The sequence below is a fragment of the Leopardus geoffroyi genome, chromosome B1 (genome assembly GCF_018350155.1).
Source record: "Leopardus geoffroyi isolate Oge1 chromosome B1, O.geoffroyi_Oge1_pat1.0, whole genome shotgun sequence".
Classification (NCBI taxonomy): Eukaryota; Metazoa; Chordata; class Mammalia; order Carnivora; family Felidae; genus Leopardus; species Leopardus geoffroyi.
The window spans coordinates 104,996,481-105,118,353 of record NC_059327.1 but is presented as its reverse complement, the minus strand read 5'-3'; the positions used below and the strand labels follow the sequence as shown (position 1 = coordinate 105,118,353).

At 37.9% G+C, this 121,873-nt stretch overlaps 1 protein-coding gene and 1 long non-coding RNA gene across 5 annotated transcripts; one reads left to right on the top strand and one right to left on the bottom strand.

The window, feature by feature from the left end:
• Window positions 1–9,588: 9,588 nt before the first annotated feature.
• SEC24D (SEC24 homolog D, COPII coat complex component) lies at window positions 9,589–116,969 on the bottom strand. Of its 4 annotated transcripts, none has more exons than XM_045469000.1 (23): window positions 116,785–116,969; window positions 114,452–114,610; window positions 103,304–103,433; window positions 96,878–97,026; window positions 95,366–95,641; window positions 94,965–95,095; window positions 86,264–86,375; window positions 79,822–79,949; window positions 56,250–56,388; window positions 52,530–52,645; window positions 45,016–45,140; window positions 39,894–40,085; window positions 39,217–39,310; window positions 31,638–31,754; window positions 30,648–30,818; window positions 29,334–29,430; window positions 29,059–29,204; window positions 27,929–28,067; window positions 26,991–27,109; window positions 22,298–22,477; window positions 19,795–19,986; window positions 16,943–17,032; window positions 9,589–10,423 (listed from the first exon to the last, which is right to left on the bottom strand). In XM_045469000.1, the coding sequence occupies exons 2-23, from the start codon at window positions 114,567–114,569 to the stop codon at window positions 10,283–10,285; spliced, it is 3,102 nt and encodes a 1,033-aa protein (XP_045324956.1). In that variant the 5' UTR covers window positions 114,570–114,610; window positions 116,785–116,969; the 3' UTR covers window positions 9,589–10,282. The 4 variants fall into 4 exon arrangements, with proteins under 4 accessions (XP_045324956.1, XP_045324973.1, XP_045324948.1 ...); XM_045469017.1 differs by having other exon boundaries at window positions 94,965–95,092; window positions 116,785–116,968; XM_045468992.1 differs by lacking the exon at window positions 116,785–116,969 and adding an exon at window positions 116,030–116,467.
• On the top strand, window positions 10,358–15,977 carry LOC123593337. Its single transcript, XR_006710268.1, has 3 exons — window positions 10,358–10,440; window positions 11,513–11,697; window positions 15,760–15,977. It is a non-coding gene; the product is annotated as an uncharacterized LOC123593337 (long non-coding RNA).
• Window positions 116,970–121,873: the final 4,904 nt, after the last annotated feature.

Sequence of the window (121,873 nt, the reverse complement as noted above, 5' to 3'; positions counted from 1 at the left end):
TAATCTGACCTCTTCTGACTTCTGATCATCTTTATACTTACATGTCTTAAATTTTCAACAAATTATCTAGGAATTACCCCAATAATTTATAGTTGCTTCACTTACTGATTCCTAATTGGGGGCACAAGCTAATAACTGTGAAATAACCCTACACTTTTTTTTAGTTAAAAAAAAATTTTTTTTTTTTTTAAGTTTGAGAACAAGCAAGCAGGGGAGGGACAGAGAGAAAAGGAGAGAGAGAATCCCAAGCAGGTTCTGCACTGTCAGTGCAGAGCCCGATGCAGGGCTCACACCCACAAATTGTGACATTGTGACCTGAGCCGAAGTCAAGAGTCAGACGTTTAGCCAGCTGAGCCACCCAGGAGCCCCAATTGAGTTTAAAAATTCTAAGATCAGCATACCTATTATATATAATTACAATTCTAAGTATGCCAGTCCAAATGTTGATGTTTATTTTCATTGGCAACAATTCTCTCCCTGTTAACCTATTTCCCTTCAAAGGATGAAGATTAGGGGGCCTAAAGTACCACAGTTCTTTTTGACTTTTCTTCACTGTGTAGAATAGAAAAGGGGAAGAGGTTGATGGTGTCAGCGACAACAGATTTTGTGGTGGAGAGTATTCTACCCAAACACTGCTGAACCAGATTAGACCAAGGAATTATGGAGATGTCAAAGAGTAGAACGGTTACTATGACACAGCACAACTGGGGAGGAGGGATCAAGCACGGAGGAGAGTCTAGTATGGCAGCCAGGTCACATATCCAGAGTTGGAACGGGTCAGCCCTGCAGCAGCAACGTACTGTTCTAAGGCTTCGGTAAGTCAAAGAGCCACCTGAGCCCTTAGCCCATAAATCTGGAAATTTAAACTACAAATCTCTGTTCTAAAGCTGAGTGTCCTACCATCGTTTGATTTTAAGTTGATGGAGCTGTAATGGCAAGGTGCGTGTGGGTTAGTGTGCTGTCCATTGCTGAGATCCTGTCTTGGCTGTTACTAGGAAGGATTCCTTTTCGTGTCTTCCAAAATACTTCCTACTCATTTTAGTTCCTAAATTACAACTTTCTGATTAGTTTCAGCCGCTTATTTTAAAAGCTGTACTGCTTTCATCCTGAATTTAACTACCAAGATTTGGTCTTTGCAGTATAGTTCCAGATTTTACTGATTTGTTTAATCTTTACTAACTTGACTGAATGATGGCCCAGTGGGACTCATTCTAAATAGTTTTTGATCTAAAAGTATCTTTTATTTTTGTGAGCTATTAAAAACATAAACCCTTACTTATAAGAAGGGCCTTCCTTAAAACAATCCAAAAATCTTGGGGTTCACATAGGACTTTTAGCATTATCCTGTCTTTGATATTTGGTCCTAAGGACTGAACTTTAGCTTGGGTCTCAAGTATATGTAGTCAGTTCTGAAGCTATAAATCTAGGACTTCAGAGCCATGGAAGACTCCATTTCTGGAAAAGCCACCTTGCTTCTGTTCAAAAGGCCTTCATCATTTACTCAGATATAAACACTGCTAGCTATAGTGAACACAGAGAAAACTACCTCATTTAATCTAGATAATTCTTTTCCAGCAAACCCTCTTTCCAGTATTAGATAAAATGTTAAAATAATCAGTTTGTATATGTGTTACACTTCTTGTCTCTGAAACTTGAGGTGCTAATAGTGAAATTCAGTAAGGTAGGTTTTTTTCTAGATCATGGAGAATCTAGAGGTCAACAATGTAAAATGTATATAGGAACCAAGCATATACAGACTGGTGAAGCAAGCCATGAGTTTGTTTATAGTGGAATAATTATCTTTTTAGACATACTTTGTTTGCATATTAAACATGGAAATATTTACTTTTATTTACTTTCTCACATTTATCTCATCTGTGCTGTTTTCCCAATTTGATGTTTTTTTTCAACTCCTCTCTAAGAAAAGCAGAACAGCACAGAGTACTTTAATAAATAGCCACTGACTTGATCTCAGGCCCGTGGAGACTAGAGAGAAAGGTAGGGACGGGAGAGAACTCCCACCCTGAATAAGGTGGACATCACTACTCAGCTCTCCATAGGTGTCAGCACACAGGGAAGACAGTAAGTTTGAGAGATTTGTGTGAAATCAACCTAATTTTTACTGTTGGCAATTAAATTTGTGTCCTTTGCTACTTTTCATGGAACTAAAATTTTGTTAAAATTAGCTTGGCTAGCTAAATCTTGCGTGCATATTTTAAATGTTGGCCTCTAAACACCAGTGACCAAATTTCTTAAAAGAAGAGGTAAAAAAAATTGCTCAATTGGGACAGGACACCATCAGCTTTGGAAGCATGTGATACAGTCAATGTACTTTGGAGCGTACATAAAAGACTGCAAACGTGGACTAATTACTTTCAAGTTGCACACAGTGATGTGACTACAAGCCATTTGTCCAGTGGGAGAAAATACAGAGCTCTAAGCCCCTGTTGTCACAAAAACACACCTTTTATAGAATCCCATACCTATTCAAGATTTTAGTTTACAATTACAGTTGTGAATATCATAAAAGTAACTACATTATTATTTTGTTTTGTCATAAAGCAGAGGACAAAAAATCAGTTTTGTTCAGAAATACAGTTTAGTAGTTTATGCTAGTTGATTTACTAAGGTAATTGCCTAAATATCTTAGGGAATTTGCTGTCATTTCATAGGTTTATGCTTCTCAAGACAGCTTCCGGGTAAGTACATACTTTAATATTTAGTAAAGGAGAGGTAATAATATTGGCTATAATTCATATGAACTATACAGGTGGATGGATTATTTGGCCTTGTCCAAAAAGCTAGGCTTATAAGGCATGGTGAATAGGAGCTCAAGCCTACTTTTCTACTGCTCCGTCTTATTGAACAACAATGTGTAAGCATATAGCAGTCCCCCCCCTTATCCATGGGGGATATGTTCCAAGACCCCAGTGGATACCTGAAACCAGGAATAATCCCAAACCCTATATATAGTAAGTTTTTTCCTATGCATACATACCTAGATAAAGTTCGATTTATAAATTAGGTATAGTAAGAGAGGAACAATAATAGAATGATTATAATAATATACTGTAATAAAAGTTACATGAATGTGGTCTCCCTCAAAATATCTGCTTGTACTGTACTCACCCCTTCTTGTAATGATGTGAGATGTTAAAATGCCTATGTGATGAAGTGGAGTGAGTGATCCAGGCATTGTGATGTAGTGTTAGGCTTTTGCTGACCTCTGACAATATGTCAGGATCATCTGCTTCTGGACCATGACTGACCTCAAGTAACTGAAACCATGGAAAACAAAACCACAGATAAGGGAGGGATACAGCAGCACCATGATTAAGAATACTGTATAGGAGCACCTGGGTGGCTCAGTCAGTTAAGCATCTGACTTTGGCTCAGGTCATTACCTTGCAGTTTGTGAGTTTGAGCTCTGCATCGGGCTCTCTGCTGTCAGCACAGAGCCCACTTCAGATCCTACGTCCCCCCCTCTCTCTCTGCCTCTCTCTCACTTGTACTCTCTCAAAAATGAACATAAAAAAAAAAAAGAATACCATATTTATAAAAACAATTCCAAAGGAAATTTTCAGCAAATATAAGCACAAATGTAAGCTCACCAGCCACAAACTTCCTGAATCTTGAATCCCATCTCTGTGAGATGATGCTAATGAGAACTGAATCAAGACGGCATCAGGACCTCTTTGGGGATCATGCCCACCTCTGATTGCTTTCACTTGTCCCACTCAGATCAGGTGAAAGATGGCCACCATTCCAAAGATTGCCTTTGTCTACTCATTTAGACCTTACAACTCTGCTGCCTGTGCTCTCAGAAATGAGTCTTTGTCATTCATAAAAAGGCAACAGTGTGCTTTCTCAGCTTTTAATATATGGCTCATAGTAAGTGCCTAATAAATAGTCCCATACTCCTTTGCTTGCTTAATAATTGGAAGTAAGGCCCAGAGGATTTTTAATATTCTTCTCTTGCCACTTTCTTTTCCTTCTACTGGTGCTTTCTTGGCCGCGTAAGAGGACTGTTTTTCTAATAAGGATTTTTTTTCTGTCAACATTATTTTTGAGACAAAAAACAGTAATTTCCACTGACTTACCACTTAGCAGATTTATAGAATGAATTTCCCCTCATCTGACTTTAAAGGCAACTGATTCTTTCCTCAGATAATAAATTTTTTCTCTACCAAATGCAACCTACAAAGTAGAGTAAGGGAAATGGTTTAACTCCATCTGTATCACCTTGTTGATTATAGCTTAAGTAAAAAGTTACACTACGTTCCTCCCATAAGTAATAGTGGAACTAAGAATAGGTTGCCCAAGAGTGGGAGGACAGGATAGTTGAGGACTGGCTTAGGGTGACACTCAGAAGTCTTGGGAAACTGCTGCTGGCAGTAACACTGCCTCAGAGTGGGAGGGCCTCACTGGGAAATAGCTGAATGGTGTACTTAGGAAAGTGATGGTCCCTAGACTACACATACATTTCCCAGAAGCACACTATGGAAGCAGAGAAGTCCTGAAATTCAGGAGCTGTGGGGAGGCTTTGACACAAGTCATCAGTGTGAGCCAAAGACAGTAAACCTTCCCTGCCAGTCCTGTGAAAAAGAGATTCAGATAAAAGATTCATTTTTATTTTATTTTTTTATTTTTTTCCAACGTTTATTTATTTTGGGGACAGAGAGAGACAGAGCATGAACGGGGGAGGAGCAGAGAGAGAGGGAGACACAGAATTGGAAACAGGCTCCAGGCTCTGAGCCATCAGCCCAGAGCCCGACGCGGGGCTCGAACTCACGGACCGCGAGATCGTGACCTGGCTGAAGTCGGACGCTTAACCGACTGCGCCACCCAGGCGCCCCAAAAGATTCATTTTTAAAACGTGACACCTTTTTGCACACTAGAGTTTACTGTCGTAAATTCATATCTGCTATATCTGCTTTCCCGTAATCCGTAATGTAGTAACCTCTTTTTCCAAATAGGCATATTGGGCCCTAAAACATTGATTGGGTAACATTAAACCCCATGGGATATCCTAAAACTGTATTTTTCAAACATGAGTAATATGTATTTAAAGAAAGTGTTTTGTGGACTCACGGAATAACCTGTTTGAAAAATACGGACTTAAGAAACTGAAGTCTTTTTTTTTTTTTTAATTTTTTTTTTTTACATTTATTTATTTTTGAGACAGAGAGAGACAGAGCATGAACAGGGGAGGGGCAGAGAGAGGGGGGGACACAGAATCGGAAGCAGGCTCCAGGCTCTGAGCCATCAGCCCAGAGCCTGACGCGGGGCTCGAACTCACGGACGGCGAGATCGTGACCTGAGCTGAAGTCGGACACTTAACCGACTGAGCCACCCAGGTGCCCCAAGAAACTGAAGTCTTCTATAAAATATCTTAAAATGGGCAATTCTTATTGCAAAAGAGTTTTGTATGTGTAATTGGTAAAAACTTTATAATACTCTCAAAATAAAAAGCACACCCTGAAAGTTTTCGCATAACCATGTACTTGAGACCATCTGCAGTCAATATTATTGAATGATAGTTTCCTTAACTAGACCCTGGTGATTTTGCTTTCCCAAATTGACTTTGCTCTTTATGTGAGTTAAAACTGGATTTTCATGTATTAAGTTGGGATGACAATGGCTCTGGAAATCATGTTTACAAGGAAATGCTTTGGGAATTGGGAGGGTTTGGCCTGGAAGGGACACAATAGTAATATATGTTAGCTTTAAACTCTGAGAACTATTATCAAGTGAAGGAAGACTTCACCTGTGGCCTCAAAACACAGCTAGCACCAAAAAGAAAAATTTAAGGAAAACAATGTGCTAAATATAATTTTCTTACAGAGTTGTTCATAAATGGCTGTTTGGGAGTAAGCAGTAGTAAGCTTCTTATCAGTGTCTTAAGAAGAGGCCAGGAAATACCCATTAAAGATGATGACTAAGGGATTTCTGTTGCCTCTTTTCTCGGAGATTTTCTTTCTTTTTATCTAGTGTGGTCAGCATTACATCTTGTGTTTTCAGCAATTAAAATTTACAAAGTCAATTCTCTGCAAAGAATTACCTTTTCTGGAAGATTATTGACTAACCTTTCTGGAAGGTTTCAGACACTTTAGTATATAACGCCTCCTAGTGGACCTAATACACAATTTCAGCATATCTTGCCCTATTCCAGAACATGATCTAAAATTTGATCCTTACTCTTTATTGGTTTATTAATAGGAAACATGTCCCCATGTGACTGAACATTAAAAAAATATATTAATATATCATTCCTAATGATGCTCAGTCTCCTGTTATCCGGGTACTTCTAGGAAGTGAAGGTAATGCCATTTAGTAACTTCCTCAAAGATATGCTTTCTTGAGGGAGTAAACTCTTATTTTTCATAATAGTTCATCAAAACACAAAATACAAATTCTTGTCTTTGGTTTATATTTTATTTTTGTTTATAGGTTTTAAGTGTTTTTAACACTTAAAGCAGCTTAAGTAGTTTTCTCATTGATAAATTTATTTTAATTTCTGAAACTGTCATTTAATTGGACATTTCTACAGCATTTAAAGATAGCTTGATTTAGAGGATACCAGTTAATATACTCATGGCATCAAGAGCAAATACAATTAGGAATCAGAGTAGTCCTAGTTTTCGTGATCCTTAGCAGGTTTAACAAAAATAAAAAATAAAAAATACTAATATAATAACAGCAATGAACACTTAAATAGCATTGTGTATCAGGGACAATTCTAAACCTTTAACACTTATTAACAAATGAGTAGGAAACCAAGGCAGAAAGGTTTCTAACATGCCCTGACGTTCAATTTCAGGGTGGAGCTGGTATGGAAACCTATCTCATTGGTTCCAGAAACCATGATGTTCTATTGCAGAACACCTTAGAACAGCACTCAACATTTTTGGCAAGTTGTCCTTCAGGATTTATTGGAGCACCTCCATTATGTATTGGGTTTCTCTTCCCATTGAAAGCTAATCTATTTGTACTCTGCATTATATTATCTTCTGCCTTCTAAGAATCTTGTTCTTTTAAACCTTTTTTTTGTCTTTAGTCTTCAACATTTTTCGAACTGTTGATGAAACAGTACTGCCACTATTTATTTTTCCAACATAATACTGGCTTCTTTCCACCAGCATTTAAATGTCAAATCCCTGTCTTAAAATAAAAAAATCCTGTCCTTCCTCTGTGACTCTCTCACCTCTTTCTTGAGTTGCCTCCACTCTGACTCCCATTGTTCAACATATTCCAATGTAGCATTCAAGTTCACTGACACTGTAAAACTGCTCTCACCAAACTCAGCCATGACTTTTTTTTTTTTTTTTTACTAATTCCAACAACCCTTTTAGTCTTTAAGTTCCCTCTAGGAAGCTGTTAATTAGGCTGCCCCACTCTCTGCATGCACCCCTCTTACCTTAGCTTTGTAACATCCTCTTGCCAAGTTTTCCTTTTTACCTCTCTGGCCCTTCTCCCAGTCTTGTCAGAGGTTTTTTCATCTTGTGCCATTTCTTTTTCTCTGTATGTAGATGATTTGCAAATTTCCAGCCCAGAGTTTTTGCTTGAGCTTCAGGCCTTTACTTTTAGGTATAGTTTATCCCACCTGCATAGGTTTCAAGCTACCTCAGCATGGACAGCTGTAAACTACTGCCTCTTGTGCAAACAGAGACACACATACACACAGTCCGCATCTACTCCGGTGTTTCCTTTCTGAGGGAAACACTTCTCCTTCCCTAACTTCATCTCCTTATCTCCCTCTGTCAAAACCCTCTGTTATTTTAGTGCAGGCCGCCATATACTCCAGTAGACTACTCAACCTCCTAAGTGGTGTTTCTGCTTCTAGTTCTACCACTTTACAACCCCAGAGTGATCTTCCTAAAGAAGAGTCCTGTCACTTACTGAAATCAGTTTGAATGTCTTCATTTTGCCTTTAGGATTAAATCTAAACTCCCCCTTGACTAGGACTCACTCTTACTATCCCTTAGGCTTTATCTTTTGCCACTCTGTCTCTCCCTAGTAAGTTCCAGCTAAGTTTAAGTTCTGCAAGTTTCTTGAAAGGGTGATATGTGCTCTCTCCCGCTCTGAGCCTTCATACATATTTACCAATACTCTCATTTACCTGGCTAATGTCTACTAATTCTTTCAGGTCCCAGCTTTAATATAACTAATGGGAAATCTTTACTGACTATATACGTGCCCGCTAGCTAGACTAGGTCATATCACATATACCTGATTTTATTTCTATGTTACATATGTAAATATATATTATAAATATATATATATATATATATATATATATACACACATAAAATGTATAATATAAAATTTATATATGAAATAACAAAATACTATGGCATGTCACAGCATTTATGAAAACTACTGTAATTATAGAGATGGAGAGGATTTTGTTTGTGCTGCTCACTGTTGTCTGTCTCTCCAGTAGAGGGCATAGCGTCTGGCACATAGAAGATGTGCAATAAATATGTGCAATAAATAAATATGTAGAACACACCACCTCCCAGAATGGCACACTCTTTGAGCATCTAATTACTTAGTAGGTTCTTCTTTCAACTGAGTGGCACCTTGTCACTTCTACATATTGTTTCTGGTCTTCTACCCTAGGGAACATACAGAGCAATCAGAGACTTATCTTCGAGTGAATCAAGGAATGTGCTCTGGGCTTCTAGTTCACATGGAGCATGGTGCCTAGAACTGAACACGCATCTCAATGTGGTTTCACCTCAGAGTAGCTCTACTCATCTGAGAGGTTATTCTGGTAATAGAGTAACTTGAGATCACATTTGCTTTCATCTCACTACAGATTCATGCTGACAAACTCCCTCGGTTCTGTTTTAAATACTGTTGTTTCCAAGGAGCATCTGCATGTTCATTTTTCTGGACACAAGTTCAGGATCATACATTTCTTCTTGTTAAACTCATCCGAGTCAGTCTGAAACATCATGCCAGTTAACATGGGAAGAGATTTTAATTCTGTCAGTGTATTTGTTATTCTATTCAATTTCATGACATCTACTGATTTATAAATAAACCTTACTAGGCATGCAATCGTAGACAAGGTCCTGATTTATTCACTTCAAGTCTATCTCTTCATCTATGAATGGGGCTGGTAATAAGATTAGGGTTGCTGTGAGGAATAAATGTTCTCAAAACATATAGTGCACTTCTTACAACATTATATGTACTCAGTATACTTAACTCTTATTATTTATTCATATCACTAGTATCAGAGTTGAATTAGGGCGGATACAGGACAGATGCCTGTGTCATACCACTCAAAACCACTCTCCTAGGTTTATATTTATTTATTAATAATGATCTCATATAACCCATTTCTATTATTTGCCCATAAGGACATACTGGAGAATTTTTAAAAATGCAATTCTCAAGTACATGGTCTCTTATATTTCCTAGACTGATTTATTCACCTAACACTTCCCAACCCTCAAAAAAAAAAAAAAATAGTTTTCCCCATTTTTTCTTAGTGAGCCTTGTAAACAACTTTTATCCAAGACACAGTAAGACCCTTATTTTAAAATCTCAAAATACCTAAAAAATGATCTCTACCTGTAAGAGCATATGAAGTGATTTATTGGTACTGGTTAAGATCCATTATATACAGGTAGAAACCCTCAAAATTGTACAGAGAACCATTAAGAATATAGATAAAGACAGTTTTATAGACAAAACAACAACTGGAAAATAGTTTTAACATACACAACATATAATTATGAAAAAAAAATGTAGAACACAAATTGTTCTACCAAATAGATTCCAAGGTTATTAAAAGTCTGCTATGCAAACCTTAAGTTGAAAAACATGTTCAAGGGGTGTTACATGGTTTTAAAAAATTAGGTATAATGTAAAAATTGTTTTTTTCCCTCACTGCAAATGGGAGAGCCAAGACAACTTTTTACCCCAAATCTATACATTTTGAAAAATAATTTATATGTCTAGCACAAAGAAAGAAAATTAAGAATGTTTACAGTTCTGTAAACTATGCCTTTCATGAAATGCAAACTGTATCGATTTTAACAGTTAAAAATTGTGCAATCAGAAATAGACTGTTCCCTTTAAAAGGTACCACTGTACCTTCATTGACTTTATACCTGAGCACCAAAGCTGAAGTCCTAAATGTCCTCTTGTAAAGCTATTTTGAAAATGAGCAAGAAATCAAAACTAGCCTGTTATCATCTGGAGAATTAGGCACCAAGAAGGAGATGATCTCCTTAAAAATGCAACATCAACAACAGAGAAGATTCAATTAATTAAGCAGCTGGCAGATCTCTTTGTGAACACAACAAAGGAAATCCACATAAGATGATCCTCCATAAAGTCCTTTGTCTTCTACCAGGTACTGTCGGAAAACCATTTCTGGCTGCTCTCGCTGCTTTACTATTGTCAGCTAGGAAAAATAACAAGGTAGGTGATTTATAAACATTCTCTGAATGTGGCTCAATTATACATGCTTCAATTTCACCCAAATTACATAATGTCCACCGTGTGTGAGTCCTTGTAAAATGATGGGACAGTGCTTATTATCTAGAGTGGAGGGAGGCACTGACCCCAAAACCATAAAAACCCAAGACCTACAACTGTAAGTTCCAACAATGAAACATGAGAAACCATTATGTGAAAGGCTTCACAGTGGTAGTTAACTATCGCTTGAGCCTTAAAGGATAAGGTAGGATTTCCTTAAGGATGGGGGTGGGGTAGGGTTTAGAGAGCATTCCATAACGGGGTGCCATGTACCATGTGCCAAAGACAGACATGGCTAGATGTGAGTTAACAGTCTTAAAGTCAGTGGAAGGTTAGGGACAAACTACCTTAATGAGTCTAAGCTTTTGTAGGGGTTGTGATCCAGTGAAAGTGCTGCAGAACAAAATGAGACAGTGAACTGGTAGCATACAGAATGCATTAGGAGTGAGGGAAGCTAGGTAGGAAGCAGTTGGGAGGTGTCTAGGTGGGAGATGGTCAGGACCTGAATTACAGAGCAGTGATGGTGGAAAGGGAGGAGATCTGAGAGGCACCACCGAGGTGGATCGCACAGGGGACTCTTGTTCCCTGCTTATAGAAATTATCTAGGGCCGTGCTGTCCAGTACTGTAGCCACCAGCTATGTGTGATTATTGAACACTTGAAACATGGCTAGTCTGAACTGGGTTGTACTATAAATGTAAAATACACGATGGATTTCTAAGACAGAGTAGGAAAAAGAAAATGCAAAACTCAGTAACTGCTTATACACGTGGAAATGATATTTTGGATATACTGGATTAATAATATATTATTAAAATGACTTTTTTTTTTTTTTTTTTTTTTACATTTTTAACATGGCTTCTAGAAAATTTAGAATTACATCTGCAGCTTGCATTATTTGGACAGTGCTGCTCTAAGGGAAGAAGCGCAAGGGAAAGAAGCCCAGAAGGGGGTAGCTTTGTCATGAACACTTGGAGCCCTTCTATCTAGCTGGTCCCTACTCACTCCTGTTTCAGGAAGTCAGAGATGATGGTCTGATGACCTGATTGAGCTATGAGTGGAATTAATGGAGCCACACATGCAAAACAATGTCCCCCTGCCTGCTTCCTGTATAATTTGGAGGAGCCATGGTATCCCCTCACTTCCTCTCACCAGGTGAAACCACCAGAAAGGTCTGCACTTACCAGCTGCAGCAAAGAAGGTATCTGCCATTTTGACTAGGAGGGCCTGATCCTCCCCACTTTTGCTTTAGTTATCAAGCAGGATAATTTTGTCAACACAGTTTGCTTTTTTCCTTTATGTTATTTTGGCCTGGGCCCTAGGCTGATAAGCTTTAAACCACCCCTGACCTGATTAAAATACAAAACTGCTGCTGCTGCTGCTGCTGCTGCTGCTGCTGCTGCTACCACACAACTCAGCTAATTCTATGTGGATATGGACACGTGTGATGTCTTGGCTTTCAGGTGTCAGTGCCTGGCACGGGGAGGCAGCACGGAAACAGCTATGTTGGACAGGTGTGCTCCACTCCAACATGGGGGAGCAAAACTAACCTTCGAGGGAAACTTCTCCAAAGGAGTTTAAGACTTGCATCCTGGTGAGGCTGAAGCCAAGGCCATTTTCTTTTTTACTGGTGGTATCCACTTTTTCCCACATGCCACTAGGATTCTACTATTGGCCGTGATGGGCAACGGCAATGTATTTGGCCTCAATGAAACAGCCCAGGCTGAGGCTGGGCAGAATGAGACATTATGAAGGGAAGAATTTGAGGATCCAATTTCTTTAGAATTTAATTTCTCTATGGAAATTAATGGGAAGAAGTTCATACTACACATCTGAGGGGTATTCTCTGTTGCTGCCATTTTCCCATGATGCTCACTGTAAAACCTCCTTTGATGAAGTGTGTTTGGCTATGATCTGAGGTGGGAAATAGAATAGGAAATGAATTTCAGCCTTGGGAGAAACTGAGCTTTAAGTAACAAATATCCTGCTGTACCATTTGAGTCTCTACGAAGTTGAGCCGGCCACCAGTCATTCCAGGATGGCACAGAAACTATAGTGGATGGTCTCAGGAAGCAGATTCATGGAAGTATGGCAAACTGTCTTAGCTGTCTTGACATGTAGGTGGTCTTAGGTCACACAAAGATGAGGAAAAAATACTGGGGTGGATTGGGGAATCCATATTTTATAATCCTTCTCCCTTTACATTTCCATAGGGAGGGACATAGCTTTGTAGAATAGGAAGAGAATATTAAAATGATCATTGCTGGTGTCCCTCCCAACCTCTTAGGTACCCTCTTCATGGAAGTACTATTTCAAGTGGTCCCAGTTTATATTTTCCAGGTCACAGTACCAGTGGCCTTAAGGAATCACTGTCCTTCAGGGGCACCTGGGTGGCTCAGTCGGTTAAGCGTCTGACTTCGGCTCAGGTCATGATCTCACAGTCCATGAGTTCGAGCCCCGTGTCGGACTCTGTGCTGACAGCTCAGAGCCTGCAGCCTGCTTCAGATTCTGTGTCTCCCTCTCTCTCTGACCCTCCCCCATTTATGCTCTGTCTCTCTCTGTCTCAAAAATAAACATTAAAAAAAAATTTTTTTTTTAATTTTTTTTTTCAACGTTTATTTATTTTTGGGACAGAGAGAAACAGAGCATGAACGGGGGAGGGGCAGAGAGAGACGGAGACACAGAATCGGAAACAGGCTCCAGGCTCTGAGCCATCAGCCCAGAGCCCGATGCAGGGCTCGAACTCACGGACCGCGAGATCGTGACCTGGCTGAAGTCGGACGCTTAACCGACTGCGCCACCCAGGTGCCCCTAAAAAAAATTTTTTTTTAAATAAAAAAATTTTTAAAAAAGGAATCATTGTCCTTCAAAGCCATTCTCATTTCTCATTGCCTGCCTCATAAGAAATAGATAAATGATGAGAGTGATTAGGGTGGCCCCCAAAGAATGAACTGAATGGGAAGAGAGCCACAAACACAACTAAGGGGAACACCAGCTCTTCTTAAGGGGCAGATAAATGAAAGGAAGCCAAAGAAAAAGTTCAGTGAGAAAGGAGCATCATAAGAATATGATGTTCTAAAAGCTGACAGAAGAGAACATTTGAGAAAACAGGTAGCATTTGATTTTGTAAATGCTGTAAAGGGACTGAGAATCAATTTCTTGGCAGTTTGGACATTTTCAGATAACTGGAGACATGGGAATAAGGAAATAGAAGCAGTTAACAGATGACTTTTTCAAGAAACATGCAATGCCTGGTACATTGCTAGCATTTGATACAAATTTGTAGAATGAAATAAAAGGAAAGGGAAACAGAATCTTGGAGAAAGAAGATTCAATGAAAGTAGATTTGAATAGCTTATAAACTAGAAAGAAGCCAGTGGGAGGGGAGTTATGTAGAAAACACACGAAGAAGAGAATGGCAAACACTTGGAGCACAGAGAACTTTGAGCAGGGCAGGAATAGAATTTATCAGTGAGACGTTTGAGGTAATATTCCCAGATATACTGTGAGAGAAATCTTTTTTTGCTCCTCCACAAAGTAAGACTTATGCAGACAATGATGAGGTCTAAAAGAGTCGATGGTCTGAAAAGCTAATTAGCGTAGCCTAGAAGATAGCAGTGGCTTCTGGATTTGATTTTGTGTTCTTGACCCTTCCAGTCCAGTTTTTGTTCTCCTATTCAACCTTGACTCTTTAGAAGAGATTTAAAGATTCTATAAATGTGTTTTTATTTCCTTTATGTAGTCTACTTTCAAATGTCAGAGACAAAGGTATCAATGCTGAGTGCATTGGAGTTAGGCCTGCATCTGCCCTGATCTAGCTCTGAGACACTAACCAAGTGAGTGAGCTCCTCTGAGTCTCACTTTACTATCTGTTAGATGGTGTTAGAGGGAGCTGAAAGGCAGCAGCTTCTAGCTTCCTTTCAACTCTAACATCTGTAGATCAAATTTGTTATACAGATAATATACCTCTTGAAGAGGCCAAAGAAATCTTATAAACAACAGATACATTTGCAAGTGGCACATAAAAAATCTGATTTAAGTATTCAAGCCAAAATTATTTAACATGCAACTGCTTTTATCTTATTCACATATATTCAGAGCTTATCCCAGATTGATTGATTGACTGATTGACTGATTGATTAAGTAGGCTTCATGCCCAGAACAGAGCCCAATGCAGGGCTTGAAATCATGACCCGGAGATAAACACCTGAGCTGAGATCGGGAGTAGGAAGCTTAACCCACTGAGCAATCCAGGTGCCCCCCAGGTATTTTTATAATTAAAGCCAACATGACCTCCCACTATTGGAGCAGGTGGGAGAAAGCAGAGAAACAAGTTTTATCTTTCCTAGACAGGAGAGGCTCTTGGGCACATGATCTCTATGTTTAGTCTAGACTCTTCTCTGCAAATGAGGCAGGTTGTGGGGATGTAGCTGTGCAGCTAGGATAAAGGTACACGGATCATCACTGCTATGTATTCAATACCAGTGCTTTTCAATGTTTGTTTCATGAGACCTTAGGTTTCATTACATGCCTCGAGGGTGTTCAGTGTCATGTGAAGAATGTGTTTAGTTTGAGCCTTCTCTGCCATCTCTAGGTCTTTCCCTAAAACTGAACCCAAGTAGGGGCACCTGGGTGGCTCAGTTGGTTAAGCGTCCGACTTCACCCAGGTCATGACCTCACGGTTCATGGTTTCGAGCCCCACATCAGGCTCTCTGTTGTTAGTGCAGAGCCTGCTTGGGATCCTCTGTGTGTCTCTCTCTCTCTTTCTCTGCCCCTCCTGCAAACATTCTCTTCTCCCCACCCCCTCCTCTCTCCCTCAAAAATAAACATTAAAAAAATTTAAAACTGGGGCGCCTGGGTGGCGCAGTCGGTTAAGCGTCCGACTTCAGCCAGGTCACGATCTCGCGGTCCGTGAGTTCGAGCCCCGCGTCGGGCTCTGGGCTGATGGCTCAGAGCCTGGAGCCTGTTTCCGATTCTGTGTCTCCCTCTCTCTCTGCCCCTCCCCCGTTCATGCTCTGTCTCTCTCTGTCCCAAAAATAAATAAACGTTGAAAAAAAAAAATTAAAAAAAAAAAAATTTAAAACTGTGTGTGGTGTGAAAATAGTTCTGGAAAGGTTCTGTGCTCACCGAGGCACCCTAGAAGTTATAAAGCTCTTCATTAGTTCAATTTACCTAAGCTCTGCCTAAAGTTGATGTTTGCATGCATGAATATCTTTCACAGTCAAGGATACTGACTTGGATTACTATCATATTTATGTTTCAGGGGAAAATGGCCCATAATATCCTGAATGTTGTAAAGGCCTGCGTCTAGGTGAATGTCTTACACTTCTGCAGGGAATAGCACCATAATAAACCACCATCATCTGTACATTTCAAATTCTAGGAGACTTTAATATTGAATCTTCTCAATATTAACTTGAGAAGGAAGATGGGTGAGTAGCTGGGACTTGGTAATAAGGCATAATTTTCCTGAATTATAGATATTTTATATTCTTTTACCCAAACTTGAGGCCTTGAAGGGCTTAGAAGGGCTAGGATAACAAAACTCAGAGATCACAATTCTGAAGTTATAAAAAAATTTAAAAAATGTTCTGAATGATACTTCTGTAATTAAGTAGTTTTAAGCACTAAAGCAGTCATTCCACAGTCTGTTAATGAAATCAGTTGCTATTAAGCCATGAAGATCTGCATGATTACTAAGTTAGTACTTACTAAAATAACCCATGGTTAACCTGTGGTGATATCTATTTTTTTTATGTTTGTATCTGTTAAGTGGGTAGATTTTTAAGGTCAGTGTGAGTTTTCTATCAAAGATCATGTTATAAAAATATAGGACATGCATTTTAAAAGTCTGTAATGAAATTAAAAAAAAAAAAAAAAAAAACTTGAATAGCCAAATTATGGAAAGAGCCCAAATGTCCATTGACTGATGAATGGATAAAGAAGATGTGGTATATATACACACGATGGAATATTACTTGGTGATCAAAAAGAATGAAAGCTTGCCATTTGCAACAACATGGATGGAACTAGAGTATATTATGCTAAGCGAAATAAGGTAGTGAGAAAAAGAAAAATATAATATGATTTCACTCAGATGTGGCATGTAAGAAACAAAACAGATGAACACAGGGGAAGGGAAGGAAAAAGAAGATAAAAACAGAGAGGAGGCAAACCATAAGAGACTCTTAAATATAGAGAACAGAGTGTTGTGTTGCTGGAGGGGAGGTGGGGGGATGGGCTAAATGGGTGATGGGCATCAAGGAGGGCACTTGTTAGGATGAGCATTGGGTGTTATATGTAAGCAATGAATTACTGGGTTCTATTCCTGAAATCAATATTACACTGTATGTTAACTAACTTGAATATAAATAAATTAATTAAAAAATAATAGTAAAATATTTTTAAAAATTTGAATAAAGGAAAAAATAAAATCTCATTCTTACCTTCATTGAATATGGCCTCTTTTGTTGGATAATACTCATTATCATTCTGAGTGTTTGAGAGTACGGGTTTCCAATCTCAGGCAGTAATGTCTAAATTTGAGAAATCAAAGTTAAGTTTCAGTGTAATCGGTAATGAGATTATTAGAATGTTAAAGTTAAAAAAAAATCCTTCTACACCATATATTTGATTTTTGGCTTAGTCTGTTTACCTAAAAACCAAAAATTGTGAAAAAATGCACCGAAAATTATTCATTCTTATTGGCATACATTTCCACTAATTTACTCTCCATCATTTGAAAATAAATATTGTCTGAAATTTGACACATGTACATCACTTAAATGACACAACGGGTATATGTTTTATGCAAAGGATATCTTTGGATCATACACCATGATGTTTAATCCCTCTGTACGATGTCTCTTTCAAGGCTTTGTCACAGGAGAAAAGGATGTACTTTATTCCTTCAGCGGATCAGTTGCAGGACCGTGAATCATGACCATGTTTAGAAAACATCATCCAAATACTACTGTTCCAAGATTAAAACAAACCACCAAATGCTGATTTCTCAAGGGGAATGTATCCCCTGAGATGTTTCTGAAATCTGGCTAATAGTTTATAAAAGATAACTACTGCACATGGCCTTCAGGGGACATGAAGAATCTGAATTTCATTTCTTCCAGTAAGACAGTAAAATTCAGGGCACCTGGGTGGCTCAGTCGGTTAAGTGACTTCAGCTCAGATCATGATCTTGCAACTCGTGAGTTTGAGCCCCGTGTCGGGCTCTGTGCTGACAGCTCAGAGCCTGAAGCCTGCTTCAGATTCTGTCTCCCTCTTTCTCTGACCCTCCCTCGCTCATGTTCTCTCTCTCTCAAAAATGAATAAACATTAAAAAAAATTGTTTTAATAAAATAAATGGGGAAAACTTGAAAAAAAATGTAGAACATTTTACCACAAAGTCTCAAGCCTCAGGAAAAGATCATGGACGGTATTTTTCACAGGAATTGTAAAAAAAAGAAAGAAAGAAAAAGGCAGAAAATTCATTATTTATATTTACATTCCATCCCCTATGTGTATTTTTTGACATTAAGGTAGATCTTTTTATGTAACAAACAACATAAGTATACGTCACATACATATTTCGAAGTGCCAACTGTCTCTAAAATCAAAGTGACATTTGCTTTTTCTTTTGTTTTATTTTTTTTGAAGAAGGTCGAAGGAGGCACACTGATATAAGCACAAACCTACTAATCTGCTGCTCTGTGGTAGAGAGACTGGTGATTTCATATGTACATTCAGCAAATTCAGCCAATACACATTTAGCACGTACTCTAACAATACATTGTGACAGATGAGGAGGCTTCCTTAAATTTTATATAAACATTCTTCAGATTCACAGTCCTTTGTCTATTGAACTTGAACTTTTTTATTTTTTAAAAATTGCATCTCTAATCATTCCTTAATTTTAACCACATGCAAATATCTTACTATTTCTAAGTCTTTAGAAATAGTCTCTTAATGGGATATGGACACCTTTAATTCTTTTAAAATATAAATATATATATGTACACACACACATACACATATATATATATATATATATATATATATATATATATACATGTACACACACACACACACACACACATATATATATATATATTTTTTTTTTTTTTTTGAGAGGGAGAGAGTGAGAGTGTGTGTGGGGGGAGAAGGGCAGAGGGAGAAGTAAAGAGAGAATCTTAAGCAGGCTCCACATCCGGCATGGAACCCAACTCGAGATTCAAGATTACAACAGTGAGATCATGACCTGACCTGAAGTCACGAGTCAGATGCTTAACCAACTAAGCCACACAGGCGTCCCCAAAATATATTTTTGACATTCATAACAGATATGCAGCTCCCTAAACTGACCACCTACAGAGGTGGAATTTTGATCCTGCTCGTTCCTCCAGGATATTATGTATTTACCTTCACAACAGAAATTGGGGAATTAACTAGACTTAATTCATCTTGCCATCATACAAGTGAGGCCTCAGGGAACAAACTATCTGCTGAGTTCTACATGTGAATTCGTAAGAAATGCACCATGAAGTACAATAAGACAATAACCTTCATAGCAATGGTGCTCATGCAACAATGGTCTACAAATAAGATTTGCGATAAATACTCTCAAACAAATTACAACTGCTGGTTTTTCCCAGGATACTTTAAAAATAAAGTCATTTGTATTCATTTTACAACAAATCCACAGTCTCTTTTGTAATGACTGGAGTATATAACTTATTTAAAACAAAGGGGAATAAAACCTGTTTTTGTGAGATTGTTATTTTGCAACTCATTAATCTGACACAGTTTTATTCTGTAGCTAAATATGGATGCAAGATTTCTGCTTTCTTTTGAATATTGAGTTCAACACCAGAGAAGAGTACCGAGTGTAAGAACTGAATTCGCTCTCTACCTCTGCCACTTGCTACCTGAAAGAACTTGTCTCCAAAGCTCAATCGATTCATGTACAAAATGTTGATGATGATGTCTGTGTCACTGATTTGTGACAGAATTAAATGCAATGGTGTATTTAAAGTATTTAGAGCACAGTGACTAACACATAGCAAATGATCTGGAAGTTCTGGCAATCCCTATTTAAAGACATATATTTTGGTTATTTGATAATACTTTATACAAATAACTTTATACCAGCTCATTGTTATTCATTAAAACATGAAATTCTCTTTCTTATAAAGAACTGCATGCCATTATCGTTTCTTCTACTTTGTATTATATGGTTGCACATGAGCACAAAACATTCAAGAGTTTGTGTGTTACCACAAAAATAATGAAAAAAAATACTTACCATATCTGTGTTCACATGTGCAAACGATGGCACGTTAAATATTCCTTGGATAAGTTCTGGTGGGCTACTAACTCCTAACCATAAGAACATGTTTAGACCATTAGCCAATAAGAATATCCCTTCTTCTGAAAGACGGGCCTCAGAGCAACGAATAGCAGCAGGTAGTGTAGTACTCTTGATATCTAACGTGTGCTGTGCAGGCAAAGGCAAGAGAGTTAGTAAGTGTGTTCTCCTTCCCTTCCTTTCTTCCCCTCTCCCCCTTTTCCTTTCACCTCCCTCCTCCCTTCTTTCCATCCAGGGCATATTTAAGAAATGCCCACCATGTGCCAGGCATTATTCTAGCTATTAGACAGTCACTGTTTAAGCTGCCTTGAACAGTTAATTTTTTTTTTTTTTTTTGGAAGAAATAAGAAGCAACAAATAAGAGAAGTAAAATACATCGCATTTTAAGTGGTTTTAAGTGCTTTGAAAAAAAGAAGCAGGAAAGTGGGATAGGGCATGTCAGTGCTGGTGCTGGTGGTTACAATTTTAAATAGGGTAATCCAAGAAGGCTTGTTGGGAAGGTAACTTTTTTGAGTAGACCTAAAGAGGTGAGAGAAGGAGCCATAGGGATAACTGAGGAAGAGCATTCCAGATGGAGGGGACAGGTGGTGCAAAGGTCCAAAGCAAGAGTCTGTCTCTGATGTTTCAGGATCATAAGATGAGGTCAGATAGAAAGGAGGGGAAGATAGTATAGATGACACTTGGCAAAGGCAGTAGGAGATTTGGTGTTTACTGAAATGGGAAATCCAGAGTGTTCTGAGTAGTGGAGGGATGGCCAGTTATTTTAAGAGAATCACTCTAACTTTTATGCCAAACACAGACTGAAGAAGCAAAGGTGCACACATGAAGGCTTGTTAGGAGAGTACTGCAGCAGTCCATGGGAGAGATGATTGTGCTTGAACCTGGGTATGACAGATGAGGTGGAGAGAAAGTGGTCAGAATCTGAATATTCTTGGAAAGGAGAACTGACATGTTTGCTGGTAAATGAGATGTGATGGATGAGGGAATGAAAGCAGTCAAGAGTGACCGCAAGTTTTGGCCTAAAGAATTGGCATGAGAGAGTAGTGGTAAATGGGGATGGAGAAGACTGCCGGAGAGCAGGCTTGGAGAGGCAATCAGGGCTTGGTTTAAGGTGCCCATTGCACACCCACAGAGAGATGCTCAATAGGCTCAGGATAGACACATCTAGAGTTCAGGACCCATATGGTATGGATGGACATATAAACATGGGTATCATTAGTATATAAACAGCATTGAAAGGTCAGATGAGGCCTACATGGGATTGAGCGTAGATAGACAAGAGAAGCTTCCCAAGGACTGAACCCCAGGGTAGCCTGACAGAAAGAAGAGGACAAGCTAGCAAAGGCAGAAAGGAGAAGTGGCCGGGTAAGCAGAGAAGCTAGGTGAAGAAAGTGTTTCTGGAGGGAGAAATAAACTGTGTCAGATGCTGCTGACAATAAGAAGAGAGAAGGACTGAGAACCGCCCTTTGGATTTAGCAACATGTCAGCCACTGGTGACCTTGGTAAAAGGATTTTATTGGAGAGGTGATGTTCTTATCCCTCAGAGTCTAGTTTCTCTGGCATACAGATTGTTGCCAATCCAACTTTATCTGAAAATCAATCATTTTGTAATAATTTATACCTAACATTCATATTGATTGAAAGAATTATAGCTTTCAATTTCCAACCTAATTTAAGTCTTTCTAATACTGACTGCATTGTTACTGAGAGCCTGAATACGAGTTTCAATATAAGAATTTGAAATAAGCCATCAGTCTTCCTCTCTTTTATCTCTCAATTATAAATTGAACTTGTTAGGTCTCAAGGGGAAAGGGCTTAGTCTAGATTACAGGGGCATTCAAGACATTAATGACTCACTTCAAATAAGTAGAATACATTGCAAAGTAAATTCTCTGAGGGCAAGTGAAGTTGGTCCCTTATACAACGCAGGTGCCCTCAAATATATGCTGATTTGTAAATCCTTAATTGTATTTGGTCAAGGCTAATCATAGCCATTCTAATGAAATGTTGTGACTCTTAGACATTCATACATTGTATAGAAACAAATACATGTGTGCACATGAGATCCCATACACAGATACAAATCAGTTGCCTTTAATGCTGTAAGGAAGATTTCTTGAACAATTGAAGCTTGGCTTGCTCCAACTTGTTACTGACTTTTCAATCTGCCAATGTGGGAATGAGGAAAAGAAAAGCAATCATCTGAGCAAATCACTGAAGTAGGAACACCTCAAATCCCCCACCATCACCATCACCATCACCATACTGAGCACATGTTGACGCATGTACACAACTTGCTCAAAGAGCCCACATACACATTCTGAAGGCATTTGTGACTTTAAACTTCTTAAGAAAATATTCCAGACATAACATATGGAAAGGACAAAATACGATTCCCTTCCAGACTCCTCTAGGAAATGCACCACTACAGTGTACTTACGATTGGCAAAAGCTGTGGGTAGAAGAAAAGCTGAGAGTCGGCCACACCCATGGTCATGACCAGCTGCCTCTGGTACGCCCGCTCATCTGTTGAGATCTCTGGTCTGCTAAGCAGCACACAGTTTTTTAACAAACAGTTCATGTACACTGGTAATACTTTCATGGAATCTGGTAAAATAAGCTGAAAAAGAAAGTCATTTGTATCATGCGCTTGACCTTTATGAGAAAGAACCCCTGAGCTTTTATCCTTAAGACAGAAACATCAATTGTTTTTGAGGTGATTTTGAGGATTAAATGATAGACCATACAAAGCACCTGGACCATATAAACTGGCACACAGTAGGTACTCACAGAACGGCACTTAGTTTTATCTAGCACTTTGGCAGCTTGGCATGGTGACTGTCAGCACACTCTGCCTAGAATGCAATCTCAACTCTGCCTTTTACCAGATGTGTGACCCTGGGCAAATCATTCTCTTTTCCTAGGTTTTCTCATCTAAAAATGGAATAGCCATGATCAACAGCATGATCATGGGATGAAATGATTATTAACTTGTGAAGCACATGTAATGGTACTTAGCATATAGTAAGTATCACACACGTTTATTAGATAAAGTTAAATAAATGATTCCTAATCAATTTTACCACCTTCTACCTCTTCAGTTCAAAAACAGTGTTTTTTTCGACTGCCTGTGAGATATCTCTTCCTTTATGCTCTTCATGCATCTTAAACTCACACAGTTAGTCATAAACTCATCAAACACTTCTTGAATGCCACTGTGTCACGCGTTCTATAGAGCAAAGTGTCAATGATATTCAGAGGAACGAGGGATAGTCTACGGGACAAGATGCCTAAAGTCCAATAAAGATGACAGACATAAAATAGATAAAACCTAACAAGAAGATTGCAATACTACAGATACAAACTAAAATAGGAAATGCTTCCTGGATTTAGGTATGTCACTACTGAATGGTAACAAGCAAAATCAAACTCCCACAATTCCACAAACATGTTATTCCTCTTACGTTTCCTATTTGAGATACTTAACTACCAGATGAACCCTAATTTCATTTTTGCTTTACCTTCAATTAGTAAATGAATTATTTTAATTTTGTCTTTATAATCCACCTGTACCCTCCTCTCCATCCCCACTTTAGCTTATGTGACCTCATTCTACTTCAAAATACGTATTGTAATGTGATGCTACAAATAACAACACAATGCAGCACTTGTAGAAACATAACTTGATGGGTAAAAAAATTACAAATAATCTGTCTGTGTTGTTTAACCTTCTCTCAACTCAATTTTATAAAAATAGGTAAGAATCAAGATTGATTGAGTTTCACTTCCTTCTATTTAACAGTTGGTCAATGGAAAGGATATTCTCAAAAGAAAAGGAATGCATAGGGAGATAATGACAATTTACAAATAGAAATATCTGGTCTATAAATTCACGATTTATTTTTTAGTGTTCTATCTTAATGATGAAAAAGAATATACACTTATCAGAATCCACCCTGAAAAGAAAATTTCCTTTGGGGCTCTGTTAGGATTCACTCCTCAACTTAAACCTTTACATCCTAAGTTTCTTCTCATGATCTACTAAGTAAGGAATGTGTAAGACAGTTTTCCAACTGGTTTAGTAAAACATTTCAGGACAATTCTACTTTGCAGTTTGTTCCTCCTCTTCTAATCTCTTCAGAGAATCAAAGACAGTTAAATGCATGTTTCCTCATACTCTTCTTCTAATTTTTTTTTCTCTAGCATAAAAGATTTTTATTTGACAACACTTGCTACCACTTTTTCAACCAAGGAAAAATATGATCATATATGTAGGAACCAGATCATAATCACATCCCAGAGCCATTCGGCCTTACATATTATGGATTAAGAATATTCCTAGAAAAACACATGGTTTTTCAAATATTATCTTGTAATTTCACTGGTTGCTTCTCATTAATCAGGCCATATTAAGACAGTTTAGAAATCTGTTGACCTAAATGCCACCAAGGGATGAGCCTGGCCCATGATGACCCTACAGGACTAAAAGTCTGATCAGAGGAGCCTGGATGAGAAGGGGTAGAAAGAAGAAAACTGAGGAGGTAAATAAGGAGGAAAATTGATATAGAAGAATGGAATTAGGGTGAAAGAAAACAAGGAGATAATGGGGAAGAAAATGTGGCAACAGATGGACACTACTCTTGGGGAAAAAAAGTACAGATGAGGAAGGAGTGAAAACGAGGAGTGCCTGGGTGGATCAGTTGGTTGAATGTCTGACTCTTGATTTTGGCTCAAATCATGATCTCACAGTTGGTGAATTCAAGCCCCACATGGGGCTCTGAGCTGAGAGGTCAGAGCCTGCTTGGGATTCATTCTCTCTCCCTCATTCTCTCTCTGCCCCACTCCCACACTCTCTCTCTCAAAATAAACAAACTTAAAAAAAAATTCATGTAAGTCCAGTTTGCTTCAATTTGGAGAATTCTTCTGTAGTTTTGAAATGACAGAAGTAGTAGTGAATTAAAAAAAAAACACTATTACATTGCAGTTAAGTCCATTTGACTTTCCTTTTGAAGTCACTGTACTCCAATATGATGTAACATACTTAAGTTCAGAACAGTGAGTTATTAGATTTAAGAATCTACCTTGCTTATGTAAGCTTAACAAATTGCTTTAATGTTGTTTGTAGTTATATGTGTTAAACCAGCGTCTATAATGTGACCTCCAGAGTAGGAGCCTCCTTAAACTTTGCACACTAAGTGCCTCTCTTGTCTCAAGCTAGTCCTGGCCCTGGAGATTCAGTAAAAGCAGATCTTCTGAGATCCAGTGTCATATAATCCAAGTATCCAGATCCCTAATAGTCCTGCTTGGATCAAAGAAACTTTGGACTCTACAGTAAAGGAGTGGAATTCCTTAGGAATTTCTCCCCAGATATTATTTCTTACAAATGAACTCTGGAAGGGAAGCACATTTGAAGTTACATTCTCTGAAGAGAACCCCAAGTCCAGCCATTTCATGTATTTAAAATAATGCTATATTTTAATACACTATTGTTACTAAGTTTTATAAGCCCTACATTTTCCCCACTCCACACTGGATAATCATATCTAAATTATGTCATTTCTTAAAGCACATCATTGGTTGAAATGTACCGTTTACATGTGCTCATGGAGAAAGTAAAATCTCATCATAAGAAAAATAATCTCTATCAACTTTTTCAGAGAAAATTTGGCATCATAATATTTTTCCTGCAGAAATAACTAAACTGCATGAACAGACGATCTAGTAGTAGAGACAAAGCTTTTAACTTTTAAATCAGAAGGAACGGACAGATTTCATTTCTTTTCTTAAATAGGCAACAGATTTGTTTTTAACTTAAGGTCTTTGAATCCAATTGCTTTAACGTTAGCAAATAAACTTTCTGAGGACACTAACTGTACCTGTTCTCCTTCAACTAATCCTTCTGAAGTGTGAGACACTCCAGAGACAGGCTAATGTTTCCAGAGCCATAAAACAAATAGTAAAATCGGGGGTGTAAAGTGCTCATGATTGGACTGTATCCAGGTACATCTGGTGGGCTCTGTATAAATTGAACAAGTACACTGTGAAATAGTACTGGTATTGGAGTTTAGTTACTAAAGTTCCAAATCTCCTGGATAATAAACAAGATCGACACTCACATATAGATTCAAGAGCTGCTTATGCGACTGTCAACACCAGGAGACAGAAGAAGAGATGGCTAATTTAATCACTCAGAACAGCACAGAAAGGAATTTTTGTGAAAGGTCCAAGATAATAACTGTGTTTTATTTTCCTTCTTTACCAAGATTATGAAAGTTGGCCCCCAATTTTATCTACATGATCTCTGTTGCTAAGGGCTTACTTTTGAGTGGGGTTTCAGATGTCCTCTCAGCACCCACTTTTGACAATGAGCTAACCAGAAAGTTTCCCCATCTGTTGCTCCCTGTCTTCTCTTTCAATCCAAATTCTATATTCGGATATTCAACATAAAATTATGAAAAGTGGCATCTAGCTTTGACTGACATAGGGAAAAATGTGAATAAGAGAACAGATGCAAAAATAAATGGGAACATGAGGTTCTGCTTTTTCTTTTACAGGAAAGAGTCTAAATGAGATTTATGTAAAGGCTCTTCTAAAATTTTCATATTAGTAGATGGTACCCAGAGACATTTCCTTTAAAACTCTTCATACCTATTATTAACCTTTAAATATAAAAAATTCTAATATTTATAACTCACATTCATGTTTATAAAATATAAAGAGGTCCTTCCTGCCATTTGCTCATGTCAACTATGATTGTTAATATGCCAAAATATATTTATGCATACACATTTCTCAACTAAATATCCCTCTTTATAAGCAAAAGAGAATCCCATTTATATTATGACATTTCTTACATATAACATTCTGTTATTTATATATAATGTAGTGACTGTCAACCCAAAATGCACACATATTTTTTGGTTCATGCATCTTGTAAAGCCACTGAGTTTTTTAATGTTGGCTATGAAAAGACGATAGCCTCTCCAAATACCAGACTCAGTCTTCTTAGTTGTATAGTTTTCTACGTATAGCATCCAAGTGCCTGGAACAGCATAAGCCTTCGGGAGCTAAATGCTGAAAGAACACGTAATCACTTGTAACGCTTTAGAATCTAAGTACAACAGGTGGCTTACCTGGCTTGCTGCAGATGGACTTGCACAATTCTTCCGGTAACATGCCAACATGTGGGCAGTCTGATTAACCAGAATTTCCCGGATGACCTTCAAGGGCTGGTATAGAACTGCTTTGAATGCTAGTTGCATAAAACAATGAAAAGAGCATGAAAGCTCTGGCTCAGAAATCAGTCCCTTCAAATGGTAATAATAATAACAATAAAAAAAATGCTCTTATCTTCAGACCATCCAGCAAAGAATAACAGTGTTTAAAAGGTTAAAGTCATCTGCTAATGTTCTCCATTTTACTAAGTATGACAACACACCCAATGGAGAACAACGGCCAACCTCTAACAAAAGGTAGGTCATTAGTCCAGACTTTTTCCACAGAATATTATAAACAGAACTCTACACACAGAGAAAAGAAAGACCAACGTGCCATCTTCTGATGTCCTGAATTCCTACTGACTGGACTACTGTTTCTTCTAAACCTTGGTGTAGAATCTCAAACGGGGGTTATGAAGGGGAGAAGGAACCAAAGAGGGGCCAACTCAGACCCGTGGAATTTCATAATTATCATGGTGTGGATAAGCAAGTTCAGCCTAACATTAGGGACAGTCTCCTTCCATTAGCCCCAGGTGCCAGAGGGCATACTCATACACCATAATAAGAGTCTAAGTATCACCTTCCTAAATCTCAACTCAGAATGCCCCCATGCCCCCAAGAAGGAAACTTTGAATAGAACTGCATAGTGTGGGCCTGACGGAGATCTCTCATTATTAATCTGGAATTGGAGATGCTGAGTATTCTCCTTGACACTCTGTTTTTATAAATTCTGGATTTGCCCACCAAAAGGCTATGCTTCCACAATAGTTGTCAGTTACTAATTCAATTAACCAACAAGTCTCACTGAATTCTTAGGCAAGATACACAGCAGCACAGGATTAGTGGAGTGTTACCTGACTTGGCGAAGAAGTTGATAAGGGCATCTGTCTCACAGCTCTTATAGAGATCAGCCAACTGGGAGCTGCAGTTCAAGCCAAGATTGTGAATCCGCAGTCTTCTCTGACCTCCGACGGTTGTGTAAAGCACAGCACACTGCAGAGGCGACATCAAAGACACATGCTTTTATGCTCAGCCATGTCCACCCACGCTAGTCTGATCTTACATTTACAGAGCACTATATATGGGTCAAAGACCTCTAAACCCCTCCACAGACTTTTTTTTGTATATTCTTGCTATTGACTGAATAACAACAAATAAGGGAGGAATAATGACAATTCATACATTGAGCGTCTATGTAGCATTTCACTGGTTTAAACTTAAATTTTAACTGGGCTTTCACGCATATGTAACTCTGGGCTTTCACGCATATTAGTGTACTTTCACATATCTCAGATTTTATTACCAGGGGTTCAGGTCCAAAAATAATACTTTTCATGTTCAAAAACAAACATCTAACTTTGATGATGTACTTAAGTCTTATGCTGATGACATATATATTTCAAAAATGCAAACAAGTATCCACTTCTTCAAATGTCTGTGATCAAAAATAAATATTAGAGTTCTTCCTCAACTTAATGACAAACCTCTTTATTATTTAAGGGTGATGACAGTATCTGAAAACTATAACCATTTGATACAATTGTTCTTAATTCAAAATCTCCATGGCTTCGACTTAATTTTATTTACTACAAAACCAAATTCTATTTATAGCTGCATATGACATAATAATGTACTTAACATGGTGTCTAACATTTGGTAGGAATGCAACAAATGAATTAATGGGTTCTAAAGCCTTAAAGAATTGAACTCTGCTGGCAGTCAGTTTGCTAATGCTTACAATACTGACCACAGTTTGCTGGGCTCTCATGTGAGGACTTACAATTATTACTTCATACAAGCAGCACATATAAATCAGGCTCTGGAGAATACACAATGGAGTGCTATAATCTAATGACTTTTGTCTTTGGAGAAATAGAGTTCAACTTCTTTACAGAAAGACTGACATAGTTGATGGTATTTTAGTCTGCCCAGTGATCGCTGTAACAAACTAAAACACAAAAGATGGAAATAAGCTTTAAATCACCTGGATTAAGGCTCCACTGTCTTCACCAAGTTTGTCATCATGCTTGAACTCCACAGTCACTGCCTTATCACAATCAATGGCTGCCATTTCTACATCAGTGGTGTTGTTCATAAAAATTCCACCAAAGAAATCAGTGGCTCTGAAACCTAATGATGAGGAAAAAGGGAATTTTTCTTCTATTTAATTTATTGTTATTTTCTCTGTTGGCCTGTTATTAATTTGAATAGGAAACAATTACCAATGGAGACCTGAAAAACAGTATAATTGAAAATTACCTGTGCTGGTACGAACCCTCATAATAGCATCGAATCCTATTTTCTTTTCAATATCATTTCTGAGGTCATTCAAAAATTGTTGGCTATCCATATGCATCTAAAAAATAAAGTAGCATCAATCCCCACCAGATGGCAGCAAAACATTTAAAATAACAATCCTTATTTTCTAAAATCTTGATTAAAACTCTTATCCAGAAGTCTTAAAAAAGGTTCTTAAAACTTTTTCAATTTTATTTCATTTGCAATCTTTGGCCTTAACAAATCCCTTAATTAGTTTACTGTATAAATCTGTAACTAGGTGATTAAAAATAATTTTATTGATGATAAATAAAAACAGATGATGATTAACATTTATCATTTATGTTGGGGGAACACTTATTCTCACTCCATGTTTCCATGTATAGGTACGTAAGTTAGAGACATTCCCCTGACCCCTTCCTCTCAGGTGAGGGCAGGTGATTTATCTGATTAGTAAGTTTGAGTAAAGGAACTGGGTGGACATAGCTCAGTCTACTCTGTATCTTCTTTCTGAGGAGGCAGCCTGCCTGCAGGAGGCACACATTTATTACCTTTCAATTTGCTAAGTTTTGAAGGTACAGTTGTCCACAGGAGAAGCTTGTAATATGCCCACCTTGTGCCTGGGTATACAAGTTTGTCACATTGAAAGGTAAAGCATTAGCAAGCCCACTTGCCCTCAGACATATGTCTGTACAGTGCTGACATTTTTCCTATCTCATGACTCTCTCAATCCAGGGTTGGAAGAGAGAGGTATAATGAACTGACCCCAAAACTGTAACAATTTAAAACAAATACACAGTCACTTTTAAAAACAATTATCTCAGGGGCGCCTGGGTGGCTCAGTCAGTTGAGTGGCCAACTTCAGCTCAGGTCATGATCTCACAGTCTGTGAGCTCAAGCCCCACATCGGGATTTGTGCTGACAGCTCGGAGCCTGGAGCCTGTTTCTGTTTCTGTGTCTCCCTCTCTCTCTGCCTTTCAAAAATGAATGTTAAAAAAAAATTAAAAACAATTATCTTAAATATATTTAAAACACTAAACTTTTTATATAGAATATATGTTTCCTCATCATGGAAGCTTACACTGAAATTCACCTCTGAGACTAAATGAGCTCAATCTGTTCCCAAACACTTAGGGAGTAAGAAAGCAATTGCCTAACCACATATACATGGTCTCCACTGGCTCTAGATTTACATTTGTCAGTTACCCACAAGGGGGCACAGCGTTCTTATGATTTAAGCACCAAAAGTTAAATGGCAGTACAAAAACCTGAGGTGAACGCGTTGCTGGCTATTACCTGGAAATTGTTGTATTTGTAAAGGGTTCCTCCAGTGAGGTGAGGCACGAGACCCAAAGAGGCTACATCCACATACTGACTGGGAAAGAGGAAGAGGGTCACACAGCAGCCGTGAGCCACACAGTCCTTGGCCAGTGCGTCGTAGACATTTGTTTGGGGCTGGAAAAGTATCTGAAGAAAAAGATGCACAAAGGGAAAAAGAAAACCACAAAATGTTTTTGGTTTCAATTTTTTATTTCTGTTGAATTCTTTTAAAATGAAAGAAAATTTTTTTCCAGTCAAGTGAACTGGACTAAAGGAATGAATTACGGTAATCATCAGTGCAGCAGCCATTTATTGAGCACCCAGTGTGTGCCAGGCTCATGTTGTGTGAAATGTGTGTGTGTGTGTGTGTGTGTGTGTGTGTGCACGTGCGCGCAATTTTATTTGATCCTCCGACAATGCTAATGAAACGGACATTGCTGTCTTACCTTTACAGACCTAGATGAGACAACCTGTCTGGTGTTATGTGGCCAGTAGCTGGATGCCTATATCCTGGTCTTATCCTTCCCACTGATTTGTCTACCCCCCACCCCATGGTGATTCTGTCAGAGGGTTTGAGCAAAGCACACTGTGAGCATCAGGCACCTCTATTTCCTGTCTCAGGAGTGCTATTATATAGTCCCAGCTACATTCTCCTTCTACCTTTATCTTCTTCCTGCATTTCCCCCCATTTCTCCCATTTGTATTATCCCAGTCTCAAACACAGTTTATACATGAAAAGTTTGAGACCTTATTTTAAGTTTATTTCAGACATTGGTTTCTCTAGGAATATAAAATTTCTTAAATTATTTGCAATTCAAAATATTCTCGTTAATATACAATGTCCCAGATTTATACATTACATTTAGCTTCTCTCCCTTTCTTACTCAAAGGACACATCCCCTCTTTCTTTACTCCCCTTTACAAACTGACATATAGATACTTCAAAGAGCCATTGTTTACAAATACCTTCTCTTTGTCCGTATTAATCAGTTTTTTGTCATCTCTGTTTTTGAGCTTCCCTGGTGCCTCTGCAGTGGGTAAGGAGGAATGGAAGATGAACAGCTTCCCAGGACAATCTGCTGCCTAAAAGAAAAAAAAATTACAGAAAATGTTTTGGGTGGGAAAGTTCTACTTTAAGGGACTCAGAAAATAAATTAAAATACAGGTATTTTCTATGAGCCAAGCACTATACATATCTCATTTAATCCTCTCAGTAACGGTTGTGTCCTTATGCAGGTACTATTCTCTCCATTTTATAGACTAGGAAACTGAGGCTTTGATAGGGACTTGCCTAAAGTCACATAAGTTGTAAATGAAACAGCCAATATTTGATTGTAGGTCCATACACATGATGCTTTGATAAACTAAAAAGGATGTACTATAGGGAAAATACTTTCTTGTTTAGCCTAGACTTTCAGGGTCAAGTGAATCCCATGATGCAAAAGTAAAAGAATTCCTAGGATGATGATGCAACAGAAGCTCCTCTTTGAAACCTTTAGTAAACATAGATTAAACCTAAAGTGGTATTTCAAGGAAGAATGCACATGAACGTAGCAACAGTAGATATAAGGAACCAGCTATCAGACAAAATGACAAAAGGGAAAATATGTGATCAAGATTATGTATCTGTAGTCCCTGGGAAGCAATAAAAAGATGAACTTAGGTTCCACAAGTCAATTCCATATTAAGAATATTTAAAATCTTAAGGACCTAAGAAGTAATCTACTAAGCAAAATTTACTGAGATTAAATGATTCATTATATTGACCCCTCCAATCTTGCCTTTCTCCAAACTATCCTGGCATATTGCTGCCAGGGCACTCTCTGAAATAAAGCTAACTGTTCTGATCATGTATGGGGCAGTTCTCCCTAAAAATCGTGGAGACGTTCTACTATGTGATAAAGTCCACATTCCTTTATCTGTGTGGGAACAGGAAGGGTAAAAAAAAGTGAGATGGGTTGCTGCAAGCAATTGCTGTGTGCAGCTAGCTCTGTGCCAGGCCCTTCACACACATTTCTTATTTAATACAACCTTGTGGAGAAGAAACTGTTTTCTGCATTCTAAGGCTAAAAAAACTGAGGCTCATCCACTATGCCCCAGGTCACACAGCCAGTGACCCTCTTGCCCTTCCAGGCCCTCTGGAGTTTAGCCTGAATATACCTTTCAAGTCTAATCTCTACATTTCCTCACCCCTGCCACCCCTTTCAGGGGAAGTTTCCGCCACACAAGCTTCTTGCTTTCCTGGAATATACCACGTGCTTTATACACCTCCACATCTTTGCACATTTTGTTCCATTAGCCTGGAATCCATTTCTCCCTCTTCTTGGCCTGGAGCTGTTGTGTGCAAAAGACGGGTTTAGCAGCACACAGTGGTATGTCTGGGTCAGCGGTAAGATGTATTGTAAATTATTTGCTATTACTAATAAGACATGTGAGTTTGTGCCTACTTCCCTAAAATACAAATGGATAAAATTCAAGGTTAGCCCTGTCCTAATGTGTCTAAGTGACATTCAACATGTGTGGTGAGTGGGTCACAGAGGTGGGGGTCACAGATGACACATGGGGAAGGGTGCATAACCCATGCCCCGTCTTGTGTTCGTCATGGCCAGCAGTGAGCAGTGATTTTATCGCTGCACTAGTCTTCTACTTCTACAAATTATCGATACAGGTAAATGAGAACAAAGGCATGGATGAATGAAGAAGCAAAGATAGTGACCCTACATGCATACATAGGAAAAAGATGCTAACAATACTGTGGCCAATTAAGACACATTAGTTCCCATGACCTGGGTAAAATTTATGGCAATAATGAAAAAAAACATGCTAAAGTTTTTAAATTCTATGACTAATTTTTTCATTTATATCATTTTCATTGTTATGAAAGTATTGTTATGTATTTCATTGTTATGAAAGTTATTTTAATTGAAGTAGCAGAAAAGGTATAAAATGTTTAAGTTCATTTATTTATTTTAAGAGAGAGAGAGATGGGGCGCCTGGGTGGCGCAGTCGGTTAAGCGTCCGACTTCAGCCAGGTCACGATCTCGCGGTCCGGGAGTTCGAGCCCCGCGTCAGGCTCTGGGCTGATGGCTCAGAGCCTGGAGCCTGTTTCCGATTCTGTGTCTCCCTCTCTCTCTGCCCCTACCCCGTTCATGCTCTGTCTCTCTCTGTCCCAAAAATAAATAAACATTGAAAAAAAAAATTAAAAAAAAAAAAAAAGAGAGAGAGAGAGAACGAGCAGAAGAGAGGCAGAGGATCCAAAAAAAGCTCTGTGTTGATAGCAGAGAGCCTGATGTGGGGCTCGAACTCAGGAACCGTGAGATCATGACCGGAGGCAGAGTCAGGTGCTCAATCGACTAAGCCACCCAGGTGCCCCTAGAACATTTTTTAAAAGTCCATCTTCTCCCCAGCTTTTCTTGGCTGGCCCACCCAGTTCCTCTAAGGAGTTCACTGTCAATCCATCTAGATATTCCCTCACTTCTATCCATCTAGTCTCTGCTCATACAAGTGTTGTAATTGTATACCACAGTACTTAAGAGCATGAGTCCTGGTTCCTATCTGCATGGATAAGAGTCCCAACCATTTTATTAGCTGAGTGATACTGGGAAAATTACTTAACTTCTCTAAACCTCAGTTACCTAATATGCAACATAGAAAAAATAGTAACTATATAAAATATTGTTGAGAGAATTCAATGACCCAGTACATGGCGTCAATCATAACTAATTACATATAACTGCCTTGCTAAGATTACTCATCGAGAAAAATCAGGCTCATTAAGAAAACAAAGTCAAATACTGAGAAAAATAAAGTAACCGTATTTATTTCTAATTCATTAGCCAATTATAATGGCTTAATTTTAGATTTATAATTTCATTAATCGCATACTTACAAAATCTTCTGTAAGTAGCAATAAAAGAAAAAGTTCCTAGGGCATTAATTCCTTACATCCCTATAAAATGTTATGTTTTTACCAAAATCTTATTGTGCCCACACAAGTGTATCATATAGAATTGATAAATGACAATGACATATGACATTTTTATTACAATGGAAAACAGTTTGAGAAAGGCTGGCCTGGAGAACCCATTGTTCAAAATTTAACTCCAACGTCCATTCCTCTGACAGATGTGTTAATATCACCCTCAACAGAGTTGGCTGTCTCTACCTCCATGTCCTCCCTCTACTTTGCAGATAAGACTTAATAACACCATATCACAATTTATGTGTCTGACTATCTTCTATAAGTCACAGGCTCATGAGAAAGAAAGGACCTTGATTTTTCTACAGCGAGTTTCTCCAAGCCCTACAGGGTCTAGAGCTTTCACTCTATAGGTGCTCCATAAATTTTAGAAGGAATGGAAGAAATGCTGTGATGCATCAACTGGAAATCAAATTTAGATATACATGAAGATACGTTAAAGATAAATTTCCCAATTAGTGATATATTTGAAGCATAACCATTAAAGGCCACTTCCTTCCCATTTTTTGCCTAATACTACTTATTTACTTTTCTGGTAGAAGTAATAAGTAACTCAGAAAACTATTGTTTGACCAAGTTAAAAGACAATGCCAGAAATTCACACATAATGGAGTTATGAGTGTCAAATTTTGAGAAGAGATGCAGATTTTGAAACATTGTGGAAAAAAGACACTAGAGAACAAGATGCTGTGATCATAGAAGCATGTGCAACATTAAAAAGTGTATCAAACCCTGCAGTTGAATAGTTCAGGGACTTTTGAGAAAGTATGTATAAGAATTTTCCAAATCTTCCCTCTTTATCTTTGTGACAAATCAGCACATGTTTTTTGTTAATTTTTGTCTACTTTCTGTGCTTCAAGAAGTTTATTACAGCTAATTATATATGGATTTTACTTGGCATCTATCTAGTAGAAAATAAAGCTCTAATTCAAATGGGGGAGTCCAGTTCTAAAATGTCTTCACTTGGACACATAAAAACGCCTACATTTGGATGTTCTTTCAGTTTCTACTCCCTGTCCACAGAGGGTGAGACTCTCACCTCTGGCCTCTTGTGCATAATACCCTGAGCAATTCAGCTGAACAACCACAGCCCTGGGCTTTCCAAAATTATTCTCTGCTCTCCTCCCCCCACCTTTTGAGGAATACAAGCAATAAATATCATGTATTTACATGTATACCATGTATACAAGGTACCCAAATTTAAGTCTGACTGCTTGTTGCCATAGAGGACCTAAAAAGATTATGAGATAGTATCACTGTCAGAGGTAGATAATCATACATACACCAGGTACACGTGTGCGCACACACACGCATACACATTTTGATCTTATTTGGAAAAATTTGTCTTCATCCAAACCTATAAAGCTGCTACAAGGCAGAAAACACAAACTGCAGACACAGTCCAATTATATTACAGCAGTTTCTGCTCTTGTACAATGAATTATAATGACCCAGAATCTTTCTGGCAGATGCAGGGGAAATTTTTTCATTAATCTTTTTTTTTTTTTTATCAACTATCTATTATTTATAGAAAAGTTTTGAGGAAACAGGGGCACCTAGGTGGCTCAGTCAGTTAAGTGAAGGACTCTTGATTTTGGCTCAGGTCATAATCTCACAGTCGTGGGATTGAGCCCCACGTCAGGCTCCACGTTGCATGGACCTGCTTAAGATTCATTCTCCCTCTCTTTCTCTGCCACTCCCATGCTTTCTCTCTCTCTTTCTCAAAAAAAGTTTTGAAGAAACAGATTAAAGATACATATACAATGGAATAACCAAAGCAAATGTAAAGAACTAGAAATCAGGAAGGTAGTCATGGAAAGAAAAGAATTAAATTTAGAAAATTTACCCTAAGTATCATTGGTATCTTTTTTGGTAGTTGAGGCTAGAAGAAACATTAAGAGTTAGAATGCTTATAAAATCTGACTCTAGGAAACCAGCCAGTGAATCTTTCTACATGTAAGAAATTGATTAATATGCAATAATATCTTCATTTAATGTTCTACACAAGGAAGAAACTATCTTCTTAGTGTTTGCTCTTAATTTAACCATTAATGAAAAGCTTAGGGCAAGATGTTAAATCATGGTTAAGTGAAAGCATTCCTAGTACAAAAGTAACATACAAAGTTGTACGGGGCAGGTATGGGTCAGGCAATCTGCTGGTGAGTTAACATAATGCAAGGATGTTCTCAGAGACTGCAGAAGGAATAATTCCTTGTGCTGGTAGTCCTCAAATATGGATGATCAGTAGAACAAATTGAAGAGTTAATGAATTAGAATCTCTAGGAGTGGGGCCAGAAATCTGCATTTTAAAAATGTAGCCACCCTTTAACACATGACTCTGTGACTCCTTAGTTGAGGAGTTACTGTGTCCCTTACCCTTGCACAGAGCGGAGCACCATTCTGCTCTGCATGAAGACATGTGCTGGTGGATCAAGGTCTGCTCTGCTAGCAGGCACACGACAGCAACTGCCACCAACATGATGTCCAACAGTGTCACTTTATAGGCAGTTCCCTATCTTTTTAATAAGACAATTCTTTACCTTTTATAAAGATAGTTCTTCCACTTTGTAAGAATCTACTTATTAACTTTGATATTTGTGAAGTTATTCTGAGTTGCTACATTTAGATATGAATTCTTCTCATTTTTAAACTTCAGTGTAAAAGTATACGTTACTCTAACAAAAGAATTGCAAATACAACAAAAAAATAACTTGCAAAAGATACAAAAATCCACCAGATGAAAGGAACTGGCCTCTGCTGCATGAGCACTGAGACTGCTGACTGCTCCAGCTGTGGTGAACGAGCAGTCTCAAAGAACATTACAGTTATTACCAACACAGTGGGTTTGCAGTAATGCATCAGAAGGAACATCACATTTTGGACACATGGAATGCATGTAGGCAAATTTGCTTTACCTATATTTTTCTTTCAAAGCTGCCTCTAGACCTCTTGTGTACTGCCAGTGTGAACCCATTGTTACAAGACAGTATTGTTCCCTTTCAGAAAAAAAGGGGGTTGAGCTGGGATTCTGAACTTCGGTGCTCTAGAAGACATGCCCATATTCTCCTTTCCACTCTACTGCCTTAACTGATACACTGGCTTATGGATATCCATTCATCTTTCCTCTCAGGCACTAGCACATGAATACAATTCCCTGTACTAATATCTGAGAGTAGAAAAACTCGTTGGGCCATGTACAATGATCATAAATCAGGAAATTTACATGGCAGTTCTAGACACCTTACCGGAAGAGAGAACAACAACAAAACACTTTCAAACTGAAATAGAAAATATTTGCTTTTTGTAATGTGGAATAAAATAGGAATTCTCAAGTCTTTCTGTAGTTCAACCAAGATCACTGTTGGTTTCGACTACATGGACCTAACATGTCCAAATCACTTTATGATGTAAAATTTATTTTTAATTTTATGTTAAATTGACATGTATTCTGAGGCTTTTTGAGGGACATCTGCAAGAGTAAATACTCTGAAGATCAGAAAATCCAGGTAAGAATCAGTGTACTAAAACCAAACCACAATGCTTAGACACAAAATTTATGTGGAAGGGTTTCATAAATTCAGTTTTATAGCATTACTATTGCTGTTATTATTGCTATTGTTATTACCAATAGCCATTATATTTTAGAAGTTAATTTCAATTTAACTTTAATAATAAAATTAAAAAATAAGTTTTTAGGAACTAGCTATGCAGGCTAAAGTGATCTGACTCTTGTGCTAAGGTAATAATGATGAATAGTCAGTACCTGTCAATCATTTTGCCTCCTTCAGATTGCTGTCTTTATTACTATGAAAATGGCCAGAGTCATTAGGGCCCAGCTCCCCAAGTGAAGACATGGCCAACCTCGCATCTGCTTTTGGCATTCAGCAATGCCCTGTGTGGCATTCACATCTGTCACTGTCAGAGGCCTTGCTTGCCCTTGCATGTTTGAAAACCCCAAGGAAGGAGAGGATAATAGGGGTATTTTTCCCTTCATATCTGGTAGTTCTGATACTGCTGAAGTTATTTTTTAAATAGATCATATAGGGCACCTGGGTGGCTCAGTCAGTTAAGCATCCAACTTCAGCTCAGGTCATGATCTCACAGCTCATGAGTTCAAGCCCTGCGTAGGGCTCTGTGCTGACAGCTCAGAGCCTGGAGCCTGCTTCCAATTCTGTCTCTCTCTCTCTCTGCCCCTCCCCTGCTTGCGCTCTTTCTCTCAAAAATAAATGCTAAAAAAAAATTAAAAAATAAAAATAAAATAGATCATATAAAGTTCATATAAAAGCCAAAGGGAGGAGCTAAACTGGAAATACTGACAAAATCAGTTACTCAGATGATAACAGTTCTGGAATGTAAACGCTGGGAGCAATCCATGATTTTGGCCATTTTCCTCCTGAGATTTGTAGGGAAGTTTGGAACGCGCCTCTAGCAAACTACATGCTCTAATGAAGGCTGTAATTTCTTTTATAGATGAAACTTCCTGTGTGTGTGTGTGTGTGTGTGTGTGTGTGTGTGTGTGTCTGGTTTTAAAAATTTATTTATTAGCAATTAAAAAAGACTTCTCACCTTTAGCGCTTCCATGCCAGCCTGGATGACAGGAGCAAAGACAGTCTCATTCTCATTAGAGTCTGCAAACATCTCTGGAATCTGGTCCAATAAACTGTAATAAGTGAATGAGTAAAAGGTTTTAAGTGTTAAGCATATTTGTAATAAACTTCAAGAAATAAGTCATAAACATTTCAAGCCTGAACACATACGGTTTTATTTTATGCTGAACACCTATGGGTGACCTTCACAGGTCATCCCTAAGGGAATGATATCTTGATATGTTCTGGAACCAAAATTTATGACTTATTTGTAACATTTACAAAAGCACACTCTTTGTAAATATTTTTTCACTATTTACATATTTGACCTCTTAGACCATTAATTCTTGGAATAGTAGCTATATCTTTAGCTATTACCATCATCATTGAATAGACTCATCAATATGCAGAAAATATTTCCTTTGCATAACTTTTTTAGCAAAGAGAAGGGACTGGTTGAGTGTATCAAAAAAAAAAAAAAAACTCTTCCTTCTAGATACTGGTGTACATTTAAAATAGAACTAACATAAACGACAGAGTTTTACAATCCATACATTAAAACTCCCTTGCTAATGCCAAAACAACATGTGATTGAATCAAAATAATTCAGAACAGATACCCGATTTTTATCTAAATTATAAAATACTTGATATTTACTTGTGAATCACAGATTGGGATTCTTGATAGTTGACAAGGAAACCATCCAACAGAGGAACAAAGACCTCTCCAACATCAGTCACCACCATCATCTGAGGCTGGGCCAAATTACTCTTTACATTAAAGAAATGCAGCACTTTGTTATATGTGATAAAACCAACTCGGATTGCAGAAGTTTCTTCTTGCTCTTCCCTATGAGAAAAACACAGTGTTTGAAGTTCTTTCATATATTTATGAGACATGTTTCTATCCGAAATTCAGTAAGTATACCTTCTATAAAATAAATGGAAGACATGTTTAAAGTTTTGCTCTTAATGAATGTTTACCGTATATAAACAATACTGAGTCACAGTAGGGGGTGGGGGATATTACAAAAATAAGTAAGCTGATAAAGGAAAAAATTCTCAAAATTCTAGGCAAAAAAAAATCAAACAGATATGAAAATACATTTCTTTAAAATATTTATTTCTTTAATATATGTATGCTCAATCCATAGCAATTACAAGATGTGTTTTTTTTTTAATAAACAAGCTAGGCTTATTACATTCTTTATAAACAAAGTTCTCTCAGAAGTCACAACAAGGTCAGAAGAACAAATGGAACATCTGAAGCAAGAGAAAGGCACATTCAGATTACAAACAGGATAGCTATTTTTATCAAGAAAGGACTTGCTCCTTCTGTGTGATTCTTTTCTTACAGATTCTAGAGAATCGCAATAGAAATTGGACTAGATTTTGAGAGCTATATGCCATATAAACATATAATGTAAATATATTTAAAAAGTCATATATATGAATTGATGATATAATTCTAATTAAGTAAACATTTGTGATGTCTTGGCAAGACAATAAAAGTAATAAAAACTCTAAAACTGTATTCATTTTGCGAGAGGGAGACAGTGCATGTGCCAGCACGGGGGTGGGGGTGGGGGTGGGGGGGGGGGGAGACCAAATCCCAAGCAGGTTCAGTGCTGTCACCGCAGCAGAGCCCAATGCTGCTCCATCACAGGAACTGTGATGTCATGACCTGAGCTGAAATCAATAGTCAGTCGCTTAACAGACTGAGTCACCCAGGCACCCTAAAAAGTAAATTTTTTAAAGAAATCCAAGATAAGGCCTTAATCGTCCTGAAAAGAGTATAAGGCATGAATGTTTATTTAAGTCTACACTTGAATTGAGTGGTCTAAACTCTCTTTAATGTTTACCCAGGTTTCTCTTTGTCTCCCTTCCCCTCCCCCTTCCAACAACACTTCCTGATTTTCATTGGTGTATACAGCAGTGCTCAATGACATGACGGCCACAAAAGATACATGCCGTTTTCTTTGATCCTTAGATATCAGTAAAACTTATTTTGCTTAGGGACAATTTTTTTTTTAAAAATAACCTAGTATGCTCAGCTCCTAAACTTTGTACATAGCATAGTTACTCGAGTATGAGAGAAAGGAAAATAAAGTACACAGATGAAAGTATCTGAAGTTCAAATTGTTGATCTCACTGTTGATCTCACTGCAGACTTCCCAATTTCAGCAGAGTACATGATGACAAACTATTGACTTTAAACTCTATTTCTTCTCTACTTCCTTTGCTAATTGAAGGTATTTGTTCTTCATTGTGGCCTTCATGAATGGGTGGGCAGTTTAAATAGAACCTCATAATCCATTCCAAAAGTACTTGGTAAATGTTTATATTATGGACTCTTAGAACGTTTTCAGAAATAGTACCTAATCCTTTGTAACTGCACATACACAGACTTACACACACACACACACACACACACACACACACACACACACACACACCCTTGAATATCCTAAACTGGTTGATTTCATGCAACTAACCATTATATGATACTGTACTCATGTTCTCCCTGCCCCCCTATTCATTAGAATTTTACTCTTTAAGACCAAGCACAGATACTCTTCCTCTCTCAAACCTCCCCTGATGCTACCAACCAGAAGTTATTTCCTCTTCTAAATTTCTACAAATCATTCTCACTGGGTTCTTAGTATATAGTGCCTGTTAGTTAACATAGCATGAATCCTTGACTATAAATCAATAAAGTCTCAAAGTTTATGCTCCCTGCTCCTGAAGGGTCTAGTATAACGCAAAGAATTAGAGGTTTGCTCAGGATGATTATCGTGAAGGTGAAATGCTGTATTTATTTAGGATGGAAAGTTAGAGCCCAGATTGATAAACTGATTGTATGCATCTTTTCCCAACTCCTGTTTAGTGATGTCGCCTTGCTAGTTTAAAATCAGCATGGCTGGACATATTTTACACCAGGACATATTTTACACCAGGACAGGAATGAGCAAACATTAAAGGCTTGCTTTATTTGAGATCCAGTTTACCAGCGCACCACTGGTTAAGCTCCCATTTCCGAGTAAACCTTTTATTACATAAGGTGATAAATGTCCGGCAAATCCCAAGAGCATTTATTCTCTTTTAATAGTTAATTTAGAGTCAATTAAGGCAAAAGACACAAAAGAAAAATTACAGAGAAGAGTCTGGATTGCTATTTCCCATTGGATTTGAACATTTTCAAGTGATGGGAAAGGAGTATCCTGGGATTCACAGGGTTCACTTAAAACCTAAATTAACATTTTTAAAAACATCTAATCAGAACATTTCACATTATTGCAAAATATTATAACATGTTTTCATGGGAACATATTTGTTTCAATTTGTTTGAGAAACAAAGAACTATCTTAAAATTTTCTTTTCAACAGTATAACTGCCTTGTTAAATCATGACCAGAAGAAAATGAAATCTCAGCCTCTCCTTCATATTAATTCTATGCAAATTTTATAAAGGTATATAAGGGATATCACAGAAAACAACATGTGTTTCTTCTTCTGTTTTTCAATTACCACTCCCCTCAACACCTGTCCTTATTATTTTAATGGAATGAATCCGACAGAGCAAAACTGAAGATGTTAGTAACTGGATGAACTGGAATATTCCAAAGTCAAGTATTTTGAACATTTTTGCTACAGGAGCATTAAAAACAAGAAAAAAACCCGATTGCTTGATCTGAACAACAGATAAGATATTTCAAATCTTTTCTTTCCTATTTCAGAGAAGTCAGACAGAAATGACATCTGGCAAAATCAAAGATGTAAATTCAAAGTTAAATAGTAAAGAATGGGGCTTTCACTTTTCAAAAGATCAGCTAAGAGATGAACATACCTTAGACATTAATCAGGACTTATACTGTGCTTTAAAAACACTATTTGGCATATTACCTGGTTCAAAGAAGTAAATCAAACTGATGGCTATCTTACAATAAAAAGTATAAAATTATGTATCTACAGATCCCAAAATAAACTTTGGGGAAGAAAAAAAGCAACAAGATTTGTTTTAAAATCGTTTTATTGTTTTCTCCTATCTTTTTGCTGAAGCCACAATCTGCTCTCCAATGAGATATAAGTCATAATGACATCTCAGGAAGGAGTGTGATTTCATAACTCATATCAATAGGTTATACACTTCATATCAGCACTGTGTTGAAAAGGAGCTAGGGGTTGGCAAGGTAACCATGAGAATAGCATAGTCTAATTTAACCAGTTTGAGAGAAGGGAAAGAGAGAGACACCATTTCCAGAAATGATAGTTTTCTTTCATATGAATCAAGCTCCAACTTCAGATTTAGAATTAAAACAGCCCTGTGAGAGAAGTCTATTATAAAGTAAGTCCTATTCAGCAGAAAGTCCACAGTTCTCAAGTATCCGGGAGAATGAAGTAACAGAAACTAGAGTCACAAAGTGTCAGCAGGCATCACATGCCTTTCTTATGCCCCATCTTCAACTTGCTCCCAGCTCATTCTTCATTTTAGAATTCAGTTTAAAATCACCTCAATGTTTTTTAAACATCCCCAACTGCTTTTCCAAACCATCCTTGAGAATATTATGACTTTAGCTTCACAGATACAAACAAAACTACTCCTGGGAGGTCCAGAGTTCATTCATCTGAGCCTCACATGCACCAGTGCAGCAGCCACATGTGGAATGAATATAGAGGAATGGACACCCAAGGACTCAGGGAGCCCTAAGGGCTATGGATAGCCCACCCCTCAAAGCATCCCTTTTCTTTTTTTTTTTTTTTTTTTTTTTTTTTTTTTTTCAGCGTTTATTTATTTTTGGGACAGAGAGAGACAGAGCATGAACGGGGGAGGGGCAGAGAGAGAGGGAGACACAGAATTGGAAACAGGCTCCAGGCTCTGAGCCATCAGCCCAGAGCCTGACGCGGGGCTCGAACTCACGGACCGCGAGATCGTGACCTGGCTGAAGTCGGACGCTTAACCGACTGCGCCACCCAGGCGCCCCAAAGCATCCCTTTTCAGAACAGAGATCATTCAGGAGATACGGAGGGGTGGAAGATGCTGAGACTGGTATAGACACTAGGTTTCAGATGATATTTCTTAGACTCTTTTATTTTCTTAAGCATGTCTCCTCTCATAAAGGAAGACTTTCTCCACTCCCAGGTCTCCTTACTGGATGGCAGCTCCCATCTTAAATAACTAGTTTGTGTATTATGAAAAATAGCCATGTTTGCTGAAATACCTTTCCACATTTCCTTTTGTGCACTGCTCCCTGTTGTGGCAAGGAAAGTGATCTACCTTATGCTTTAAGTCATAGGACCTAGAGGCAGTAAAGTGACAAAGGGGTTTGACAGTGTATAATACAGGAAAAAAGGAAATTTGCCTAAAAAGCTACCACGTCTGCCATACGACAACGGTACAGTTTCCTGGCACCCCTTAGAACTCTACCTACCACATGTCACAACTAGCAGTTTCCACTGAAAAACCAGCCCCTTTGAAAGTGGATAACAGACTTCCAAAGTCTTTCCCAGCACACTGTTGGGATTCTCCTTATAATTAAAATGTACTCTGAATGTTGTTTACCATAGCATTAATTTTTTATCAGTTTGTTTCTTTTGCTTTGCACAAAAGATAACTCTGACTTTTTAAGGACTCAACGAGCTGGTGGCTGTTTAATTTAGAAATACTTACCCAATGTCCTCATTAGCAAAAGATATCCACAGGGCATTCAGCACTTGCTTTCTGGCCAATAAATTAATTCAGTAATATTGTGCAAATTAGAAAAATAATGGCAGTTCCCTTACTTTGGAAGTTTTTCCAGCACAGTCTTCAGTTCTTCACATATGAGCTTCACAAGTCCATTCTTGATGTTACTATATGAAACATCAATCATGAAGATAAAGGCTGGTGGGTTGGGAGGCTTATTTTTCTATAAGAAAGCAAACAAATCACATAAATGTAATTAAAAAGTATATACATTGCATAATCAAATTAAAACACTCAAACCCTTGAAGATATCATCAAACTTTTCATTTAATATTTTAGGATATAACATCTGGGGAATTAAATCATTTTTTAGAACACAGTCTCTGATGCTATAAAAAAGATAAAAGCTGTTTGTTTTCCAGGGTACGACCTGCAACACTCTATTGAATTCGGCAGGATTATGATATCTAACAGTGAAGCTTCATTTTTGTAGCACCCTGAAGACTTTCTCACTACAATTACCCAAGGGTGAGTACAGTCTAGTGACCAGCCTTGCTTACAACCCTCTCCTTCTAAGAAGAGGTGTGTCTGGAAACTTGACAAATTGTGCCCCCAAAGAATACATACAATAATTGGTATTTGTCTTGAAACCAGTAGAATTTCATTAACTGGATCATGCCATTTTCAAATCTCTTCCTTTGTAAGCTCTCTCAGTTTTAAGAATATGAAATCGTATACTAAAATATAATTGTATACTTTAAAATTGTACTATATTACCAAATATTTACCTATTCTTTACATATTTATGTTAAAAATAGAATATTGGGCCTTTTCTCTATCTGTTTCAAACAATCACTACAACATAAAGCAGCTGCTATATAAATGTTTGATAGCTGTTGGTCCCTTTACTGGCTGGTGTTCAAAGAGCTCTTAGGAAGCGATTATTCAGTTAGGTCTTACAAAATATTTAGAAAACAGCCTCAGGCAAATTTAGTGACTAAAAAAAAAAAGAGTTAAGGTTAATTCAATTTTTAACTTTATGATAAATGACAAAAAAATGTTCCAAAGTAAAATTGTCTTTTAACTATTATAATTATAAAATTAGATGATGATGTCTCCAATTCATCTACTGGTTCATTCTCTAGCCACTACAAGCTTAGAGGTAACAGCCTTCTAATAAAAGTCTACCATTTGAAACAAGAAAAGAAGTGCAGGACTTAAAAATCATCAACATAGAAGCTTCATTGTTTTGCCACATTCAAAATCAGGCCAACAAAGAAATGAAAGAACTCTACTGCTGTCTATCTGAGCAACTTTTTTGCAAATCATTCCTGATTCCCACCTAATCTAACTTATAACATAGACTTACATTAATTTAAATCAAATAAAAATCACTCTCATTTCCATTAATTAAACCAAAGCCTCTTTGTGACCAACCCAAATGTGTGTTACCATTCTGTGATCTCTTAAGTTCAGCATTACTAGTTCCCCACTGAACAGTTTCCATAAATCTATGGAGTCCTTCACTGTAACTTGTTTTCTATGTATGTGAAACTAATTCATCATTCCTCTAAATGATATTCTCTTCCAACATCTCTATTAATAACATCACTACACATCAATTCAAAGACTTAAAAACATAAAATTAGATTTAACTATTCCTTTTCTTTCAACCACTGAGTCCCACTGACTATGCTTTCAAAATGCTTCTTTTACATGTTTTACCCAGTCCCTACTCTTAACCATCTAGAAGCTTGTCATCTCATGCCTAGAAAACTCTAATGACTTCATTATTGGTTGTCTTTTTAATCAATTACTCCTTTTAATCCAGCTCGCTTTGTACAGTCAAGCCTAACAGGTATGAACTTTATAAAACCCTGGTTTTCCATGATACTTTACCAAAACCGCTCTGTTAAGGGTCACAGACCTCTTGACTGCAAACGAATGACTTTAAGTAAAATCCAGCTCTCATCCCTAACTCTCTTTTATCTATCCAATTTTAGGCATCAAGGACCATTTTCACTTTAGCTATCACAGCGCTGTGGTGTCATTTCCTCTCGCACTTTTCTGACTGCTTTTTCATTTTCTTATCTTCCTCAAATGATATCTTCTCTTTTGTTACCACCTGCTTTATCACAGAAATCTCTGTGCACCTCTTTTAACTAGCACCTCTATATAGGCAACTCCTCAAATTCTTTCCTATCATGGTCTCCTTTCTGAGCTCCAGACCAGCACTCCATTTAACTATAGCACACCTCCACATAAAGATCCTGTCAGCATCTTCATTCAGAATTTTTGTAAGTAAGACAACATTTATCCCATTATATTCTTTACAGAAAGCATGATCCTCAAAAGTAATCTGTGTTTCAAATCTCATTTTCTCTGTGGAATTGTCCACCTTCCTTACCATCTGTAACCAGTTAATTGTGAAGCTTTTCTGGTTCCAGTACACAAATTTAGACCCTCATTTACTGTTTTTAAAATTATTTCTCTTTTTTATAGTAAGCTTTTTAAAAGATCTTATGTATGTATGTATGTATGTATGTACGTATGTATGTATCTTTGAGAGAGATAAGAGTGAGCACGTGCATGTGAGCTCAAGCGAGTGGGGAAGGAGCAGAGGGGGAGAGACAGACAGAGAGAGAGAGAGAGAGAGAGATCGATCTTGAGCAGGCTCCACCTCTAGCATGGAGCCTGACTTAGGACTCAAATCTCACCACCATGGGATCCTGACCTGAGCCAAAATCAAGAGTCAGATGCTCAACTGACTGAGCCGCCCTGTTGCCCCCCAATTTGATTCTTATTGTGGTAAAATATACATATGGGGCGCCTGGGTGGCTCAGTCGGTTAAGCGTCCGACTTCAGCTCAGGTCACAATCTCACACTCCGTGAGTTCGAGCCTCGCATCGGGCTCTGGGCTGATGGCTCAGAGCCTGGAGCCTGCTTCCAGTTCTGTGTCTCCCTCTCTCTCTCGCCCTCCCCTGTTCATGCTCTGCCTCTCTCTGTCTCAAAAATAAATAAACGTTAAAAAAAAATTGTTTAAAAAAATATACATAAAATTTGCCACCTTTACTATTTTTAAGTGTACAGTTCAGTGGTATTAAGTACATTCACACTGCTGTGCAACCTTCACCACCATCCATCCCCAGAACTTTTTTATGTTGTAAGACTGAAACTCTATGATCATTAAACAATGACTTATATTCCCTGGTCTCTCCAGACCCTGGCAACCACCATTCTACACTTCTACATTCTTGTCTCTATGAATCTGACTACTCTAGGTGCTTCATAGAAGTAACAAGTAAAATCATAGTATTTGTCTTTCATGTGACTGGCTTATTTCATTTAGCATAATGTCCTTAAAAGTTCATCCATGTTTAGCATGTGTCTACATTTCTTTCCTTTTAAGGCTGAATAATATTCCACATATGTACATACCACATTTTGTTTATCCATTTATCCGTGTATAGACTCATGGACTCCTGCTATTATGAATAATGCCACTATGAACATGGGTGTGGAAATATCTCTTTGAGACTCTGTTTTCAATTATTTTGGGTATATTCTATTTTTAACTTTTTGAGGAACTGCTATACTCCTTTTATTTTCTCCTGCATGGACCACTGCATTAATTTTCCAATATCCTTCTGTCTCCAATCTCTTTCCTCTCATTATACAAACTACTGTCAGAATAAATGGTCCAAAAGACAATACAGATCACAGTACCACTGCCTCTGAGGACAGGATGTTTACTGAGTCCTCAGAGTCAAGCACAGAGCATGGCACAGAAGAGTGCTCAATACTGCCAAATGAATGAATAAATGTATGGAAGAAAGGATTAAGGAAACAACTTCCTCTTTACCTTTAAGGATCCTCATGACTTACTGAATTAACATAAATTTCTCTATGGCCTGGCATTTAAGACTCCCTATAATACCCATTTAACCAACATGTATAAAAACCAGGAGATCACAGCTATGATGCCAAACCCAGTGGAATATAAAAAGTTAGTCTGTATCTCAAAACAACTTCCCAGCTTTACTTCCCATTATTTCTCAATACACATTCCTTCAACTAATTTAAGTGTTTGCCATTTTCAAAACATTTCCTATCCAGAAGTCACAGTCTAATGGGTCTGGGCCAAGAATTTGGCCAGAAAAGTATTTTGTTTGGCATAGTGTTTTAAAAAATATTTGAATATGAATGTGTTTTGGGGGAAAGGGAACATACTCTCCAATTATCCTAGTCCCCATACTAACTCCACGTCACTCATTTACAATACCGGCCTTGCCCCTGAAGAAAGTGGAGTAAATGGCAAGTCCTCTGCTTCTACTGACTATTTAGTTTTCTCTTTCATTTCCACATGTCCAGACTCTGCTCCTGGTATAACCAGCTCCAATATCACTTATCCCTGATCCTCCAAATCACACGTTATCGCTTGTCTGTTTTGTTATGGCACTGTAATTATTTGACTCTTACAGCATTTATCATATTTGGATTTATATCATAATTATACACTTACCAGGTCTATATATGGGAAATATCTTGAAATCAGGTTCACTATCTTGCTAGCTTTGGTATCCTTCATAGCACATAACCAAGTGTTTTGGACATGTTAGGTATTCGTTAAACGTCACAATGAATTAAAATTAAGTGGAGGGGTACCTGGACGGCTCAGTCCATTAAGCATCCAACTCTTGATGATTTAGGCTCAGGTCATGATCTTGCAGTTCATGAGTTTGGGCTCCATGCTGATAGCATGCTATCAGCCTGCTTGGGATTCTCTCACTCCCTCTTTCTCTACCCCTCTCCCTCCTTCCCTCCCCTCCCCCTTTCTCATTCTCTCTCAAAATAAATAAACTTTTAAAAATAAAATAAAATAATAAAATTAGGTGGAGAGATGATATCTTTATTTAGAAAAGAAAAAGGCTGGCTTGGAATGGGGTTTTATATTTCAGGTACACTTTGTATGTAGATATATTCTGTAAAATTTTACATGAAAAACTTAAGCAACAGAGCTGGGATCTTTTCTTCCAGGGGAGCACCATGGTGATTTTCTAAATAATTGCTTACATATCCACCCTATACTGATAAAGAATAAGGACATGCCAACACAGTTTTCAGTCTGGCTCCAGCACTTTCTATGTGTGTGATTTGAGTATGGCACGTAAGAGCTCTAGGCCTCAGGTTCCCCATGTAATGGTGGTACTTGCCACATGGGGTCACTTGAGAACTAAATGAAACAACACATAAAAAGCACTTAGCACAAAGCATCACAAATAGTAAATATTCAACCAATGCTAATTTTATTATATAAAATTGGTATCAAGATAAAATAAAATTAATACGGAAAAATGTAATTTTGTAATTCTCCTTTAAGTTTGTAGTTAAAAATTAGATGGCAAAACTAAATAAAACCTTTTTCATTGTCCAAATCCCTAAAGCAACTAATTATTATACATTATTTACATTTTTAATTATAATTAAATTTGAAGACACTTATACCATCTTTTATTTTAAACCTTATTTGGAATAATAAAAGGTAAATTAAGCTTACAAAAAAATTCTTCAAAATGTATATAGATATTTTTTATTTGGTTCCTTGCCTGCTGGGTGAAATTTCCCATCAATTAGACATCTGGAACATTTCCAGATAACAGAGTTTAAAGATACTGAGACTTTTGTTCCCAGAAATAGATTTGACTCTCTGCCTGAGTCTCTACTAAAAAAGCATAAAATCAAGATAATATAGCCTTTTTGGCAGAGAACTAGTAACTGAGAGCATCGTTATTTTTGTACCATGGTTGCAAAGATAAATCAATAAATTTTCCATATCACTAGTTATAATGGTTTTATTACATTTAATTAGAATGCAAGTATTTATGGTCTACTTAATCATTCACCTTCAGTCAATAGCAGTAAAGAACAACAGTAGTTGGTACTTTAGGATTTTTTTGGTCTGTTATAAAGCATGTATACCAATAATGTTCTTGTATTTCTCAAAATATGTTCAAAGGTTACATTTTGAATTAATAAAGTATTAACTCTTCTTTAATAACTCGTTATAGGTAATGTAGTGAAAAAATCATACAAAACACTAAAATACATGCAAAGTTATATTAACTGAAAAAAATGTAAATCCAATCAGTTCAAAACACTTCTATTTAGGAAAAATGTTCTTTGCAACTTATACTCAATATGTGGACTAGGCCTGTAGTAAACACCTGATAGAATCCTGTTGGTCCGAGGCTGTTTTCTGAGAACTGGGCATCTCAGTAGACATTGATATTTGGAAGGGGAAGTAAGAAAAAAAGTCAGGATGACTCTTTCTTCAGGTCTACCTACATGTGGTACTTCAGATATAAGCCGAAATCTGAACTGATTGATACCCAAGAAAATATTTCCAAATCACTGAAGAATTTTAAAGGCCTGCAAGTTACCCATAATGAAGTCACTTTCACTGTGCCATTGGAAAAGGGAAATAGCCAGTCCTAGGAATAGTAACAGACCTGCAAATTCATTCATTCGTTCATTCATTCATTCCACATAATCTGATCAACTGTCTTTCCTGCACTAGACACTGTGGTAGATGCCATAAAGACAAGATTCTTGTCACCGAGGATATTGAAATCTATGAAGAGGGAAAACATTTAAGAAGATTTAAATTTCATGGAGATAACTGCAAAAACAAACATGTAAACCAAATTCTATGGGGAAGAAAAAAAATAGAAGACTTAGTAAATAACTACCATAGTGAAATCAAATAAAGTTGTACATGTGCACACATGCACACACACTCACATAAAATAAAATTTCAGCTGGGTATTACACAAAGAGTAGGAGTTTGCTACGTGGAGTATATATAGATGTAATAGGAGGATGCAAAGATAGTCTGGTCAAAACAATCTTGTCTAAAAGCATGGGGATGTAAAAAGGAGTGATGAGTTCAGAGTACGTGGTGAGTGTTTTATACAACTGAAGAGATAGCTGAGGTGGGAGTATGGAGTCCAACAGTTAATGTTTTCTTATAAGGAAAGCTAAATTTTTGAATTTAATTTTTTAGATTAAGGACGTGAGGAGGAGTCTCATGCATACATCATAAAGGAAAGAAACCAGAAGCCAGAATCCCAGGCTCTCAGATAGTCCAAGGAAGATTCTAAGAGCCTTAAATCATTGTGGTGACAACTAGTGTGCAGAAAGGCAATAAAGAAACCTGTCATTGTCCTATTGGCCATATTGATTGAGCTTCTGCCCTGAAAGGGAGAATTTTCTGAGAGTATTGACAAAACAAAAAAAGCAGAGGCACTATATGGAACTGTTGCTTTAAGAACCCAGATTACATTATCTGATAGGGATATAGCAATTAAATTACTGTTTTCTATTTCTGACACCACTTGTTAGTTTTCAAAAATAATCACTGCACTGAGCAGTTTGGCAATTTAATCATGTCAACAGCCTAGAAGCCTTGATCTGCGTCTGAGGCATTTCTACATCCCCATGACACCACCAAAATGCTTTGGTTGTGAATCAAGAGTCAGTTCTTTACATATGAAAGTTATTCACTTGAATTTGACATCAACATATAAACACTTGAAGTCCTGGGAACACTTACTCTGCAGTAATCCAAAGTAGCAACATATTCATAAGATCCTAGAGATAGTTCCGGCTTCTCATAGTGGTCCAGTCTTCTCCCGATGTGGTCCAGATGTTGGAAATAGAATGGTGGAACTAATAAAAACAAAATAAGAGAGGAAATCTTTTGTTTTCATAACACAGACGACTTAATAAGTTCTTAAAATTTATTATGGGAGGAAAAGAATTAGTTGAGGAAAACAAAGTATTTTAAAGCTAGAATGTAGTATATTCTAAATATCCACTATTTAAAAAGCATGTGTTGGAAAGTACAAAGGTTTTCTAAAAAATCCTCTTGCAAGTTACTGATGACACATAACATTTATGATCTGGACCACTGTGAAGAAACAGGGGATAAAAGTACTGGTGTTTTTTAGTTGTCACAAAGAAAATTTAACTACCCCTATTTAATTACCTCTTTTAAAAGGAATTCTGGCTTTTCTAACTATTTAAATTTTCAATACACCTAACAGAAATATACATTGGTTATTTGGACTGTACTATTAACTACAATATTTATTATCCTTTAATTAATAGACGTCTTCAGCCATGGAAAGTTTGCATGGTAATCTTTTAATGTTTGGGCTTCAGAGTAGAGAGGATTACTGTATTAGGGAAAGACTATACCACTAAGACCTCAGCTGAGGAACTCTTAATTTGATTCAAATGTCTAAGAAGGTTAGTTCTGGCAAAGACCTGGAAGTCATCCAACAGCACAGGAACACTTATGAGTCACACACTGAACACTTGGACAAATATGGCCTGGTATCTCTGTGAAAACAAACTCCTGTTGCCTTGAGATTAATAGGGCTGGCTATTAAACCACTGACAATAGAAGTATTTAGAATAACCAGCAATACTCTGGCTTTAAGCGTTTCATAAAGAACAACATTTTCATTTGCAAAACCACAGAAGTAATATGTTTTCTGTTAAAATGAACAACTCAGTCTACTTTATTTTTAGTTGTGAACTAACACTTACAAGACTATTTTCGCAGTTTGGACTTAAAAATAATCACCAAGATTTTTCTATTTTCTTACTATATCGTGGCCATTTCTTTTAAGCAAGTTTTATAACATTCTTATGTACATATGGATCTCTGAATTTGGAAAATTCAATGTTTTGCAAAGATTAGGGAAGTGGGAAACTAACAGTCTCAGCTGAGATAAGTAAACTATGAGGGCCTAATCCTGCTATTTTGTTACTTTTAGTTGAGGTAGATGATGTTGGCTATTTAGGATTATGGTGTGATAAATTCTACATAGTGTAACCTATAGTTAAGTTTCATTCACACATCTACATGTAACGCATGAAATTTTTCCTTTTAAAATGAATTTCACATTCATTAGCATTTAAGGGGCGCCTGGGTGGCGCAGTCGGTTAAGCGTCCGGCTTCAGCCAGGTCACGATCTCGCGGTCCGTGAGTTCGAGCCCCGCGTCGGGCTCTGGGCTGATGGCTCAGAGCCTGGAGCCTGTTTCTGATTCTGTGTCTCCCTCTCTCTCTGCCCCTCCCCCGTTCATGCTCTGTCTCTCTCTGTCCCAAAAATGAATAAACGTTGAAAAAAAAAAAATTAAAAAAAAATAAAAAATAAAAAATAAAATGAATTTCACATTCATTAGCATTTAATATTATCTGTTGTGTTTATAAGACAAAATTCAAGTCACACTGTAAATTATGCACTACAGTTGTCTCCTGCATGCCTTTTGACCCCACATGCTTCCTACTGTGTAATCTCTGGACACTTTGAAGGGAAATAGAGTGAAACCATGTGATCAAGCTTGCCGGGTTCTTTCTAACTTCCATAAACCTCTGTCTTCTTTAGACCTAAATGAAGAATGCAGGTGTCAGTGTAAATCTACGGGAGTCTGGCTCCTCTTAGGGACAAATGTTTGAGCCTAGTATGAAAAACCCTATTGGAAAATGAACATAGCAGCCTCCTAGGAGCGAATACCCAAGGAAAGAGAATTCATTACGGGGAGATACAAGAATTCTGAGTGGTTTTTCTACCAGGAAGTGGCTGTGCTCTGAGCTGACACTTTGGGTGTGAAGCCAGGGTGTTACACCAAACTGAGGATCTTGGATCTAGAAGCCACATAGATTTCTGATCACCTTTCTAAGAAAGTTGAGGGTTTGGATAAAGACACAGAGGTGTGGGTGATTTTGGTGGAGGAATTTATACAAATGCTGCAGGAGAGGTCTCTGCCTTCTCATCACTCTTCCCCAAAAAACTAAAGTATAGGGAAATGAATTGTCACAGGGCTCCTGAAATCCAGGTCCCAACATTAAGTAGTAGCCAATGACTTGGTTGCAGATTTCATCCAAGATGAAACAAGGAATAAATTCTTCCCTAGAAAGAGAAGTAAGGGTGGAGAACCAAAAGAATCTGGCCTCACAGGGAGACCCAACTTGCACTGAGTGGATGCCACAGTTATAGCAAGGAGAGAGGAGAGCCATCCCAAGAGGATGGCAGTTTTTGAGATGAGGCTAGAAACCAATGCTTCCACTCCATAGCAAGGCCTTTTTAAGAACTGACCAAAGGTTTTGTGAGACTCACAATGCCACTTTCTAGCCCTGTAAGTAGGACAAAACCATGGGCTCTAATAAGGGGGCAGGGAAACAAGGAGCTCTCCCACCAGAAAACACTCATGGAGCTGAGGTGCCATGAATGCAATGACATAGGCAGAAAGTTGTGCCTTAGCTCACTCATCAATAGGGAGTAGCCAGCAGCCACAGGACACATGGCTCCTGGGCAGATAGGGTACTATACATTCTTCAGATTTAATGATCTCCAGGGAAGCATGTCTACAAAGACAAGGAACAAAGGAAAACATGTAGAAAGTTCATGCTCTCATAATCATTACATGGTTCTAGAAAAACTCTAGAAACGTAAATGAATGTGGGAATGTTTCAGGCTGAGTATGTGCTTTACTTAACACAAAAAAACTAAAAAAAAAAAATAGACACATTATGAATATAATAAATGCTAAGTTGCTTTTACCAAGTTTGTGGGGTTTTTTTTCCAACATCAGTTAGTTCATACCGGAATGAAACTGAAAATACAAAGAATCTGGAAAAGCCCTTCATAATAATGTTTTTTTTTTTTCCTTGTTAAACAATGCAACATTCATACTGAAGGGGAAAAAAAAATCTATACACATATTAAAGCCCTTAGTTATACCAGAGTTTTCCTAAATACTGATGAGCTCACATTCAGGAATAATTCAGAGGAATAAGAGAAAAAAATCTCTCCAACTTATCATCCATAAACACAGATAAAATAAAAGTTCTTTATAATTTCCATGGAAGGAAACCAATCAGAACGTGCTCTATGCCCCTCCCAGCCTCATATAAGTGCATTCATTTGCACCTGCAGTTTCCCACATAAAGTTTCTGTGTTTCTCATTTTTATAAGAAACATTTCAGAAGTGGTAAGTCCTTTTATTTCCTAATCCCCTTCCACAAAGGCTCAGTTAGAGGCAAAATAAAATTTTACCTCTCATGCTTATAGATGATAAAACTGAGAGACTTTTTCTTTCACAATGCCTCTGAGTTATTCTTGAATGTGAGCTCACCAGTAGTTAGGAAAAGCTCAGGTGTAATTAAAAGCTTTAATATATATATTTTCCCCTAAACTAAGAAGTATAATATATTTCAATTAATGAAGAGCTTTTACTAAGAGCATTTATTGGCATCACTTACCATCATTCACACAGTTGCAAAATCCACACTGATACCTCCTTCCTCCTTCAATGAACTGCATAAAGGGGCACATGTAGGCTTTGCACCTGTTGCATCTGACTGGTCCATTCTCTCCATGATTTACCAAGTAAAGGGGAGTCTAGAAGAAGTGAAATGAAGAGACAGGTGGGTATAGGACTTCAAGGTACTTCAGAATGCTATGCAATAACTGTAATTTGAAAAGTCTTCCAAGGGATTCATTAAGGAACTCTTAACTCTTAGTGTTTGCCAGGAAGGTAAAGATGCCTCTCTTGATACCTGCTGAATTCAAGGCCATACCCAAACAAAAATTAATTTGTATTTATATCTCACTAATAAGGACACATGTGTGTTTGTGTATTTATGTATATGTGTGTATATATATTTATCTGTAAGTGTGTGAAGACAGAGAAAAAATACAATGATGGCAATAATATTTAATAAAGCATATGTTAAAAATGTCCTGAACACCTTGTATCACATATTTTGCAAGGTTTGTTCACTGATTATAAATAAGGCAGCGAATTGGGTCTGATTTTAAAAGGATTCGTTCGTATACAGGTCTAGTTTGTCTAGATAGTTCCATCAAAGAATACAAAATGTTTCTTCAAAAATGCAACTATCTGAATAAATATGCAATAATATCCACTTATTTAGGCAAGGACGCTGATTCTGCCTTTTCTGCTTCTTTATCCCATGACAAAATGTACTTTCAGTGTCATTGGTCATGCGTTGCCAGAACTGAAAAAATAAATATTTCCACTGCTCTTCCTATAAACATGCATAAAAACCATTACACAGCTTGAACGTGGAAAAACTCAGCATTAGAGTCTGCCTTGTTTTTCAGCCCTTCTGGCTTTCAGAATAAAACCACAAAGATTCTTCTTGTTTTTATAAATCTCCTTTAAAGATAACATTTCTAGAAAAGCTTGAAAATTACAGGGTTTGGCATGTTAACTATGTTTTTCTTTAAAGAAAAAGATGTAGCAGACTGCTTTTTAATGGAGACCTGAGGAGGAGGAAGAAGGTGGCGGATGAGGCTGGGTCATAAGGCCATTTTCTACTCAACTTACAAAACTGAGATTTATTGTTTGTCCCTGTCCAGATGTTCAGTGTGAAAACTAATCTACTGCTGAGGTTTGAGAAATGAGTTGTGAGGTTTCATAGCAGAAAGCAATAACACAACACATAGCAGAAAACAATAACAACAACCACAGGTTTAGTATAATACATAAAAGAATCAGGGAAAGGATAAAAAAAAAAAAAATTCAGGATCACTTCCCATTACCTCTGCATTGGCCTCTGCCCCTCCTCTTGCCTCAAGGAAGCCAGAAAATGGATTGGATTTTCTTATATGGGGTCTCTTCTGATCCACACCATGGGCATAGCTCTCGTGCCCCACTGGTAGGATTGTGACAAGGATTAAATGATGGATACATGTGCAGTACAGAGCATTGTGCCTGGCACAAAATTGTTGGACAAAAGGTAACTGGTGTTGTCGTATCTATACAGAACAACCTTTCCTCTCTCAAAATCACTCAGCTCAGAAGAGACTGTGTTTAATGAGAGAATTATAGTTTGATAAGTTTAAGATAGGTTTGAGTTTCTAAAGGCATTTGTTTATATAAACATGTTAACTAGCTAACTTGTTACTGTAAACTGCCACTGTTAAAATGATCTAGAAGAGAGGGAACCTACCTTCCAGGATATTCTGATACAGGCTAATGGCTAAAGTTGAGAGCCATGGAAGATTTTAAAAACCCTCCCCAGGAATTTGACTTAAATGCATACATATTCAAATATTGACACATACAATACTTTTTAATATACACTGTGTTTGAGAGGCAAAAACTGACAAATGTTTATCCTCTTTAGCTGGCAATAATAACTAATCTGAGGAAACAAAAGGAAAGCAAGCAGAAAGATACAGGACCCAACCAGAAATTGTCAGGACAGTGAATGGAGGATTAGAATAAGAAGTGAAAGATAACAAAAATGCAATAACAACATAGCTATTTCTGGATCAAAACTATCAAGCATGATTTTGTTGCTGTTATTCTCTACAGCTGCAACCTCTAAGACCAGAAGATGTTTTCAAGAATTAAACCAGGGAGAAAGTCTGCAATTTGCTTGCACTCCAGCCAACTTTATTTCTCTCATCCTCTTATTTTGAGAGTTCAAAGACTATAATCAATTCCCTGAGAGACTTTAGAAATATGATGCCATTATTTGCCAGACAAAGCAGAGGTAACAGGAGGAAAATTAACCATATTTTTACTGATATGATTTACCCAAAGACAGGCCCAGCCTAAAATTACTGTGAAACTGTCAGCAGCTAACACCTTAGCATTCCAGTCCTGGCAGATTCAAACTTGCAGGACCAAAAAGTAATGTCTAGTAATAAACTGGAGTCGAGTAGTGACTGTAGCTAGGCTGTTAAATACATTTACATTTTTTTTTCTGTTTTCACTCTTTGGAAACTGGATGATGGATAGGTAAGTAAGGTCTTCAGACAATTGAGGTGACAGTAAAGAATGTTAAAAGCTTTTTAACTGTTTACATTTTCTTTGGGGCAACAGAACAAAGTTTCTAAGTTACACTGCCTTGTTTCATCTCTCTCAGGCCATGTTGAAAACTATCAGAGATTTTCTTTGCTCTCTCCAGATGTCCGCTTATCTGTTGTACAGTAGTCTGTGTGAGCTCATAAATAGCTAATCTCACTTTTCTTCTCAGTTCAACTTTAGTGTATATGGCTTAAAAAAAAAAATCTAATTAGTTTCCCAAAAAATCTCTAAGTTTTTTTTCCTTATCAAGAACATTATATCATATTTACTTTAAACTCATTTCCAGATTTTATAATTTTGTTTATAAATGGGCTTTAATCTTTTGGCTTCTAGTATATTTCTGCCTGCTCTTTCTTTTCTGTTCTCCTCTTAAATAGAAAAAGTATTGTTGGTTCTGATCCTGTGTGGCATGAACTTATACAACATGAAAGTGATGGGGAAGCTGAGTTAGGAAGAGGAAGAATAACATTTGAATCTTTTGCTTGTAGTTTTGGATTACCAGGGCTATGCCAAATACTTTACTGATACTAATTTTAATTAGGATGCTTTAATTGAATAAAATGTCTCTCTTTTTTTTTTGTGCATGTGTAATACCATGCTCAATTCTGGGCCACAAGAAAGTATATAACTCACTGAGAAATAAGGTTGAGTGTTAAAATAATGTGACTTAAAAGCAAAGCAAACAAAAAACCTTGGGGTTATTTTTCCAAGTAAAAGGAATAGATAATAAGATGTATCAATCAATAACTCCTTGGTACTACTACTACAATTTAAAATGTTTTCTCATATTAATATATTATCAGTTTTCCCAATATTCCTGTCATTCTCTCAGGTAACTGTAACATTTGTACAGTAGGGCCTGGGTATATGATGTGCCTTGGTGGGGTACTCAGTCGATCAGGATAGAAAATACACGAAACGAACAAGCATGTAAATATGCAATTAAAAGAGCAAAGTAGGATTAGAATAGTTGAGAAATAGTCATTAATAAGAATTGTCTTTAGCTTAAAAAGCAATGTTAAACTATTTGAATCGCATCCCCAAAGAAAAATACTCAAGAAAAATGAAGTACAATGTAGAAAGATCCCACATGAAGAATTCTTATAATTTGTAGCCTATGTCCTTTGTTTTGGTATCTCTATAACTAAGAAAAGTCTGAATATACAAGTCCTGCTGTGTAGTCTCTCTTTTAGGCAAGTAATGAATACCAGAAAGCACCTAAATATTAAAAGCTTATAACCAAACCTGGAAAGCTAAGGAAAACATGAAGGTGTTTTTATAGCACAGATCCAGTAGATGGCACTGTGCGACTAAAAATTAAAACAAAACTACATAATTTACCCGGTAGGTAATAAAATACTCAAGATAATTATGCTACATTCATTTAATGTAGCTCTAATAACATTAAACTTCTGTCAGCTATTACTGTCACAAAATTAAGAAACTTATACTTCTCTTGAAAGAAAAATTAATGGTTAAAAATATTGAGGGAAACAAAATTAAACAACATGAAATACAGGTTACTTTAAATATAAATTATATAGAAATTATAGAATCTGCCTAAATTACTGAAGATAATAGTCCAGAAAAATTTACGTTACGTTTCTAATCCCCTGCCAACTTTTCCTTGACTCCATGTGGGGAAACAGGCAGCCCCAAAGCACAGCGAGCAACCTGAAGACAGCCCAGCCCGGGAAGAGAAGGGCATGAGGAAGCTGATGCTCCTGCTGCCAGCGTCTACCTCCTGCTTGCCACATTAGCATTCCAAGCACAAAATAACAAAGCAAAGTCAGAGAAGCTTGCATCACGGTGCTCAGGAGCACACTGTGATGAAGAAATTATTTTCTAAAGCAAACATCTATCTTCCTGCTGGAACATCAAACCATAGGCAGTGGTGTGCGTGAAGGGAGGGGTAGGGCAGAGAGGCCAAATCGGAGATTTCAGGAACACCCTGCTGTAGGAAGGTTACACTTGCCCATATCCAGGATATGGCTGGGCAAAAACTGTCTCACTTGCCCCACTACCTGCCTCCTTATTTTTCAGCACCAGAGTTCTAAGTAAGAGTCCTAGAAGTTCTAATCACGCACACAAAAATTCTGTAACAACCTACCCCCCCTCTGTCTTTTAATACTTGTTTACTAATTGTGAAAAAATACATATTTTCCATTTTCAACATACACTTCTCTTCCCTTTTTTCTCCCTTTATTTCCTTCAGTAGAAGTATCAAAAGAGGGGCGCCTGGGTGGAGCTATCGATTAAGCATCTGACTCTTGATCTCAGCTCAGGTCATGATCTTACAATTCGTGAGTTTGAGCCCTGCATCAGGCTCTGTGCTGATGGTGCAGAGCCTGCTTGGGATTCTGTCTCACTTCTCTGCCCCTCTCCCACTTGTCCTATCCCCCCTCTCTCTCTCTCTCAAAATAAATAATAAGCTTTAAAAAAAATTTTAAAGTATCAAAGAAAGTAATCAGTCTCCTTCCTGGACTATACCATTGTCTTCACATGACCAATAGTCTACTTTACTTAGTGCCTGAAAGAAATACCTTAACAGAGAACAGAAGAGAACAGAAAAAAAAGAGCAGGCAGAAATATACTAGAAGCTAAAAGATTAACGCCCATTTATAAGCAAAATTATAAAATCTGGTAATGGGAGAGAAATTTTTTTGCTTATAGTGGGCCCTAAATCAGATCAAAAGTTTTATTTTTTTTTAAGTGTATTTATTTTGAGAGAGAGAGAGATGGTGAGCAAGGGAGGGGCAGAGAGAAAGAGAGAGAGAGAGAGACAGAGAGACAGAGAGACAGAGAGATTGAGAAAAAGAGAATCCTAAACAGGCTCTGCACTGTCAGTGCAGAGTCTAATGCGGGGCTCACATTCATGAGCCATGAGATCCAGACCCAAGCTGAAACCAAGAGTCAGACGCTTAACCACTTAACCGACTGAGCCATCCAGGCGCCCCTCAGATCAAAAGTTTTAAAGTAAGATAACCTGCTGAAATGTAACACAGTCCTCCAGCTTGATAAAGGGTCATATTTAACATCAATTATATTCCCCAGTAAACCACTATAAATAGATATATCTAGCAGTAATAGTTTCATACTGTCAAATGTATTTTGGCATGTAGCTACTTCTTGGGATTGGAGTACTGCTTATTTTTTGGATCTATATCAAGAAGAGGTCAGCTGATAACTTAGATTAATCAGGGGGATGTAAGGAGAAGCATGGAAATGGTATGTGAAAAGATAATCCAGAACCTGTGATGAACAACTACCCTTGAAAAATGTTAAACATTCAGACTATTAGACATGCTGGAAGACGAGCAGGGTTAGATTCCAGAGGATTATGCCCAGAAGCTAAAATGAAAAGAGAACCTGTATCAAGTGCACTTAGTAAAGACATTTCCATAGGACAGAGAAATAGGAAGCAGCTTGTACGTGTTTTCTATTTCTAGCCTTGCCATATAGGATATTCAGTCAGCTTACATGGAAAGAAAGGGTACAGAGCAATAGGTACTTACTGTACACATATTTCCTAAACAGCAGTACTGTTTTGTTTGACTTTTTTAAAATAACAAATATAGCATGAAAGAATATTTTCTGAATGCCTTTTAAAAATGTTATGCATCTTCTGAAAAGAAACAGAGCCTGATAATAAAAACATTCAGTGCACTGTACTAATTCTAAACATACACTTTCTTTTTTTTTTTTTTTAGAGAAGTATGTTTTATTTATCATACACACAATGCACCATAAGAAAGCACGCAGATTATAATTGTCTCTGATTTCAGTCCAGGGTTGTCAAACTGTATTTTGGAATGAAGCAATCTTAACATCTCTTGGGAGTCATAAAACTTCTTCTCATTTTGTGAAAATCTTTATCCACCTTTTTGCCCAAAAGTTATTGCCTATACACAAATATAGCCAAACTCTATTACACCACAATGAGATGTTAAAAATGCCATGACAATGTTCCATATTTACTTTCATAGATTTCCTATATCAGCATTTTTATTTATTTTTTTAATATGAAATTTATTGTCACACTTTCTAAGGATGTTTGTAGTTGGCCTTTGTTAACCTAAAGCTTTGTGTTTTCATATTTCCAGAAAAGTATCCTCTTGTTAAATGCACTTCAAAGATTGTTTTCAGCTTTTTTCTCTTCAACATCACTGTAAGCCTATTTATTCCTATAGCTATATCTAGAGCTTGTGTTGGATTCGAACATCTTTTTAATTTGGAAATGGATCCTTTGCATTGAGGGGATGTGTTTCGTCTTGTCTATCCAGCATTGAAAAATTCTGAGAAATTTTACTGATTAAAACCTACAACAGTGGCGCCTGGGTGGCGCAGTTGGTTAAGCGTCCGACTTCAGCCAGGTCACGATCTCGCGGTCCGTGAGTTCGAGCCCCGCGTCGGGCTCTGGGCTCATGGCTCAGAGCCTGGAGCCTGCTTCCGATTCTGTGTCTCCCTCTCTCTCTGCCCCTCCCCCGTTCATGCTCTGTCTCTCTCTGTCCCAAAAATAAATAAACGTTGAAAAAAAAAATTTAAAAAAAAACTACAATACATGTAAGATCATAACTATTATGTATTATCTATAGTTTAAAATGCTTTCAAATATATGAAAATATCAATTTGATATTGAGATACTCCACCTTGGGAGTTGGAATTGCCATCCATGGGTTCAGAAGGGAATGGAGGGTCCGTGATGAAAAGTGACTTGTCCAATAAATTGCAGGACTGCAGCTTGAATTCTCACTCATTTATTCCATCTATTTGCCTTCTCTGTGATACATATACAGAAACTGCTTTGCAGACTGTTTCTATAGAAAAGCCTATAGTTTCAGAGAAAGGCTCCATTATTCATGATCTTTGATTTGAATCAAGCACTCAGTGATCCCTGGTAACCATTAAATTTCTCTTGTCATTTTTCTCTTCCTCTACAGCAGCTACTTTATACCTTTCCAATCTCCAAATAAGCTCTCTTTCCACATCCCTTAGCAGATAATTTTGCTTCCTTGTTCAAAAAGAAAATAGAAGACCTCAGACAGGAACTTCCTTGACTTTCCTCCACCAATTTGCCAGCTTCTACCTAATATTTTCCTTTCTCTCCCTCTCGTTACAAGGTAAGGGGTGTCCTCCTCCTGACTTCACAGAGACCTTGTCTCAACCTGGCCCCTGAGGACCGGCTTAGACATTTGAGCTGTACATTCCCATATTATCTTGTGCCTGACAGCACTCATCACACTGCTTTGCTTTTCAGTATCACTAGTAAATTCTCAGGTCCTTGACTTGCAAGTCTCATTTGTTTATCATTGTATTTCCAAGAGCACAATACCTGAGAGAGTGGGCAGTCAACAGTTTTTGAATGAACAAACAAAACATCTATCAAGTACTCACAAACACACTGTTGTAAACCCAGGGCAGCTCATGATAGGCGCGTAAGCAAAAGGTGCAAATAAGAGAAGAAACCACTTGTGCTGAGGGTCAACAAAAGCGTCTTTCAAAAAGAGATAAGCAGTTATGAGGAGTTATATTTTCAGTGATTGACAGAAAAAGACAATTTTAATCAGGAAGAATAGTGTAACACAGGAGGAAAAGCTTGGGTATGTTGGTAGTTGGTAAGCAAGTAGCCTAATTCAGCTGAGATGGAGGGCGATAAATAGAAAAGCTGGACTGATTTTGAGGAGAGCTTTCAAAACCAGGTATGTCCCAAATGGCTGTGCTTACAACACAGACCACAAAACAGACTATATGGTAATGATTCAGAAGATAACTGAGATTTCACCATTCAGTAAATTAAATGATGCCTTTAGAAAGTTGGTTCATTCGGTATAGGTCTTAAAACCTTCTTATAAATTAGTGAATTCTATCATGTTTTACAATCAACACGAGAGACTTGTAAAATTTGTTTCATCATCTCCTATATTTTATTCAATTCATAAAACTCTTTAAAAAATAAACTCAAAAGATATTTGAATATTAGTTCCAATTTTTATTTTTATTTCTTTAAAGCTTACTTATTCATTTTGAGAGAGAGAGCACAAGCAGGGAAGGGGCAGAGAGAGAGGGAGAGAGAGGGAGAGAGAGGGAGAGAGAAGATCCCAAGCAGGCTCTCAGCCTCTAGTACAGAGCCATGCATGGGGCTTGAACCCATGAACCATGAGATCATGACCTGAACCAAAATCAAGAGTCCGATGCTTAACTGAATGAGCATTTTTAAAGTAAGTATTTTTTAAGTGAAGTAAGAATTTTTAAAGTAAGTTTCTAACTTAAAGAATTCACTCCTTAATACTATATGTAAGTTTCAAGTTCACCACTGATTCCTAGGGCCTTAATTACAGAGTAAATTCTCAAAAAATACTTGTTGAATGACTGATAAGGAGGGAAAGATAGAAGAAGAGAAAAACAGGTTTAAAAGAAGTCTGAACAGGGGTGCCTGGGTGGCTCAGTCAGTTAAGCATCCGACTTCGGCTCAGGTCATGATCTCATGGTTCGTGAGATCAAGCCCCATGTCAGGCTGCAGCGTGGAGCCTGCTTGGGATTCTTAGTCTCTCTTCTCTTTCTGCCCCTCCCCCACTTGCAGTTTCTCTCTCTCAAAATAAATAAACTTAAAAAAAGGTTTTTAAATAAATAAGTAAAAAATAAAAGAAGTCTGAACAACAAGAAAACTAAAAAATGAAGGAAGAAGGAAAATACAGAAGTCATGTGTAAACCTGAGGATAATCACAGAAAATTAGGCTTGGATGAAATAAATCCTAATATGCTAAGTTCACCCTAAAATATGCACAAATAGGAGACTCTTTTCCTACAATGGCCAAAAGCATCTCAAAGCAATATAGCTATAATCTTTCTACCTGGGGCCTCTAATGCCAGGAAGGCTCTTTAGTGGAAAGGCCAAATTGGACCACATGCTAAAGTTTAAGAAGGGGTGCTTTTCTAAGAAGGTACCCATGGTTTCAAAAGAGAAAATAAATACAGTGAAGAGAGCATTATATCAGTTTTCCTGACTGGCAGTCCTACTTCATGACTAGATTATAAATGGTAAATAATGATCCTAAAGCAAAAAAAAATGGTCAGTTTAGATTGGTTTTGCTGGCCCAGGTTTTCAAGTTACAGGTATATTTGCAAAGATCAGCACCACTTTTCTTGCTGGAACAGATGTTAGAAACTTCTGAGTAAGACACTCCTTCTTAAGGAGCTATGATATTTAGGAATTCTACAGTTGAGAGAGATTTTCCCACAATGCATTTAAACCTTGACCTATTATAGTTTATCTTTTATCCCTAAGGAAGAATTCTATTTTGTTGTCTAATTATAGACCAATTGCAGAAGATATATTTGCTATAAGAATGCGTGGATGAAGAAAATATATTTTAGACTTAAAAACTCTGAATCAAGTTTGTTTCTTCCATAAAAAAATAAGTGGCAGTTTTCTGTTCCTCAAAGGAAAGTTATAAAATACTACACTTTAAAGGTGAAAGTGTTAAAAATAATAAGCCTAGGAGCACACTCCCTTTGTCTCTCAGCAGAATTGTAAGTTAACCAAAGTCTTCCCTCATTTATATCACTTCTTCATATGGCCATGAAAACACCTTCAAATCACTGTCCTCTGTGCATGAGTCAAGTCTCTATTTAAATGGCAGCTTCTCAATCAGGCCTATCCAACCACCCAACTTAATCTGAAACCCGCCAACTGCCCTTTCCCCAGGCAGCCCTCATCTTCCTAACCCTGCTCTGTTTTTTCCTTTCTCCATATGTTACATCATTTTCTCATTTTCAGGTTCATAGTCTTGTCTTCTCTCAGTTAAAATGTAAGCTCCATGAGGGTAGACAGAGATCTTTATCCGTTTTGTTCACTGACATGTCTCGAGTAACAAGAACAGGAAGTGGCACATATTGGGTGAACAATAAATGTTTGTTGAATTAAATCTTCATTGAATAAGGCAGACTAAGTAAATTACTAGTTCTTCATGCAATCCAATCTGCTGTCAATGTAAATACTGCTCAGTTACCGTCCCTGGTGGGCAGCCACATCTACTGGCTAGACCACTTCCCAGTGACACAGGATATCATCCTTTATGAGCTAATTTCATTTGGGCAAATAACCACAAGCCATTTGGAGGGAAGACTTAAAAACAGGGTTAAAAAAAGTTGAGAAAAAAGTTTTCACTTAAAAAATGCATGTGACCAATTCAAAAGCATCTGGAAGAATAAGTACATCTATATATTTATTATATACCATTAATGAGCTGAAAGGAGAGGGAAGATGGTTGCATAATTTATCAAATAAATAAAATTGATAAATATGATTTTATATCATTTTCCTTTAAGGAGAAATGTGGGGGAAAAAGGAGAAATATAGTCAAAATTATATATTTGAAGTATTTAAATAAAAGATTGGTTCAAAACTTGTAAAACTGTAGCAGCAAGAGAGTATGGAAAAAAGTAAGCCAAAAGAAGTTTAGATCTCATCCCATGTTCAAGACTATGATATGCTACTTCAGTTTATCTCCGTAGTTCAGTTTAGGTCTAATAAAAGTGATTTCTGGTGGAGGAGTTCTATGATATCTACCTACACTAGATTTTATAATTATGGCTCTTCTATTTTACCTGCTTTTGCAGAAATATTGTCCCAGGATGCTCTTATTTTCCCAAACAATGAATAACATTTTAAAGATTCTACTCGTCTTTTTTTTTACATGTCTCATATATACCACCTTTTTTCTCACTCTTCATAAATATACACACATATACACAGTATATATTTTCACATTTATAGTGAAATAATACTGAAAGAAACAACCATCGGAGGGATAAAATTGAAACCTAAGCTAAACTTAGGAAGAATTTAACTGTCCAGGAAATTCTTTAAGCAACTGTTACCCAGTCAGCACAGGTGGTTTTGTCTGCCAGCAATACTAAAAGCAAGGATAATTTGCAGTGAGTCTCCAAATGGTGATTTTTCTTAAGAACATATGTGTGGGAAATAAAACATTTTCTTTGATATAGAACACAGAGATGCAAGTAAATGTCAGATGCCTGGATAGAGATGACTCCAAAATGCAAGTCCTAGCCTTAGCTTGGTTCCTAGATAGTTCAATTTTATTTACTTTTAACTCATTTGGTTAGAAATATAGCATTTACACATGAAGTGGATGTTCAATAAATGTTTACGCAAAGATCTCTATTCTGAAAATCTCATCAAGTTACTTGGCTTCAAAATTCTAATTTTACTCCCAAATATAAATGATATTGTGTAATGAAAATGTATTAAATATTTATTTAGTGCAAAAATGTTCCAGGAACTATTTCAGGCCTTGGGAAAGCAATAGTGAGGAAAAGTCACATGTGGTCCCTTCCTTCAGTCAAATACACAAGCATAAAACCACAAACTGTGATGTGCTATAAGGGGAGCTACAAGGAGTATAAATGTGGGGTATCCTGGAAAGCTCTCCTGAGAATGTGACTTTGAACCAAAATCTGAAAGTTGAATAAAAACTAATTAGGCTAAAAATACAAGACAGGGTGTGAGAGATTGAGGGGAAATTATTCCAGCAAATGTCCATGAAGCATCTTATGGAAAATCAAAAGTTACATAAATGTTTATGTAATGGTGAGTGTTTATCATTTGAATAAAAAGAAAATTATGATATACTATCCAATGACAGGTCCTATGCAACACTTCTTTTTAAAAATATAAATGAGCAGCCAACTCTTTCCACTTATAAATGAATATAAATGTGGCATATATAACAGTTTCCTCCTTCTTATGGAAGATGTATAACTGGAATCACTGAAGGGGTGTGATAACATCTCTCTTAAATGTCCATTTCCAGTAAACCTAAATTACTGTAGTTTTTGTTTCTCTTCCTTGTATATAGTAGACTCCCAAAATCAGTGATTGCTGAGTTAAAATTTTCCATGGAGGAATTTAATATCATATAAAAAATAACCACAACGATAATGTAAAGATGATAATAAGAATAGCTATCATTCCTTATAACAGCTTATTTTATTTTTAAGTAACTATCATGTAAGGAGGTTATCATAATTTCATTTATGAGAGAAATGAGACCCAAAAAGTTAAGTAAATTTTTCAAGGTCACACTACTAGAAGTGGTAGAGTGAATTTGCAGACCCAGCTTCGTGTGATTCCTACACTCCTGCCCTTATTACCTTACTTGTAGTTATGCTAAACTCCTGACAAAGAACTGCTTCAAAACTCACTTGTGGTTCAGACAAACTTGGGAGTCATTTTCAGATATGAAAGGTTTGCGTAAGGTTTTATTTCTTCTCTCCTTTCCTAACTACTCTCCTGCCCTCTTTCCTTCCTTCTCAAAATAGGATTTAATTTAAGTTTTTTGGTTTTAATCAGTGGGATGCCTAGTAAATTTTCAAATATGAAACTTTGAAATATTTGCTTTTCTCGTATTTGAGCACTACAAGGACATCAACTGTATACATTTTAAGCCCTTGTATTATCAAGTCCACAAAATTTGAGCAAAGTTAGTAAAGCAAGGCATAATTAGTGCATTTCACTAATTCTAAAATCTCATCAGTTATGAGAGACAGAGAAGCTTCCAATTGAACAGGACACAATGCTAAGAAGTCATTGTTAATAGGAGATATTCCTGTTTTAGAAATGTTAAAATGTGAGGAAACGTGGACCTCAGAATTGATGAAGGGGCTCTTGGGTGGCTCAGTCGGTTAAGCATCCGACTTCAGCTCGGGTCATGATCTCACAGTGTGGGTTCAAGCCCTGCATCAGGCTCTGTGCTGACAGTTCAGAGCCTGGAGCCTGCTTCGGATTCTGTGTCTCCCTCTCTCTCTGCCCTTCCCCCACTCACACTGTTTCTCTCTGTCTCTCAAAAATAAATAAACGTTGAAAAAAAATAAAAAAAAAAAAAGAATTGATGAAAGCGGTAGCAAGAGGCACTAAAATATTTCCTCTCCAGTGCAGCGCCTCATGAGTGCCCAGCGCTCTGTGTCTAATGAGACTGGTCTTGGCTCCTACGTTATGGATGTTGCACACTAAGTCACCAGGCATGGAAAGTCATAAAACCCACAGCCACTGAAAATTAAATCAAGGCATGATATTCTCTTTTTTATTCTTATTTCTCCTGAAGGTATTCTCCATTTAGTAAAAAAGATTCATGTGAATAATTTAGTGACTAAGAAAATAAGCTTGGTGCAGTTAGCTTCTAAACTATAACTTAAAATAGAATTCTAACAACCTTTGCCCTGACAAATGTGACTCTTTCTGTATGTCTGCTATAACACCATTCTAAAAAGGGACAAGATTCTGTTCTTCAGCTGCCAAACTTTTTCATAGCACTATAGCAACAGTGACCACAATCATCAGGGGATAAAATTCAGTTTCTAAAGTAACTTTATACATTAAAGTATTTTAAATGTTATATTCATAATTCTACTTCTATTTGAGTATATGCATTTTATTTTTCCAAGTTTTTATGTTAATACCTTTTTAAATACTGCATTAAAGCAGACAACTTCAGATTATAATGCTCATATTAAAAACAGATTCAGACTCTTGAAGCTTTCATGTCAGAATGAAGTGAAATAACTTCTAATTTAAGTTATAAGCATTCTTTAAGTTTTTTAAAGGACACAATATTATGTTGTAATCAATTTCATTTCAGAGCATGTTTTTCAGTAAAGCTAGCTAAATTTGGGCTATATGTAAAAATGAGTAGTCTCACAACCTTCATGTGTTTTTTAAGTGAATAATACACTTCAGATTTCTTTTATTAAAAGTATAATATAAATGAAACCACTTTGGGTTAGATTGTGTTAGATTGTTCACAAGAATTTCTAACAATATATAGGATGTGTGATAAATTCATGATAATCCACACTGAATGCACCATAGAGTGGAAAAGTAGACACTAGCAGTCTTCTAGATCTATAGGACATCAAAGCCAGACTTCTCCCTCTTGGGAATAAACACCCAAGATCATAATATAAGGCACAGCAGAGACCTAAGTCATTTCCTGGATCCTAACCCTGTGTCCCACCATTTGGTTACCATCTATTGTACTTTGGAGAAGATAGTCGATTTTTATTGGTTCTGGACATATCTTTATTATGATCAAGATTTCTTCCTACTTGTTTCACTGTTCTGCTCTTTATAATGAAATATAACCCCTCATTAATATGTGATGGAATATACTGATATGTGTATTCATTAGAATGTGCTAAAATACATCTATAATCTCTCAAATGATTTTTTTTCTTTACCCACAAAGTCTGATCAGACTGTAGTCATTCAAAAGTACAAAATAAAATCAGAGAGCCAAAGTAAGATAAAACCCTTACTTCATTAAGTGACATGTTTATCAACAGACTCAAAGTGCTACCAAGGAACTTAATAATTAAGACTTACTGTACAAAAAATATTATTAATTTAGAGGCTTAAAATATCTAGATATCAACCACCACTCTATAGTTTGGTTTATCTTTGTCTTTTAAATATCTATCCAACCCTGAGAGTGCGTTTATTCAACTAGTACCTTTACTGAATGCCCAGCCTATGGATTTTGGATAGCCTTTGCCTTCAAGGAGTATGAAGCAGTAGCTTAAAGTCACAAGGCTGCAAGAAAAGAGGTTAAGACAGACATTTCACGATAACTCACAAGTTTACAGGAGGAGCAAGAAATCCACTGCTAAACTGACTGCCAGCAAGAAAAAGGAATGCTATTTTATATGTTTAATTAAATAAAACCTCAACAAGCTCATTTATAGCCAGATGTAGTAAAAGAACTTGGAATCTGAAATTTCGAATTCCAGCAGCATTGCTCATTAGCTCTGACTTTAATAGCCTCAGAACCTGTACAGCTTCTACATCTATAAACTTGAATAACACCTATTTCACAAGTTGCTATCTTCCTGAAAGAAGGGTAACACACAGACATAATACTATAGTGAGACAGAATTGTTTTTCCTCTGATGCTTAAATTGCAGTGTAAACTCTGCCAAAATGTTAATTCATGCCGGCAAGACTGAAAAGTCAAATGCATGACCAAGCAATCCCTCCCGCAAATGATGCATAGGAAGTCCAGCCCTGATGTAATGTGTTAGTGTTGGGTCTAATCTCTGACAGTCTTTTCCTTTTTTGTTAACCCCATTTGTCAGTTCTTTGACATTCATTCCTTTTTCTTGGCAATCACTTCTTCATATCTACTGAATCTATCAGAATATGAATAATCGTTAAAGAAAAAGAATTTAGGGGCACCTTGGTGGCAGGTGGTTGAGCATCCGACTCTTGATTTCAGCTCAGGTCATGATCCCAGGTTCATGGGATCAAGCCCCACATCAGGCTCCATGCTCAGTATGCTTAAGATTCATTCTCTCTCTCCCTCTCCCTCTCTCTCTCTCGACCTCTCTCTCTCTCGACCTCTCTCTCTCTCTCTCTCCTTCTGCCCTTCTCCTCTACTTGCACTGTTTCTAAAATTTAAAAAAAAAAAGAAAAAAGAATTTAAATAGTATTTTATAACAGAACAAGCTTCTTCATTAAGTCATAACTAAGGTAAAACTTCCTGAAACCTAAACTCCACAGAACAAAATTGTACCCATCAGAGTTTTTTCCACACTGCACCAAAATTAGCTGGGTACTTGGAAATTTTCTGTAAGTCCTAGACAAGAGTAATTGTCTTGTCTTCCCTCATAACCCTAAAGTTCACCTCAGTTCCTAGCACAGAGTATTAGGGGATTATAAATCAAGTGAAATTTAAAGACTTGGATAAAAGCTTATCTGCACTGTATTAATTCAGCAAGAAAAGAAATTACTTTGACTATTATATCCATTTACAATTTTAAAAATATACACATATTTCAGATTTCTAGTCACAGATGTAGTAAAAGCTTCTGTCATCTGGTTTATAGGTGAAATTACTAAATGCCATGTATAATTAAATCTACACACTTGTCTAAAATGTAAAGATTTCCTATTTTGAAGAAAATGCAAAATTAAGTATAATCTTCAATCCTTTTGCACTGAAACCTGTGTCTACCTCCATTTTTAAAATACAGCATCAAAAATAAAATCACAAGTTACTAAACAAAAGATAACCAATTACTTTCATAGTTAATTACACTGAATGTGGCAATGGGTTTCACTTGAAAAACATACAAAAAATTAAAATTAATGTAAGGAACATGAAATCTTAAACAACGATGATATATATGCTCTTGGAAATAGCATACATCTCCAAAGCAAATGCTCACAGGGAACATTCTCTGATCATAACTGCTTGGATTAGGTTTATTTTTATCGGCCGTTGCTAACACAGTGGCATGCTTTAAAAGGTTCTGTCAAATAGAAGCAACTAAAAAAAAAACTGTATTATATCCTTTTGATAGATGCCAAATCAAGATATCTTTAGAGATATCCTTTTTTTAAATTGCAGCAATTATGGCAATTATTACTCAGATAAGGAGTAAAACCTTAAAGTTTACTATACCTAAAAATAGTAAATAAAATATTGTTCATATGGAGAATAAAAGTATTCATATAACCCACTTACCTTTAAGAAAGATACTTTAAATTTTATTTACTTGATTATAGATTATAAATATCTAATTTCAGCATGTTCCTCATTTTCTATTATTAACTATAATTGCTTATTTAGTTTTTGGTTTCTGCCTCAAGCAGTTAAATATATAATAGTATCACTTATAGATACATGGAACAATGAACTGGTTTAGGGTTAGAGATCAGAAATCCACCATTGAACATATTAAGCTTGAGGTTTCTATGAGGTACCTAAGGAGAGATTTCAGAAAAGTATTTGGGTATGTGAATAAGTAGGAATGACTGAGTGAGACAGTAACAGCATAGTGATTGGAGTTAAGGACCTGGGTGTCTGACTGCCTGGGTTGGAATCCTACCTCTGTGACTTAGTAGCCATTGGCCTTAATGAGTTACCTGACTGTGCCTCATTTTCCTTGTATCTAAAGTGGGATAATAAATAGGTTGATGTGAAGAACAAATAAATGAACATACACTAAAAAAAAAAAAAAAAAAACCCTTAGAGGAGTGCCTGGATGGCTCAGTCAGTTGAGTGTCAGATTTTGCCTCAGGTCATGATCTCAGGGTTCATAAGTTTAAGCCCCACATCAGGCTTCGTGCGGACAGCTTGGAGCCTGGAGCCTGCTTCAGATTCTGTGTCTCCTTATTTCTGTGCCCTTCCCCTGCTCACACTCTGTCTCTCTCTCTCTCTCTCAAAAATAAATAAACATTAAAAAGTTTAAAAAAAAAAAAAAACCTTATAGGGGCACCTGGGTGGCTCAGTCACTTAAGCCTCTGACTTTGGCTCAGGTCAGGATCTCACAATTCGTGTGTTCAAGCCCCACATCAGGCTCTGTGCTGACAGCTCAGAGCCTGCAGCCTGCTTCAGGTTCTGTGTATCCCCCTCTCTCTGCCTCTTCTCTGCTCACATTTTGTCTCTGTCAAAAATGAATGAATGTTAAAAAATTAAAAAATTAATATAAATTTTTTAAAAACCCCTATAATTTTACTCATTAGTACTCTGTAAGACTGACTACTATTATTCCCTTAAGTAATATAGCAGCAGCTGTTACAGATGATATTTGGTCTTTGGAAGGAAAAGAATCCTAAAGAGAGAAGAGAAGATCCCAAGTCCATGCCTTGGTGAACCGCAATATTACATCAGGAAAAAAAAAAACACAGGGAACTAAAATGTTTCCTGCCTGTAAGGTAGAAAAAAATACACCAGTAAGGTGTCATGGAAACCACAAAGTGAGAGTCTGTCAAGGAATCCTAAATCCTACTTCATCCAGCTCATCAATGTAGTGGAGCAGGGATGGTTCCTTAATGCTAGTGGCTCGCCTCATTCAGGTGAAGTTAATCCCTAAAGAGGAAGACAATTTTTTTGAGAACACAACCTTTAGGAACTTCTTCCTGGTGTTTTAATATCCCTTTAATATTTCTTATTTTTTTAACTCTAAGCCTATTTCAACATATAAAAGTAAATGTAGTTCTTTAAATAGAGAATGTCTTCATTCAACCCAGGAGACACTGCTATGTAAAAGACAGTAATCCTTTCTAAATATAGTATATTCATTAAATATCTTACAATTTTATTTGTCAATACATATATATATGCCAGTACACATATATATGTATACACACACACACACACACACACACAGTGTATTCAGAATAATCCTGTTTTTAAAGGTCTAAAGAAAAGGAAGAGCTTCTGTAGAGAGAACTGCAATAGAAAACACAGTACTGTCAAAATACATTTACTTAGTGTGCAGAGTCTCTAGCAACATGAAAAGAATAGAGTCTGTTATTTTCTCAAGCAGAGCTTCTCCCTAAGTCAGATTCCAAAAATAAGCCACCACTCTAAACTCATCCATTTATTACTTTGGGAAGCACAAGACTAAAATGCAGCATAAATTTTCACCAAAGGAAGGAAAACCTCATGCTGGTGAGGAAATAGTATTTGGTCAGATCAAACAATTTTGGAAAATAGAAAGCACACACATTTAGTCTGTGTGAGAAATGTGTATATGATGGGACGCCTGGGTGGCTCAATCAGTTAAGTATCTGACTTCAGCTCAGGTCACAATCTCACGGTTCATGAGTTTAAGCCCCACATCAGGCTCTCTGTTGCCAACGCAGTCTTCTTTGGGTCCCCCGTCTCCCTCTCTCTCTGCCCCTCCCCTGCTTTTGCTTTCTCTCTTCCAAAATAAAATAAAAACTTTTAAAAAAAGAAATGTGAATACGTATTGGGGGTAGGGCTTGAACTAAGATTTGAAAGCTTTTCTCAACTAAATACTACATTTCATTTTCAGGAACCTATTACTGAATAATTCCATTGTTAATACTAAATGGTGATAACAAGAAGGTGGTTACAGATTCTGGTTTTGGGTATGAATAGCTGTTGAGTTTTGTTCTGTTTCGTGGGAGCTTGGCCTGGGGCACCTGGGTCATGGGGAGGAGCAAGGAAGAGAGGTTTTCACTAGTGTGTAGCTGAAAACTGTGCAAATTCATTGCTGTGGACAAAGTGCACAGAAGCTAATACTGCCCAGGGGCAGAAATCCCACGTAGCACACACACTGATACATTACAAAACTGCTGCACAAGCCTCTTTCAAGGTCCAAGTGTTACCTTCTTATTATGAAAAGAACAGATTACTGCAAAATGATTCAGGTGGCATAGGAATGAGTGAGGTAGAGAGCGTACATCCAGAGCAATCCTCCCTCCCCTGCCCCCTGCCGCCCCCTGCCGGGAGATGTGTCAAGGGTTTGATCTGACATTCTTTAAAGCACACTCATGTTACTATATTTCCCTCAATTTTAGGATTCACATTTAAAAATTGTAAATCCCTGGGACCTTACACATTTTAAAATTGATACATACAGTTGACAATAGTGGTTATCTTGCTAATATATCATGCCACACAGCTGTTGGAAAGAATAAGGCAGCAGCTCTGTAGGTAGCAACATGGTAGGAGTGCCAGATGTTTTTTTAATGTTTATTTTCTTTATTTTGAGAGAGAGAGAGAGAAGGGCAGAAAGGGAGGGAGAGAGAGAAAATCCCAAGCAGTCTCTACATTGTAAGTGCAAAACTGGATGCGGGGCTCAAACCCACAAACCGTGAGATCATGACTTGAGCTGAAATCAAGAGTCGAACATTTAACAGACTAAGCCAACCAGGTGCCCCCCAGACACTTTAAATGAAAAAAGAAATGTGAAAAAGAGTCTCTATGCTATACGACCATTTATATATTTATTTTTTTCAAGGATGTGTACTTACATGCTGGTATATGCATTTTTCATTTCTAGAAGGAATCATAAAGAATAGGTAAAGGTCAGCTGTAAGGGGGAGGATAGAATGGTAGGAAGAGACCTTTTTTAACTGTATACCCCTTTCATATAAGTTTATATTTTACTTATTTAGAATTAATTGATTCATTAAAAAGCAAAATAATACTATGTATTACCATGGACCCATGAGCATGAAGTCTATATATAAAGTCACATATAGGAAGGATAGATACAAATTCATTATAGCATCTGCCCCTAAAAGGGAGGGAGGAGAGGAATGGCCTGATAAAAGAAATACCCTATATAGCTAGGAAGCTTTAATTCCCATAAAATTATTTTAAGAAAATATCGCAAAATATTAATATTTGTTAATGATGGGTAGTAGGTATGTGAGTGTGATATTATTCACTAGTCCTCTTTTAATTTAAATTTGTTCAAAGTATAAAACGTGAAATTAAAAATACATCTCACGGTTACTACTACAGAGCCATCAGAACTTCCTAAAATTAAAAAGACGACAACAGCAAACAGAGAGGCTCTCTGATACAATGTTAAAAAGACTGTAAAGCAGCACACCCATTTTAGAAAATGATCTGGCGGTTTATTTTTCTTTTCTTTTTTTTAAGTTTATTTATTTATTTTGAGAGAGAGAGACACAGAGAGAATGCACAAGGGAGGAGCAAAGAGAGAGGGAGAGAGAATCCCAAGCAGGCTCTGTGCCGTCAGTGTGGAGCCTGACTTGGGGATTGAACTCACAAACTGTGAGATCATGACCTGAGCTGAAACCAAGAGTCAGATGCTCAACTGACTGAGCCACCCAGGTGGCCCTGGCAGTTTCGTATAAAATTATATAAACATGTATCTCATAAGGCAGCAAACTACTTATACGTATTAATCCAAGAGAAATGACTATATGTCCACAGAAAGACTTGTACGAGAATATTCATGGAATTTTCATTCACAACAGCCAAACACTGGAAACAGCCCAGATGTTCATCATAAAAGACTAGCTAAACAAACTGCTATGCCCATACAGTAAAACACTATTCAGCACTAAAAAAAAGAACACATTACTAATACAGGCAATAGCATGTTTATGGTACTCTAAACATTAAGCTGCTGGCAGAAGCCTAACACAGAAGAGTGCATACCCTAGAAGTCTGTTTACATGAGCACCTAGAAGAGGCAAAACAAATCTATGGTGGAAAAAAAATCAGAACGATGGTTGCCAAGGAAGAAAGGTTGTTAGGGGAGGCTGGTGGAAGGGGCAGGAGACACTTCTAAGAATGACAGTAATGTTTTTCATCTTCAGAAGGGTTTGAGTTGCACAGATATATCCATTTGTCAAAATTCAGTGAATCGTATTCAAGATACGTGCATTTTACTGTAAATCAATTTTACCTCAAAAGGAAAAACAATCTGTAAGAAAATATTGAACTCTCATTAATGCCATGAATGCTGGAGTATTTAGGGGGAAGTGTACTAATTAATGTCTGCAATTTACTCTGAAATGCATTTAAAAAAGGCGGATTGATGGACAGATGACTCAAAACGTGACAAAGCCAAGAATAGTTAAATATTAACGGTGGAATCTAGGTGGCAGATATATAGGTGTTCACCATAAAATTCTTTCAAATTTTCTGTACGCTTGAAATTTTTCATAATGAAATGTGAAAATAGCTAAAAAATTATTTCTAGCTATTATCTGAAACACATATCATATTTAAACATGGATCTCTTTGCCATTACATATTGGTCTACCTTATCCTTATTAAGCATAGGGATTCAAAGAGGACTTTATAGACATTATATTAAATTTCTGGGTCCATCATATAAGAGACCACACTTAAAATAAGTATAGTAAATACTGAATGTACTTCTTGATTTACAAATATGAGACCATAGTGCACGTAATATTGGCTTCCAGGAATAGCCCCTTCTATGCTCCGCTCTAAGCCAGTTCACTCCACTCCCAAAGCGAGGGCAGCATTCTGCCATACTACAAGGAGAATGAGTGGACATCTCAAAGGGCATGAAAGCCAGTGTCCACACGGACGCGTTCTCTCTCCTGTTTCCTCCATCCCTGAGGTGATGTAAAGCAGACCCCTCTTCCCCTTCCCCATGCCACCATGCTGCCCATAACAGCTGGCATGGCCAGACCACGAAAGGGACAAATCTGTTCTCCTGTGCAGATGGTCTGCCTTTTGCTCAGATGCTGTTAGGTGTTCACTAGATCAGCCAAGCTCAAAGAACCGTTAAAGGGAAGCTGAGGGTTCAGTTGGGAAGAGAATCTGGGTGCAGCAAAAGGAATCCAGGGTTCAATGTAGCTGACTGGACTAGTGCAATAGGGTTATGGCCAAAGTTCCAGCCAGAATTAAAGCTTTTCCTAACCTATTTTACTAGCTCTACTATAGTACCTTATGTCTCTGTGTGTATGTGGGTATCCACCATTCAGGACATGAAAAGAAGGAATCACAGCAGTGTGGGGGGATGTTTTAATCACAACATCCATTAACTCCATCCTAATATCAGAAATTTAAAATAAACACCCAAATGAATTATATATTGGGTACATCTTTCCAACTCAAGACATATGCTTTCTAATCATACCGACTTTTTAAGTAGGAGTTTATGAACAGCTTGGCCCCATGACTATTAAAGCAGCTTAATAAGACCATGAACCTTGGGCTCTGTTAACTTCCTTCACCAGAACACCTAGATGCTGGGGCTTCGAACTAGGCTATAAGGGCCACATGAGAGGTCTGAGTATATGACATTCCATATTTTCTGAGTATTCACATTGTTACAACAGAGCCAAAAGTGATCCAGTCCATTAGTATTTGGTACACAGGTTGCCAAAAAAGATAGCTCGTCAGATTTTTGTCTTCCTTAGTGAATTGAATAGTTATTCTATTGAATATTCATCTATTTAGATATTTTTGCACTATATAAATATTCTCCAATTTTCTGTTTATAATACAGAATAAAAAAACAATGATGAAAGAAGGATTTTGAATTGGTAAATTGTTGAATTGCTTTTTTTTTTAAGATTTTATTTTAAGGAATCTCTACACCCAACATGGGGCTTGAACTCACAATCCCAGGATCAAGAGTCGCATGTTCCACCAACTGAGCCAGCCAGGCGTTCCTCGAATTACTATTTTCATCATTCTTACCTCATTTGAAGGAACTGTGGCAAAAGGTTTGATGACAGCAGCTAATGGAATCTGAGCTTGCTTGGCCATATCTGACGTGCATGGGAAACAGTACGTTGTGCAACGAATGTATCGAGGACTAGCATTGCCTGAAAAGGTCAAAGGAACACACTTAAAATTTGCAGAGAAAAAAAATCTGCCCTATAATGTTTAAATATTTATCAAGGTAATTCTAGATAACACATTGCCTTATTTATATAACTTTCTTCATGATTTCTAAAAATAAGTAGTATTATGCAATTCTACAATCTATGCTCATATTTATATTTATTGAATGTCTACTAAGTTTTAGACATTGTCTAATTGCTTCCTTGTAGAGCTTATGTTCTTACAGAAGATACAGACAATAACTATAAAACCTAGTAAATGAGTAAACTACATAGGTCATTAGAAAATGATAAATGCTATGAAAAAAGCATATCTGGTTAAGGTGAACTTTGGTGGGAGGCAGATTGCAACTTTAAGTAGTTATAGAGTAGGCCTTATTTAAGGTAACATTTGAGTAAAGACTCCAAGGAAGCAAGGGATTTACCCAAGGAGGTGCCTGGGGGCAGGGCTTGTCTGGCCTGATGGAAGACGAGTATCAGGGAGGCCTGTGTGGCCGGCATGGAGCATGTGTTGGGCACAGCAGCTGTTAAGGAGTTCAGAGAAGTAACAAAATTTGTGCAGGACTGGTGGTGGAATGGTGGTGGTAGGGACCAGCCTGATAGCAGTAGAGGTACTAACAAATGGCCAGAATCTGCACACATTTTAAAAGTCCACTGATTGTTGATAGCAGTGATGTCTGAGGTGTGTGTGAAGATGGGAGGTGAGATAGAAAGAGATCAGGAATGAGTCCAAAGTTTTTGGGTTGAGGAACCAGAAGCATGAAGTTGCACCAACTGACAGAAGAAAAGCAGGAAGGGAAGGAGTGTGTTAATGGGTATGTAGGTAGAGATCAGGGATCTGGCTTTGGACATGTCCACTTTGGAAACTCTATTAAGCAATCCCACAGTGAAGCTGAGTAAACAACTAGATATGTGAGTCTGGGCACTGGGATGAAGATATACACTTGGGAGTTTTCAGCATATAGATGGTATTTGAAGCCATGAAACTAGGTTAAACCACGAAGGGAATAAGTGTGGCCAGAGAAGAGAGGATGGCCAAGAACTAAGCCCTGGGTCCTCTAACATAAAGAAGCCAGAGAAAAAGGAGAAACCAGTTAAAGGATTGAGAAGGATAAAAACAAGGACTCTCTGGTGTCCCAGAGGTGAAGAAAGTACATCAAGGAAAAGCATGATTATCTGTTCATGGTGGTGCTGCCGGATCAATAAAACCACTGGATTTACTTGTCATTTGAAATGACGTGGATGGAGCTACAGAGTATTATGCCAAGCAAAATAAGTCAGAAAGAGAAAGACAAATACCATATGATTTCACCCAAATGTGGAATTTTTTTTAATGTTTATTTACTTTTGAGGCAGAGAGAGATAGGGTGCAAACAGGGGAGGGGCAGGGAGAGAGGGAGACACAGAATCTGAAGCAGGCTCCAGGCTCTGAGCTGTCAGCACAGAGCCCGACACGGGGCTCAAACCCATGAACGCAAGATCATGACTTGAGCCGAAGTCAGATGCTCAACCGACTGAGCCACCCAGGAGCCCCCCCAAATGTGGAATTTAAGAAACAAAACAAATGAGCAAAGGGAAAAAAAAAGAGAAAGAGGAAAACCAAGAAACAGACTCTTAACTACAGAGAACAAGCTGATGGTTACCAGAGGGGAGGTAGTTGTGGGGATGGGTGAAATAGGTGATGGGCATTCAAGGAGGGCACTCGTTGTGATGAGCACTAAGTAACCCATAGAATTGTTGAATCACTATATTGTACACCTGAAACTAATATAACACTGTATGTTAACTAACTGGAATTTAAATGTAAACTTAAAAAAAAAAAAAGACCACTGGATTTAACAACACAGAAGTTGCTAGAGATCCAGAAGAGAGTTTTGGCAGAATGAGGGTAGGGTGGGAAACCTGACTATAGTGAGCTTGAGAGACTCCTAACTTTTAAGAGGAGGAATTGGCAATAATCCTTCCAAGTTTTGTTGTGTAGGGTAGGAAAGAAAAGAAGGGTAGCTATAAGGGAAACAGGTCATGAAAACATTTTTATTATTTAAGAGGGGAGAGTGTAACACAATGGGATAATCGTGTAAAAAGAGAGATACTGATGGCATAAAAGAAAGAAGGGAGACTTATTGCAGCAATATACTTGAGTACTGCACAGCAAGAGAGGCTGGCTTCTGACTGGAGCACAGATCATTCCTTTTCAGCCAAAACCAGAAAGGCAGAGCACAGGTGCACATTTCAGCAGGGGCTGATATGATGGTGAAAATTCATGGAAGGGTACTCATGATTGTGCAGTTCTTTCACAAAGGAGGTCGTATGAGCAGGTAAAAGAAAGGTTGGGAGAGGAGGAGTTGCAGGTTTCAGGAAGGAGTGTGAAACAGGAGAGTGGAAAAGTGAAAGGACTTGGCAAGTACAGTGTGCTGGGAAGTGCATGGTCCTAAGTTTGCATGGTTGACTGGGTACTGTGGCAGGGCTGGGAGCCTTTCCCTGGCCAGGTTTTGTGGCACAGGTGGGCCTGGAATGAGTGAAAGGTTGGACATAAGAAAGCTGAGTTTCTTCTATTTAGCTTTAAACTATTATTGCCAAATTTTACTTTTTAGGACTAGCTAGAAATCTGGATTTTACATAAAATATTCTGATTTTACATAATGGCAATGACTTCAAATAGAAATAAGACAAAATACTGTGCATGACAAATTAACATGACTGCAGGCTGAATCCAGCTGTTGTTGGTACCATGTTTCTGTTGTCTCTCAGATCCTCTGTAGCAGAGCCCAAAACGGGACTCATAATTATGACAGTAATTGCCAGTATATTAAGCATCATTCTAGGATGGTTACATGTGAACCATTTTAGTCTCACAACTGCCCTATGAGATTGATACCCATTTTACAGAGGAGAAAACTAAGGCATGAGGAGGTTAAGTAACTTGCCAAAGATTAAGGAGTCAGGAAATGACAAAAGTGGTATTAGAACCTATCACAACTCTTCACTATATCCCAAGTAGGATGCTTCCAGGTTATGAAGGCCTTGAATTCTGGATGAAGAACTAAGATCAATCCTTCTGCCCACAGGCAAAGATGGGACCTTTTCTTTTTTTTTTTTTTTTTTTTTTTAGTGCAGGTAAGGTAATACTTGAAAAAAAAACTAAACTAGCCAGGCAGCTTCTGGAGGCAGGAAAACATTGGAGACAGGTGGGCTGGTCATTACTGTTAAGAGTCCAGATAAATACCAACATGGAGTAAAACAAGAGTTTTGGCAGCAGTAATAAAAGAAAAAGAAATATTAGCAATAAATGTAAATATGCTCGAGCCCAAACCCTATTATTTTACACATTTCACATAACTCAAACCAAAAAAAAAAAAAAAAACCAACTTAGAGAAGATCTTCCTCATCACACGATTTTACAGACTGTGAAATAAAGATTTTTGAAAATTTTCAAGTATATTTTAATTTTTCATTGTACTCAATTTTTACTAGCCAAAATTACCACTAACATATTGAAATTGGGTATTTGTTCTTTGAAAGGGTTAGTTCTTCACAGTGCAATATGCACACAAATGAGCTCCTAACAGGGACTAAACAAACTTTTGTTTCAGGAAGATAATGTGCACAAAGATAATTTTTAAAAAAGCCACTGAGCATTTGTTTTCATAAATTGGTATGCAAAAGTGGGGCATGAAAGATACGGCTACAGTAGATAATTTTGCAAGTTCAGTAATTAAGATTCAAAACTCTTTGAGATCCTTAATAAAGAGCATTATGGGATAATCTGACTGGAAAACATTCAACAGATTAATCATTCAATAAATATTTATGAAGCTAAGCCCCCTGCTAGTGGCTTAGGGACAGAGCTAATGAAGCCTTTGGTTTCAAAGTCTGGTAGGAGACAGCTTTGTGCAGTGGCAGTATTGTAGCCAAAGAGGTTTATCAGTGATGCGATTATTGCTAATTCAAAGTCTGGTAGGAGAGAGTGATAACAAAAACAGGTAACTGTAATACAGCATAGTAAGTATCATAGAAGAGCAAATTCATTAAGAAGTGGCCCAGGGAGGCAATGAGCCGCCATGTGGATCAGAGGTGACTATACAAAGTATGTGGTACCTGAACAGGGTCTCATAGGATAGGCAGAAGCACAGAATCAAGGGACAAGTTGGGTCTTACATTCGATACCATAGCCAAAGAAACATTATCTACATTTTTTGTAGGCAAAGAAAACAGTGTTTTTTTAAGCTTATTTTGTTTTTTTTCAACGTTTATTTATTTTTGGGACAGAGAGAGACAGAGCATGAACGGGGGAGGGGCAGAGAGAGAGGGAGACACAGAATCGGAAACAGGCTCCAGGCTCTGAGCCATCAGCCCAGAGCCCGACGCGGGGCTCGAACTCACGGACCGCGAGATCGTGACCTGGCTGAAGTTGGACGCTTAACCGACTGCGCCACCCAGGCGCCCCAAAACAGTGTTTTTTAAGTAGATGCTTTTCTTTATAGGTGCCACTTCTAAATAGTTGTGAAGTTTTGGCAAGTCGCTTAAGCTCCTTGGCCCTTAGTGCCCTCACACCTGTAAAGTGGAAGAGCTGAGCAAATGGAGGCCAAGGTTCCTTCTGCCTCTATATCCTACGTGTGTCTGTGACTTTCTGCACATGTCTGAGATTTGGGCTCTATCCTGAAAAATGCACTAGTAAGTATCGGCTAATAAACCAGGCCGGACAAAGGGTCGTCACAGCAAAGGGGTGTGGCTGGACCAACTTCAGGGCTCCAAGGCAGGCAGCTGTGTCTCCCCACCGTGGGCGGGGCTACAAGAGACATGATGAAGACCTGCACCTTGCCACTTCACCAGTCCTTCCTTCTCTTCCTAGCCTTCCTCGTACTCTTCCTTACATCTTCCTTATGTCTGTATGATCTCAATTCCATGTCTCGAGATACACCCCAAATAATTGAAAACAGGGACTCAAACACATACATGTACACCAATGTTCACAGCAGACATATGGCTGCTATGGCTATTCACAATAGCAAAATGTCCAACAACAGATGGATGGATAAACATAATGTATTTACATAAAAGTGAATATTATTCAGCCTTAAAAAAGAATGAAATTCTGATACATTCTATACCATGGATGAACCTTGAAAATATTATGCCAAGTGAAATTAGCCAGACACAAAAGGATAAACATTGTATGATTCCACTTACACGAGGTACCTAGAAGAGGCAAATTCATAGAGACAGTAAATAAAATAAAGGAGACCAGGGGCTGCAGGGAATGTAGGAACGGGGAGTTATTGTTTAGCGGGTACAGAGTTTGAGTGTAGGATGATAAAAACACGTTCTGGAAATACATAAATAATGACGTCATCAGGCTGTGTTTTAACTTGCCACAAGTGGTAGAAAAATAATATATTCCTGGAAAGAACAAACCTGTACAAGGGCAGATACATTAAACTGGCGGCACACACAGAGGACATCTAGGTAGGAATAGAGCTCAGCCTTTACTCATCCCAATTCAAAATTGGAAAAACAGAGCACCCATGTTAAAGAACCTAATGAAAAAAAAAATATCACTGGGGCTAGAATCAGGTATGCTGATTTCTCATGTTCAATCCCCTACTGCTCTACTCATGCTATCTTTGCCATGTTTCTAAGGTAGTAAACAAAGTAAGCCAAAGTACAGCATGTACTACTTTAAGCTCATAACTTAAAATAATTTTCTTAAATTAGTACATTGAACTGTATCTCACCAGACACTCTTTAGACTTCTATAAGCAGAAAATAGAATTAAGTTGATAATACATTCTCAGAACTTGAGCAATTGATGGCAAAATTGGTCCCCATTATCAGCTATAAAGAGGTTCCCTGTCAATGATAGGATTACTGAAGGGTGTCAGTGTATCTGCTTTTTTAAAATGGTGAAAAATTTTGGGGCGCCTGGCTGGCTCAATTGGTTGAACGTCTGGCTTCGGCTCAGGTCACAGTCTCATGGTCAGTGAGTTCGAGCCCCACATCCACTTTTTTAAAATGGTGAAAACTTTTGGGGTGCCTGGCTGGCTCAGTTGGTTGAGCATCCAACTTTGGCTCAGGTCAAGATCTCATGGTCAGTGAGCTTGAGCCCCGCATGGGGCTCTGTGCTAACAGCTCAGAGCCTGAAGCCTGCTTCAGATTCTGGGTCTCCCCCTCTCTCTGCCCCTCCCCAGCTCATGCTCTGTTTCTGTCTCTCAAAAAATAAATAAACGCTAAAAACTTTTTTTTTAATGGTGAAAAGTTTTTAAACCTCAATGAAAAACATTTTTGAAAATAAATACCTTGGTCTTGTATCACACAATCTGTAGTGACCAGGGGAGGGACTTGGCCTCTGGTATTGGTGGCATAAACTTGTCCTCCTCTGGTGGCTCTGTCATTCTCGATCACTTGAATCTGATATGATATCAAGAGCAAGTTAGTTAAGACTCTTCCAAACATTTCCTCTCTCTCCCTCCTTTCCATTAGTCACACACATACAAATAAGTATTTTCTAAATCCTTTCAGTTCAGTTCAGATCAAATTCTCACTGAGAGCCTACCAGGCGTTCAGATCCGCCTTTGTTTACTTTCATAATTTTAGAGCAGTAGCTGCTAAATTCTGTTCTGTGATACTCTGAGCTCTGACTTTTCAGAGAACTTTTACTCAATTTGGTCACTGGGACCTTAGATAAGCATTAATATATATAAATATATATATTCTGGTAGAAAAAGAAATTGAAAATAGTTTATAAAGAAAATAACTTTTGTAGTTAAAGGAAAATATACAAGGCTAAAATCATTAAATGCAGAATAAATGATTTACAATATAACCTAAAACACCTTTTTACTTTAAGTTCCTCTTGATCCTCAATTTGCCATTCAAGTTCTTCCACCCCCACCTTGAGACTGTAAAAAACGAACAACATTGTGTTTCCACATGGAAGCTGCCTATTGTACAGATATGAGAAGACACGAAAGTCCTTAGGTTTTGTCATCTAATTTGGACACATATGTCTCTAAAATAAATATTGATGAATAATGTAGAGATAAAAATTTGTCTTTCTGTTGTAGTTGTCTAGGGATGAAAATAATAAGCAAAATCTAGTAATTGGAGTTAAGAAGAAAACAAGAAGGCATCCTAATAATTACCTTCCTCTACCTCTTTATCTTCTCCCTGCCCTCACTTCTTTTGTGACAAGAGACAAGGGGTTAAAAAGTAAAAAGAGGGAAAAAACAGAAAAATGTGACAAGTGCCCAGACTGTACTACACAGCTTTGGAGGATATATAGTTTTTAATATTCCTAAAGAAACTATTAATATGAAAATTGTCTTCCCCAAACTCTGAAATGTTACCTTCTCCATTTTCCCCTCCCATTTCATCCAATCCAGGCCCTGGCTGGCACTGATATCATTGGTTTTATGGCATATCAAAAATAAATTTAAACTGCCTTAAATCCACACATTTCTGTTTTTCTAATTTCACAGGATTTGAGTTCTTATTAATGATATAGAAAGAATATGCTCCAAACAGAACTACCATAAGATACAGAAAAGACCAAAAGCTACCATGGACAGAGACAAGAAGCAAACAGAAAAATCAAAACACTATTACATCCTATATTTCCACCCTAAGGTTAACCTGGTTCCTTCAAAATTGGAGTACTTTTTATATAATCAAAATTTATGGTAATCACTTCAACCAATGAAGTGTCAAATATGAAAGCAAATTAAAAGGCATAATAATCTACATATTGAACAGTTTCCAACCTTAAAATAGACTGTATTTCCAAAAAAGATTTGTTTTTAAATTAGTTGTCTGCAACTTATAAAGCACAGGCTCCAAAGAAACAATGTCATATGTGGTAATTATATTTCTAAACTAATTCACATCTTGGCTAGAATATTATAAAGGGAGTAAGAAATATTAAAACACTTCTAGTAATTTTGAGGATGCCTGGGTGGCTAAGTTGGTTAAGCATCCGACTTTGGCTCAGGTCATGATCTCACAGTTTGTGAGTTTGAGCCCTGTGTCAGACTTTGTGCTGACAGCTCAGAGCCTGAAGCCTGCTTTGGATTCTGTGTCTTCATCTCTCTCTGACCCTCTCCTGCTCACGCTGTCTCTCTCTCTCTCTCTCCTTCAAAAATAAACATTAAAAAAAAATTTTTTTTAAAAACCACTTCTAGTAATTTTTAAAAATATACTATAGGTGTTTAATTTTACCTCAAATGCATGTTCTCGAAAAACAGGCCTGGAGATTTAACAATGCATGGAAATTTCAATAGAGATATTTTACTATGACTTGGTACTTAAAGGATTTTGATTTGATGACAGTGACTTTTGATAATGTCAAAGATACCTCAAAATGTATGGATTTCTTTTCCTTCAGAAGATCTGCCACTAGAGTTACTTTTATACTTATCTTCTATGAATAGAGTATTCTGGGATCACAGAATTGGGAAAGAAAAAAAGAGTGGTTCTCTTGAGATAAATGAACAATAAGGGAGAAGCCAGGTAGGAGACGTGTGCACACTTAAGGCAGGTTGCTCAAAGCAGAATTATGTAAGCTTCAGGGTGGTGAGAAAGAGGGGAATAGAAGAGCCCCACTTCTCAGTGGTCCTCCTACAGATACAGAAAGGGAGTGAGGAAGAGTTTCAATGGTGATACCAGTGATCTCACTCTCAAAAGGTGGATAATAGCACTACCCAAAAGGATTAGAGTGAGCACTTAGCTCAGGACTAGCATGTAACAGGAATTTAGTAAACATGATTTTACATTTTCTTTCCAGAAGGAAGAGATTATTTAGTCAGTTGAAGCAGGTAACTTTGGGAATAGGAAAATAAACAGGCTCTATCTGATATTGTTATTTCATTACCTCAATGATAAAAATTACACTGGACTGACCTGTATGTATATATTTTAAGGGTCTCAGATGTCACAGCAGTACTGGTTATTATTGCTTTTGTTGTTAACACTCATTCATTCATTCATTCATTCAACAACTGTATGAATGTATATACTATGTACCAGCCTGTGTTCTAGGTGTTGGAGACACAGTAGAGAACAAAACCAAATTCTTGACCTCAGGGAACTAACACTGTATGGAAGACAGACAATAAATAAATATATAAATAAGATGGATCTATGTCAAGTAATAATAAGTACTGTGGATATGGAGTGATATGTACAACAGTATAAGGGACACTGGTGATAAGTAATGAGGACAGGAAGGAAATGAGGAAATGAGCCATGTCCTGTATATATCTAGGCAGAGGAAATATCAAGTGCAAAGATCTTGAGGCAGGAGTACACTTGGTATGTTTAAGGAATAATAAGGAGGCTGGTGTGGTTGAAGCAAAGTGATGGAGAAGAGGGGTAAGAGACCAAGTCAGAGGGGTGGGGTGTGTGTGTGTGTGTGTGTGTGTGTGTGTGTGTGTGTGAGATGAGAGGCATGAGGGAGTCAGAGGTGGCAAATAATGTAGGGTATTTCAGGTCATTGTAAGAACTTTGGTTTTTAACTGGAGGAGTACTGGAGAGTTTTGTTCTGAGTCACAGCATGATCTGATTCAAAATCTGAATGGATAAACCTGGATGCTGTGTGCAGGCTGGAAGATCAGGGAGATGAGTTATAATAATTGATATGGAAAGATGATAGTGGCTTGAACGAGGATAGGCACATAAGGCAGGGCCAGGACCAGGACCAACAGAATTAGGTAAAGGACAATGTGCAAGAAAGAAAGTACAAAGGATGACTCCCGGATCTGGGGCCTGAGGAACTGGAAGAATGGGATTGGAATCTGGATTTCAAGGAAATACCTTGACTAGGAATATCTGAATCCTCATTTAAAGCCATGTAAATAGATGAGATCACCTACATCAGTGCTTCTTAGTATAACTAAGAATCATCTGGAGAGCTTATTTAAACACAGATTCCAAGACCCCACCCCTAAAGATTCTGACTCAGTAGGTCTGGGGTAGAGCGTAGGAATAGGAATTTCTAGTGAGCTCCCAGCTGATGCTGATGGTGCCATCCTGGGAGCAGCACGCTTTTGAGTGTCAATCTATAGAGTAAATGTCGACAGAGAAAGGGACAGGTCCAATGACGAAGCCTTGGGACACTTCTAATAGTAAGAGGTCAGAGAGACAGGGTGAGACCAACAAAGGAAATAAGAAAGAGCCACCAGTGAGATAAGCAGAGATGTAAATGAGTGGTGGTATCCCAGAAACCAAATGAAAAAAAGTGTTTCAAGGAGGATGGAATGAGCAGATGTGTCAAATTTCTGCTGATATGTTGAGAAAGATGCGATCTGAGAGTGGACCATTAGATTTGGTAACGGAAGTCACTGGTGACCTCGACAAGCACCAAGTGTTGGTGGGGCTGTGGTAAAGCGATCTACACTGGTGTAGGTTCAGGAGAAGAAGGGAGGAGATGAACTGAATACAGCAGAATCAATTCTTCTGGAGATTTCTTGCTATAAAAGAACCAACAAATGAGTAGAAACTAGATAGAGAATTTGAGAAAAGCCAAGGGAGACTTCTTTTATTAATGATGAAGGTATTACAGGATGTTTATATTCTGCTGAAAATGATCTAGACAGTGAAAAATTAAAGTTTACCGTGAAACAAGTATAAATGATGCAGAAAAGAGGAATGTGATGGTTAATTTTATATGTCAGCTTGGCTAGGCACAGGTTTTGGTCAAACACCAATTTAGATTTTGGTTATTTTTGTGATCTACCCACTTATTCTATATTTATTTGAATATAAACTTGAAGTTTTGTGATCAAGTATCTGATCCTATAACATGTTAGAAATTTAGGTTTAATGACTCTTAGTGCCTTAGAAAAAAAATGTTTTAATATATTTAACATTTAATCAGTGGACTCTGAGTAAAGCAAATTACTCTCCATAATGTGAGGACTTCCAATCATTTGAAGTCCTTAAGAGAAAAAGACTGAGGAATCCCAAGAAAGAGGAAATTCTGTCTCTAGATGTCTTTGGACTTGAGCTGCAAAATCAACTCTTTTCTGTGTCTCCAGTCTGCTGGCCTGCCCTTCAGATTTCAGAATTGTTAGTTCCCACAGCTGAGTGGGTAACTTCCTTAAGATAACTCTCTCAATAGAAAGATACATGGATACATGGATAGACGGATGGATGGATAGATAAAGATATACATACACATCCTGTTGGTAGATAGATAAACAGACAGACACATACATCCTGTTGATTGACTGATTGATTGATTGATTGATAGCTAGACAAATAGACAGACACATACATCCTGTTGATGATACATAGATAGATAGATAGATAGATAGATAGATAGATAGATAGATACACACACATACATCCTGTTGGTAGGTAGGTAGGTAGATAGAGATACATACAAATATATCCTGTTGGTTCTGGTTTTTTGCAGAACTCTAATATAGGAGATACTTGCTGAAGAGTTATCCTTGAGAGGCCATAAGGAATCTAGGAGGTGATAGCCTTGGTTGGGAGGAGAAGCTCATTCACAGTAATGGGAGAGGGGGATAAATGGGCACAGATGCAGGGAGACGTGGCAGCGGAGCATGCAGAGGTTCTTTTTGGATTGCTACTATTCTCTCACTGAAATAACAAACAAGATTATCAGTAAAGAGTCAGAAAGGGGAAGGAAGTGTTAGGAGTTTGAAGAGAGAAGAAATGATAGTCACCAGGAAAATGAGTGATGGTCTTCAAACTTGCTACACATTAGAATCAGCAAGAGAGCTTCAAAAAAAAAAAAAAAAAATCTCCATGTCCAGTCCATATCCCAGTCTAATTAAATCAAGTTAGCAGGGGGCAGCAAGGCACCAGAACTTTTTTTTTAATGTTTACTTATTTATTTTTGAGAGATACAGCAGGGGAGGGGCAGAGAAAAAGAGAGACAGAGAAAGAATCCCAAGCAGGCTCTGCACTGTCAGTGCTAAGCCCAATGTGGGGCTCGACCCCACAAACTGTGAGATCATAACCTGAGCCAAAATCAAGAGTCAGACACTTAACCAACTTGAGCCACTTAGGTGCCCCAAGGCATCAATATTTTTACGGCTCCACCATCAATTCTTTTGTGCAGCCAGGTTTTAGAATCACACAACCATAGGTTCACCTTAGTTCAGTGGTCAGAAATTAAAAGTACGGTGTGATTTTTCTCAAGTACCAGGCAGCATCTGGGGTGCAGGCATGGAGTAGGTGGAGAGTTGGTTTACTAACAAATGGGATTTTTCTAGATGAATTCAGTGGAGAGAGAGGGGCAAAGGAGTTGAGAGTAGAGGATATAAGGGACAGACCTATAATCATGGATCAAATAATCTAAGTTGCATAAGATAAGTGAGAAGATGAAGGCGGTATAAGAGAAAAGGTGGTGAGTTATGTCCTGATGGGTGAATCATTATTCAGGTTTGAGTAGTCCTAAAGGGGATGAGCCAAAAATATATGAGGCAGTGGTTGGAAAATAAGATGGTTTCAACTGAGATGTTGAAGTTTCCTGTAATTGGTTATGATAAGATTAACGGTAAGACTATGGATAACTGAGGTGGGGTGGATGAAAAGAACACTGGGAGCAAAGAAGATCAAGAAATGAAAGTTTCTAAAGATGGATAGTAAAATTGCCAATAATTGTGACAAAAAATAGTACTGGAGAGATTAACAGTGAGCCTGGAGCTAAAAACTGCAGAGAACAAAGTGGAATGAGCCAGAGGGTCTATAGATGTTATATAGAAGCAGAGAAACAAGAAGTTAAGATAAAATGATTAATTCAATGTAAGTATAGGATATTCCTTTAACTAGAATAATGAAATAATATTAAGCCATAAAAGTAATGGCTGGTAACATAATTATCTATAAAGGCACTAAGAGTCATTAAACCTTAATTTCTAACATGTTATAGGATCAGACATTTTATCACAAATCTTCAAGTTTATATTCAAATAAACATAGAATAAGTGGGTAGACCACAAAAATAACCAAAATCCTTTACCCTCTGTGTGCCTTTTTCAAGGACTTTTCAGGTCCTCCCATCAAAAGGCAGAGTCTTATCTTTCTACTCCTTGACTCTGGGGTGATCCTATGACTTGCTCTGGCTAAGAGAATGCCACAGAAGTGCAATGTTCTAGTTCCAAGCCAAGGAAGGCCTCAAGAGGCCTTGCATATTCCTACTTTCCCTCTCAGATCTCTCCCACAGTCACATGAACAAACCCAGGCTAGCCTGCTTGGTAACACAGTCCAAGCATTCCCAACTAACAAATGGGTCCAAGTACCAGGCACATGAATAACACCATCAGTGGTGGCCCTCCCAAAAGATATGTCCATGTTCTAATCCTTGAAACCTTTGACTATTACCTGTGACATGGTAAAAGAACTGATTAAATTAAGAGTCTTCAAAACAAGCACTTCTCCTGAATTACCTGGGTGGGCCATGAAAGGAATCATGCATAACTTCCTCATGGAGAGGAAGAAAGAGTTTTGAGATGGCAAGAGAAGACACAAAGAAGAGGAGGAGGCGACAAGATGACAGAGGCAGAAATAAAAGTAATGTGGCCATAAGCCAAGAAATGCCTGCAGCCACCAGAAGCTAGATGAGACAAGGAATGGGTTTTCCTATAGAGCCTTTCAAGGGAGCACAGCGCTGCCAACACATTGATTTCAGACTTCTGGCCGCCAGAACCACAAAAGAATAAACTTCTATTGTTTTAAGTCATCCAGTTTGTGTAATTTGGCACAGCAGCCACAGAGAGTTAATATACTATCCTGGGCCATTCAGGTTCCAGCCAACCCTCCAGCTGACCCCAGGTGCACAAGCAAGCTCAGATCAAATCCATCGAACTTGGCCCAGACTAGCAGAACTGCCCAGAGGACCCATGACTCATGAGTATTAATAAATAGTGGCTGTAGGGTACTAAGATTGGTGATGGTTTATTACATAGCAAAAGTTGGCTAATACGGTAGCTCTTTGTACTCTTTGGGCTATCTCTAACTTTTTCTACTCATGTTTATAGAACCACTTCAAAGACCCAAGTTAACTGTATCAATTTCATTATTCTTCCAAAAGGACTATACATGTGGGCTCACTGATACAGACTTGCAGTTTCTCCTGAAGCAGGAGTATACATCCCTGCCCCATTGACCCAGGGCTTTGTTATGACTTGCTTTGGCCGAAGGCATGTGAGTGGTTGTGACATGTACCACATCTGAGCAAAAATTTTAAGAACTCTTGCACCTTTTGGCCAGTTCTCTTTCTTTTCTCCCTTTCTCGTGATAATAACATGTCCCAAACACAGGATGCCCCTTCATGCTGGTTTCTGGAATGATAAGGACACACAGAGCAGCACCTAAAGCCAAACTGCAGCTGCTACAGCCTACAGGTCACCTAAGCAATCACTAAATCTTCATGTTTGGAAGTAAAACTGGGGATTGTGTGTTATGGAGAATAACCTAATAAAAGCTGACTGATACAATTACGAAAGAGTAATCTTCCAAAGAAAATCACTTGGATGGAGAAGAATGAAGTTATAGCTCTAATTTTATATAGAACAATTTTCAATAGGCAAAATGTAAAATACCTTGTGCTTTCACTTCCTATGGGTATCTTACCCTTATTGAAAAGGGTCCTTTATTTATTTAAACTAGCATGTTTATATACTAATACTGAATACTAATACTGAATACTGAATACTAATTATTCATTAAATAATCAATAAACACTGCTAATATATGCCAATATAAACATCAATAGTATTGTTAAGTTTATGTGATAACAACAACAACAACAACAAAAATCTACACAGGCTTTCTGTGATGGAGATCCCTGATATGCCAGAACCCAGTTTCCCCACCCCCATACATAAAGAAGGAAGCCTCTATGTGATGGGTATTGTGATTCAACAATAAAGGACAAGATAAATGCTAACAAACTGAAGAGTTTCCGAGACAGTGAATAAAGAATGGTCCTTTGTGAGGGAGATGGTGGGAGTGAGAGAGAGCACTTACTGGGCTGGGGATGGAGTCAGGATCCAGCTTCTTCTGGAGTTGTGGTGGACCAGCCATCTGTGCAGGACCTCCAGGGAAGCCTCCTGGGTAGGAGAGCTGCCCACCTGCCATCTGGGGACCATAGTTGGCTGCTTGGAAAAAATTTAAAAAAGAAATGACTAGAACCCAAAGTCCCAGATGCAGTGTTCACTGACCATATTACACTATTCAGTCAAGCATGCTGCATTTTTTCATCTTATTATATAAAGGCAGAGAGTTAAGTGTGAAAGTCTATAGGAGAAGAGAGTTAAGTGTGAATGTCTATGGTTCCCCTTTTCTCTGCATTTGCCACACTAATCGAAAACTAGCTTTCCTTAAAAGTAAGTGATGGATGCCTAGTAACACAGAGCAAAGCTGCTTACCCTGCTGCGGTGGATATCCAGTGCCCAGGCTCTGTCCTGGAAGAGGCGGGGGCTGGTACTGGGTATTCAGAGGAGCAGGCCCGGGGAACCCGTCCTGCCTGTGCGTTGACGGAGGCAAGGATGAGGCCCCAGGGCCATTCAGTGTGGTGGGTGGTGGTGGGAGAACTTGAGATCCAGGCTGCATAATAGATGGCTGCGGAGGTCGTGGAGGACCCTGGAAGGAAGGTGCTGGTGGAGGGCCAGGGGGCCCCTGACCAGGGGGAGCCATGCCTGAACCTGTGTGAGAAAAGAAGACCAGACCACTGAACACTGAATTTCTCAACTCTCCAACTTCTACAAAGTACGTAACAGGGACACCTCTTTTCCTGACATAAAACAAGAAGGCACACTTATACACCAATTTCTTTTTTTTTTTTTTGCCACAAGATGAATTTTCATTCAGAAAGCTATACAGATGCTATTTGGGGCATTTTACACAATTGGAGAATTTTTAAAGAGTAAAAGCATTTGGTGAGAAAATTAATGGGATGAATTTTAACTATGTTGCATTAACTTTACATGATACATGTCACTAATTAAGGAATTGTATTTTGGTACAAAACCTAGAAAATCATATAGAAGAAAATTTTATCATGTAACAAGCATGATCCAGGTAACTCATACATTCAATAAATTATTTGTGGCCTGTGCTTGACTTGGTCAAATAGATTTCAGAATCAGGTAGAAATAACAAGGGAGAAGGGATGGGCCACTAACATGTTTTCTAATCATATTGGAAATAGATGTGACACCAGATTATTTTTTCTATTTCTGATTATGTGAAATTTAGTTGCTTCACTGGAGACTTATCCATCTTGAAATCAATAAAAGATAGGAAATAGAGGGGTTTTTTAACAGATACTTCCAGAAAACTAACTTTAAGTAATGGAAACATTCTTCATCAAGATCAATGGCTGACTATGCTCCTATTACAGTGAAGATTCCTATGACACTTGGAATATACAGCATTTCTATTGATACAAATCTCAGTACTGTAACTGTTTTCTCTCCTATTATTCTCCTTTCTGCCTCACAACATCTGAGCTTCCATTCTTTTCATGATTTAAATACAGAATCAAAACACACTGTGAAACAAGGAGTATTATATTTTTCATTTTAGGGCCCCATTATAAACAACACAAGGTTAAACCTAACCTCACATTTCTTAAAATAACTTCACTGTTCTATGTTTATTTGTAAAGTCAGAAATTTTTTTTGTTTTTTTTTTATTACTCTAATATTGAACGTAAGGTTTTCTGAGGGTCTTCAAACTATTTTGAAATAAATGGCAGCATCATCAGGAAAAAAATTAATTATAGCCATACGTAATAGATGATTTATATAAAAATGTCAAAAAAATTAATTCAGTATGGTGTGCCAGAGTTATGTATGTTTTAAAGATGGAGAAAACCTTCCTCATTAAAAATGCTGATGAAATAGACAGTCAGTGAACACTACTAATGAAACTGTTACCATAGCTGTTGATGTGCATAGCATTGAGCTGACTGCCCAGCTGGGTGATGGATGAAGTGGATGCAGGACTTGGATAAGACGATTGTGTAGAGGGTGAGTATGGTGCATAGGAGGATACTGCACTGTTGACAGGTGGAGGACCTGGAAATCTATGAGAGAAAAAAGAATGTTAAACAGTATCATAGTTTCATATGAAATGATAAACAACAAATGTCAAAAACTTGTAAAATTAAATAAGCCCATCTTGTGGGCACTAGGGCAATGACTGATATTTTAGGCTAAGTCTTTAATTAATCTGAGTGTAAACTTAAAATGTATCATGTAACATCATCTCATATCTATGCTCACAGACTCAACATGTCAACATACTTAGCAAAAAATTCCTAATGTAAACAGAGAACAAGCTTTGGAAATGCAGTTGGAAGCTGAGTCCACCACAGCCTTATCTATACCAGGGTTAATGATCAACAGAACGGAAACTAGAAAAATAAAATGCTTTGTAGTTGTATCTTTATGATCATTATCCTTATACCCTACCCAGCTTTTTAAAATAAAATGTCAACTGCACACTAATTTCAGCAATCAGGACATTCCCTGCAAAACAGGACCTGAAAGTGAACAACTCAGTAAAAAGTTTTGAAGTCATTCATTCTTTTTCATCTAAAAATTTCACCACGCTTTAACCTTTAATTTAGTTTGGACTTACTGTATGTTTATTCCATCTGAACAGTGTTCCTATTGTAGTTCATCTGCTGAATAAAGTTAAAGCTTTCCCTTCAAATTACATTATAACTTCCTTTTAATTTTTAGTGTTAAATAAAAATGTTAAATGAAAATTTCCCAGATAGTATACTCTGATTTCAATTTCTCCATAAACTGGAAACTATATCCCTAGTGGCCCACACTCTTGCCTTCCATTCTTCACTGCCACTGAGGGAGGCCAGTGGCTTGCCTGAAGTCCCACAATTTGTGTGTGACAAAACCAGGACTAACCTCTCCATAGGTCTTAAGCAAGCACACTTTCCAAAACATCACACTAATTCTCTTCTGTCATTTTCCTCCATATATCTTAAACTGAATAATTACTATAACAAAACTTACAATTAACCTTCAGACCATTATGCTGTATGGTATTAAGTATATTACAGAATGATGATATCCCACACTTTGAGTTAAATGGATGATGATCAAAATACTATTTCTATGTAAAAGTACAAGCTATCATATAGCAAATACTTGGTTATAAAGGGTTATAAAGTTACAATGATTAACACTTTAGCCCAAACAATATTGCTTAGCAAAGCTGTCAATTTCCTCCCCTGTCAAAAACTGAAACCAGACCAATGAAGTTACATTAAGCATCTTTTGATTTAAATAATTTGTGTAACAAAACTGAATAAAGATAGAAAATATAAAAGTTAACTTCTCACATAAAAGTTTCCTTTATCTCTCTAATTTATTAATGACACTAGGAGTAAAAAAGGCAGGGCAAAACAGAACTCTAGTGTTGACACATTTAAAATATTGTTGGTCACTTAGAAATGATTTCAAGAATTGTCTTAATAATATGTTTTATAAATTCACTGATTAAAAATCTTTTTTTGAAGAAATGGTATTGTCTTTTTAAAAAAGTTATGAGAGGGGCGCCTGGGTGGCGCAGTCTAAGGTTAAGCGTCCGACTTCAGCCAGGTCACGATCTCGCGGTCCGTGAGTTCGAGCCCCGCGTCGGGCTCTGGGCTGATGGCTCAGAGCCTGGAGCCTGCTTCCGATTCTGTGTCTCCCTCTCTCTCTGCCCCTCCCCCGTTCATGCTCTGTCTCTCTCTGTCCCAAAAACAAATAAACGTTGAAAAAAAAAAAAATTAAAAAAAAAAAAAAAGTTATGAGAGATACATACATGAAATACTTGCACACAGGCAGAATGTATATTCTATATAAGAATATATTAGTAGATGTAGAATGAGGTATTGTTATAGGAGTTGGATCTAATAAGCAGGAACTGAGAACTAGCAGTTAAATTGGGTGCAGGGGGACATGATTCAATTGCTTAAGAAAAAAATTATCTAAAATATATTCACAAATATTTCACAAATGTTAATCATATTTTTAAAATATAAAATTATATGAACAATTTATTATATAGATAGTACAAACAGGATGAAGTATGTTTCAAATGGAAGTTATGACACAAGCAACCTTCAGTATTTTTTAACTTAACAAAAGGCTGATGATTTAAAATAAAGAATGAGAGAATACACAACCATTAGGCCATGCTTTTAACCCATAAATGCCACTTATCCTTCATTGCTTAATATATGTCCTGGGAATGAGGCTTTAGAAATAAATTTTTTTTCTAACCAACTTAAATGTTATAAATCTTAAACATATTTGAATTTTAAAAGCAATTTTAATACTACTTAAGAGTAAAGTAGTATTAAAGGGCTAAATAAATAACGGAAAAGAAATTAACAGAACATTTTAAACATACAAATATATGTTTCTTAACGTTTATTTATTTTTGATAGAGACATGGCACGAGTGGGGGAGGGGCAGAGAGAGAGGGAGACACAGAATCTGAAGCAGGCTCCAGGCTCTGAGCTGTCAGCCCAGATCCTGACGTGGGGCTCGAACTCATGAGCTGTGAGATCATAACCTGAGCCGAAGTAGGACGCTCAGCCGACTGAGCCACCCAGGAGCCTCTAAACATACAAATATTAAACATGGTTTAATATTTTTCAATTTCATTTCTTTACTAACTTAGTTAATCCAAGGTCACACAGCAGGGAGGTATCAGAGTTTTAAGTGTGAATCCAGGTCTTAAGCCTCCCAGCCTGGAGACCCTGATGTGTGACTACAGGCAAGCCACTTAATCTCCATAGCTCTCAGCTTTCAAACTGAAAAAATGAGCAGATAGAATTCAAAGATCCCCTTCTGTGCTATAAATATAATGTGGTTAAAATTAAGAATCCTATGATTTAAATATTTCTCATGTTGATTCCTTCATTTAATAGGTTTCTGGTCTAAGAAAACATTCAATTCTATATTTTAATTTATTGTTTCAATGAATGTCAGAAAAGGGCAGATTCACCATAAAAAACAAAAGTCAAAAAAAATTTTTTTAAACGTTTATTCATTTTTGAGAGACAGAGAGAAACACAGTGTGAGTGGGGGAGGGCAGAAAGAGGGAGGGAGAATCTGAAGCAGGCTCCAGGCTCTGAGCTGTCAGCACAGAGCCTGACATGGGGCTCGAACCCACAAACCGTGAGATCATGACCTGAGCTGAAGTTGGACACAACCGACTGAGCCACTCAGGTGCCCCCAAAAACAGCAGTCAATAAGGAGTTACTATCAGAGGGTTAATGAAACATGAATATTTAGGCTCAGTTTAGTCCTAACCCTCTGGAGAGTTGACTGCATTGTCTGTGGCCTGTTCAACTTCAAATACTTCTTATTTTTAAGTTTGCAGTGAATTGTTCAAGTAGTGAGTTTTGTGCTGAAGTTTGTTAGAATGTGGAGATAACAATTTTTTCAAGATTGGCCTGAAGTAAAATGGCCTGGGTTTTAAATACTCAGTCCACAGAGTAAACAAAACCTGTACCAAACATCACTGCTTTACACACACACACACACACACACACACACACAAAGAAGAAAGAAAAGAAAACAAAAAAGAAATAAAGAGAAAACAACTATTTCTCTTATTTTTCCTGATACCTCCTTTTCACTGCAACCAAGTTCTTAGCAGATTTCACCGTATCAGCTTTAATGGGGGAAGATGAGTCTCCTCTTCATACCCTCTCCACCCCAATCCATCATTTTTTGATCAAAATAGATAACTTAAAATTGACTTTTCCTCTTCTAATTAAAAAATGGATTTTTAGTTATAGATTTTATTCATTGGGTTAATCCCACCCAGCAGTAACAGTTTGAAGATAACTTTGGTACCATTTACACGTTTAAGACATTTATTCTGCCTCAGCCAAGATCAATAAGACAAATGACTAAGTATGATTTTTAAATTTTATGAAGCATTGCCTATGAAGGAGCAATATTTAAAACTAAAAATTATAAATTTTTAAATTTTAATCAACATAATAACTGATTTATATCTTGTTTTTAGTAGACAGTTTAGATATGGTAAAAATTAAGAGATTTTTTTGATGGGTTCTCTAAGTACAAACAACACCTATGAAGTGCTATAATCATCAAAGAAATTGTGATGTCACACGAAGATGTCGTGAGCCATCTATACTCTCTGACCATCCCTATGTGATTCATCTGCATAATCATTGTGTCCTTTGCCCTTTCATTTAACTATATACACATAAATATGTCCCATGAGGGCAAATTAACATGGAAAACATGGACACTGAGTCTGAATACTTGACTTTTCCATGACTTTTTCATTTTTAAACCCATTTCCAATCTTTAATTCAAGTTCAAGTTGAAGTAAGCAAATAGTAGAGAGAGGGGGGAAAAATCTGTCAAGGTTTCCCTGGGAATCACAATAAAACCAAATTCCTAAGTTGTCATGAGTAGCTAGAATTAATGAGTAGGAAGGACAAGCTACAGACAGTAGACTTTCTATATCCACTGAAAATGGTACTGATAACTGCTAACACATATTGAGTCTTTCCTGGGCGTTGCACACTATGCAAGATTCTCTGCAAGCATTAATCATCAAAATCCTTACAACCACATTATTATTGTTAAAATTGTGATGAGGGAGCTCAGGAACAGCTGCCTCAGCCAAGAGTAGCAAACATGTCCTGACTCTACACAGTCTACACTCTTCACTGTGCCAGACTCTGTGCTGAGCTCAGAACCACACAGCGAACGTCTGTCTTGATGGCAAAATCCACAGTTTACTTATTTCTAAGGAACCTAATTCAAGTGAAACAAATGGAAAGAACCAAAAAGATCAATACAATCAAGGCTAATATCAGTGACCACAAGCTTTCTTAGCTTCAAACCAGACGTTTAATTTCTGCATTTCTTCTTAAAAAAAAAAAGAAATCTGAAATGCTGGCAGTTCACAATAAACTTTTCCAGATCTTCTCCTCTGTATTCTGGACTAGGAGTTCTATTTCTACATTTTACAAGTGAAGAAAATGAGGAGGCCTAGAGGCCCAGGAACTTCACCAGCATCACACAACTAGTTTGTTTTTGTTTTTTGTTTTTTGGGTTTTTTTTGAGCCGGAAAAGGCATCTTGGTTCTTAGCCTTTCTACTCTGATCCTTGTGCCCCACCACCATTGCTAATGAGACTACTCAGGTCCTGAGTCAGGTCCATTGACTTTGTGCTCTTGTTAAACTACATGTAAACCAAATTACTTAGACTCACTCATCCTGTTTCCTGCATTAACCTTCACTCTGTATCTCACAGCAACCGTTCCAATGGTAGAAGTTATCATGACAAACGAGCCAGGAAGTATGAACCTCACCAATGGCCTCTAAGAGAATTAACTTGCCGATTTTTAAAATTCCAGAGAGTTTTCCCACTAACAGGGACTACTCTCAGACTCCCTGAAAGGATAACTGAATGGCTTCAGCAGCAGCAGGGTCCAGATTCACACTGAGGGGTTACTCCTCCCACCCAACCCTACAGCCTAACAGCCTGGGAAAGGAACCTGGGAAATGAAGCCTCCAGGTAACCCTTGGAGAAATTCCAAAGTAAACACTACATACAGCTTGGCACTAGGAGTCTCAACAGTGGCAGCTCACAGGACAAACAATAATGGGACTTCCAGCAGGGAAGGTGTGATGTTGGCTCCCCTCCCAGGTGACAGTCCCCAGTGGGGTGCACATCTCTACATATCTCCTACATCTCCTATCGTGGCTTCTTCAGGCCTGCCTCCAACTTTCAACTTTTTCCTTCCTGAATTCATTATAAAAACACAAACAGAAGATTTATTTCCTCTGTTGTTTTTACTATTGTCCTGCAAAAATCCTTCATCGGCATCTGTGTACCTTCCACATCAAATCCAGTTTTTACCATTGGCCACAATCTGATTTAATTTTTAAAATATTTATGAAGCACCTACTGGCACTGAGATCTGTTCTATGAAGGATTCAAGAGGATAGAGAATTTAAAATTTATTGGGGAATACAGGCCATAGACATCTGAAGGAATTAGAAATTAATACAGAACTCTAAAACAAGAGGAATATAATCCAAAATTAAAATGTGTGGTATTGATACAAGTAATTTTTTATATATTTTTAGTATGTACTAGCATTGTTTTTTTCTTCCCCCTCCTATCTTTTCTAAATGCTTTGTCTCCTAGGGCAGTCTTCTAGCAAGTCCTTTCAAGGGTGTGGGCAGAATCAAGAGGTCAAACTTTCAATCAATAAACATGCAAGTTTAGAAGGGACGTGTGAGACCATTTTAGTAGAATATACAAATGAGGGTTGAAATCTACCTAGCTCACCTTTGGGGAGGATGCCCTTGGGCATGAGCTCCATTCTGGCCAAACTGATGGGGTCCAGGAGGTGAAGGGCCCTGAGGCAACATCCCCCCAGGGACAGCAGCCCCCAAAGGCCCTGCTGGCTTCATCATACCTGCAACAGAAGGGCATGAATTTAGAAGAGTATGAATGTGCAAAGAGAGAGGATGCCATGCCATTAGGTTAAAAATGAAAATTAGGAGGGGAAGGAGGGGAAAAAATGGGTTAAGACAAGTTCTCCTTTAAATTTGCATTAACCATCACAGACCTATCAACACCAGGTTCTCCCATAGTTATTTGACCATCATAATGATAGGAGAGCAGAAAGAAGAGAATTATCTCAATACTAAACAGAAACTAAGGGACGCCTGGGTGGCTCAGTAGGTTAAGCGACCGACTTCAGCTCAGGTCATGATTTCACAGTTCGTGAGTTTGAGCCCTGCATCGGGCTCTGTGCTGACAGCTCAGAGCCTGGAGCCTGCTTCAGCTTCTGTACCTCCCTCTCTCTCTGCCCCTCCCCTGCTCATGCTCTGTCTCTCTCTGTCTCAAAAATAAATAAACATTAAAAAAAATTAAAATAAAATAAAATAAACAGAAACTAAAACAGAAGAAATAAACTTGCGTTTGGTAGAAAAACCTTGATAGAACACACAATCACACAAAGAATACTAGAATATGCAATGAAAAATGCCATTCTGGATTTCAGAAAATAACTCCAAAAACAACAACAATAACAACAAAACAATATGAGGTATCATAAAGAGCCTAACTCTAACTATGGGAAAAAAATTCTCTGAAAATGCCTTTGTGTTTTATTTTTATTTTTTTTATTTTTGAGAGAGAGAGTGTGTGCACGTACACAGGAGGTGTAGAGAGGGGCAGAGAGAGAGAGAGAGAGAGAGACAGAGAGAGAGAATCTTAAGTAGACTCCACATTCCGCAGAGCCGGACACAGGGCTCAATCCCATGACCCTGGGATCATGACCTCAGCCAAAATCAAAAGTTAGAAAATGTCTTTGAATTACAGCATGAGGAAAACAAAAGGAAAGTAGCATCTGTTTTTCTAACAAAGGCAAAGCAAGCCTTCAGAGTTCATAATTCTTCCAGGATTCCAAATAGCTGGGTGCTAAACTGCTGAAGTTATCACACTCAGTCATACACAAGGTGGGATCCCTTGTGATGACGAAATGCTCCTGGCAGTAACTGTTTTCATTTACAAGCAGCTCTTGTCAAATAGATCTTTAAAGGTCTCTCTTTAGAACTTTTTGCAGACATTTTTCTCTTCTAGAGTAATTGTGGTACAGAAGAAAAATCACTGAGTGTGGGTCAGAGGAGTTCAAGGCCCCACCTGGCCATTTACTAACACATGCATGATGTGGGTAAGAATTTTATCTTTAAGGACCTCAGTTTCCCTCACTGCAAAATGAAAGGCTTCGATTAGATCATTTGTGACAACATATGTCTTTATTTGTTCTCTCCACTTCCAACCTGCTTGGTTTGTACCAGCTCATTCAAATTACTTTTTCTTTTTAAGTTTATTTATTTACTTTGAGAGAGAGAGAGGCAAAGAGAGAGGGAGAGAAAAATCTCAAGCAGGCTTCAGCACTGACAGCGCAGTGTAGGGCAGGAACCCATGAACCTCAAGACCATGACCTGAGCCAAAACCAAGAGTTGAATGCTTAATCGACTGAGCCACCCAGGCACCTCTTGTTCAACTTACTTTTGACTCTACCCTTCTCTCTGGCACCATTATCAGTGACCTCCTAGATGGCTTCTATGCACTCCTCCACTTGATTTCATGATGATATTTCATATCCAACATCTCCTTTCTTCTTTTATCTTCCTCTAGAGAGCTTATTCTCTCAGATAGCAAGAGAATTAACTGGATGACCATGTAGTTGCCCAATTAAAGTTTCTTATATTATCATCATAATACTTTTGACAGCAAGCTTTCAGATGCTTGGGTAATACAGAATGTAATATAACCAGTGAAATGCCTGTATTCATGATTATTATCAAAACTTTCAAAAAGGTTTTATTTTCTTAAAACAGGATTCCTCAAACTTAAGAAAAATGTTTTATTAATTTTACAGTCACAGTCTTACTTAGCAATTTTTTATATACTAAGAAGAAAAACAACAAATATTTTTTAATGCTTATTTATTTATTTTGAGAGAGAATGAGCTAGTGATAGCATGGGGACGGTCAGAGAGAGAGGGAAAGAGAGACTCCTCAGCTGACAGAGCAGAGCCTGACTCAGAGCTCAAATTCACAAACCGTGAAATCAGAACCTAAGCAGAAATCAAGAGTCGGACACTTAACAGACTAAGCCACTCAGGCACCCCAATAGTCTTATAACACCACATTTTTATACAAAGTTCTAAACTCCAAAGCAAAGGTAGAAAAACATGAGATTTGCAGTTACACAGACTTGGGTTTGAATTCCTTCCCCCATCAGTTAACAGCTGTGACCCTGATAAGATACCTCTGTCTTTTGAAACCTCAACTTTTAACACTGTGTCATGGCAGTAGTGTTCCCTGTCTCCAAGGACTGTTCTGAGAATTGAATAAGACAATAGGTATAATAGCACCCAGAAATGCCTGATAAATAAGGTAATTGATCATCAAATGTTGGTTTCCTCTCCTCTGACCATATGCTCCTGTCCTCCTTTTTTCAAGGATTTATATTCTAACAGAACATATACACCATAATTATATGTACACTTGCATTTTCATTTTTGAAACATTATTTTGGACAAAAGTAGAAAATCCACAACACTAGTGCCAAAATAATAATTAATAATTATATGTACTACAAGAAACCAGAAATATTTGATTCCTTAAGTAATAGCTAAATACCAATTTCATCAACAATCCTCATATATAGTTCCAGAAAATAAAAAAAGTTTTCAGCATTACTTATGGCTGAGTATTCCCATATGTATCCATGAGACACACACGTTAATAAATTTCTGGTTACAAAAACAAAATTTAAAAAAACAGCTTAAGGGGCGCCTGGGTGGCGCAGTCGGTTAAGCTTCCGACTTCAGCCAGGTCACGATCTCGCGGTCTGTGAGTTCGAGCCCCGCGTCGGGCTCTGGGCTGATGGCTCAGAGCCTGGAGCCTGTTTCCGATTCTGTGTCTCCCTCTCTCTCTGCCCCTCCCCCGTTCATGCTCTGTCTCTCTCTGTCCCAAAAATAAATAAACGTTGGAAAAAAAAAAAAAATTAAAAAAAAAAAACAGCTTAATATATTCAAGCAGTATTGTTATATACCAATTTCACTAAAATGTTCTTTCCTTTTTGTTTTTGAAAATCAACTCTATGGCAACGTTTCAAACTCATTCTTGTTCAATATACATTCAATGTGCCTTTGAGACACTGAGAGCTCTTATGGAATTCACAACCATGTAAACAAATAATGACAGTGTCATGTGATGAGTGTTATAACATGCAGAAAGACAAGCTAACTCTTCCTAAAGAAATCAAGGAAAAGTTCAAAGAGAAAGGACTGGTTGAGCTGAATCTTGCAAGACAAGCAAGAGTTTTCTTAGTGTAGAGACAGGAGAGAGGGTTTCAGGCAGAAGGGAAAACTTGAGCAAAGATATGAGAGAGCATGGCATGATCAGGGACAGGCAGAAGGTTCAGTGCAGAGAGATTATGAAGGAAAGTAGCTGGAACAGAGGTTGTCCAGGTTGGTCGGGTCAGGCTGCAAAGTCCTGTGTGCCATTTGGACTCTATCCTCAGGGCAAAGGGAAACCAGTATCACTTTTATCTGCAAAGTCACAGTCTTCTGATCACGTTACAGGTATTTTCAAAAGTGGTCAGAGATAAAGAGAAATTGAACTCTTTATAGAGCAGTATGAGAATTTTAATAAGAAAAACCATACCAGAAGAAAGAACTAATAACTATGCTTATGCCAAAAGAAAAATATCTAAAATCACAAACTGGTCTTTAATATCATGGCAGATATAGACTGGCTTACTCAATACCAATTCCATTTTCCTTTCTGGCTTGCCCTTCTGTATGGTCCTGAGCTAGAAAGACGGAACATCCATTGCATAAACCTCTTACAAATGTAGTTGCCATGTATTCTAAATTCAGCAAAGCAACACATCACTGGGAGACCCTGGCCAGGAAGCGGAAATGGTGGTTCTGGGGTAGAAAGGCAGTGGCTGCTAATGGAATGGTCCTGTGTGGAGTGTGCATTTCTATGGACCATGGACTCCCAAGCTGGTTCTGGCTTTCTCTATATTCTCTTAGCTTTCTGATACCTTTAACAAATCACTTTCTACTATAATAGTCTCTGCTACCAACAAAAAAACTCCTGACCAAAACAACATCACAGAAAAGTATATCTTTGACTTGGCCCTGGATCTGATAAACTAAAACCAAAATTAAAAACCACTTGTGAAAAAAAAAGTTTATCCCTTTTATTGTTTTCTGTTGTCTAATTGCTGTGGCTAGGACTTCTGGTACTGTATTGAATAAAAGTGGTTAAGAATGGACATTCCTGTGTTGTTCCTGACCTTAGGGGAAAAGCTCTCAGTTCTTCATCGTTGAGTATGATATAACCTGTGCATTTTTCTTATGAGGCCTTTATTACATTAAGGTATGTTCCCTCTAGACCCACTTTGCAAAGAGTTTTTATCATGAATGGACGTTGTACTTTGTCAAATGCTTGTTCTGCATCTATTGAAATGATCATATGGTTTTTATCCTTTCTCTTGTTGATGTGATGTATCATGTTGATTGTTTTGCAAAAAGTGAACCACATTTGCATCTTGGGAGTAAATCTCAATTGTGATATATGATTTTTTTTGCACTTTATTTTTTTATTTTTTTAATATAATTTATTGTTAAATTGGCTTACATACAACACCCAGTGCTCATCCCAATAAGTGCCCTCCTCAATGCCCATCACCCACTTTCTCCTCTCTTCCATCCTCCATCAACCTTCAGTTTGTTCTCTATATTTAAGAGTTTCTTATGGTTTACCTCCCTCCCTCTCTGTAACTATTTTTTTCTACTTCCCTTCCCCCATGGTCTTCTGTTACACTTCTCAGGATACACATATGAGTGAAAACATGATATCTGTCTTTCTCTGACAGACATTTCACTTAGCATAATACCCTCTAGTTCCATCCACATTGCTGCAAATGGCATGATTTTATTCTTTCTCATTGCCAAGTAGTATTCCATTGTATATATAAACCACATCTTCTTATCCATTCATCAGCTGACGGACATTTAGGCTGTTTCCATAATTTGGCTATTGTTGAAAGCACTGCGATAAACATTGGGGTACATGTGCCCCTATGCATTAGCACTCTTATATCCCTTAGGTAAATTCTTAGCAGTGCTATTGTTGGATCATAGGGTAGTTCTATTTTTAATTTTTTGAGGAACCTCCACACTGTTTTCCAGAGAGGCTGGACCAGTTTGTATTCCCACCAACAGAGCAAGAGGGTTCCCGTTAGTGTATGATTTTTTTAACGTATTGATGGATTTGGTTTGCTAATATTTTGTTGAGGATTTTTGCATCTACATTCATGAGAAATATTGGCCTGTAGCTCTTTTTTTTTTTTTTTTTTTGTGGTGCCTTTATCTGGTTTTAGTATGAAGGTGATACTAGCCTCATAAAATGAATTTGGAAGTTCTCCTTCCTCTTTTATTTTTTGGAATGGTTTGAGAAGAATAGGTATTAACTCTAGCAAAACTAGAGAAAGAAAAATGCCACATGATATCACTCATATGTGGAATTTAAGAAACAAAACAAATGAGCAAATGGGGAAAAAGAGAGTGATGGAGAGACCAACCAAGAAATAGACTCTTAACTATAGAGAACAAACTGATGGTTACTAGAGAGATGAGTGTGGGAGGACAGGTGAAATAGATGATGGTGATTAAGGAATGCACTTATCATGCTTAAATATATATATGTTGTGTGTATGTGTATATATATGTGTACATACATACACGCACATATATAATTTTAAATAAATAAAACAAAGATAAATTCCCTATTGCATGGACATATAATGAATACTTTTCCCGAGGCACTGTGCCTGGTAGTGTATGTATATAAGTTTGCTATTTATTATAAGCCTCACCACTTCCATCGCCCTTAGTTCCAGGACATCAATATTAGTTCTTGCCTCTCAGCTTCCAGACCAGTGGTCCTCAATCAGGGATGATTTTTCCTCTGAAGACACATTTGGGCAATGTCTAAGATTTTTGGTTGCCAAGGCGTGGGGATGGGGATGGGTCAGGTGGGGATAGGAGGGGGAGTACTGGTATCTACTGAGTAGAGGCCAAGAATGCTATTAAACATCCTACACTGCACAACACAACCTCCCATGACAAAGAATTAACTGGCCCCAAGTGTCAACACTGCTGAGGATGAGAAACCCTATTCCAGAAAGCAGTGTGTCCAGGTCTGATGCCTTCTCCATCCTTTCTAATGTAGAATATAACTCTTTTTAAAATATACATGGGATTATGACCCTTCCTAGCTTAAAATGCCTCAGTGGCATCCTACTGACCTTAAAATAAAGCCTAAATAAAGTCTTAAGATGGCCCTGCTTTCCACTCCAGGCATACCCCTCACTGCTGGCACTCTACATCTCAGCCATGCTGAACCTCTTGCAAATGGCTCAAAAGTGCCACCTCCTGACCCCACTAAGCTGCCTCACTACCTGGCCAACTCTTACTCATCTTCCAGGTCATTTCTTCCAGGAGGATTCCCTTTATCCATAAGTCTTGGTTATGTGCCCCTGACATGTGCTTCCATACCACCTTCCACCTCCTTTATCATACTACTACACCCCCTGTATTGCCACTATCAAGGTACTTGACACATGTCCCACTAGGTAAGTAAATACTCTAAAGGCTGAGATTAGGTTTATTTTATTCATTGTTATATTGCCGCAAGTCTTTTTCTCACTCAATAAATGTGTTAAATTTTACTACATAGCCCTAGCATCACACAATAGGCACAAATGGAGGTATGATCTGTGAGAAACACAAAACAAGACTTAGCACTGCTCATATCTATGGTAGAAAAGATACTTCAAAGAACCACAACTAGATTGCCTGTATCTGCCAGAAAACCAATAAAAGGGTCACCAAAAGACTAGAAAAGAAGGCACCTGATGACTGAAGATTAGGAGATCTAGGGTCACTCAGCCCAGAGAAATAAAGGCTAGGGTAATGTAGTAACAGCCTTAAATAATTCAACAAAAACACCATATTTTACAAAAAGGTATATTTATAGAGTCTGATAGCCTGGTATCCATCTGAGAATTGAATAAGCAGAAAAAGGCTTAAATTAAAGTGTGAAGGTTTTAATCCAACAGAGGAAGTTTCCTTGTTATTATTGTTTTAATACTGGTAAACACCAGAGAGTTGCTGATGAATGGAGCGGCTTGTCATTCACACACTCATTTAAAGGGTACCTTCCCTGCTCCAGGCACATCTATTAAACTACAGTGTGGCAAATGGTATAGAGGCCTGCACAGATGTTAGAAGAACACAAAAGGAAAAAAGGACTTATAGACAAGCCTGAGAAAGAACAGTGGTCAGAAACATCTGTAGGCACAGCACTTGAAGTGAGTCTAAAGCAGGAGTGTGGAGGACAACATGAAGGCATGGATCCACCTTCTGGTAGTGTGGAGTGCAAATGAGAGCACCAGTACAAACCAGACTCTAAATGACTAATGGCTTAGTACCACTGCAATAACAGGTATGATAATTTGGCAGATGAAAAAAAGAAAATGGGTAAATTAATGAAGGTCTATGGAGCCTAAAATTCAATCAGAGCCAATGGGAAGCTATAAAAGGTTTTAAGAAAAAGAAAGGCAAAATCCCTCCAGGGGCACCTGGGTGGCTCAGTGGGTTGAGTTTCCAACTCTTGATTTTGGCTCAGGACACGGCCTCACAGCCCCACTTTGGGCTCTGTGCTGGCAGTGCGGAGCCTGCTTGGGATTCGCTCTCTCTTTCTCTGCCCCTCCCCTGCTCACATTTGCATGTCCTCTCTCTCTCTCAAAACAAATAAATAAGCTTAAAAAAATAAATAAATAAATATCCCTCTAGCACAGGACTGGATGGTCTGGAGAAAGGCAGTACTGAAGATAGAGAATGGTTAAGAGACTATTTTAGTAATCCAGATGAGAAATGGATGGCTTGAACAAGACGAGTGACAAGATAGAGAGGAGGAAGCAGGTAGGAAAGAGGTTTACAATTTCCCCAAAAGAAATAGGGAGGGGGGCGCCTGGGTGGCTCAGTCAGTTAAGCATCCAACTTTGGTTCATGATCTCACAGCTCGTGGATTCGAGCCCTGCATCAGGCTCTGTGCTGACAGCACTCTCTCTCTCTCCCTCTTTCTTTCTCTCTCTCTCTCTCAAAAATAAATAAACATTAAAAAAATTGTTTTTAAAAAAGAAATTGGGAGGACAGTTGGATTGAAGAAGGTAAAAGGGAGAGAATGTTTTTAATAGTGAAAGTTTCTAATTTGGATAACTGAGTGAATGATGATGATGCTGGGTGAGATATGGAATGCCAGGGAAAAGTAGGTTTTATGAAAAACATTCTGAATTATTTTGGATATGATGAGTTCAATGTGCCCACGTACACAGGTGGGCAATTGAAAATAAGAGTCTGTAGCTTAAGAGAGACATATGGGCTGGAGAAATAGATCTGAGAGATTAGTACTTCATATGGAAGGTTACAGCCTAGGGAAATACCTATAGAGTGAGAGAAAAGGGGTGATGACAGAACAAAGAAGGAGAGGGGTACCTCGCTGGCTCAGTTGGTAGAGCATGCGACTCTTGACCTCAGGGTCATGAGTTCAAGCCCCAAGTTGGGCATGGAGATTACTTAAAATTAAAAAAAAATTAAGAAGAACAAAGAAGGAGAAACAGCAATACTTATGGTCATATAGAAGGGGTAGGGGACTCCTTAGAAAAAGATGTCCAAAAAGCCACCAAGAAAAATAATAAAATATGGTGTCCCTGGAACCAAAGGAGAAGAGAGTTTTGTACAAAGAAGAGCCATAAGCAGTGTCAAATTCAAAAGATGACAGGAGAGTGTCTACTGCATCTGGTGTTAGGGCCACTGATGACCTTGGTGGGAGAAGGGGAAGAGTGGATGGGGCCCAAGCTATGGAGCAGACTACATTGAGCCATGGAGGGACTGAAAGGCAAGGATGGAGAGTCACTGAGGAAAGCAAGTAATTTCTTAAAAACATGGCTGTCTTGAAGAGAGGAAGGAAGAGTGAATGATACTGAATGTTCTACTTAGGTGTGTATTAGAGTTTGCTGTTTGTTTTCTTGAGATACTTGGGTATGCATCCTGGCTACCCCACCAGCCCTGTGACCTTGGATAAATCATAGTATACCAGCCATTCAGTTTCCTTAGCTGCAAAACAGGGCTAATAATCTATTGCATAGCATTGTGTGAGGATTAAATAAAATAATGCACGTAAAGCTTTTAGGACCAGTTTTTGATACACGGTAAGCACTCGAAAAGAGCAGTTTATAATCTTCATCATATACAAATGCAGAGGGGCAATGAACCACCTGATAGAGAGAAACAAGAAAAAGTTCCTACAGGATCCAGATCTATAAATATTATGGGGAAGATTGGTTCTGGACAAGAGGGGGATGCCTCATCTGAAGGTTTTTAAAAATGAGGGGCAGACTAAATCACAAGAGTCACTTTCCACAGGAAATTCACAGTCTTTAGAGCATCTTCTGAAACAAACTTTGTGTGGGTGCTGCAGTCAAGCCTCCCTACAGGGCATTCCCCAGCCCTCAGTGATTTGCACTCCATACATGCCATCCAGCAGAGCCCAGATTCTACATATCTGAGTCAGTCCTAGTGATCCCCAAGAGACACTCACTGATTTACACAACAATTTGAGATGAATTCCTCAGCATTCTCTCGGAATTCCTAATAACTGTCTTAAACAAATATTTTTAGGAAATTTGGGACCATTAGACCTGAAACAAGCTCTTATTAGCCTTACCCCTGACCCTGAAACTTGGGTCCATCAGAGCAGCCTCTTGATAAAGGGAGGTGGCTTCATGGTGCCAACTTCCATCAGAGCAATGGTAATCCCACTCCATTAATGAATGATTTCAATCACTAATTATTTCAAGGTAAGGCCATGTTTTTGTTATTATCACTTTGTAATCTTTGACATACGAATCTAATCATATTTTTCCAATATCAAGCCTGATTTTTTATGATTGCCAAAAGCACTTTAGTGTATGTATGTATATATATATATATATAATATATATAGTATGTATGATATATATGTACATATTTAATTCGGCTTTTTATTAAATGTTTAAATAACCCCACACAACTGATTAATAGCAAGAACAAGTCTAACAGTAAAAACAAAACATTCAGGAGCTTCTTTGTTTTAATCTATTTTTTTTTTTTTAATAATCAAAGGTCATATTTATTTTTTTAATTATTTTTTTCATTTTTTTTTAAATATGAAATTTATTGTCAAATTGGTTTCCATACAACACCCAGTGCTCATCCCAACAGGTGCCCTCCTCAATGCCCATCACCCCCTTTCCCCTCCCTCCCTCCCCCCCCCCCCCATCAACCCTCAGTTTATTCTCAGTTTTTAAGAGCCTCTTATGGTTTGGCTCCCTCTCTCTCTAACCCTTTTTTTTTTTTTTCTTCCCCTCCCCCATGGTCTTCTGTTAAGTTTCTCAGGATCTGCTTAAGAGTGAAAACATATGGTATCTGTCTTTCTCTGTATGACTTATTTCACTTAGCATAACACTCTCCAGTTCCATCCACGTTGCTACAAAAGGCCATATTTCATTCTTTCTCATTGCCACGTAGTACTCCATATAAACCACAATTTCTTTATCCATTCGCCAGTTGTTTTAATCTATATTTTAAAACCAAACTCATTGTATTCTAAGCAATAACCAAACTGATGATGCAGGCTTCTTCTATAATATACTTTTCCAAATAAGCCTATACTCTCAAACCACTGCATTATATAATGACCATTCAACACTCCCAAAGCTGCTCTTTCAGAATATCTTAAGTCTCCGAGTACTGAGAATCAATAATCACATACAAGCCAAAATAATGCACTTTACCTGGTGGAGAACCTGCATGAGAGGGGTCCACATAGTGTCCATAATGTGGTGGAGAAAGACCTATTCCAGGCTGGGACTGAGAATAGGGGGGTGTAGCCACATATCCTTGTTGACTCATTATGAAAATATCATTCCAAGGGATAGCTCTACAAAAGAAGCCTGCAACAGAAGAAAAAAAAAAAAGTCAACAAGAGATTTTTGAGTTACTTAATGCTATTAAAAATAAGAATGCCGTTAGTAAATATTTACAATGGTTTGAGGAAAATATCAGGTGCACGAGACGTCTGCATATCACACAACATATCATACCATTATCCCCTAAACAGGCTCTAATCATAGCTCTATGGAACTCAGTAACTCGCTTCTATAGGCAAATTCTCAGGCACAAAATATGAATAACAACTTGCCAATCACTTTTCTTTGGAAGAATGAACAATTTCACAGATAGTCTCTCCCATGTTTGCGCCTTTGGTTTCCATGGCCCTGTTTCAGCGCAAAGCATGCCACTGGCAATAATCACAGTCATTCAATTCACTGACCAGCACAACTGCCAGTGGTCTGCAACCAAATGTTTTTTGGCTCGTGTCATTTCAGTGCTATCCTAATTAGTAATTTTCGTTAGGCAGTTAGGACGAAGAGAGATCAATAGTCCAACAAATACAGCAGAAGATAAAGGAGCGGATAATGGACTCACTCTGTGAGTCATGAAATGACTAAGGCAGGTTGCAGCCTACAACAATTTGGGAGTTGTCAGTGGTTTCTCATTCAGAGATGACAGACTCTCTTACTAATTTAAATATCACACCTCTGAAAACATATGCACATATATTTAAGGAACAAAGAAAAAAAGCAATTTCATATATGTTCAGGCAACACACACACACACACACACACACAAATGTAACATACCCACCTTGATTCTACTCAGAAGCTAAACATCAATTTGTTTTAAATTTTCCATTTTTTCCAGGTTTCACAAGACAAGAGACATTTCACAGAACTATTGTCAAAAAATCTTTTGTAACAAAAAAGGCTGTGAATCCTAGCAAAGGAAGTAGGCTTTCACTATAAATATACTAATACTTAGCTGTGTGACATGGGATAAGGTGAAGAACCTCTCTGGGCCTCAGGTCCCTCTTACAAAATAAAGTTTCTAAAGATTTGGCAGATATAAAACACTGATACTACGATTTCTCTCCGGTTTCTTTTACCTGGCATAGAAATACCCTTCCTGTTATTTTACGATACTACCTTTTAAGGTAAATTTCGGTGATACCTGCTAAGCCTTGAAATAGACCTACATTCAGGAAATGTCATTCTTCATTCGGTTTCATTTTCCTATTAAACCTTGCGTTTCCAAAATTAAAAGGACCAAGCGAAAATATCGTAAGATCACTTTCTTCTCCTTGGAAGGCAAGAACTGCAGAGAGGAGAGACAGGAAGAAGCCTGCTGGTCCACTTTGTTACTGACAACACTTTTTTCCCTCCTCCCACTTCAGCAGAGAGAGACGTGGCAGCCTGAGCTTTGGTCAAGCTCATCCAACCAAGCACATTTCGGAAGTCAGCAGGAGCACACACCTACGTAGCAGCCTGTTGCTGAGTGACGGAGAGGCAAGGCCGGGATGTTCACTCCGAACAGCAGGAAGCAAGCAGTCGGGTCCCTCTCTACTGGTCCTGACAGGAATTTGCTTCCTCACGCAGCCCGGTTTGCCACGTCAAACTTCCTCACACAGCACCAAGTTACAGAAACCTGACTCAGCTTCAAGCGGCGACATGGCAGAAAGCCACTTGGCAACAGCAGGCCTAGGATCAAAATCTGGGGAGCCCCAGGCCATTGTCACTGGTCAATTATCGCCGAGGTGTGCCTCTCACCCTGGACCAGGTTCGGATTTGGACAAATTGGTTGCACTCTCAGGATGTCCCGAAGCTTGAAGATACAGTTGCCATTTTTACTATCAATATTTCCAATATTGCCTTCCTCCAAAAAGGAAATTAAGTTGATACGGAGACAAGAAAACCGCTGGCAGTGTCCCTGGAATCTTGGGGCTGGTGAGGACCCTAAGCACGCAGTCCCAGCATCCCAAGACAAAAAGATGGGGGCGGGGGCGGGTAAAAAAAAATGCCCACGCCCACCCACCCCACCCCACCCCCATTATTAAACTGCACGAAAGGGCTGTAGGAGGTAAGTATGAGGTCTCCTCCGCTGCCCTGCCACAGCTTAGCATCCAGCCTCCCGCCAACCCCCATCCCAGGCCCCGCACCGCACACCGCTCCAGCTGTGCCTGGGGAGGGGCTGTCCCGCCAGAGCGTAGCTAGGCAAGGCGAGGCATTACCTGTTCTGCTCCCACACGCCTCTGGACTTCCGAGAGCCTGCGCTCTGCTCCTAGCGCCAGCTGCCCCCGGTGACCCTGCTCCCGCTGCGGCCGCTGCTCCCGCGGCGCCTTTCCCCCGGCCCTGTGTCCCCACAGGCTAGTCTCGCGCACAGAGTTGCAGCTGGGCTGGGAACTGCCACGTCAAACACTCTCCCGGCTGCGCGCCCCCAGCGCCAGGGCTCAGACCGGCTGCCGCGCACCCGCCGGCGCACGCGCACAGACGCGACGGGGCGGGGCGGGGCCGGAGGCGGGGCCTGGCCGAGAGAACTGCCGGAGTTTGGGCAGCCCGTCCTTCCTTTTTTTTTTCTATACGCCTCTTTCTGTGTGTTTTGTTTGTTTCTTTGTTTGTTTGTTCCCCTATAACAGGTCAAAATGTTAACGCTTTTGATAAATCAGTGTTTTCACAGCGGAGCCGTGTAGGAAGGCGGGAGTGCGTAATGAGGGTTCATTCATTCTTTCATTCAACAGGTTGCAGCTTCAGCTATTCATTACGTATTACTTGAGTAACTGATATTACAGGTATTGCTTGCTAATACTGGAAGGTACACGATTCAAGACTCCGAAGAGATGAGAGTTTAAAGGCGAATCTGGCACGTGTATACGGACAATTTGATGACGCATTTGTGCAATGCACTACAGAAGAAGGAACGTCCGAAGCAGCTTGGCAACGTGTAAAATAGGTAGAAAAAGATGTCCTAACTGAAAAGTGTGGTAAGAGGTGCCTTCATTGAAGCTGAAATTGCTAGACTTCCGTGTATTCCTTCAAGGAGTGCCTGCAGATTCATTGTGAGGGAGAATGATTGAACCCACCCCAAACAGGAATCAATTCATACATAAGGACCCAGTGTTTAGCTCACTGTGTTGTTAAGAAACAGCTGAGAAAGACAACCTATGTGAGACCTGGGACTTGACTTCTCTATCCAGCCTTAAAAACTAGGACCATCTCGCTGGTTTCTCACAACGCCCCACTGCTAGATAGAAAGGCCTTCAGCCAACCCTAGGTTTGGTATAGCTACCAAACTTACACAAAGCAAACCAAATCAGTGTTTTGTTTTCAAAATATGCTTTTCTCTGGACTGCAAAAAGATAAAGACTGCTTGACAAATCCCTTTACTGATGAAATCCTTGGGCAAACACTTGCATGGGTATAATGCTACTGCTGAAATGCTACATGAGTTTTTGCAGGCATTTTAAGTTATTCCAGCATGGTGAAGTCTAATGGTCTCTTTCCCACTTCTCCTTTTTCTACAGCTTTAAAGTGCGATGCCCTGCCCATTGGTTAGATTTGAAAATCTACAATAAAAATTTTGTTTTAAATTTGTTTCCTGTATTCTCAATATAAGGAAAATGTTTGATGAAGTTTAGGAAGCTTTGATCTGTGTTGAAGCAACACAGCTTGTAAGAGCAATAAAAAAAGTTGTCGTATCACAGTTATGTCACAATGTAAGAAACAGTAGTCTCTCAGAGATAGGAGAGCTGATTCCTATCAGCTGGTTGGCTTGTTGCCTCTATAAAACCACTAAATTTGAATTTGTAAATTCTTTCTAACTCTTTGTTCAGGGATACACGACAAACAACTTGTGATTTCAGTACTAAGTGTTGAATTCCTAAATATTTAAAGCTGGAAGGGATTAGATATATGGATAAGTCAGTATTCAGTGAGAAGTGAATTCAACTTAATCACTTATAGATTAATAAACCAAATTTCAGAAAATGAAAATAACCTCCTAGTCTTTTAGTTGGAAGTCATGCCTTCTAATTGTATTTCAAAGTAATTTTTACCTCATTTTTCTTTCTCTTAATATTATTCTGATTTGCTCTTCTCTATTAAATGGGTTTGCCTTTCTCTCCTGTAACTGCCTTATAGTTAAGCTTTCAAATAACTAAGATATTAATAGACCATACAGTTCCACCAGTTACTGGAGTTACCAATCACAAATTTCTTTTTCTTATGAAATAGACTTCTGGTTTCAGGCCAGTTTCCCTTCTCGTGACCTTATATACCACCCTTTTAGTGACTAACTTCTGACATTACGCTTTTTGTAGGATTGTTGGCCTTTACCAGACAGGAGGATCAGCCTGGATTCCCAGCCTTCCTTGGTCCAAACTACCCCACTGTCACCTGATGTCAGCCTCTGATGTTCCATGTATAATTAATGTGGTCACCCTGGTAACCAAATCCTAATAGAAAGGTGAGGTCACAGGGAGTGTCCATGTGCTGGAGTTCTGTGTTCTTTAGGGTCTTTCTGTTCTAAATTTATTCTTATTTGTTTACTTTTTAGTAATCTCTTCACCCAACGTGGAGCTGGAACTCATAACCCTGAGATCAAAAGTCACATGCTCCACCGACTGAGCCAGAGCCAGGAACCCCTCTGTTCTAACTGTAAAAGGAAAATAAAGAAGATAATTGATGGTGCAAAATATTGTATAGAAAGAGAATGAATTACCTGACAATACTCAGGGTTCTTTCTGTTATATATATATCCTTTGGAAAAAAACTATGGTACTCTAAGCATTTCTGTAACTTAAGAAATTTGGAGTCTCTGGTTGAAAAGCTACAGTTTGAAGAGGATTTATATTTTTTAAAAATGAAATAGCCAAGACTTGGACTGTATTAAACATCTGAAAACACAATAAATAAGGCCAAATTAAATGGTGGTGGGGAGAAGGGTACATGGTAGGCTAACTTGAGCAGGAACCAATAACAGTAAAAATACAGTTTAAATGATCATCAAGGGCCAGACACAAAGGTACTTCTGGAAATTACTTCTTTCTCTGTTTTTTTAATACCAGTTTTATTGAGATATAATTAACAATTCGCCCATTTAAAGTATACAGTCCTATGGGTTTTAGTATGTTTACAGAGTTGTATAGCCATCACCACAATCAATTTTAGAATATTTTCATCCCTCCCCAATAAACCCTGCCCATTAGTAGTCACTGCCTTTTCCCCACTACCCTCCCATTCTACAGCCCTAGGCAACCACTGGTCTACTTTTTATCTGTAAAGATTTCCTATCCTAGACACTTCATATAAATGGAATCATATAATATGTAGCCCTTTGTGACTATCTTTTCACTTAGCATAATGTTTCCTTTTTTTTTTTAAGTTTATTTATTTAAAGAGAGACAGAGACAGCACACGTGGGGAAGGGCAGAGATAGAGGGAGAGAGAGAGAATCCAAAGCAGGCTCCATGCTGCCAGCACAGAGACCAATGCATGGCTCAAATCCATGAAACTGTGAGATCATAACCTGAGCTGAAACCAAGAGGTAGACACTTAACGGACTGAGCCACCCAGGTGCCCCTAGCATAATGTTTTCAAGGTTCATCCATGAAGTAGTATGTATTAGTACTTATTTCCTTATTGCCAAATAATATTCCATTGTATAGATATAACACATTTCACTATCTATTCATCAGTTGATGGGCAGTTAGGTTGCTTCCCCCTTTTGGCTATTATGAATAATGTCATGAACATTCATGTACAAATTTTTGTTTAGATATACATTTTTAATATTCTTGGGAACTTCAAATAAACACCGTAGTTTCAACGTAGTTTTTGGAGCAGTCTGGCTTCAAAGGCTGTGCTCTTAGCAATTAGGCAACGTTGCCACTCTGTATGAGATTTTATTTTTAAAATAAAACAGGCAATATCACCCCCCATACAAAAAGACAATAACAAAATAATTAAAATTGAAATCTCTGGTGAAAATGTAACTTACCAAAGCTGATTCTAGAAGAAATATTTTTTTAGAGTTAAAATATAGAGTTACCATATGGCCCAGCAGTTTCACTCCTAGCTAGAATTACTTTGCTAATATCTTGAATATCTTGCTCTGAGCGTACTGCATTACTTATGTCATCAGCCATAGATTGGGCAGTGTGACATCACACTGCCAGGTCAAGTTGACTCAGGTTTGAATCCTGAAACTATCACTCACTTCTAGCTATATGAGTTTTACTTATTTAACATTTATTAAGCACTCACTATAAGCTGGATGCTGTACTAAGCACTGTGGATATGAAGTTGGATGAGACACTGCTCTAGCTATTAAAAGTTCATGGAAGAGTACAGGGATTGTCAAACTACAAAATCTGGCCCACCTGCTTATTTTTGTACAGCCTGCAACCTGAAAGTGGTTTTCATATTTTTAGATAGTTGAAAAAAATCAAAAGAAGAATAATATTTCGTGACACATAAAAATTATATGAAATTCAAATTTCAATGTCCATAAATAAGGTTTTATTGGAACACGGCCATGCTTTGCATTATTATACTCTCTGTGGTTGCTTTTGCACTACAGCAGCAGAGTTGAGTAGTTGTGACATTTCTCACAAAACTCAAAAAACCTAAAATATATACTACCTGGCCCTTTAAAGAAAAAGCTTGCCAACACTTCGTCTGGCGGGACCTATAAGTATGGTAACAGTGGATTAGAGTTCTATGAGAAGACTAAGTTGCCATGGGAAAATGCAAGAAGAGACATTGAGCCCAGACTTGGAAAGTGAGAGATATCTCCCTGATGGAGGTGGCATCTGAACTGAGTCCCTGAGGACAAAAATAAGTTAGGGAAAAAAGGAGTGAGAGGTAGCAAGAATAGCAGGAATGAAAGAGAGAAGACAAGGAATCTGGGGCATTCAGAGGTGAGATGGTCTAGTACAACTCAAAGGTGGGGTTCTAAAGGAGTGAGGAGAAGAATGAGATAGATAGATAGATAGATAGATAGATAGATAGATAGATAGATGTCTCATCTCTATGAGATCAGGTAGGTGGGCTAGGCTAGCTCTTGAGGGCCCTCAAAGGCTCTGGAGAGGCAATGAAAAATTTTAAGCAAAGGAATGATTCAATGATTTTTTTCCCCAGAAATCAATCTGGCAGACAAGAGATAAGGCTCTACAGTCAGACCAAGTCATGACTTCTGTTTCTGCCAGTTACTGGCTATGTGTTCCCTCCCTAAACTTCAGTATTCTCATCAATAAAAATGGGAGTAATTATAATACTAATCACAAAATTTTTTGTAGTAATTAAAGGAAATAATGCAGGTAA

Excerpts from the sequence above, each read along its gene's own strand:
- SEC24D (XM_045469000.1), bottom strand. The coding sequence starts at position 114,569 with ATGAGTCAACAAGGATATGTGGCTACACCCCCCTATTCTCAGTCCCAG. Across the intron at positions 95,642-96,877 it reads TATGCACATCAACAGCTATG|GTTCAGGCATGGCTCCCCCT; the intron begins GTAACAGTTTCA and ends TTTCTCACACAG. Across the intron at positions 40,086-45,015 it reads GTGCTGGAAAAACTTCCAAA|GGAAGAGCAAGAAGAAACTT; the intron begins GTAAGGGAACTG and ends TTTTTCTCATAG.